General features: G+C 42.5%; 2 protein-coding genes across 2 annotated transcripts; both read left to right on the top strand.

The window, feature by feature from the left end:
- The first annotated feature begins 70649 nt into the window (after positions 1-70649).
- Positions 70650-74903, top strand: LOC135545697 (C-X-C motif chemokine 14-like). The gene is made up of 4 exons (XM_064973497.1): positions 70650-70991; positions 72009-72114; positions 73509-73622; positions 74091-74903. The coding sequence occupies exons 1-4, from the start codon at positions 70925-70927 to the stop codon at positions 74104-74106; spliced, it is 303 nt and encodes a 100-aa protein (XP_064829569.1). The 5' UTR covers positions 70650-70924; the 3' UTR covers positions 74107-74903.
- Positions 74904-75014: 111 nt separating this feature from the next.
- LOC135544974 (protein FAM13B-like) lies at positions 75015-140402 on the top strand. The gene is made up of 22 exons (XM_064972658.1): positions 75015-77018; positions 84323-85282; positions 95536-95697; positions 96524-96704; positions 98447-98659; positions 98867-99044; positions 100333-100477; positions 112070-112197; positions 121098-121264; positions 123442-123569; positions 124516-124616; positions 125258-125309; positions 125384-125480; positions 125925-125990; positions 128729-128939; positions 129107-129248; positions 132624-132705; positions 133117-133269; positions 133937-134148; positions 134290-134786; positions 137248-137349; positions 138828-140402. Exons 4-22 carry the CDS (start codon positions 96554-96556, stop codon positions 138949-138951), a joined length of 2949 nt encoding a protein of 982 aa, XP_064828730.1. The 5' UTR covers positions 75015-77018; positions 84323-85282; positions 95536-95697; positions 96524-96553; the 3' UTR covers positions 138952-140402.
- Positions 140403-144179: the final 3777 nt, after the last annotated feature.

Genomic DNA, 144179 nt, shown 5'->3' with positions numbered 1-144179 from the left:
GACATTGCTCGTCCTAATATGAATATATTTTTTAATTCCATTATTTTACGTTTAGATTTGTGTGTTGTTGTGAATTGTTAGATACTACTGCACTGTTGCTAGGAACCCAAGCATTTTGCTACACCCGCAATAACATCTGCTAAATATGTGTATGTGAGCAATAACATTTGATTTCATTTGATTTTCAGAGAGAGGGAGACTGAGAAATGCCCTTGATTGATGTGAATAGGAAATTAACTCATAGGGGGAAATAGACTGTTTTGTTTCTAGTAACATAATTCTGGTAAACAGGTTGTTGTCATTTATCATTCATTATTCTGGTAAACAGGTTGTTGTCATTTATCATTCATTATTCTAGTAAACAGGTTGTTGTCATTTATCATTCATTATTCTAGTAAACAGGTTGTTGTCATTTATCATTCATTATTCTGGTAAACAGGTTGTTGTCATTTATCATTCATTATTCTGGTAAACAGGTTGTTGTCATTTATCATTCATTATTCTAGTAAACAGGTTGTTGTCATTTATCATTCATTATTCTGGTAAACAGGTTGTTGTCATTTATCATTCATTATTCTGGTAAACAGGTTGTTGTCATTTATCATTCATTATTCTGGTAAACAGGTTGTTGTCATTTATCATTCATTATTCTGGTAAACAGGTTGTTGTCATTTATCATTCATTATTCTAGTAAACAGGTTGTTGTCATTTATCATTCATTATTCTGGTATACAGGTTATTGTCATTTATCATTCATTATTCTGGTAAACGGGTTGTTGTCATTTATCATTCATTATTCTGGTAAACAGGTTGTTGTAATTTATCATTCATTATTCTGGTAAACAGGTTGTTGTCATTTATCATTCATTATTCTGGTAAACAGGTTGTTGCCATTCATCATTTTGGTAAACAGGTTGTTGTCGTTTATCATTCATTATTCTGGTAAACAGTTTGTTGTCATTTATCATTCTGGTAAACAGTTTGTTGTCATTTACCATTCATTATTCTGGTAAACAGGTTGTTGTCATTTATCATTCATTATTCTGGTAAACAGGTTGTTGTCGTTTATCATTCATTATTCTGGTAAACAGTTTGTTGTCATTTATCATTCTGGTAAACAGGTTGCTGTCATTTATCATTCATCATTCTCGTAAACAGGTTGTTGTCATTTATCATTCATTATTCTGGTGAACAGGTTGTTGTCATTTATCATTCATTATTCTGGTAAACAGGTTGTTGTCATTTACCATTCATTATTCTGGTAAACAGGTTGTTGTAATTTATCATTCATTATTCTGGTAAACAGGTTGTTGTCATTTATTTCATTATTCTGGTAAACAGGTTGTTGTCATTTATCATTCATTATTCTGGTAAACAGGTTGTTGTCATTTATCATTCATTATTCTGGTATTATTTATCATTCATTATTTTACAGGTTGTTGTCAATTATCATTCATTATTCTGGTAAACAGGTTGTTGTCATTTATCATTCATTATTCTGGTAAACAGGTTGTTGTCATTTATCATTATTCTGGTAAACAGGTTGTTGTCATTTCATTCAGGTAAACAGGTTGTTGTCATTTATCATTCATTATTCATTCATTATTCTGGTAAACAGGTTGTTGTCATTTATCATTCATTATTCTGGTAAACAGGTTGTTGTCATTTATCATTCATTATTCATTATTCTAGTAAACAGGTTGTTGTCATTTATCATTCATTATTTTCATTAAACAGGTTGTTGTCATTTATCATTCATTATTCTGGTAAACAGGTTGTTGTCATTTTATTCTGGTAAACAGGTTGTTGTCATTATCATTAATTATTCTGGTGATTCATTATTTTATTATTCTGTAAACAGGTTGTTGTCATTTATCATTCATTATTCTGGTAAACAGGTTGTTGTCATTTATCATTCATTATTTTAGTAAACAGGTTGTTGTCAATTATCATTCATTATTCTGGTAAACAGGTTGTTGTCATTTATCATTCATTATTCTGGTAAACAGGTTGTTGTCATTTATCATTCATTATTTTAGTAAACAGGTTGTTGTCAATTATCATTCATTATTCTGGTAAACAGGTTGTTGTCATTTATCATTCATTATTTTAGTAAACAGGTTGTTGTCAATTATCATTCATTATTCTGGTAAACAGGTTGTTGTCATTCATCATTCAGGTAAACAGGTTGGTGTCATTTATCATTCATTATTCCAGTAAACAAGTTGTTGTCATTTATCATTCTGGTAAACAGGTTGTTGTCATGTATCATTCATTATTCTGGTAAACAGGTTGTTGTCATTTATCATTCTGGTAAACAGGTTGCTGTCATTTATCATTCATTATTCTAGGAAAACTGGCTGTTGTCATTTATCATTCTGGTAAACAGGTTGTTGTAATTTATCATTAATTATTCTGGTAAACAGGTTGTTGTCATTTGTCATTCATTATTCTGGGAAACAGGTTGTTGTCATTTATCATTCATTATTCTGGTAAGCAGGTTATTGTCATTTATCATTCATTATTCTGGTAAACAGTTTGTTGTCATTTATCATTCTGGTAAACAGGTTCATTATTTATCTGGTAAACAGGTTGTTGTCATTTATCATTCATTATTCTGGTAAACAGGTTGTTGTCATTTATCATTCAGGTTGTTGTCATTTATCATTCATTATTCTGGTAAACAGGTTGTTGTCATTTATCATTCATTATTCTGGTAAACAGGTTGTTGTCATTTATCATTCATTATTCTGGTAAACAGGTTGTTGTCATTTATCATTCATTATTCTGGTAAACAGGTTGTTGTCATTTATCATTCATTATTCTGGTAAACAGGTTGTTGTCATTTATCATTCATTATTCTGGTAAACAGGTTGTTGTCATTTATCATTCATTATTTTAGTAAACAGGTTGTTGTCAATTATCATTCATTATTCTGGTAAACAGATTGTTGTCATTCATCATTCAGGTAAACAGGTTGGTGTCATTTATCATTCATTATTCTGGTGAACAGGTTGTTGTCATTTATCATTCATTATTCTGGTTGAACAGGTTGTTGTCATTTATCATTCATTATTCTGGTAAACAGGTTGTTGTAATTTATCATTCATTATTCTGGTAAACAGGTTGTTGTCATTCATCATTCAGGTAAACAGGTTGGTGTCCTTTATCATTCATTATTCTGGTGAACAGGTTGTTGTCATTTATCATTCATTATTCTGGTAAACAGGTTGTTGTAATTTATCATTCATTATTCTGGTAAACAGGTTGTTGTCATTTATCATTCTGGTAAACAGGTTGCTGTCATTTATCATTAATTATTCTAGGAAAACTGGCTGTCGTCATTTATCATTCTGGTAAACAGGTTGTTGTAATTTATCATTAATTATTCTGGTAAACAGGTTGTTGTCATTTATCATTCATTATTCTGGTAAACAGGTTGTTGTCATTTATCATTCATTATTCTGGTAAGCAGGTTATTGTCATTTATCATTCATTATTCTGGTAAACAGGTTGTTGTCATTTATCATTCATTATTCTGGTAAACAGGTTGTTGCCATTCATCATTTTGGTAAACAGGTTGTTGTCGTTTATCATTCATTATTCTGGTAAACAGTTTGTTGTCATTTATCATTCTGGTAAACAGTTTGTTGTCATTTACCATTCATTATTCTGGTAAACAGGTTGTTGTCATTTATCATTCATTATTCTGGTAAACAGGTTGTTGTCGTTTATCATTCATTATTCTGGTAAACAGTTTGTTGTCATTTATCATTCTGGTAAACAGTTTGTTGTCATTTATCATTCATCATTCTAGTAAACAGGTTTTGTTGTCATTGTATACATTCATTATTCTGGTAAACAGGTTGTTGTCATTGATCATTCTGGTAAACAGGTTGTTGTCATTTATTCTGGTAAACAGGTTGTTGTCATTTATCATTCATTATTCTGGTGAACAGGTTGTTGTCATTTATCATTCATTATTCTGGTAAACAGGTTGTTGTCATTTACCATTCATTATTCTGGTAAACAGGTTGTTGTAATTTATCATTCATTATTCTGGTAAACAGGTTGTTGTCATTTATCATTCATTATTCTGGTAAACAGGTTGTTGTCATTTATCATTCATTATTCTGGTAAACAGGTTGTTGTCATTTATCATTCATTATTTTAGTAAACAGGTTGTTGTCAATTATCATTCATTATTCTGGTAAACAGGTTGTTGTCATTTATCATTCATTATTTTAGTAAACAGGTTGTTGTCAATTATCATTCATTATTCTGGTAAACAGGTTGTTGTCATTCATCATTCAGGTAAACAGGTTGGTGTCATTTATCATTCATTATTCAAGTAAACATCATTAATTATTCTAGTTGTTGTCATTCATCATTCAGGTAAACAGGTTTTGTCATTTATCATTCATTATTCTGGTAAACAGGTTGTTGTCATTTATCATTCTTATTCTGGTAAACAGGTTGTTGTCATTTATCATTCATTATTCTGGTAAACAGGTTGTTGTCATTTATCATTCATTATTCTGGTAAACAGGTTGTTGTCATTTATCATTCATTATTCTGGTAAACAGGTTGTTGTCATTTATCATTCATTAAACAGGTTGTTGTCATTTATCATTCTGGTAAACAGGTTATTTATCATTCATTATTCTGGTAAACAGGTTGTTGTCATTTATCATTCATTATTCTGGTAAACAGTTGTTGTCATTTATCATTCTGGTAAACAGGTTGTTGTCATTTATCATTCATTATTCTGGTAAACAGGTTGTTGTCATTTATCATTATTCTGGTAAACAGGTTGTTGTCATTTATCATTCATTATTCTGGTAAACAGGTTGTTGTCATTTATCATTCATTATTCTGGTAAACAGGTTGTTGTCATTTATCATTCATTATTCTTATTCTGGAAACAGGTTGTTGTCATTTATCATTCATTATTCTGGTAAACAGGTTGTTGTCATTTATCATTCATTATTCTGGTAAACAGGTTGTTGTCATTTATCATTCATTATTTTAGTAAACAGGTTGTTGTCAATTATCATTCATTATTCTGGTAAACAGGTTGTTGTCATTCATCATTCAGGTAAACAGGTTGGTGTCATTTATCATTCATTATTCTGGTAAACAGGTTGTTGTCATTTATCATTCATTATTCTGGTAAACAGGTTGTTGTCATTTATCATTCATTATTCTGGTAAACAGGTTGTTGTCATTTATCATTCATTATTCTGGTAAACAGGTTGTTGTCATTCATCATTTATCATTCATTATTCTGGTAAACAGGTTGTTGTCATTTATCATTCATTATTCTGGTAAACAGGTTGTTGTCATTTATCATTCATTATTCTGGTAAACAGGTTGTTGTCATTTATCATTCATTATTCTGGTAAACAGGTTGTTGTCATTTATCATCATTTATCATTCATTATTCTGGTAAACAGGTTGTTGTCATTTATCATTCATTATTCTGGTAAACAGGTTGTTGTCATTTATCATTCATTATTCTGGTAAACAGGTTGTTGTCATTTATCATTCATTATTCTGGTAAACAGGTTGTTGTCATTTATCATTCATTATTCTGGTAAACAGGTTGTTGTCATTTATCATTCATTATTCTGGTAAACAGGTTGTTGTCATTTATCATTCATTATTCTGGTAAACAGGTTGTTGTAATTTATCATTCATCATTCTGGTAAACAGGTTGTTGTCATTTATCATTCTGGTAAACAGGTTGCTGTCATTTATCATTAATTGTTGTCATTTATCATTCATTATTCTGGAAAACTGGCTTGTTGTCATTTATCATTCTGGTAAACAGGTTGTTGTAATTTATCATTCATTATTCTGGTAAACAGGTTGTTGTCATTTATCATTCATTATTCTGGTGAACAGGTTGTTGTCATTTATCATTCATTATTCTGGTAAACAGGTTGTTGTCATTTATCATTCATTATTCTGGTAAACAGGTTGTTGTCATTTATCATTCATTATTCTCGTTTATCATTCATTATTCTGGTAAACAGTTTGTTGTCATTTATCATTCTGGTAAACAGTTTGTTGTCATTTACCATTCATTATTCTGGTAAACAGGTTGTTGTCATTTATCATTCATTATTCTGGTAAACAGGTTGTTGTCATTTATCATTCATTATTCTGGTAAACAGTTTGTTGTCATTTATCATTCAAACAGGTTGCTGTCATTTATCATTCATCATTCTGATAAACAGGTTGTTGTCATTTATTATTCATTATTCTGGTAAACAGGTTGTTGTCATTTATCATTCATTATTCTGGTAAACAGGTTGTTGTCATTTATCATTCATTATTCTGGTAAACAGGTTATTGTCATTTATCATTCATTATTCTGGTAAACAGGTTGTTGTCATTTATCATTCATTATTCTGGTAAACAGGTTGTTGTCATTTATCATTCATTATTCTGGTAAACAGGTTGTTGTCATTTATCATTCATTATTCTGGTAAACAGGTTGTTGTCATTTATCATTCTGGTAAACAGGTTGTTGTCATTTATCATTCATTATTCTGGTAAACAGGTTGTTGTCATTTATCATTCTGGTAAACAGGTTGCTGTCATTTATCATTAATTATTCTGGTAAACAGGTTGTTGTCATTTATCATTCATTATTCTGGTTGTTGTCAAACAAACAGGTTGTTGTCATTTATCATTCATTATTCTGGTAAACAGGTTGTTGTCATTTATCATTCATTATTCTGGTAAACAGGTTGTTGTCATTTATCATTCATTATTTTTCTGGTAGTAAACAGGTTGTTGTCATTTATCATTCATTATTCTGGTAAACAGGTTGTTGTCATTTATCATTCATTCAGGTAAACAGGTTGGTGTCATTTATCATTCATTATTCTGGTAAACAGGTTGTTGTCATTTATCATTCATTATTCTGGTAAACAGGTTGTTGTCATTTATCATTCATTATTCTGGTAAACAGGTTGTTGTCATTTATCATTCATTATTCTGGTAAACAGGTTGCTGTCATTTATCATTAATTATTATTCTGGTGAACAGGAAATTCATTATTCTGGTAAACTGTTGTCATTTATCATTTTCATTCTGGTAAACAGGTTGTTGTAATTTATCATTCATTATTCTGGTGAACAGGTTGTTGTCATTTATCATTCATTATTCTGGTAAACAGGTTGTTGTCATTTATCATTCATTATTCTGGTAAACAGGTTGTTGTAATTTATCATTCATTATTCTGGTAAACAGGTTGTTGTCATTTATCATTCATTTTCTGGTAAACAGGTTGTTGTCAAACAGGTTTATCATTCATTATTCTGGTAAACAGGTTGTTGTCATTTATCATTCATTATTCTGTAAACAGGTTGTTGTCATTTATCATTCATTATTCTGGTAAACAGGTTGTTGTCATTTATCATTCATTATTCTGGTAAACAGGTTGTTGTCAGTTTATCATTCATTATTCTGGTAAACAGGTTGTTGTCATTTATCATTCTGGTAAACAGGTTGCTGTCATTTATCATTCATCATTCATTTATCATTCTGGTAAACAGGTTGTTGTCATTTATCATTCATTATTCTGGTAAACAGGTTGTTGTCATTTGTCATTCATTATTCTGGGAAACAGGTTGTTGTCATTTATCATTCATTATTCTGGTAAGCAGGTTATTGTCATTTATCATTCATTATTCTGGTAAACAGGTTGTTGTCATTTATCATTCATTATTCTGGTGAACAGGTTGTTGTCATTTATCATTCATTATTCTGGTAAACAGGTTGTTGTCATTTACCATTCATTATTCTGGTAAACAGGTTGTTGTAATTTATCATTCATTATTCTGGTAAACAGGTTGTTGTCATTTATCATTCATTATTCTGGTAAACAGGTTGTTGTCATTTATCATTCATTATTCTGGTAAACAGGTTGTTGTCATTTATCATTCATTATTTTAGTAAACAGGTTGTTGTCAATTATCATTCATTATTCTGGTAAACAGATTGTTGTCATTCATCATTCAGGTAAACAGGTTGGTGTCATTTATCATTCATTATTCTGGTGAACAGGTTGTTGTCATTTATCATTCATTATTCTGGTGAACAGGTTGTTGTCATTTATCATTCATTATTCTGGTAAACAGGTTGTTTTATCATTCATTATTCTGTAATTTATCATTCATTATTCTGGTAAACAGGTTGTTGTCATTCATCATTCAGGTAAACAGGTTGGTGTCCTTTATCATTCATTATTCTGGTGAACAGGTTGTTGTAATTTATCATTCATCATTCTGGTAAACAGGTTGTTGTCATTTATCATTCATTATTCTGGTAAACAGGTTGTTGTCATTTATCATTCATTATTCTGGTAAACAGGTTGCTGTCATTTATCATTCATTATTCTGGTAAACAGGTTGTTGTCATTTATCATTCATTATTCTGGTAAACAGGTTGTTCATTTATCATTCATTATTCTGTTTGTCATTTATCATTCATTATTCTGGTAAACAGGTTGTTGTCATTTATCATTCATTATTCTGGTAAACAGGTTATTGTCATTTATCATTCATTATTCTGGTAAACAGGTTGTTGTCATTTATAATTCATTATTCTGGTAAACAGGTTGTTGTCATTTATCATTCATTATTCTGGTAAACAGGTTGTTGTCATTTATCATTCATTATTCTGGTAAACAGGTTGTTGTCATTTATCATTCATTATTCTGGTAAACAGTTGTTTATCATCATTCAAACAGGTCATTTTTATCATTCATTAAAAACAGGTTGTTGTCATTTATCATTCATTATTCTGGTAAACAGTTTGTTGTCATTTATCATTCTTATTCTGTAAACAGTTTGTTGTCATTTATCATTCATTCATTATTCTGGTAAACAGGTTGTTGTCATTTATCATTCATTATTCTGGTAAACAGGTTGTTGTCATTTATCATTCATTATTCTGGTTTATCATTCATTATTCTGGTAAACAGTTTGTTGTCATTTATCATTCTGGTAAACAGGTTGCTGTCATTTATCATTCATCATTCTTATTCTGGTAAACAGGTTGTTGTCATTTATCATTCATTATTCTGGTGAACAGGTTGTTGTCATTTATCATTCATTATTCTGGTAAACAGGTTGTTGTCATTTATCATTCATTATTCTGGTAAACAGGTTGTTGTCATTTATCATTCATTATTCTGGTAAACAGGTTGTTGTCATTTATCATTCATTATTCTGGTAAACAGGTTGTTGTCATTTATCATTCATTATTCTGGTAAACAGGTTGTTGTCATTTATCATTCATTATTTTGGTAAACAGGTTGTTGTCAATTATCATTCATTATTCTGGTAAACAGGTTGTTGTCATTTATCATTCATTATTTTAGTAAACAGGTTGTTGTCAATTATCATTCATTATTCTGGTAAACAGGTTGTTGTCATTCATCATTCAGGTAAACAGGTTGGTGTCATTTATCATTCATTATTCCAGTAAACAGGTTGTTGTCATTTATCATTTATCATTCTGGTAAACAGGTTGTTTATCATTCATTATTCTGTCATTGTATTGTTGTCATTCATTATTCTGGTAAACAGGTTGTTGTCATTTATCATTCATCATTCTGGTAAACAGGTTGTTGTCATTTATCATTCATTATTCTGGTAAACAGGTTGTTGTCATTTATCATTCATTTATCATTCTGGTAAACAGGTTGTTGTCATTTATCATTCATTATTCTGGTAAACAGGTTGTTGTCATTCATCATTTTGGTAAACAGGTTGTTGTCGTTTATCATTCATTATTCTGGTAAACAGTTTGTTGTCATTTATCATTCTGGTAAACAGGTTGTTGTCATTTACCATTCATTATTCTGGTAAACAGGTTGTTGTAATTTATCATTCATTATTCTGGTAAACAGGTTGTTGTCATTTATCATTCATTCATTTGTTGTCATTATCATTCATTATTCTGGTAAACAGGTTGTTGTCATCATTCATTATTCTGGTAAACAGGTTGTTGTCATTTATCATTCATTATTCTGGTAAACAGGTTGTTGTCATTTATCATTCATTATTCTGGTAAACAGGTTGTTGTCATTTATCATTCATTATTCTGGTAAACAGGTTGTTGTCATTTATCATTCATTATTCTGGTAAACAGGTTGTTGTCATTTATCATTCATTATTCTGGTAAACAGGTTGTTGTCATTTATCATTCATTATTTTAGTAAACAGGTTGTTGTCAATTATCATTCATTATTCTGGTAAACAGGTTGTTGTCATTTATCATTCATTATTTTAGTAAACAGGTTGTTGTCAATTATAATTCATTATTCTGGTAAACAGGTTGTTGTCATTCATCATTCAGGTAAACAGGTTGGTGTCATTTATCATTCATTATTCCAGTAAACAAGTTGTTGTCATTTATCATTCTGGTAAACAGGTTGTTGTCATGTATCATTCATTATTCTGTTAAACAGGTTGTTGTCATTTATCATTCTGGTAAACCGGTTGCTGTCATTTATCATTCATTATTCTAGGAAAAAACTTGGTCTGTTGTCATTTATCATTCTGGTAAACAGGTTGTTGTAATTTATCATTAATTATTCTGGTAAACAGGTTGTTGTCATTTGTCATTCATTATTCTGGTAAACAGGTTGTTGTCATTTATCATTCATTATTCTGGTAAGCAGGTTATTGTCATTTATCATTCATTATTCTGGTGAACAGGTTGTTGTCATTTATCATTCATTATTCTGGTAAACAGGTTGTTGTAATTTATCATTCATTATTCTGGTAAACAGGTTGTTGTCATTTATCATTCATTATTCATTCTGGTAAACAGGTTGTTGTCATTTATCATTCATTATTCTGGTAAACAGGTTGTTGTCATTTATCATTCATTATTTTAGTAAACAGGTTGTTGTCAATTATCATTCATTATTCTGGTAAACAGGTTGTTGTCAATTATCATTCATTATTCTGGTAAACAGGTTGTTGTCATTTATCATTCATTATTCTGGTAAACAGGTTGTTGTCATTCATTTTCTGGTAAACATCATTCATTATTATTCTGGTAAACAGGTTGTTGTCATTTATCATTCATTATTCTGGTAAACAGGTTGTTGTCATTTATCATTCATTATTCTGGTAAACAGGTTGTTGTCAATTTATCATTCATTATTCTGGTAAACAGGTTGTTGTCATTCATCATTCAGGTAAACAGGTTGGTGTCATTTATCATTCATTATTCTGGTGAACAGGTTGTTGTCATTTATCATTCATTATTCTGGTAAACAGGTTGTTGTCATTTATCATTCATTATTCTGGTAAACAGGTTGTTGTCAATTTATCATTCATTATTCTGGTAAACAGGTTGTTGTCATTTATCATTCATTATTCTGGTAAACAGGTTGTTGTCATTTATCATTCATTATTCTGGTAAACAGGTTGTTGTCATTTATCATTCATTATTTTAGTAAACAGGTTGTTGTCAATTATCATTCATTATTCTGGTAAACAGGTTGTTGTCATTCATCATTCAGGTAAACAGGTTGGTGTCATTTATCATTCATTATTCCAGTAAACAAGTTGTTTTCATTTATCATTCTTATTCTGGTAAACAGGTTGTTGTCATGTATCATTCATTATTCTGGTAAACAGGTTGTTGTCATTTATCATTCATTATTCTGGTAAACAGGTTGTTGTCATTCATTATTCATTATTCTGGTAAACAGGTTGTTGTCATTTATCATTCTGGTAAACAGGTTGCTGTCATTTATCATTCATTATTCTAGGAAAACTGGCTGTTGTCATTTATCATTCTGGTAAACAGGTTGTTGTAATTTATCATTAATTATTCTGGTAAACAGGTTGTTGTCATTTGTCATTCATTATTCTGGGAAACAGGTTGTTGTCATTTATCCTTCATTATTCTGGTAAACAGGTTATTGTCATTTATCATTCATTATTCTGGTAAACAGGTTGTTGTCATTTATCATTCATTATTCTGGTAAACAGTTTGTTGTCATTTATCATTCTGGTAAACTGGTTGTTGTCATTTATCATTCACCATTCTGGTAAACAGGTTGTTGTCATTTATCATTCATTATTCTGGTAAACAGGTTGTTGTCATTTCTCATTCATTATTCTGGTAAACAGGTTGTTGTCATTTATCATTGATTATTCTGGTAAACAGGTTGTTGTCATTCATCATTCTGGTAAACAGGTTATTGTCATTTATCATTCTAGTAAAGAGGTTGCTGTCATTTATAATTCATTATTCTGGTAAACAGGTTGTTGTCATTTATCATTCTAGGTAAACAGGTTGTTGTCATTTATCATTCATTATTCTGGTAAACAGGTTGTTGTCATTTATCATTCTGGTAAACAGGTTGTTGTCATTTATCATTCATTATTCTAGGAAAACAGATTGTTGTCATTTATCATTCTGGTAAACAGGTTGTTGTCAATTATCATTATTTATTCTGGTAAACAGGTTGTTGTCATTCATCATTCTGGTAAACAGGTTGTTGTCATTTATCATTCCGGTAAACAGGTTGTTGTCATTTATCATTCATTATTCTAGGAAAACAGATTGTTGTCATTTATCATTCTGGTAAACAGGTTGTTGTCAATTATCATTATTTATTCTGGTAAACAGGTTGTTGTCATTCATCATTCTGGTAAACAGGTTGTTGTCATTTATCATTCATTATTCTGGTAAACAGGTTGTTGTCATTTATCATTCACTATTCTGGTAAACAGGTTGTTGTCATTTATCATTCTGGTGAACAGGTTGTTGTCATTTATCATTCATTATTCTGGTAAATGGGTTGTTGTCATTTATCATTCATTATTCTGGTAAACAGGTTGCTGTCATTTATCATTCATTATTCTGGTAAACAGGTTGTTGTCATTTATCATTCATCACTCTGGTAAACAGGTTGTTGTCATTTATCATTCATTATTCTGGTAAACAGGTTGTTGTCATTCATCATTCTGGTAAACAGGTTATTGTCATTTATCATTCATTATTCTGGTAAACTGGTTGTTGTCATTTATCATTCATTATTCTGGTAAACTGGTTGTTGTCATTTATCATTCATTATTCTGGTAAACTGGTTGTTGTCATTTATCATTTATCATTCTGGTAAACAGGTTGTCATTCATCCGTCAAATTTCAAAATGGTGAGTTGGTGTTCAAAGGCGGAATTAAAATGGTAATTGTTTGATACCAGTGGAGAGGGCACAGTCTCACAATAGAGAATATGAACATGAAGGCTGAGGCAGTGTTTTTGATGTTATTGTCATCTTCCACACTCAGAGTCCAAACATGAACTCTGGATACATGTGCAGCTCTCTAGTCAAATATTTGTTCTGTAGCAGCCAATCGGTTTCAATACTGTTTGTACAGGCTTATCATGTTAACAAAGAGCAAACACAACAGAAAAACCCTTACAAATCTGATGGATATAGGGCTCATTTTTCACACAGTTAAAAAGACAGCAACATAAACCTAATGCTGACTTCTGAAATGTATCCACAATATACATAGCATATCAACACTAATATCATATATCCGCAGTGCTAGAGGCGTCACTAGAGACTCTGGTTCGATTTCAGGCTGTATCACAACCGGCCGTGATTGGGAGTGCCATAGGGCGACGCAACATTTTCCAGCATCCCCCGGGTTAGGGTTTGGCCAGGGTAGGCCGTCTTTGTAAATAAAAATGTGTTCTTAACTGAGTCCCCTGTTAAATAATGGTGAAATAAAAAAACACAAATAAAATAAAATTCCATCATCAATGGCTTCTCCATTCTCATAAAGCATTTTAGAAAAAGTCTCAGTGCCGTTATCCTCGCAAAGTGAGGTATTGAAAATGGTTGGAAACAGGGATGTCCATCATTTTGACCCATAAAAAAGTATTACTTTTTCAACAAAATCTCTTTCTCTGAGCGATTGTATTAGTATAAAATAACATAATTTCCCAATATTTATGAGTATACAATATAGCTCAGTATTTGAATTATTTATTTTATACAATCATTTTTTCTAAATTTTTAAGGTTGCCAATAATTTCAGAGGCTACTATTTATACAGTATATTCTCTACATTTGTTAAAATATCCACTATTGTTGCACATCCAAGGCTTAAATTTCAGGAAGATTTTGAAAGAACATCCTTTCCAGGATGTGTACATCTGCTTCCTATGCAGCACCAGGCCAGGCAGATGTCCACTGGTCATTTTTCAGTGCCAGCATGCCATGCAAAGTAACCTTGGTCAGCGTCAGCCTGACATCTGAGACAGACCTGTGGCCTGCAGGATGAGACCGTCAGTCTTCTGAGTAGAATAAAGGTCACCATGTGGCCAGAGTAGATGATGCATCTGCTGGGTTCCCATCATCAACAAAAACCTGCTTGTCTGTTACTGCTAAAGAGCCTGCTTGTTTATGTTACATGGATGGAGGGTTCTGACAACTATGCCAGATAACCCATTTGAGAGAGAGAGAGAGAGAGAGAGAGAGAGAGAGAGAGAGAGAGAGAGAGAGAGAGAGAGAGAGAGAGAGAGAGAGAGAGAGAGAGAGAGATGATTGACACACCAGTCATGCTGTCAGTTATTATAGTAGATGCATTGTCCAGTTCTTGGTTAAACATGACCTTGGGGTGAGATTGATTTAGTCAACGAGTCCTTATACAGTATCTGCTGCACATTGTAATTCTGCCTCTGATAACCAGCAGTAAATGGATGGATATACATAGATAGGCGTATGTGCTTATGCCTCAACTGTGTCTTATGTTCTCAGGAAAAATGGTACTGTTTTAGATTGAGTCCACATTATTAATTTGGTCCCTGGTAAAAGGTGATTATGGACAATAACATTAAAGGGGAAGGTTCTAACCGTGCAGTAGATAGCACCTGGGTCTCAGCTGGTACCTAGCTAGCCTGAAGCAAGCGCTTTATGACATGTACAGTAATTAGTGGGTCTGATTACATAGCACTGATCACATTCCTCCACCACGCCCCTTACAGCTGCTAACCCCGGCCAAAAGTCTTATTCCCTCCTCCTCCACCTCTTCCTCCTCCTCCTCTCATTCCCTTTCTTCATCTTAATTCCCAACGACATGTGAGTGAGTGTATTTTCCTGGGATGGCTGCAATCCCTGTCTATATCAGTCATCTAAAGCAGCCTGGGTAAAATAGTTTTTTATGGGTCTTCTAATCCCTCACTGTTTTGTATAATCTGAGCTGCCAAGAGGCTTCTTCTCCGTCCCTCTGATCGTTGTCTTGTCAGATTACTTATACAGAGTATTTTACGCAGCTCCTTGAAGACGCACAGGGAAAGGACAGGGGCAGGGCAAGGACAGGACAGGGACATGACAGGACAAGGACAGGACAGGGACAAGACAAGGACAGGACAGGGGCAGGACAGGGGCAGGACAAGGACAGGACAGGGCCAGGACAGGGACAGGACAAGGACAGGGACAGGACAAGGACAGGACAGGGACAAGACAAGGACAGGACAGGAAGGTACAGGGACAGGACAGGACAGGACAGGGACAGGACAGGGACAGGAAGGGACAGGGACAGGGACAGGGACAGGGACAGGACAGGACAGGACGGGGACAGGGACAGGGACAGGGACAGGACAGGGACAGGACCAGAACAGGAAGGGACAGGGACAGGACAGGACAGGGACAGGACAGGGACAGGACAGGGACAGGACAGGGACAAGACAGGGACAGGACCAGAACAGGAAGGGACAGGGACAGGACAGGACAGGACAGGACAGGGCAGGGCAGGGTCAGGACAGGACAGGGGCCGTGACTTTGGGAAGAGGGGGGGGATAAAGACTCTTCATTTGACCTTTGTCATGAGTGGACTGAGAGGAGTCAATCTAACCAGCATTGGTTGAAAGAATTCCAGTGTCAAGGCAAACAAACTATATCCCCTGACCTGCAACAAAGTTTCATTTAAATCTAGCTATACTGTAAGTGATGTGGCAGAATCTTTCCTTGCATAAAAATGCCAATTTCTTTTTATCATCTATGGTCACAACTGATTGTCTTTGACCGATAAAGCACTGTTCAGTTTTCCTTTTGTTACATGATCCAGTAACATGTATATTCCCATAACAGGCTAAGAGTGGGGAACAGAGATGGTCAAAGATGGGTCTTCTAATCCCTCACTGTTTTGTATAATCTGAGCTGCCAAGAGGCTTCTTCTCCGTCCCTCTGATCGTTGTCTTGTCAGATTACTTATACAAAGTATTTTACGCAGCTCCTTGAAGACGCACAGGGAAAGGACAGGGACAGGGCCAGGACAGGGACAGGACAGGGACAGGACAAGGACAGGGACAGGACAGGAACAGGACAGGGCCAGGACAGGCACAGGACAAGGACAGGGACAGGACAAGGACAGGACCAGGACAGGACAGGGCCAGGACAGGGACAGGACAGGACAGGGACAGGGGCAGGACAAGGACAGGACAGGGCCAGGACAGGGACAGGACAAGGAGAGGACAGGGCCAGGACAGGGACAGGACAAGGACAGGGACAGGGATAGGGATAGGATAAGGACAGGGAGAGGACAGGGACAGGACAAGGACAGGGACAGGACAAGGACAGGACCAGGACAGGACAGGGCCAGGACAGGGACAGGACAGGACAGGACAGGGACAGGGGCAGGACAAGGACAGGACAGGGCCAGGACAGGGACAGGACAAGGAGAGGACAGGGCCAGGACAGGGACAGGACAAGGACAGGACAGGGGCAGGACAAGGACAGGACAGGGCCAGGACAGGGACAGGACAAGGACGAGGACAGGACAGTGACAAGACAAGACAAGGACAGGGGAAGGACCTGCAACAAAGTTTCATTTAAATCTAGCTATACTGTAGGTGATGTGGCAGAATCTTTCCTTGCATAAAAATGCCAATTTCTTTTTATCATCTATGGTCACGACTGATTGTCTTTGACCAATAAAGCACTGTTCAGTTTTCCTTTTGTTACATGATCCAGTAACATGTATATTCCCATAACAGGCTAAGAGTGGGGAACAGAGAGGGTCAAACGTCCTGGTTGTCTGTATGAATATTAGTGGGGGAAGACAGGAAGAGCCCCCCCCCCTGAAACCTACCCACAGCCCAACCCACCCCACCCCACCATCCAACTCAAGGACAGGCCGACCTCTCTGTGTGTGCGACTCCACTGCCACAGCACACGTCTTCTAGCAGGTCATTGGTTCCCACATCATACTTTCTGATTTATCGCCTAATCCCAAGGAGTTCCACCCGCCTTCCGTCCAGCTGCTCACAGAGATGAGGAAGAAAACTATTAAAGCTGTGACCCTCCAACCTTTCTTCTGCTCTTTTCCCCCTTTTTGTCAGATTTTCAATGTCAAACATGTTGTATGTTTCCTTCAGTGTTTCATGGGTGTCTCAGGGAGTCATCTGATGGGCATTTGGAGCATAGTTCAGAGTCATAGTCATTATACGGATGGCTGTGTGGCCAGCAGCACATTGGAAACCTGAGCACTGGAACAACCCAGGCTGTTGTGGGGAAATGAGGACAACCACAGTGCCAAGGCATCTCTTTTTTTACAAGTAGAGGACTAAACCTGTCATTGAGAGAGAAAAATAGTCCCAATTATCGACACATTCCCCAGTTGATCCTCTATTTTTTTATTAACTCTCCACGTAAGCAGTTGACAAATTTGAGAGCAGGTGAGGTGAGGCTTCAGGGGAGTACGTTCTCATTGTTTCTAGAGAAGACCGTATTTAACTTGAAGAAGCAGCAAAACTCTGTTATGTAGGCATCACTCCAGCTAATTGTTGCTGTGGCAGATTTTCTCATCAGTGCCAACCCAATTTCACAGCACAACGACTGCAGCGTCATGCTTAATGACAATAAAAAATAAAACACAATGTTTCAAATGCGAATAGGCATTGGTGAGAAGCCAAAAAAGAAAGGACATTCACATGAGTGCAACAGTAGCTATGTTGGTATTGTACTTTAAACTATGTGTAGGCAGGTTGCATGGGATTCAAACCTTCTCAAGCAGCTTGATTCATAATTAGAGGATGAGCATCCACAAAAATGTGATTTATACCACATACAAGGTAAAGTATTGGATTCTTCACACATCTTAAAGATCAGCCTTTTTAAAAAAAATATTCACCTAAAATGACATACCCAAATCTAACTGCCTGTAGCTCAGGCCCTGAAGCAAGGATGTGCATTTTCTTGGTACCATTTGAAAGGAAACACTTTGAAGTTTGTGGATATGTGAAAAGAATGTTGGAGAATATAACACAATAGATCTGGTAAAAGATAAAAGATAGTTTATGTATTTGTTTTGTACCATCATCATTGAAATGCAAGAGAAAGCCAAGGCAAAGTTTTAGTGTGATCCAATGAACCATTGCATTTCTGTTCAAACTTTTGTGTCAAGACTGCCCAAATGTGCCTAGTTTGTTTATTAATAATGTTTCATGTTCAAAACTGTGCACTCTCCTCAAACAATAGCATGGTATTCATTCACTGTAGTAGCTAATGTAAATTGGACAGTGAAGAATTTAAGCTTTGTGTCAATATCAGATATGTCTATTTCCTGGGAAACGTTCTTGTTACTAACCTTACTAACCTACAGTTGTTACTAACCTACGTTAGCTCAACTGTCCCGCAGGGGACCCACCAATCCTGAAGAAGATTTAAGACATTATCCCATTACGCTACCTTTACAAGCTATTTTTATTCAACGAAAGCAGGCTTTGCTTTTATACTTACAAGTCCATCAGGCTTGATTTAGTCAGCTGTTTTGTCTTGTGGTAATGTGGTGCCTGCTGTATTTCCTTAAACCTTTATTTTGGCAAAACAACATTTCCTCATAATAACCTCCTTTTTGTCATTATGTGCCCAGCATAACAACAGGTGGTGGTGTGTTGGACACAGTAGCTCAGATAAATAAAGCAAGACCGCATTCCTGATTTCTGTAACGGTAAGTTTACCTGTGTAATATTGAATTAAGCTTAGAACCGCTTGTGTTTTAAACATGGTCCAGTTTTATCAATTTCTGTGTGTCACGTTCTGACCATAGTTCTATAGTTAGTTATTTTATTCTTTGTTTTAGTATGGTCAGGGCGTGAGTTGGGATGGGCAGGCTATGTTTGAGGTTCATACTTAGGTAGCCTGTGTTTCACTTTTGGTTTGTGGGTGTTTTTTTCCGTGTGAGTGTTTGTTGCCACACGGTACTGTTTCGGTTTTTGTTCATGTTAACATTTATTGTTTTGTATTTCATAGTGTGCAGTTTATGTCTTAAAATAAACGTTATGGGCACTTACCACGCTGCGCATTGGTCCTCCGATCCTTCTCGCTACTCCTCCTCAGAAGAGGTATGAAGAATGCCGTTACAGAAACACCCACCACAAATAGACCAAGCAGCGTGGTAACGGGCAGCAGCAGCGATCACAGGACTCCTGGACATGGGAACGAGATCTGGACTATGTCACTAATTAGTGATTAATAAGCTAATAGCCAGATTACAGGCACTGGTTACAGTGAGAAGCTTCCTATTGAGTGGACAGCTTGATGAAAACCAGTCAATATTCAGGTCCCCAAGAAAGTAGAGATCTCTGTTTACATCACATACACTAGCAAGCATTTCACACATATTATTTACATACTGACTGTTAGCATTTGGTGGCCTATAGAAACACCACACAATAAAAGGCTTTAGATGTGCCAAGTTAACCTGCAACCACAACACTTCAATAACATCAATTGGCATAACACTTCAATTGACATAAGTTATGCTCTAAGCATTACAGGGATATGACTCTGAATATATACAGCAACACATCACCCATAAGCATTTCTGTCTCTTCTATAGATGTTACATCCTTGTATTGCTACTGTTGTATCATCAAATTAATTATCTAAGTGAGTCTTAGAAATAGCTAATATATGAATGTTATCTGATGTCAGCCCTTTCCTGGGTAGCTTATCAGAGATATACATAATATAGAAAAGAGCAAACAAAGCAAGAGAAAAAATATATACATTCAGCAGTCCATTAATCAAGTGGTGTATGTGTGTGGTGTGCTGCGGGGTTGAAGCTACAAACCCATAGGCTTGGCTCTCTCATCCCGTCCAAGCTTCTTGAAGGGAGGGTGGACATTGAGCCTGTCATAGCATATGTAAGTAATGTCCTCACGCATTCTGTCAGCTTTCATGGCTGGGATAAATTATTTCCTCCTCGTTGAGAAAGGTATACTTTCCTCTCAAGTTCTTGGCTCTTTCCAGAACAGCTACCTTGTCCTTGAAGCTCAGGAACTTGACCACTATCAGCCTGGGCCTATCACCTGGGAAGGTGTTGGGTTTTCCAGTCCTGTGGGCGCACTCACCTCAATCTTCTGGTGGTCCATCTTCAATTTCTCAGAGATCATTTCCCTCACGTTGTCCTCAGACTCTGTCCAGGTCTCATGTGGTGATTCTGCAATTCCGTCCACAACCATGTTGTTCCTTGATAGTCCCTCAAGGTAGTCTAATTTATCCATTTGAAGCTATTTTCTTGTTGTTGTAACAACTGCTTGTGGAACTATTTTTGTTTGTTTAAAAGACCCTTCACCTGTGATAGAGAGACACCAGAGAGACACCACTGTCCTCAACGGTTCTCCCGCCAACTTTGGTCTTTGTCATGGTAGCTAGCAACGTAGGTTGCACTGTTACCCCTCGCAGTTCCAGTCAGGGTAGGTCACAGGGAAGATTGAACACAACAAACAGCAGGGATCTAGACAGCCACAAACCCAAATCCGTGGTACCGGCCTGCATTCAAGCCCTCAAGAAACCCTGCTAGTGTCACGCCCTGGTCGAAGTATATTGTGTTTGTCTGCATTTATTTGGTCAGGCCAGGGTGTGACATGGGTTTTTTGTGGTGTGTTTTGTCTTGGGGGTGTCTAGCATAGTCTGGCTGCCTGAGGCGGTTCTCAATCAGAGGCAGGTGATTAACATTGTCTCTGATTGGGAACCATATTTAGGCAGCCATATTCTTTGAGTATTTCGTGGGTGATTGTTCCTGTCTCTGTGTTTGTTGTCATCAGATAGGCTGTATAGATGTTCACGTTCCGTTTGTTGTTTTTTGTATTTGCTCATTTTCATCGTTATTAAACATGTCTCAAAAATACCACGCTGCATTTTGGTCCGCTTCTCCTTCGACAGACGAGAACCGTTACAGCTAGCTTAATCTTGGGATAGGCGTCCCGCTAGCGGGACACCTGTCGACAACTTAGATAAAATCCTTCTTTATATCCCAAAAGTCAGTTTAGTTGGCGCCATCGATTTGTGTAATCCACTCGTTCAACATACAGAGAAAGGAATCCAAAAAGCTACCACTAAACTTTGTTAAAAACAAGTCAAAATATGTTTCTGTCTAATCCTCAGGTACACTAAAATGTAATTAAACTATAACATTTCATGCAGAAAGAACTATGTTCAATAGGAAAGCGATATTAGAAGGTGCGCATCCTCTTCATCACGCACGCACAGACTGATTTTGTCCCAGGAGTGAGTCCCAGTACCAAAACTCAAAATTCTTCCTCGTTTGGGAAGAAACAAGCCTGAAACCTTGAAGAAAGACTACTGACATCCAGTGGAAGCCATAGGAATTGCATACTGGGAGCTGGATTATCTTTTCTCTATACGTTCTAACGGAAGAGCATGTGCTCTCAAATTATTATTTTTTCTGGTGGTGTCCTGTTTTCCTACCAGATCTATTGTGGTATAGTCTCCTACATTATTTCCAATGGTACCAATTATATGCATATCCTGGCTTCAGGGCTTGAGAAACAGGCAGTTTACTTTGGGCACTTCAGCCAGGTGGAAATGGAGAATAATAGACCCTAGCCCTAACAAGATTTATTAATTAATAGGCAGCTGGCTAGCAGCTAGGCTAGCTGCTATGCAAAATAGCTCCTCAGACCCAGCCTTGGTTGGCAGGATCTCTGGACAGAGAGTAGCAGTCCCAGCATATGATGTCGAATGCATCACAGGATCCAAACTAAAAAGTTTGCTAGCTACTAAGAAACTTTCAAAACAAAAAACCTTTCAAAACAACAAACCGAGCTCTCCCTCATTTCGTGTTCAATAGGAAGTGATCAACAGGAAGTGAAATTAACCTCACCTTAAGTACCAACATATAGCTATCTATAGTAGCCTAGGTTTCTCCTAAACCACTTCTTATCATGGTTGGCTGCCTAGCTGGTGCAGTCGGCGAGCTGTTTATGTTGCTGAGCGACTACGTTACTGGCCTGTTTCAATAGAACTCTGAGATTTGGTTGGAAAAAGATGTTAGCATTGTCAGAAATGCTACGAAAAGGTAGCACATTGTTGTTTCTTAATGGACAGAAATGCGCAAGTGAGAGCGATAAATTATAAATTTAATAAAAACCTTTGCACATAATAACGTAGTCAATCTGGCATTGCTTATGTCCTATGGTCACTTTATGGATGCTATTGTCTCGTTCTAATCCGAAGTCTATAATATGAGCTAGCTACCCTAAAAACTAAATTGCTAACTACCCTGTTAAAATTCTGGTATGTGTCTCTCGGTAACAGACAGACGGCTCATGACAAGAGGTGAGTATGTTGTGTACCTCCAATCAAGTTGATTTGCGAATATTCATCATAATTGGTATCATATTTGTTTAGATATGATGTTAGGGAAATTTGATTTTAACAGTGAGCTTCAACCAATGCCTACATAGATGCGACTATCGTTTCACAGTTATTCAATCAGCCTGATGCCTTGGGGTTGTGTTATACCTGATCAGATAAGAGCCACAGACACCTAGTGGCAGGTAGAGAGACCTGTCAGAACACAGCAGACAATCTGATTGTGTGTGTAGGTGAGTTGCTGATAGGATAGTGCAATCAAAAACATTATTTTCCTGTGTTTTATATAATGAACAAAAATCTAAACGCAACATGCAACAATTTCTAAGCTTTTATTGAGTTACAGTTCATAAACTCAGCAAAAAAGAAACGTCCTCTCACTGTCAACTGCGTTTATTTTCAGCAAACTTAATGTGTAAAAATTTGTATGAACATAACAAGATTCAACAACTGAGACATAAACTGAACAAGTCCCACAGAAGTGTGATTAACAGAAATGGAATAATGTGTCCTTGAACAAAGGGGGGGGGGATCACGACCATGGTCCGAGTGGGCGTCTCAGGAAATCACGCACAGAACGAGCAGTATGGGTAGTGGCTTTGTCATGCTGGAGGGTCATGTCAGGATGAGCCTGCAGGAAGGGTACCACGTGAGGGAGGAGGATGTCTTCCCTGTAACGCACAGTGTTGAGATCGCTTGCAATGACAACAAGCTCAGTCCGATAATGCTGTGACACACTTCCCAGACCATGACAGACCCTCGATCTCCAAATCGCCCCCGCTCCAGAGTACAGGCCTTGGTGTAACGCTCATTCCTTCGACGATAAACAAGAATCCGACCAATACCCCTGGTGAGACAAAACCGCGACTCGTCAGTGAAGAGCACATTTTGCCAGTCCTGCCTGGTCCAGCGACAGTGGGTTTGTGCCCATAGGCAATGTTGTTGCCGGTGATGTCTGGTGAGGACTTGCCTTTACAACAGGCCTACATGCCCTCAGTCCAGCCTCTCTCAGTCTATTGCAGACAGTCTGAACACTGATGGAGGGATTGTGCGTTCCTGGTGTAAATCAGTGTTTAAACCCTTTACAATGAAGATCTGTGAAGTTATTTGTATTTTTTGTGCAAACCCACAGTTTCATCGGCTATCCGGGTGGCTGGTCTCAGACGATCACACAGTTGAGGAAGCCGGATGTGGAGGTCCTGGGCTGGGCTGGCATGGTTACACGTGGTATGCGGTTGTGAGCCCGGTCGGACACACTGCCAAATTCTCTAAAATGACGTTGGAGGCGGCTTCTGGTAGAGAAACTAACATTCAATTCTCTGGCAACAGGTGGACATTCCTGCAGTCAGCATGTCAATTGCATGCTCCCTCAAAACCTACATTTCGATTTTTGTTCAGCATATCTTTATATACTATGAGGTTGGCACAATACTCTGAAATTGTGAAAATGACGGTAATTCCCTTTTAGTTGAAGAGCTGTTTGAAAACACCAGGATGTAAATTAGCTAATAGACCAATAAGAAAGACCGTTCCGAACCTCTCTGCCAATAACAGCTAGTTTTCAGTGTATCTCCTCCCCACTCAGACCACTCCCAGACAGTCCTAGCAAAATTCTTGCTTCAGTCAAAAGCTATACTGTGGACTTAAACACTATTAAGATATCAAATTAAATCCAATTGTATTTGTCACATACACATGGTTAGCAGATGTTAATGCGAGTGTAGCGAAATGCTTGTGCTTCTAGTTCCGACAATGCAGTAATAACCAACGAGTAATCTAACCTAACAATTTCACAACAGCTACCTTATACACACAAGTGTAAAGGGATGAAGAAAATGTACATAAAGATATATGAATGAGTGATGGTACAGAATGGCATAGGCAAGATGCAGTAGATGGTATCGAGTACAGTATATACATATGAGATGAGTAATGTAGGGTATGTAAACATTATATTAAGTGGCATTGTTTAAAGTGGCTAGTGATACATTTTTGCACATGTATGGCAGCAGCCACTCAATGTTAGTGGTGGCTGTTTAACAGTCTGATGGCCTTGAGATAGAAGCTTTTTTTCAGTCTCTCGGTCCCTGCTTTGATGCACCTGTACTGACCTCACCTTCTGGATGATAGCAGGGTGGTTGCTGTCCTTGATGATCTTTATGGCCTTCCTGTGACATCGGGTGGTGTAGGTGTCCTGGAGGGGAGGTAGTTTGCCCCCGGTGATGCGTTGTGCAGACCTCACTACCCGCTGGAGAGCCTTACGGTTGAGGGTGGAGCAGTTGCCGTACCAGGCGGTGATACAACCCGACAGGATGCTCTCAATTGTGCATCTGTAAAGGTTTGTGAGTGCTTTTGGTGACAAGCCGAATTTCCTCAGCCTCCTGAGGTTGAAGAGGCGCTGCTGAGCCTTCTTCACCACGCTGTCTGTGTGGGTGGACCAATTCAGTTTGTCCGTGATGTGTACTCCGAAAGATGTTTGTTTCTGTCGGCACGATGCGTGAAGAAACCAGCTGGCTGTACCAACTCCGATAGCGTGACTCGGGTGAGCCATGTTTCCGTGAAGGAAAGAATGTTACAGTCTCTGATGTCTCTCTGGAATGCTACCCTTGCTCGGATTTCATCAACCTTGTTGTGAAGAGACTGGACATTGGCGAGTAGTATGCTGGGATTTCATCAACCTTGTTGTGAAGAGACTGGACATTGGCGAGTAGTATGCTGGGATTTCATCAACCTTGTTGTGAAGAGACTGGACATTGGTGAGTAGTATGCTCAGTAGCGGTGCGTGACGTGCCCGTCTCTGGAGCCTGACCAGAAGACCGCTTCGTCTGCCCCTTTTACGGCATCGTTGTTTTGGTTCGCCGGCTGGGATCTGATCCATTGTCCCGGGTGGTGGGCAAAACACAGGATCTGCTTCGGGAAAGTCGTATTCCTGGTCGTAATGATGGTGAGTTGACGTTGCTCTTATATCCAGTAGTTCCTCCCGACTGTATGTAATGAAACCTAAGATTACCTGGGGTACCAATGTAATAAATAACACGTAAAAAAAACAAAATACTGCATAGTTTCCTAGGAACGCGAAGCGAGGCGGCCATCTCTGTCGGCCCCGGAAGTTCCATCATGGTCACTGACTCCTTCCTCACTCCTTAGCAATATCCACTTTCATTCTTTCTACATCTATTGTTTTTTGTTCAAAAAACACGTATTTTCAACATCTTTCAACCAAAAATATATATTTTATTCTGCTCATAGGTTATGTATTATCATATGACCTTCCCTATCCCTCTGTGGTCCAGCAGGCTGAGTTTGGCCCTCATTAGACCACCAATTATCCCTCGTCATCTGTCTGTGACTCAGCACCCCTTCATCTGCTGTGTCCTCCTGGCCATGGTCCTGCCTCACTGAGAACAGGTGGGCTTCCCTCCTTCACTCCTTCCCTCCCTCTTCCCTCTCCTTCCCTCTTTCCTACCTTCCCTCGACTCATGAAGGAGCCACCGCCAACCTTTCATTTAACCAACGCCCAATGTGTCACGGCCTGTTACCTGTATCTTTCAAGTTCCCTGAATTGTTAGCCTATACAAATAACAGCTATTGAGAGTGTTTGCAGACCATAAAGTGTTGTGTATTTTAACTTTGGCATGGTTTACGATAAAAACAACCCCAATATTGTCGAAAAACAAAAGACACCAACACTAAAAGGAGAATGTGTTTGTGTGAGAGTATGAAGAGTATACTTTTCAAGTCCTGTGGTTTGTTTACAATTTTTTTTTTTAAAGGGTGTTATTGTTTGTTGTCAAGGGAGAATTAAAGGAAGGTGTGGTACTTGGACACTCAAGGAAAACACCAATGGAATAATACCATGACTGTCTATGACGTAACACAAGTCATTTAAAGAGCAGCGCTTGCTTTGAATCAATGGGTTGCAGAAATTGCCAAATGTGTGTCAAAGGTCCTCATGATTAATTTGGTTACGCATTATGTTCCCTGACAGTTCTCATTCAGGAGTGAGAGGAGTGAGAACCTGAACGAGAAAGGAGCTTTGATGAAAATAGATCAAAAGTGAAGAGGAAAGCAGTCAAGAGTAGGAGGAAAGAGGAGACAGGATATAAAGAGGAGACAAGAGTGAGGAGACAGGAGAGAGGAGATAGGAGACAAGACATAGAGAGGAGACAGGAGATAGAGACGAGACCTGAAATAGAGATGAGACAGGAGATAGAGAGGAGACAGGAGATAGAGAGGAGGGAGGAGACAGGAGATTGAGAGGAGACAGGCGAAAGGAGACAGGGTGGAGGAGACAGGAGATAGAGAGGAAAGAGGTTAGAGGTTAGAGGTTAGAGGAGATTGGTGCTGTGACAAGAGAGGAGCTGGAGGAGATAAGACCTTTAAGAGAGAGGAGTGTGGAGCTGGGTTAGAGAGGAGGAGAGGAGGTGAAGGCAAGAGCAGTGTGGAAGAGGAGGAGATGAAAAAAGAGAAAGAGGTGATGGAAGAGGAAGAGATCAAAAGAGAGCTGTGTGGAAGAGAAGGAGATGAAAAGAGAGAGAGGTGTGGAAGAGGAGGAGATGGAGCAAGAGAGAGAGAGAGAGTAGAAGAGAGAGAGATAAAGTAGGAGGGAGAGAGAGAGAGAGAGAGAGAGAGAGAATGCACAAACCTAACAAAGAAATTGAGAAGCCGATCCAACCAAAAACATAGATGCCCAGAAAACCTGAGCCTATGCCTTCACTATGATAAATCACTAAAACATTACAGAAATACACTACGGAAAAAGAAGGAACAGGACGTCAGATATCAGCTCAGTGTAATTGAAGAATCCAACCACTTCTGGGAAAATTGGAAAACTCGAAACAATCAACAACACAAAGAGTTATACTGTATATCCAAAATGGACAAACCACTTCTCCATTCTTTTTGGCCCTATAACAAAGAACAAACAGCAAAAACATATTCATGTTCAAATACAAATATTAGAATCAACTATTTAAGAACCCACTGGATTCTCCAATTACAATGAATGAACTCTAGGACAAAATACAAAACCTCCAACCCAAAAAGGCTTGTGGTGTTGATGGTATCCTAAATTAAATGATCAAATATACTGATCACAAATTCCAATTGGCTATACTAAACTCTTTAACATCCTCCTCAGCTCTTGCATATTCCCCAATATTTGGAACCAAGGACTGATTACCCCAATCCACAAAAGTGGAGACAAATTTGACCCCAATAACTGCCAGGGGATATGCATCAAAAGCAACCTTGGGAAAATACTCTGCATTATCATTAACAGCAGACTCGTACATTTCATAATCCGAAAACAATGTAGTGAGCAAATGTCAAAAATGACTTCTTACCAAATGACCGTACAACAGACCACGTATTCACCCCGCACACCCTAATTGACAAGCAAACAAACCAAAACAAAGGCAATGTCTTCTAAAGCTTTCGACTCAATTTGGCATGAGGGTCTGCTCTACAAATTAATGGAAAGTGGTGTTGGGGGAAATACGACATTATAAAATCCATGTACACAAACAACAACTGTGTGTTAAAACTTGGCAAAAAAAACATTTCTTTCCACAGTGCCAGGGGGTGAGACAGGGATGCAGCTTATGCCCCACCCTCTTCAACATACGAATTGGCGAGGGCACTAGAACAGTCTGCAGCACCCGGCCTCACCCTACTAGAATCTGAAGTCAAATGTCTACTGTTTGCTGATGATCTGGTGCTTCTGTCCCCACCCAAGGGAGGGCCTACAGCAGCACCTAGATCTTCTGCACAGATTCTGTCAAACCTGGGCCCTAACAGTAGATCTCAGTAAGACAAAAATAATGGTGTTACAAATAACATCCAGTTGCCACGACCACAAATACAAATTCCATCTAGACACCATTGCCCTAGAGCACACTAAAAGTGCTGACCTAGAGCACACTAAACATCCGTGCCACAGGTTCACAAAGCTGGGAACGATCTGAGAGACAAGGCAAGAAGGGCCTTCTATGCCATCAAAAGGAACATCAAATTTGACATACCAATTAGGATCTGGCTAAAAATACTTGAATCAGTTATAGAACCCATTGCCCTTCAAGGTTGTGAAGTCTGGGGTCCGCTCACCAACCAAGAATTCACAAAACGGGACAAAGACCAAATTGAGACTAGGCACGCAGAATTCTGCAAAACTGTCCTTCCTGTACAATGTAAAACACAGAATAATGCATGCAGAGCAGAATTAGGCTGATACTCACTAATTATCCAAATCCAGAAGACAGCTGTTAGTTCAATTCTACAACCACCTAAAAGGAAGCGATTCCCAAACCTTCCATAACAAAGCCATGACCTACAGAGAAATGGACCTGTAAAAGAGCCCTCAAGCAAGCTGGACAGCAACACAATTAGATTCAACTAAATCATGAGAAAACAAAAAGATAATTACTTGACACATTGGAAAGAATTTACAAAAAATCTGAACAAACTAGAATGCATTTGGCCCTAAACAGAGAGTACACATTTGCAGAATACCGACCATTGCGACTGACCCAAAATTAAGGAAATCTTTGACTATGTACAGACTCAGTGAGCATAGCCTTGCTACTGAGAAAGGCCGCTGAAGGCAGACCTGGCTCTCAAGGGAAGACAGGCTATGTGCTCACTGCCCACAAAATGAGATGGAAATTGAGCTGCACTTCCTAACCTCCTGCCCAATGTATGACCATATTAGAGAGACATATTTCCCTCAGATTACACAGATCCACAAAGAATTCAAAAACAAATCCAAGTTTGATAAACTCCCGTATCTATTGGGTGAAATACCACAGTGTGCCATCACAGCAGCAAGATTTGTGACCTGTCGCCACAAGAAAAGGGCAACCAGTGAAGAACAAACACCATTGTCAATACAACCTATATTTACAGTGGGGAGAACAAGTATTTGATACACTGCTGATTTTGCAGGTTTTCCTACATACAAAGCATGTAGAGGTCTGTAATTTTTATCATAGGTGCACTTCAATTGTGAGAAACAGAATCTAAAACAAAAATACAGAAAATCACATTGTATGATTTTTAAGTAATTAATTTGCATTTTATTGCATGATATAAGTATTTGATCACCTACCAACCAGTAAGAATTCCGGCTCTCACAGGCAGCAGTGTATCAAATACTTGTTCTCCCCACTGTATGTTTATTTCTTTTCCCTTTTGTACTTTAACTATTTGCACATCATTACAAAACTGTATACAGACCCAATATGACATTTGAAATGTCGTTATTCTTTTGGAACTTCTGCGAGCGTAATGTTTACTGTTAATTATTTACTGTTTATTTCACTTTTGTTTATGATCAATTTCACTTTCTTTGGCAATGTTAACATGTGTTTCCCATGCCAATAAAGCCACTTAAATTGAAATTGTATTGAAATTGAATTGAAATTAAATTGAGAGAGAAAGACAGACAGACAGACAGACAGACAGACAGACAGACAGACAGACAAACAGACAGACAGACAGACAGACAGAGACACAGAGACGCAGAGAGATAGAGACACAGAGACACAGAGACACAGAGAGACAGGGAGACAGAGACACAGAGACACAGAGAGACAGGGAGACAGAGACACAGAGACACAGAGACACAGAGACGCAGAGACGCAGAGAGACAGAGACACAGAGACACAGAGACACAGAGACACAGAGAGACAGAGAGACAGAGACACAGAGACACAGAGACACAGAGAGACAGGGAGACAGAGAGACAGAGACACAGAGACACAGAGCTCTCTCAGAGGTCTCTATGTGCCCCCAGGCAGAGCCATCTGGCTGCAGCCCACTGAAAGCCCCTCCAGTGCATTTATCAGGGAAACACACAGAGAACAAATCACCGAATAAACTCCATACCAGGGGATAATTAACCAGGCAAGAACATTAAACAAGACCAGATTAATGTCAAAGGAGTGCCATTAGTTCTACTTACACAACAGCAACTGCCTGGTAGTCAGGCTTTTGCCAAAAGCCGAGATGAGAATGTTAACAAAAAGGATGAAAAGGGGGTTGGGAAGTGTAGAGTGCACTTGCCCTTTAAGGGGCCAGAGGTGGGTGGACGGTTATATTAGTTACATGAGTCTTGTGTTCTTTTATCCTATACAAAAGTAAATTTGGTTTCAGATGTGGGGGTTTAAAGAAGCAAAATAGTTTTCTTGTGTGTTTGGTAAAAGTGTTGGATTTTGTGTGTCTGGCTGGTTGGTTTTGTCTTTGGCTGTCTTCCCTGGTGGTATTTGCAGAGTTTGCCATCTGTCCTGTCATGTTGTAAACCTGTCGCTCTCTGGAGCGGAGAAGGAAGGAAGATTTTCACCAAGCAGCAGAATCATACTTGTGGTCTCAGCTTCTTACAAGGAAAAACTCCCATGTTAGCACAGATGTACTAATTCCTCCTTCTTTAACCTTCTCTCCCTCCCTCCCTCTCTCCCTCCCTCTCTCCCTCCCTTTTCCTTCTCTCTCATTCTCTCTCCTTCAATCTCACACCAGATGGTCTGTATCTCAGATGCATGTCTCAGGGTGTAAATGTATTAATGAGTTCTCCACGTCTTTTTCCTTGGGAGTCTGGCATGGGACTCACATTAGGGGGTGAAGAGCCTCGCCCTGACATAACCAACCCGCATAAACCTCTTCAATAAGAGGCTGTTTACTTTACAACCTCTGGGAAGAAAACATGACTTCTCCTTTGATGATGCTTCATTAAAACATGTCTTGTTCATAGCTTTGGTAAAATAGCTTTTTACTGTGTAAGGAGGTTAACATGCTAAGGTCAAGTAGGGTTCGCTAGTAAGGATCCCTTAGCAATGTCTGAGTAGTGCCATTTCTTGCTACCTTGTCATTTTTCACATAATTTACTGTACAAATTGTAACAATCATGCTCAGTATATCAGTAGGAACAGTGAAGGGCTGTGGAAATAATGGCACATCTGTTGTATTGGCAACAATATAATATGCAATATTGTATCAACAGTTGGGCCTGCTCCAGTTATAACTGACCACATTAAGTTGTGATTATACACAGTCGCTTTTCAACTGTCATTGGTCAACAGTCCTGCAATATTCTAGACTGAACACATCTCGGCACAGGATTCTAGGGGAAGTGGGCAAAGCAGTGGACAGAACCAACTTTGAACTCTTCAACAATTCCGGGGGTGTCCTCAGCTACATTAGTATTCCAACACTGACAGGGGGTGCCCTGGTGTGTTGTTGGAGGGAGTGCGCAGGCAGCTGGCCAGCACCCCTGAGCACCCCCATCAATTGTCCCCTGGTTTGTTGTTCCATATTGATGAGGGCATCCAGCAGGTGTGAAGAGCTGCTGTTAACCTGATTAGAGTATTACACAGGTGTCTGGGTTCTGCACACTTGGCCTGTCCTGGTGCCAGTGTCCTCTAGTAAGTCTATAGGCTCATTTACAACAAGGCCTTGTTCTTTGTCATAAAATGAACGGCAAAAGTTATTACCACAAGAAAAAAAGAGTACGTTCATACATTGGTCACAAGTTTTTGACCAGCCCAAATGACAGCCAGGTGTTCACAACTCTCTTTAATGTGAGAGAATAGGGTCTTGGTCATCTGATACACAGCATGGTTCTAGAAAAAGAAAGCCAGCTTAATAAATAACCAACATCGTAACAACGTGACCTATCTATAAGTCTGGTATTTTTCTGACTCATGTACTTTGATATTTAATAATACATCATTGGGATATTGTTCCTAAAAACATGTTTTTTTTCTCTGTGCTCAGTGATATCAGATACCTTGGGTGGCACATGTTTTTCTTCCCACACGGTCGGTCTTTAATCACACAGGCATGTGTATCATGTTTCTGAAACCCCACAACTTAATCACAGCCGCAGATTGTTGAGATGGGCCCACTTTCTCATGCGAAACTGGAATGCATTTGTTTTTACGTACATCAGTGCCCTAAAGACTCCCTCATGCCCGGGCTCCTTGGAGGCACTGTTCCCATAAGGGTTATGGGAGGCACTGTTCACATAGGGTTATGACAGGAGTGCTCTGTGCTCTTTGGTAAATGTCACTCCTATCTGAGGGAGGCCTGCTTGGTGGACTAATGAGGTCAAACAGAACCCAGACCAGACGGGGTAGGTGTTGTGACCTTCTCATGCTCTATGCACTACTCTACAGTGAGGGTTTTATAACCATAATCACCACCCATAAATGATGGGATGAGATTAGATTAGATTTTACTTTATTGTCTGATGTGTTTTGCATCACATGCTCCTTGCCACACAGGTATGATCATTATTAGCATCAGAGCTACTGTACTGTCTAGTATAAAAGTACTCCTGCTCTTGCTGCTCCCAGATTATACACTAAATGACAAGGCAAACACAGAGCTTTTAGCCAAATGTAATTCAGTGTGTTTTTCACAACAGTGATTAGGTGGACTATAGAAGGAAGGTGTAAACATGGACACCCCAAAACAACTTGGAGAAGAACAGTAGAATTGGAACTAGGTTGAAGGTATATTGAAGGTAAGCTGCAAAACATTTGTACTGTTGGAGTGGTCTTGTCTCTTGGCTTGTGTGCTAGTAGGCAAGAAACGGATAAGAAATTGTCTTCCATATTCTAAAGAATTTATCCTCATAGCGTGCTGCCAGCAATTAAAGTGTGTTTTAACTAGATTGGAGGGTTAAGAGGAAAGCTTTGACCCAGGGTCTGTAGCCCCACCCTACTGCCGAGTACAGTATGCAACTCCCCTAAGTTTCCTGTTCACAGACTCAACCTCCACTCATATCTCCTGCCTACGTCAAAACACCTCTGGTTAGCCTGGTTTACTGGCATGACATGTTGCACAACTACCTCTTAGTCCAATTAACAATGTTCCTTTTCCTCCAAACATGCTGAAATGTCCCATTTCATGTTCTGAAGAATGACTGCAGCACAGACAGCAATCAGTCTAATGTCCAATGTACTGTACAACCGAGATAACTCTACCATGTTATCTTTGCGTCGTTCCATCAATTGGGTGCCTTTTGAGTTGTGTAACTTAGTGGGGGAAAAAAACTTTGATTTCACCTAATTTTATCGTTCTGTTATAAAGAGGACGTGTTGAACTTCATGAAAAACATGTTTTACCATCTCAAAAAAAATACTGGGTAACAATTAAACACCCAACTGTGATTGTTTTCAATTAAAATTGCCAAAAAGTCACAAAGGTTGCTTCTTAGAAAAGAGCAATTTTTCACGCAAGATTTTAGCTAGGACTGTCTTAGAGTGGGCTGAGTGGAAAACTGAAAGCTAGCTGTTATTGGCAGAGATTTTCCACCTGGTGATTTACCACCACCTAATGTTTCGCCTGGTCATGTCACAAGGCAGGCCAAAACTCGATCCCACCAAAACAGGTTGAACTTTCAGGTGGTCTTTTCATACAGCTCTTACACTAAGGGAATTATCATAATTTTCACAATTTCACAGTATTATTGTGGAGATATATAAAACACTGGAAAATCACGTTTAGTACTGCACTGGGCCTTTAAGTGCCAAATAAAGTAACAGAGGTGACTGTAACAGGGTTGACGATTTAATTTTTAAACAGCCATAAATCCACTTGTGACAGGGGGAATGGACATTTGTTGTGCGCAACGGGGAGGGGAAATTAAAAGTAAGCTTCACCCCAAACAATGTATTGGAAAAAGAATTTGAGCCTGTCTATCTATGGGTAATAGTGTTTACATGTTATGTTCGACCCACTGACTTTTACATCACAAAACACCAGAACATGGTGAAAAAGAGTAGAACTAGCTCACCTGCTTTTATTCTATGGTTTGATTATTAGACTTTAGTTCAGTTTAAGTGACAGGGTTGACTTTAAAATGAGGGACAATTACTAAACACATGAAATAAATAATAATGTTCAAAAATGACTTTGTCAAAGCAATAAAATTACTATGGCTTGCAATGATGGTGAAAACTTGGAGAAAGTTTGGGATTAAGTGGGTTAAAAACTTCCTAAAAGTCACAAGATTTATTTAATTCTCCATGTGGTCTATATTAAGGGGCATTTCAATTAATACAGTGTCTTCGGAAAGTATTCAGACCCCTTGACTTTTTCCAAATTTTTGTTACGTTTCAGCCTTATTCTAAAATGGATTAAATAGATAAAATCCTCAGAAATCTACACACAATACCCTATAATGAGAAAGTGAAAACAGGTTTTTACTAAGCAATCGGGGGAGAAGGTCCTTGGTCAGGGAGTCACTCTGACAGAGCTCTAAAGTTTCTCTGTGGAGATGGGAGAACTTTCCAGAAGGACAACCATCTCTGCAACACTCCACCAATAAGGCTTTTTGGTGGAGTGGCCAGACGGAAGCCACTCCTCAGTAAAAGGCACATGACAGCCCACTTAAAGTTCGCCAAGAGGCGCCTAAAGACTCTCAGACCATGAGAAACAAGATTCTCTGGTCTGATGAAACCAAGATTGAACTCTTTGGCCTGAATTCCAAGCATCACGTCTGGAGGAAACCTGGCACCATCTCTACGGTGAAGTGTGGTGGTGGGACTGGGAGTAGGGACTGGGAGTAGTCAGGATCGAGGAAAAGTACAGAGAGATCCTTGATGAAAAGTACAGAGAGTACAGAGAGATCCTTGATGAAACGCTGCTCCAGAGTGCTCACAACCTCAGACTGGGGCGACGGTTCACCTTCCAACAGGACAACGACCCTAAGCACACAGCCAAGACAATGCTGGAGTGGCTTCGGGACAGGTCTCTGAATGTCCTTGAGCAGCTCAGCCAGAGCCCGGACTTGAAAATCTGTTGATGTATCCTTGAGCAAGGCACTTAACCCTAATTACTCTGCTAAATGAATCAAATGTAAATGTTATTACCTTTGACAACGTAAAGTGCCATTGTTTCAATATTTCCTTTTCCAAGCCGACTGATTTGGCAGTTGAAAGGGGGCATCAAACACTTTATTGTCAACACTTCTTCAAGGACACTACTGTGTTCTTGACAGAGCCACTACAGCCCTTTGTCAGTGGCTAGTATCTAGATCCATGGTTCACAAACTGATAGCAGTTAATGTCTAGCACAGCTTCAGAAACACAGGACCAACTGTAGCTGCAGCTATTAACAAACAATAATCCTCCACCCACCCATGGGGCCTTGCAATTAGACAATAATACTGTAGGAACACCGGGAATCTCAAAACAAACACCCAATTCCCTGCAAATGCATGCTATTGCTATCAATCTCCATGGGGCTTATAGAATTCTACATAGATTCTATTAACATCATGTGAGTCGTGACTGTGTCCTGTGGGACCCACTGCTGTAGCTTCAGATGAAGGGGGAGCGGAGGTGGAGCCTTTGGGGAGAAGGAGAGGGAAAGAGAAGGCAGTGGATGTGTTGGGTAAATGTAGAGAGAGAGAGAGAGAGAGAGAGAGAGAGAGAGAGAGAGAGAGAGAGAGATTTCACTTGCTTTGGTAATGTAAACATACAGTGCATTTGGAAAGTATTCAGACCCCTTGACTTTTTCCAGATTTTCTTACGTTATAGCCTTATTCTAAAATTGATTAAATAAAATATTTTCCTCATCAACCTACAACCCTAAAAAGACAAAGCGAAAATAGGTTTTTTGACATTTTTGCACATTTGTCCACCAGGCCAAACTGAACAATCGGGGGAGAAGGGCCTTGGTCAGGGAGGTGGCCAAGAACCCGATGGTCACTCTGACAGAGTTACAGGGTGTTCCTCTGTGGAGATGGGAGAACTTTCCGGAAGGTCAACCATCTCTGCAGCACTCCACCAATAAGGCCTTTATGGTAAAGTGGCCAGAAGGAAGGCACTCTTCAGTAAAAGGCACATGACAGTCCGCTTGGAGTTTGCCAAAAGGCACATAAACACTCTCAGACCAGACCATGACCAAGATTCTCTGGTCTGATGAAACCAAGATTGAACTCTGGCCTGAATGCCAAGCATCACATCTGGAGGAAACCTGGCACCATCCCTACGGTGAAGGATTGTGGTGAATGGAGCAAAGTACAGAGAGATCCTTGATGAAAACCTGCTCCAGAGAGCTCAGGACCTCAGACTTGGGCGAAGGTTCACCTTCCAACATGACAATGACTCAAAGCACACAGCCAAGACAACGCAGGAGTGGCTTCGGGACAACTCTCTGAATGTCCTTGAGTGGCCCAGTCAGAGACCGGACTTGAACCCGATCGAACATCTCTGGACAGACCTGAAAAAAGCTCTGTAGCGATGCTCCCCATCCAATCTGACATTGCTTGAGAGGATTTGCAGAAGAGAATGGGAGAAACTCTCCAAATACAGGTGTCAAGCTTGTGTCAAGCTTGTAGCGTCATATCCAGGAAGACTTGAGGCTGTAATCTCAACAAAGTACTGAGTGAATACTTATGTAAATGTGATATTTATTATTATTTATAAATTAGCACAAAACATACCTGTTTTTGCTTTGTCATTGTGTGTAGACTCATGAGGGGGAAAAAAACTATTTAATACATTTTAGAAAAAGGCTGTAATGGTAAAAAAAAATTGGAGAAAAATTCAAGGGGTCTGAATACTTTCCGAATGCACTGATTGTTTCCCAATGAAGCCCCTTGAAATGAATTGACAGAGAGAGACAAAGAGAGAGAACTTTTGTGAGTGTGATGTTTATTGGTAATTTCTTGTTTATTTCACCTTTGATTAGAATCTACTTCACTTGCTTTGGCAAGGTAAACATATGTTAAACATACCAATAAAGCCCTTTGAATTTAATTTAATCAAGAGAAAGAGAGAATAAAGAAGGTGAGAGAAAGAAAGACCTGCTATGCCACCATGCTCAAATTTTTCTCTCCCAACCATGGGGTGTTGGATGGCGATGCTGCTTGGCCCAACCGACAGTAGACTAATTAGCAGCTAGGACCCAACAATCATACTCCCTAATAATACTCCCTAACCATCCTCCCAAACCATCCTCCCAAACCAAACCTCGCAAATCATCCTCCCTAATCATCCTCCTTAACCATCCTCCCTAACCATACTCCCTAACCATCCTCCCTAATTATACTCCCTAACATCCTCCCTAATTATACTCCCTAATCATCCTCCCTAATCATACTCCCTAATTATACTCCCTAATCATCCTCCCTAACCATCCTCCCTAACCATCCTCCCTAACCATCCTCCCTAATGTCCTCCCTAACCCTCCTCCCTAATCATCCTCCCTAACCATCCTCCCTAATCATCCTCCCTAACCATCCACCATAAAAATCCTCCCTAACCATACTCCCTAATTATACTCCCTAACCATCCTCCCTAATCGTACTTCCTAATCATCCTCCCTAAACATCCTCCCTAATCATCCTCCCTAATCATCCTCCCTAACCATCTTCCCCAATAAATCTCTCTAACCATCCTCCCTAACCATCCTCCCAAATCATCCTCCCTAATCATCCTCTCTAACCATCCTCGCTACTCATCCTCCCTAAACATCCTCCCTAATAATCCTCCCTAATCATCCTCCCTAACCATCTTCCCTAATAAATCTCCCTAACCATCCTCCCTAACCATCCTCCCAAATCATCCTCCCTAATCATCTTCTCTAACCATCCTCCCTAACCATCCTCCCTAACCATACTCCCTCATTTTAATCCCTAAACATCCCCCCTAATCGTACTCCCTAGTCATCCTCCCGAATCATCCTCCCTAACCATCCTCCCTAACCATCCTCCATAATCATCCTCCCAAACCATCCTCCCTAACCAACCTCCCTAATCATCCTCCCTAACCATCCTCCTTAACCAACATCCCTAATCATCCTCCCTAACTCTCCTCCCTAACCATCTTCCCTAATTATCCTCCATAACCATCCTCCCTAATCATCCTCCCTAACCATCCTCGCTAATCATCCTCCCTAACCATCCTCCTTAACAATCCTCCCTAATCATAATCCCTAATCATAATCCCTAATCATCCTCCTTAACCATCCTCCCTAACCATCCTCCCTAATTATCCTCCTTAACCATCCTCCCTTATTTTCAACCCTATCCATCCTACCTTAACATCCTCCCTAACCACCATACTCAACTATCCTCCCTAATCATCCCCCCTAACCATCCTCCCTAACCATCCTCCCTAATCATCCTCCCTAACCATCCTCCCTAATCTTCCTTCTTAACCATTCTTCCTAATCATACTCCCTAATCATCCTCCCTAATCATCCTCCCTAATCATCCTCCCTAACCATCCTCCCTAACGTCCTCCCTAATCATCCTCCCTAATCATCCTCCCTAACCATCCTCCCTAACCATCCTCCCTAATCATCCTCCCTAATCATACTCCCTAATCATCCTCCCTAACCATTATCCCTAACCATCCTCCCTACTCATTCTCCCTAACCATCCTCCTTAACAATCCTCCCTAATCATACTCCCTAATCATCCTCCCTAACCATCCTCCCTAACCATCCTCCCTAACCATCCTCCCTAACCATCCTCCCTAATTTTCATCCCTTTCCATCCTACCTAAACATCCTCCCTAACCACCGTCCTCAACTATCCTACCTAATCATCCTCCCTAACCATACTCCCTAATCATTCTCGCTAACCATCCTACCTTAAACATCCTCCCTAATCATCCTCCCTAACCATCCTCCCTTAACCATCCTCCCTAACCAACCTCCCTAATCATCCTCCCTAACCTTCTTCCGTAACCATCCACCCTAATCATACTCCCTTATCATCCTCCCTAACCAACCTCCCTAATCATCCTCCCTAACCATCCTCCCTAACCATACTCCCTCATTTTAATCCCTAACCATCCCCCCGAATCGTACTCCCTAGTCATCCTCCCGAATCATCCTCCCTAACCATCCTCCCTAACCATCCTCCATAATCATCCTCCCAAACCATCCTCCCTAATAATCCTCCCTAATCATCCTCCCTTATCATCCTCCCTAACCAACCTCCCTAACCATCCACCCTAACCATCCTCCCTAATCATCCCCCCTAACCATCCTCCCTAATCATCCTCCCTAACCATCCTCCTTAACCAACATCCCTAATCATCCTCCCTAACTCTCCTCCCTAACCACCGTCCTCAACTATCCTCCCTAACCATCCTCCCTAACCATCCTCCCTAACCATCCTCCCTAATCATCCTCCCTAACCATCCTCCCTAATCTTCCTTCTTAACCATTCTTCCTAATCATACTCCCTAATCATCCTCCCTAATCATACTTCCTAACCATCCTCCCTAATCATCCTCCCTAACATCCTCCCTAATTATCCTCCCTAATTATCCTCCCTAATTATCCTCCCTAATCTTCCTTCTTAACCATTCTTCCTAATCATACTCCCTAATCATCCTCCCTAATCATACTTCCTAACCATCCTCCCTAATCATCCTCCCTAACATCCTCCCTCATTATCCTCCCTAATTATCCTCCCTAATTATCCTCCCTAATCATCCTCCCTAACCATCCTCCCTAACCATCCTCCCTAACCATCCTCCCTACTCATCCTCCCTAACCATCCTCCTTAACAATCCTCCCTAATCATCCTCCCTAATCATCCTCCCTAACCATCCTCCCTAACCATCCTCCCTAATTTTCATCCCTTTCCATCCTACCTAAAAATCCTCCCTAACCACCATCCTCAACTATCCTACCTAATCATCTTCCCTAACCATACTCCCTAATCATCCTCCCTAACCATCCTCCCTAATCATTCTCGCTAACCATCCTACCTTAACCATCCTCCCTAATCATCCTCCCTTAACCATCCTCCCTAACCAACCTCCCTAATCATCCTCCCTAACCTTCTTCCGTAACCATCCACCCTAATCATACTCCCTCATCATCCTCCCTAACCAACCTCCCTAACCATCCTCCCTAACAGTCCTCCTTAACCATCCTCCCTAATCATCCTCCCTAACCATCCTCCCTAACCATACTCCCTCATTTTAATCCCTAACCATCCCCCCGAATCGTACTCCCTAGTCATCCTCCCAAATCATCCTCCCTAACCATCCTCCCTAACCATCCTCCATAATCATCCTCCCAAACCATCATCCCTAATAATCCTCCCTAATCATTCTCCTTAATCATCCTCTCTTACCATCCTACCTAATCAGTCTCCCTAACCATCCTCCCTTAACCATCCTCCCTAAGCAACCTCCCTAATCATCCTCCCTAACCTTCTTCTGTAACCATCATCCCTAATCATACTCCCTTATCATCCTCCCTAACCAACCTCCCTAACCATCCACCCTAACCATCCTCCCTAATCATCCCCCTAACCATCCTCACTAATCATCCTCCCTAACCATCCTCCTTAACCAACCTCCCTAATCATCCTCCCTAACCATCCTCCTTAACCAACATCCCTAATCATCCTCCCTAACTCTCCTCCCTAACCATCCTCCCTAATTATCCTCCATAACCATCCTCGCTAATCATCCTCCCTAACCATCCTCGCTAATCATCCTCCCTAACCATCCTCCTTAACAATCCTCCCTAATCATAATCCCTAATCATCCTCCTTAACCATCCTCCCTAACCATCCTCCCTAATTATCCTCCTTAACCATCCTCCCTTATTTTCAACCCTATCCATACTACCTAAACATCCTCCCTAACCACCGTCCTCAACTATCCTCCCTAATCATCCCCCCTAACCATCCTCCCTAACCATCCTCCCTAACCATCCTCCCTAATCATCCTACCTAACCATCCTCCCTAATCTTCCTTCTTAACCATTCTTCCTAATCATACTCCCTAATCATACTCCCTAATCATCCTCCCTAATCATCCTCCCTAACCATCCTCCCTAACATCCACACTAATCATCCTACCTAACCATCCTCCCTAACCATCCTCCCTAACCATCCTCCCTAACATCCTCCCTAATCATCCTACCTAACCATCCTCCCTAACCATCCTCCCTAACCATCCTCCCTAATCATACTCCCTAATCATCCTCCCTAACCATCCTCCCTAACCATCCTCCCTAACCATCCTCCCTAATTATCCTCCATAACCATCCTCCCTAATCATCCTCCCTAACCATCCTCCCTTAACCATCCTCCCTAACCAACCTCCCTAATCATCCTCCCTAACCTTCTTCCCTAACCATCCTACCTAATTATCCTCCTTAACCATCCTCCCTTATTTTCAACCCTATCCATCCTACCTAAACATCCTCCCTAACCAACGTCCTCAACTAGCCTCCCTAATCATTCTCGCTAACCATCCTCCCTAATCATCCCCCCGAACCATCCTCCCTAACCATCCTCCCTAATCATCCTCCCTAATCATTCTCGCTTACCATCCTCCCTTAACCATCCTCCCTAACCATAATCCCTAATCATTCTCCCTTAACCAACCTCCCTTAACCATCGTCCCTTACCATCCTCCATAACATCCTCCATAAGCATCCTCCCTAACAGTCCTCCCTAACCATCCTCCCTAACCATACTCCCTAATTTTAATCCCTAACCATCCTCCCTAACCATCCTCCCTAACCATCCTCCCTAACCATCCTCCATAATCATCCTCCCAAACCATCCTCCCTAATAATCCTCCCTAACCATCCTCCCTAACCATACTCCCTAATTTTAATCCCTAACCATCCTCCCTAACCATCCTCCCTAACCATCCACCCTAACCATCCTCCCTAACCATCCTCCATAATCATCCTCCCAAACCATCCTCCCTAATAATCCTCCCTAATCATCCTCCCTAATCATCCTCTCTAACCATCCTCCCTGATCATCCTCCCCTACCGTGCTCCCTTAACTATCCTCCCTAACCAACCTCCCTAACCATCCTCCTTAACCATCCTCCCTAATCATCCTCCCTAACCATCCTCCTTAACCAACCTCCCTAATCATCCTCCTTAACTATTCTCCCTAACCATCCTCCCTAATCATCAACCCTAATCATCCTCCATAACCATCCTCCCTAATCATCCTCCCTAACCATCCTCCCTAATCATCCTCCCTAACCATCCTCCCTAACCATCCTCCCTAACCATCCTCCCTAATCATCCTCCCTAATCATCCTCCCTAATCATCCTCCCTAATCATCCTCCCTAATCATCCTCCCTAACCATCCTCCTTAACAATCCTCCCTAATCATACTCCCTAATCATCCTCCCTAACCATCCTCCCTAACCATCCTCCCTAACCATCCTCCCTAATTTTCATCCCTTTCCATCCTACCTAAACATCCTCCCTAACCACCGTCCTCAACTATCCTACCTAATCATCCTCCCTAACCATACTCCATAATCATCCTCCTTAACCATCCTCCCTAATCATTCTCGCTAATCATCCTACCTTAACCATCCTCCCTAATCATCCTCCCTAACCATCCTCCCTTAACCATCCTCCCTAACCAACCTCCCTAATCATCCTCCCTAACCTTCTTCCCTAACCATCCTCCCTAATTATCCTCCTTAACCATCCTCCCTTATTTTCAACCCTATCCATCCTACCTAAACATCCTCCCTAACCACCGTCCTCAACTATCCTCCCTAATCATTCTCGCTAACCATCCTCCCTAATCATCCCCCCGAACCATCCTCCCTAACCATCCTCCCTAACCATCCTCCCTAATCATCCTCCCTAATCATTCTCCCTTACCATCCTCCCTTAACCATCCTCCCTAACCATCCTCCCTAATCATTCTCCCTTAACCAACCTCCCTTAACCATCGTCCCTTACCATCCTCCTTAACATCCTCCATAAGCATCCTCCCTAACAGTCCTCCCTAACCATCCTCCCTAACCATACTCCCTAATTTTAATCCCTAACCATCCTCCCGAATCGTACTCCTTAATCATCCTACCGAATCATCCTCCCTAACCATCCTCCATAATCATCCTCCCAAACCATCCTCCCTAATAATCCTCCCTAATCATCCTCCCTAATCATCCTCTCTAACCATCCTCCCTGATCATCCTCCCCTACCGTCCTCCCTGAACTATCCTCCCTAACCAACCTCCCTAACCATCCTCCTTAACCATCCTCCCTAATCATCCTCCCTAACCATCCTCCTTAACCAACCTCCCTAATCATCCTCCCTAACTATTCTCCCTAACCATCCTCCCTAATCATCAACCCTAATCATCCTCCATAACCATCCTCCCTAATCATCCTCCCTAACCATCCTCCCTAATCATCCTACCCAACCATCCTCCTTAACAATCCTCCCTAATCATTCTCCCTAACCATCCTCCCTTAACCATCCTCCCTAATCATCCTCCCTAACCCTCCTCCCTTAAGCATCCTCCCTAACCAACCTCCCTAATCATCCTCCCTAACCTTATTCCGTAACCATCCTCCCTAATCAAACTCCCTTATCATCTTCCCTAACCAACCTCCCGAACCATCCTCCCTAACCACCCTCCTTAACCATCCTCCCTAATCATCCTCCCTAACCATCCTCCCTAATCATCCTCCCTAACCATCCTCCTTAACCAACCTCCCTAATTATCCTCCCTAACCATCCTCCTTAACCAACCTCCCTAATCATCCTCCCAAACTATCCTCCCTAACCATTCTCCCTAACCATCCTCCCTAATCATCCTCCCTAATCATCCTCCCTAATCATCCTCCATAACCATCCTCCCTAATCATCCTCCCTAACCATCCTCCCTAATCATTCTCCCTAACCAACCTCCCTTAACCATCGTCCCTTACCATCCTCCATAACATCCTCCATAAGCATCCTCCCTAATGATCCTCCCTAACAGTCCTCCCAAACCATCCTCCCTAACCATACTCCCTAATTCTAATCCCTAACCATCCTCCCGAATCATACTCCTTAATCATCCTCAAGAATCATCCTCCCTAACCATCCTCCATAATCATCCTCCCAAACCATCCTCCATAATAATCCTCCCTAATCATCCTCCCTAATCATCCTCTCTAACCATCCTCCCTGATCATCCTCCCCTACCGTCCTCCCTGAACTATCCTCCCTAACCAACCTCCCTAACCATCCTCCTTAACCATCCTCCCTAATCATCCTCCCTAACCATCCTCCTTAACCAACCTCCCTAATCATCCTCCCTAACTATTCTCCCTAACCATTCTCCCTAACCATTCTCCCTAACCATCCTCCCTAATCATCAACCCTAATCATCCTCCATAACCATCCTCCCTAATCATCCTCCCTAACCATCCTCCCTAAACATCCTACCCTAACCATCCTCCTTAACAATCCTCCCTAATCATTCTCCCTAACCATCCTCCCTTAACCATCCTCCCTAATCATCCTCCCCTACCGTCCTCCCTGAACTATCCTCCCTAACCAACCTCCCTAACCATCCTCCTTAACCATCCTCCCTAATCATCCTCCCTAACCATCCTCCTTAACCAACCTCCCTAATCATCCTCCCTAACTATTCTCCCTAACCATTCTCCCTAACCATTCTCCCTAACCATCCTCCCTAATCATCAACCCTAATCATCCTCCATAACCATCCTCCCTAATCATCCTCCCTAACCATCCTCCCTAAACATCCTACCTAACCATCCTCCTTAACAATCCTCCCTAATCATTCTCCCTAACCATCCTCCCTTAACCATCCTCCCTAATCATCCTCCCTAACCCTCCTCCCTTAAGCATCCTCCCTAACCAACCTCCCTAATCATCCTCCCTAACCTTCTTCCGTAACCATCCTCCCTAATCAAACTCCCTTATCATCTTCCCTAACCAACCTCCCGAACCATCCTCCCTAACCACCCTCCTTAACCATCCTCCCTAATCATCCTCCCTAACCATCCTCCCTAATCATCCTCCCTAAACATCCTCCTTAACCAACCTCCCTAATTCTCCTCCCTAACCATCCTCCCTAATCATCCTCCCTAATCATCCTCCCTAATCATCCTCCATAACCATCCTCCCTAATCATCCTCCCTAACAATCCTCCTTTATCATACTCCCTAATCATTCTCCCTAACCATCCTCCCTTAACCATCCTCCCTAATCATCCTCCCTAACCATCCTCCCTTATCATCTTCACTAACCAACCTCCCAAACCATCCTCCCTAACCATCCTCCATAATCATCCTCCCTAACCATCCTCCTTAACCAACATCCCTAATCATCCTCCCTAACTCTCCTCCCTAACCATTCTCCCTAACCATCCTCCCTAATCATCCTCCCTAATTATCCTCCATAACAATCCTCCCTAATCATCCTCCCTAACCATCCTCCCTAATCATCCTCCCTAACCATCCTCCTTAACAATCCTCGCTAATCATAATCCCTAATCATCCTCCTTAACCATCCTCCCTAATTATCATCCCTATCCATCCTACCTAAACATCCTCCCTAACCACCGTCCTCAACTATCCTCCCTATTCATCCTCCCAAACCATACTCCATAACCATCCTCCCTAATCATCCTCCCTAATCATTCTCCCTAACCATCCTCCCTTAACCATCCTCCCTAAAGAGCCTCCCTAATCATCCTCCCTAACCTTCTTCCGTAACCATCCTCCCTAATCATACTCCCTTATCATCTTCCCTAATCAACCTCCCGAACCATCCTCCCTAACCATCCTCCTTAACCATCCTCCCTAATCATCCTCCCTAACCATCCTCCCTAATCATCCTCCCTAACCATCCTCCCTAATCATCCTCCCTAACCATCCTCCTTAACCAAACTCCCTAATCATCCTCCCTAACCATCCTCCTTAACCAACCTCCCTAATCATCCTCCCAAACTATCCCCCCTAACCATTCTCCCTAACCATCCTCCCTCATCATCCTCCCTAATCATCCTCCATAACCATCCTCCCTAACCATCCTCCCTAATCATCCTCCCTAACCAACCTCCCTTAACCATCGTCCCTAACCATCCTCCAAACATCCTCCCTAATCAACCTCCCGAACCATCCTCGATAACCATCCTCCAGAATCATCCTCCATAAGCATCCTCCCTAATGATCCTCCCTAACAATCCTCCCTAACCATCCTCCCTTACCATACTCCCTAATTTTAATCCCTAACCATCCTCCCGAATCGTACTCCTTAATCATCCTCCCAAACTATCCTCCCTAACCATCCTCCCTAACCATCCTCCCTAACCATCCTCCCTAACCATCCTCCCTAATCATCCTCCATAACCATCCTCCCTAATCATCCTCCCTAATCATCCTCCCTAACAATCCTCCCTTATCATACTCCCTAATCATCCTCCCTAACCATCCTCCCTAACCATCCTCCCTAATCATCTTCCTTAACCACCCTCCCTAATTATCATCCCTATCCATCCTACCTAATCATCCTCCCTAACCACCATCCTCAACTATCCTCCCTTATCATCCTATCTAACCATCCTCCCTTACCATACTCCCTAATTTTAATCCCTAACCATCCTCCATAATCAGCCTCCCAAACCATCCTCTCTAATAATCCTCCCTAAACATCCTCTCTAACCATCCTCCCTAATCATCCTCCCTAACCGTCCTCCCTTAACCATCCTCCCTAACCAACCTCCCTAATCATCCTCCCTAACCTTCTTCCGTAACCATCCTCCCTAATCATACTCCCTTATCATCCTCCCTAACCAACCTCCCTAACCATCCTCCCTAACCATCCTCCTTAACCATCCTCCCTAATCATCCTCCCTAACCATCCTCCCTAATCTTCCTCCTTAACCATTCTTCCTAATCATACTCCCAAATCATCCTCCCTAATCATATTTCCTAATCATCCTCCCTAATCAAACTCCCGATTCATCCTCCCTAACCATCCTCCATAACCATCCTCCCTAACAATCCTCCCTATCCATCCTCCCTAACCATACTCCCTCATTTTATTCCCTAACCATCCTCCCGAATCGTACTCCCTAACAATCCTCCCTAACCATCCTCCATAATCATCCTCCCTATTCATCCTCTCTAACCATCCTCCCTAATCATCCTCCCTAACCATCCTCCCTAACCATCCTCCCTAACCATCCTCCTTAACCAACCTCCCTAATCATCCTCCCTAATCATCCTCCCTAACCATCCTCCTTAACCAACCTCTCTTTTTATTTTATTTTATTCCACCTTTATTTAACCAGGTAGGCTAGTTGAGAACAAGTTCTCATTTGCAACTGCGACCTGGCCAAGATAAAGCATAGCAGTGTGAACAGACAACACAGAGTTACACATGGAGTAAACAATTAACGAGTCAATAACACAGTAGAAAAAAGGGGAGTCTATATACATTGTGTGCAAAAGGCATGAGGAGGTAGGCGAATAATTACAATTTTGCAGATTAACACTGGAGTGATAAATGATTAGATGGTCATGTACAGGTAGAGATATTGGTGTGCAAAAGAGCAGAAAAGTAAATAAATAAAAACAGTATGGGTATGAGGTAGGTGAAAATGGGTGGGCTATTTACCAATAGACTATGTACAGCTGCAGCGATCGGTTAGCTGCTCAGATAGCAGATGTTTGAAGTTGGTGAGGGAGATAAAAGTCTCCAACTTCAGTGATTTTTGCAATTCGTTCCAGTCACAGGCAGCAGAGTACTGGAACGAAAGGCGGCCAAATGAGGTGTTGGCTTTAGGGATGATCAGTGAGATACACCTGCTGGAGCGCGTGCTATGGATGGGTGTTGCCATCGTGACCAGTGAACTGAGATAAGGCGGAGCTTTACCTAGCATGGACTTGTAGATGACCTGGAGCCAGTGGGTCTGGCGACGAATATGTAGCGAGGGCCAGCCGACTAGAGCATACAAGTCGCAGTGGTGGGTGGTATAAGGTGCTTTAGTGACAAAACGGATGGCACTGTGATAAACTGCATCCAGTTTGCTGAGTAGAGTGTTGGAAGCAATTTTGTAGATGACATCGCCGAAGTCGAGGATCGATAGGATAGTCAGTTTTACTAGGGTAAGTTTGGCGGCGTGAGTGAAGGAGGCTTTGTTGCGGAATAGAAAGCCGACTCTTGATTTGATTTTTGATTGGAGATGTTTGATATGAGTCTGGAAGGAGAGTTTACAGTCTAGCCAGACACCTAGGTACTTATAGATGTCCACATATTCAAAGTCGGAACCATCCAGGGTGGTGATGCTAGTCGGGCATGCGGGTGCAGGCAGCGATCGGTTGAAAAGCATGCATTTGGTTTTACTAGTGTTTAAGAGCAGTTGGAGGCCACGGAAGGAGTGTTGTATGGCATTGAAGCTCGTTTGGAGGTTAGATAGCACAGTGTCCAAGGACAAGCCGGAAGTATATAGAATGGTGTCGTCTGCGTAGAGGTGGATCAGGGAATCGCCCGCAGCAAGAGCAACATCATTGATATATACAGAGAAAAGAGTCGGCCCGAGAATTGAACCCTGTGGCACCCCCATAGAGACTGCCAGAGGACCGGACAGCATGCCCTCCGATTTGACACACTGAACTCTGTCTGCAAAGTAATTGGTGAACCAGGCAAGGCAGTCATCCAAAAAACCGAGGCTACTGAGTCTGCCGATAAGAATATGGTGATTGACAGAGTCGAAAGCGTTGGCAAGGTCGATGAAGACGGCTGCACAGTACTGGCTTTTATCGATGGCGGTTATGATATCGTTTAGTACCTTGAGTGTGGCTGAGGTGCACCCGTGACCGGCTCGGAAACCAGATTGCACAGCGGAGAAGGTACGGTGGGATTCGAGATGGTCAGTGACCTGTTTGTTGACTTGGCTTTCGAAGACCTTAGATAGGCAGGGCAGGATGGATATAGGTCTGTAACAGTTTGGGTCCAGGGTGTCTCCCCCTTTGAAGAGGGGGATGACTGCGGCAGCTTTCCAATCCTTGGGGATCTCAGACGATATGAAAGAGAGGTTGAACAGGCTGGTAATAGGGGTTGCGACAATGGCGGCGGATAGATTCAGAAATAGAGGGTCCAGATTGTCAAGCCCAGCTGATTTGTATGGGTACAGGTTTTGCAGCTCTTTCAGAACATCTGCTATCTGGATTTGGGTAAAGGTGAACCTGGAGAGGCTTAACCATTCTCCCTAACCATCCTCGAAAATCATCCTCCCTAATCATCCTCCATAACCATCCTCCCTAATCATCCTCCCTAACCATCCTCCCTAATCATCCTCCCTAACCATCCTCCTTAACAATCCTCCCTAATCATACTCCCTAATCATCCTCCCTAACCATCCTCCCTAACCATCCTCCCTAACCATCCTCCCTAATTATCCTCCTTAACCATCCTCCCTAATTTTCATCCCTATCCATCCTACCTAAACATCCTCCCTAACCACCGTCCTCAACTATCCTCCCTAATCATCCTCCCTAAACTTCCTCCCTAACATCCTCCCTTAACCATCCTCCCTAACCATCCTCCCTAACCATCCTCCCTAATCATTCTCCCTTTCCAACCTCCCTTAACCATCGTCCCTAACCATCCTCCATAACATCCTCCATAAGCATCCTCCCTAATGATCCTCCCTAACAGTCCTTCCTAACCATCCTCCCTTACCATACTCCCTAATTTTAATCCCTAACCATCCTCCCGAATCGTACTCCTTAATCATCCTCCCGAATCATCCTCCCTAACCATCCTCCATAATCATCCTCCCAAACCATCCTCCCTAATAATGCTCAATAATCATCCTCCCTAATCATCCTCTCTAACCATCCTCCCTAATCATCCTCCCTAACCGTCCTTCCTTAACCATCCTCCCTAACCAACCTCCCTAATCATCCTCCCTAACCTTCTTCCGTAACCATCCTCCCTAATCATACTCCCTTATCATCCTCCCTAACCAACCTCCCTAACCATCCTCCCTAATCATCCTCCTTAATCATCCTCCCTAATCATCCTCCCTAACCATCCTCCCTATCCATCCTCCCTAATCTTTCTCCTTAAACATTCTTCCGAATCATACTCCCTAGTCATCCTCCCTAATCATACTTCCTAATCATCCTCCCTATCCATCCTACCTAAACATCCTCCCTAACCACCGTCCTCAACTATCCTCCCTAATCATCCTCCCTAACCATCCTCCCTAACCATCCTCCCTAATCATCCTCCCTCACCATCCTCCCAAATCATTCTCCCTAACCAACCTCCCTTAACCATCGTCCCGAACCATCCTCCATAACATCCTCCCTAATCATCCTCCCGAACCATCCTCGATAACCACCCTCCAGAATCATCCTCCATAAGCATCCTCCCTAATGATCCTCCCTAACAATCCTCCCTAAACATCCTCCCTAACCATACTCCTCATTTTAATCCCTAACCATCCTCCCGAATCGTACTCCCTAATCATCCTCCCGAACAATCCTCCCTAACCATCCTCACTAACCATCCTCCATAATCATCCTCCCAAACCATCCTCCCTAATAATCCTCCCTAATCATCCTCCTTAATCATACTCTCTAACCATCCTCCCTAATCATCCTCTCTAATCATCCTCTCTAACCATCCTCCCTAATCATCCTCCCTAACTGACCTCCCTTAACCATCCTCCCTATCCATCCTCCCTAATCTTCCTCCTTAACCATTCTTCCTAATCATACTCCCTAGTCATCCTCCCTAATCATACTTCCTAATCATCCTCCCTATCCATCCTACCTAAACATCCTCCCTAACCAACGTCCTCAACTATCCTCCCTAACCATCCTCCCTAACCATCCTAACTAATCATCCTCCCTAATCATCCTCCCTAACCATCCTCCCTAACCATCCTCCCTAACCATCCTCCCTAACCATCCTCCATACCATCCTCCCTAACCATCCTCGATAACCATCCTCCAGAATCATCCTCCAGAATCATCCTCCATAAGCATCCTCCCTAATGATCCTCCCTAACGATCCTCCCTAACCATCATCCCTAACCATACTCCCTAATTTTAATCACTAACCATCCTCTCGAATCGTACTCCTTAATCATCCTCCCAAATCATCCTCCCTAACCATCCTCCCTAACCATCCTCCATAATCATCCTCCCAAACCATCCTCCCTAATAATCCTCCCTCATCATCCTCCCTAATCATCCTCTCTAACCATCCTCCCTAATCATCCTCCCTAACTGTCCTCCCTTAACCATCCTCCCTAACCAACCTCCCTAATCATCCTCCCTAACCTTCTTCCGTAACCATCCTCCCTCATCATACTCCCTTATCATCCTCCCTAACCAACCTCCCTAACCATCCTCCCTAACCATACTCCTTAACCATCCTCCCTAATCATCCTCCCTAACCATCCTCCCTAATCTTCCTTCCTAATAGTACTCTCCTAATGATCCTCCCTAATCATACTTCCTAATCATCCTCCCTAACCATCCTCCCTAACATCCTCCCTAATCATCCTCCCTAATCATCCTCCCTAACCATCCTCCCTAACCATCCTCCCTAATCATCCTCCCTAACCATCCTCCCTAACCATCCTCCCTAACCAAACTCCCGATTCGTCCTCCTTAACCGTCCTCCCTAACTGTTCTCCCTAACCATCCTCCATAACCATCCTCCCTAACAATCCTCCCTAACCATCCTCCCTAACCATACTCCCTCATTTTAATCCCTAACCATCCTCCCGAATCGTACTCCCTAACAATCCTCCCTAACCATCCTCCATAATCATCCTCCCTAACCATCCTCCCTAATCATCCTCCCTAACCATCCTCCCTTAATCATCCTCCCTAACCATCTTCCGTAACCATCCTCCCTAATCATACTCCCATATCATCCTCCCTAATCATTCTCCCTAACCAACCTCCCTTAACCATCGTCCCTAACCATCCTCCATAACATTCTCCCTAACCATCCTCCCTAACCATCCTCGATAACCATCCTCCAGAATCATCCTCCATAAGCATCCTCCCTAATGATCCTCCCTCATCATCCTCCCTAATCATCCTCTCTAACCATCCTCCCTAATCATCCTCCCTAACCGTCCTCCCTTAACCATCCTCCCTAACCAACCTCCCTAATCATCCTCCCTAACCTTCTTCCGTAACCATTCTCCCTCATCATACTCCCTTATCATCCTCCCTAACCAACCTCCCTAACCATCCTCCTTAACCATCCTCCCTAATCATCCTCCCTAACCATCCTCCCTAATCTTCCTTCCTAATCATACTCCCTAATGATCCTCCCTAATCATACTTCCTAATCATCCTCCCTAACCATCCTCCCTAACATCCTCCCTAATCATCCTCCCTAATCATCCTCCCTAATCATCCTCCCTAACCATCCTCCCTAATCATCCTCCCTAATCATCCTCCCTAACCATCCTCCCTAACCATCCTCCCTAACCATCCTCCCTAATCAAACTCCCGATTCGTCCTCCCTAACCGTCCTCCCTACCCGTTCTCCCTAACCATCCTCCATAACCATCCTCCCTAACAATCCTCCCTAACCATCCTCCCTAACCATACTCCCTCATTTTAATCCCTAACCATCCTCCCGAATCGTACTCCCTAAAAATCCTCCCTAACCATCCTCCCTAACATCCTCCCTTAACCATCCTCCCTAACCATCCTCCCTAACCATCCTCCCTAATCATTCTCCCTTTCCAACCTCCCTTAACCATCGTCCCTAACCATCCTCCATAACATCCTCCATAAGCATCCTCCCTAATGATCCTCCCTAACAGTCCTTCCTAACCATCCTCCCTTACCATACTCCCTAATTTTAATCCCTAACCATCCTCCCGAATCGTACTCCTTAATCATCCTCCCGAATCATCCTCCCTAACCATCCTCCATAATCATCCTCCCAAACCATCCTCCCTAATAATGCTCAATAATCATCCTCCCTAATCATCCTCTCTAACCATCCTCCCTAATCATCCTCCCTAACCGTCCTTCCTTAACCATCCTCCCTAACCAACCTCCCCAATCATCCTCCCTAACCTTCTTCCGTAACCATCCTCCCTAATCATACTCCCTTATCATCCTCCCTAACCAACCTCCCTAACCATCCTCCCTAATCATCCTCCTTAATCATCCTCCCTAATCATCCTCCCTAACCATCCTCCCTATCCATCCTCCCTAATCTTTCTCCTTAAACATTCTTCCGAATCATACTCCCTAGTCATCCTCCCTAATCATACTTCCTAATCATCCTCCCTATCCATCCTACCTAAACATCCTCCCTAACCACCGTCCTCAACTATCCTCCCTAATCATCCTCCCTAACCATCCTCCCTAACCATCCTCCCTAATCATCCTCCCTCACCATCCTCCCAAATCATTCTCCCTAACCAACCTCCCTTAACCATCGTCCCGAACCATCCTCCATAACATCCTCCCTAATCATCCTCCCGAACCATCCTCGATAACCATCCTCCAGAATCATCCTCCATAAGCATCCTCCCTAATGATCCTCCCTAACAATCCTCCCTAAACATCCTCCCTAACCATACTCCCTCATTTTAATCCCTAACCATCCTCCCGAATCGTACTCCCTAATCATCCTCCCGAACAATCCTCCCTAACCATCCTCACTAACCATCCTCCATAATCATCCTCCCAAACCATCCTCCCTAATAATCCTCCCTAATCATCCTCCTTAATCATACTCTCTAACCATCCTCCCTAATCATCCTCTCTAATCATCCTCTCTAACCATCCTCCCTAATCATCCTCCCTAACTGTCCTCCCTTAACCATCCTCCCTATCCATCCTCCTAATCTTCCTCCTTAACCATTCTTCCTAATCATACTCCCTAGTCATCCTCCCTAATCATACTTCCTAATCATCCTCCCTATCCATCCTACCTAAACATCCTCCCTAACCAACGTCCTCAACTATCCTCCCTAACCATCCTCCCTAACCATCCTAACTAATCATCCTCCCTAATCATCCTCCCTAACCATCCTCCCTAACCATCCTCCCTAACCATCCTCCCTAACCATCCTCCATACCATCCTCCCTAACCATCCTCGATAACCATCCTCCAGAATCATCCTCCAGAATCATCCTCCATAAGCATCCTCCCTAATGATCCTCCCTAACGATCCTCCCTAACCATCATCCCTAACCATACTCCCTAATTTTAATCCCTAACCATCCTCTCGAATCGTACTCCTTAATCATCCTCCCGAATCATCCTCCCTAACCATCCTCCCTAACCATCCTCCATAATCATCCTCCCAAACCATCCTCCCTAATAATCCTCCCTCATCATCCTCCCTAATCATCCTCTCTAACCATCCTCCCTAATCATCCTCCCTAACTGTCCTCCCTTAACCATCCTCCCTAACCAACCTCCCTAATCATCCTCCCTAACCTTTTCCGTAACCATCCTCCCTCATCATACTCCCTTATCATCCTCCCTAACCAACCTCCCTAACCATCCTCCCTAACCATACTCCTTAACCATCCTCCCTAATCATCCTCCCTAACCATCCTCCCTAATCTTCCTTCCTAATCATACTCCCTAATGATCCTCCCTAATCATACTTCCTAATCATCCTCCCTAACCATCCTCCCTAACATCCTCCCTAATCATCCTCCCTAATCATCCTCCCTAACCATCCTCCCTAACCATCCTCCCTAATCATTCTCCCTAACCATCCTCCCTAACCATCCTCCCTAACCAAACTCCCGATTCGTCCTCCTTAACCGTCCTCCCTAACTGTTCTCCCTAACCATCCTCCATAACCATCCTCCCTAACAATCCTCCCTAACCATCCTCCCTAACCATACTCCCTCATTTTAATCCCTAACCATCCTCCCGAATCGTACTCCCTAACAATCCTCCTTAACCATCCTCCATAATCATCCTCCCTAACCATCCTCCCTAATCATCCTCCCTAACCATCCTCCCTTAATCATCCTCCCTAACCATCTTCCGTAACCATCCTCCTAATCATACTCCCATATCATCCTCCCTAATCATTCTCCCTAACCAACCTCCCTTAACCATCGTCCCTAACCATCCTCCATAACATTCTCCCTAACCATCCTCCCTAACCATCCTCGATAACCATCCTCTAGAATCATCCTCCATAAGCATCCTCCCTAATGATCCTCCTCATCATCCTCCCTAATCATCCTCTCTAACCATCCTCCCTAATCATCCTCCCTAACCGTCCTCCCTTAACCATCCTCCCTAACCAACCTCCCTAATCATCCTCCCTAACCTTCTTCCGTAACCATTCTCCCTCATCATACTCCCTTATCATCCTCCCTAACCAACCTCCCTAACCATCCTCCTTAACCATCCTCCCTAATCATCCTCCCTAACCATCCTCCCTAATCTTCCTTCCTAATCATACTCCCTAATGATCCTCCCTAATCATACTTCCTAATCATCCTCCCTAACCATCCTCCCTAACATCCTCCCTAATCATCCTCCCTAATCATCCTCCCTAATCATCCTCCCTAACCATCCTCCCTAATCATCCTCCCTAATCATCCTCCCTAACCATCCTCCCTAACCATCCTCCCTAACCATCCTCTCTAATCAAACTCCCGATTCGTCCTCCCTAACCGTCCTCCCTAACCGTCCTCCCTAACCATCCTCCATAACCATCCTCCCTAACAATCCTCCCTAACCATCCTCCCTAACCATACTCCCTCATTTTAATCCCTAACCATCCTCCCGAATCGTACTCCCTAAAAATCCTCCCTAACCATCCTCCATAATCATCCTCCCTAATCATCCTCTCTAACCATCCTCCCTAATCATCCTCCCTAACCATCCTCCCTTAATCATCCTCCCTAACCATCCTCCCTAATCATCCTCCCTAACCATCTTCCGTAACCATCCTCCCTAATCATACTCCCAAACCATCCTCCCTAACCATGCTCCCTAATTATACTCCCTAATCATCCTCCTTAATCATCCTCCCTAACCATCATCCCTAATCATAATCCCTAACCATCTTCCCTAATCATCATCCCTAACCATCCTCCCTAATCATCCTCCCTAACCCTCCTCCTTAATCATACTCCCTAATCATCCTCTCTAACCATCCTCCCTAATCATCCTCCCTAATCATCCTCCCTAATCATCCTCCCTAACCATCCTCCCTAATCAAACTCCCGATTCGTCCTCCCTAACCGTCCTCCCTAACTGTCCTCCCTAACCATCCTCCATAACCATCCTCCCTAACAATCCTCCCTAACCATCCTCCCTAACCATACTCCCTCATTTTAATCCCTAACCATCCACCCTAACCATCCTCCCTAATCATTCTCCCTAACCATCCTCCCTAACCATTCTCCCTAATCATCCTCCGTACTTTAGTTTCTGTCTCAAGTAACTACACCATTAGTACACTCGTAGAAAAGTTTCTATCTTCAACCTTAAAGGGTTCTCCGGGTTTCCCCATAGGAGAATCCTTTTAAGAACCCTTTTTATTCTGGGTTGAACTCTTTTGAGTTCCATGTAGAACCCTTTCCACCAAAAATGGTTCTCCTATAGGGACAGCCAAAGAACCCTTTTGGAACCCTTTTAGGTATTTTTTGTCTTGGATGTGCTCACAAATATGTAAAGTATATTCCGTATGCCTCTAAGACCAGGCTGAGGAGGGGGTGGATTCACACACCATCACCACCACCACCCTCCTTCAACTCAACTCCACCACCATCGTCACCCCTCTCTACATCAATGGAATGGCCCTGTCCCACTCACTGTTATTGTGTTGTCAGTGTTTGTCCTACCTTACTGTGTTGCAATGCATTCAGAGGCATATTTAAGCATGTTTATGGTAAACAGTGTTACTATGGGAAAAATAAGTGTGGAAGTGTCTTTTTACGTAACATAAAGGTAGTGTCAGCAACCTTGTGCAATACAGTTTTCAAATGTGTTTTCAATTTGGAAAATGCATTGCCTGACTAACTCAGTAGCAAAACAACATCCCACGCTGAGTTCACTTTGGCTAAGTACAGCCATTTTTGAAGATGAAAGGCAAACGAACTAAAGTCATGGCTCGTGGTCTCGTCTGTAGCCCCTGGTTTACAATGTTGGGATTCTTCAATCCAAGAGAGGTGGAAACAATTATGTTGCACAACAATAAGCACAAACACTGAGTCCACTAATTGTACATGTTCTCATGTTGGAATTGGAGTTCAGACAGAGTACATGATTTATAATAAGACAACAGGGACACTATCCCAAACAAAGAGAAGGGACATTTTGGTTCCATCCCAACCTCTCTGGCTTGCCCCACCACCTGTATCTTTGTACAGTAGAAAATGTTCTATGGCTGACCTCCTTGGAACAATAGCCCTATCCACAGCTGTGATAAGATCTTTATGAAGTGGAGCAGTGGCATCCCCCCTGTTTGTCTTGTGATGATAGCTGTGCTGGACTCTGCTTCTGGTGAAGGGCCTCGTTGACCTGCTCTGTCAAATGCTGCTTAACACAGGCAGACAACAATAAAGATCAAACTGGTGCTTCTGGTGGCTTTGCATGTCACATTATGTATTCAGAGTTTTAGCTATAGACAAGCACATATTCCTAATATTCACAGTCTTTTGTGAGCTTTGGTTAATTTAGTTGGATAAACGTTAGTTGGCAACTCAACCAAATGCACATCAAAACTAGACGTTGAACTGATATCAGTGCCTAGTGGGATCTGTCTGTTAAACTGAGGTCTGTGCCCAGTGGGATCTGTCTGTTGAACTGATATCAGTGCCTAGTGGGATCTGTATGTTGAACTGATGTCTGTGCCTAGTGGGATCTGTCTGTTGAACTGATATCAGTGCCTAGTGGGATCTGTCTGTTGAACTGATATCAGTGCCTAGTGGGATCTGTCTGTTGAACTGACGTCTGTGCCTAGTGGGATCTGTCTGTTGAACTGATGTCTGTGCCTAGTGGGATCTGTCTGTTGAACTGATGTCTGTGCCTAGTGGGATCTGTCTGTTGAACTGACGTCTGTGCCTAGTGGGATCTGTCTGTTGAACTGATATCAGTGCCTAGTGGGATCTGTCTGTTGAACTGACGTCTGTGCCTAGTGGGATCTGTATGTTGAACTGACGTCTGTGCCTAGTGGGATCTGTCTGTTGAACTGACGTCTGTGCCTAGTGGGATCTGTCTGTTGAACTGACGTCTGTGCCTAGTGGGATCTGTCTGTTGAACTGACGTCTGTGCCTAGTGGGATCTGTCTGTTGAACTGATATCAGTGCCTAGTGGGATCTGTCTGTTGAACTGACGTCTGTGCCTAGTGGGATCTGTCTGTTGAACTGATATCAGTGCCTAGTGGGATCTGTCTGTTGAACTGACGTCTGTGCCTAGTGGGATCTGTCTGTTGAACTGACGTCTGTGCCTAGTGGGATCTGTCTGTTGAACTGATGTCTGTGCCTAGTGGGATCTGTCTGTTGAACTGATGTCTGTGCCTAGTGGGATCTGTCTGTTGAACTGACGTCTGTGCCTAGTGGGATCTGTCTGTTGAACTGATGTCTGTGCCTAGTGGGATCTGTCTGTTGAACTGATATCAGTGCCTAGTGGGATCTGTCTGTTGAACTGATGTCTGTGCCTAGTGGGATCTGTCTGTTGAACTGATGTCTGTGCCTAGTGGGATCTGTCTGTTGAACTGATGTCTGTGCCTAGTGGGATCTGTCTGTTGAACTGATGTCTGTGCCTAGTGGGATCTGTCTGTTGAACTGATATCAGTGCCTAGTGGGATCTGTCTGTTGAACTGATGTCTGTGCCCAGTGGGATCTGTCTGTTGAACTGATGTCAGTGCCTAGTGGGATCTGTCTGTTGAACTGATATCAGTGCCTAGTGGGATCTGTCTGTTGAACTGATATCAGTGCCTAGTGGGATCTGTCTGTTGAACTGATGTCTGTGCCTAGTGGGATCTGTCTGTTGAACTGATGTCTGTGCCCAGTGGGATCTGTCTGTTGAACTGATGTCTGTGCCCAGTGGGATCTGTCTTTTATTTTATTTATTTAATCTTTATTTAACTAGGCAAGTCAGTTAAGAACAAATTCTTATTTACAATGACGGCCTACCAGAAGGCAAAAGGCCTCCTGCGGGGACGGGGGCTGGGATTCAAAAAATTGTATTAAATAACAATATAGGAAAAAAACTCATCACGACAAGAGAGACACCACAACACCTAAGACAACAACATAGCATAGCAGCACCACATGAAAACACAGCATGATAGCAACACAACATGACAACAACATGGTAGCAAAACAACATGGCACAACATGGCAGAAGCACAACATGGTAGCAGCACAACATGGTAGCAGCACAACAACTAATGTCTATGCTCAGTGCAATTTGTCTGTTAAACTGAGGTCAGTGCCCAGTGGGATCTGTCAATAGTATTATTTATCCTTTTCACAGAGTTAAAACATTTGGCCAATTTGGAGTTATGAACTCCTGCTGTACCACCTATATGTACAGACTTTTGAAAACATGTTGTACAACCAGCAGTCTTTGTGATTCTACAGACAACTTTATTCAAAACCACTTAAACTTTATACTAAACATCATGTTTTAATCTGAAGGTACTGCATGTGCTTCAGGCTTCTGTTCAAACTGAACCTTTCCTTCGGGACAACTCTCACCGCAGTGACTCAAAAAGTGTTTCAAGCCAGTGATTTCCAGTCAATATAAAAACGATGCATAAACATACTAATTATTGTCATCTTTTCAGGAGATGACAATAAAAATTCATTGCAGGCTGACATTTCAGATCCATGTGCCAGTAGTCTTGTGTTTTCTCTGATTCTAGGGAAGACAGACATAATAAAACCTCATTTCTGGTCATCTCAGGGAAATGAATCCCAGTTCCGTTGGTAAGAGGATTACATTATAGTAACGATAATTATTGGCTTAGCCTCTGGGAATACAAGACTATCTACCCACGAGAATCCCTCCATCATTCCATCATTTCTCAGAGAGCAAGATTTATAAATGTACATTTCCTGAAGTGCCTGTGGGATGACATCCTGTGATCTTTTCTAGAAGCCCCTCATTGTCTGCTTCCAAATATTCATGTGGAGAAGTTTAATGACGAAGGTATCTAAATGTCCCTTACATCAGATCAGACGTGCTCCACAAGTGTGTCATCAAGAAATATGCATATTGAGTGGGACAGTCGCATATAAAGTACGTCATAGTGTTTTTCTCTGAAATGGGGGACAAAAGGACTCTGTTTGATTTAGCTTTGTTTCATATCCAAACTCAAACAAACTGGTGATTCCTGTACATGAAGGGCATGAACAGTGAGAGTCACAAACTAAGAATTGAGTGCAACAATGTACTCCAAAAAATAGGGTTACCATCATTTTCTCCTTTATCTCACAGAAAGAGATTCTACTCAGTTGACTCATTTGATGACATCTCTGCTATCTGTGTCTGTTTAATGGCAGGATGGAGATGGAGTCTGACTGTAAGTCGCTCTGGATAAGAGTGTCTGCTAAATGACTAAAATGTAAATGTAAAGACAGAGAATCAGTCGCCCGCTCTGAAAAGTAAAATAGCCTGTTTCTCCTGGCTTGTGCAACAGTAGTGACGCTGTCCAGTCCGAGACTGCAGCATGCTGATGTTGGTGCAGTTACTCCAACAGGCATCTGCTTTCCACCGTGCCTGCCATTCCAAGTAGGGTTCCCCAAGCCAGCAGATAATGTGTGCACAAAGAAGCCATTATGACCAATGAAAAAATACCCTGCCCACTGAGTGCCGGCTTGTCTCAAACCGTGTGTCTCATTCACAAATAGTTTCCGCAGAAGCAGGTCAATAGCAGTTGCTTGGATGCTGGGTTGGTCACCGAGATCTTGCCAAGGTTGAGTTTAAATCAATGAGGAAGGTGCCTGCTTTTTATGCCTGAGACAAAATCTGCACTCCGAGCAGTATTTGTTTGTTTTAAGACAATATTATTGCAGGTATTTAAATTCAGGTCCTTGCTCTTGGTCTGCTGAAAGTTCTAGAATTCGGAAGGTATAAGCTGACATTATATATAATTCTATTGATAAAGGATCAGAACAACTGCAGGTTAGGAATGACTTCTCTACAACCTTTTGTAGGGATTTGGGCTGATTACATAGTTGTTATTGATAAATATCCACAGCTTTATTAATCTAGCAATGCAACAGCAGGAAACTCAAGAACTAAAATTATACTGACTAATAGTATTCTGTTTTGTTGTTGGCCAAAGATAGGAAGGTTCACATGAAAAAGAAGGTATGTTGAGACTGTTGACTGTTTGTGATTGCAGGGCTTACAGTGAACGTATATAGTGACTGGACAGATGACCAAAGCTATTAGTAAAGTCAAAGAAATCTAAAGCTTGCAGGGAGAATCCGGTGACCAAGTATCCAGGTAATAGTGTCTCTGACACCTGCCAATATAGTTTAAGGTTAACGTAGATAGAGATAAGTGACAGACATTAAAAATGCAAAAGGTTCATGAATATCCAATGACAGTAAACTGAATGCAAAGGCCTGAGTTTCTCCTTAGAATGCCCTGAGCATCTCATTAGAATGCCCTGGCAATCTCCTAAGAATGCCCTGAGCATCTCCTAAGAATGGCATGAGCATCTCATTAGAATGCCCTGAGCATCTCATTAGAATGCCCTGAGCATCTCCTAAGAATGGCCCTGAGGCATCTCCTAAGAATGGCATGAGCATCTCATAAGAATGGCCTGAAGATCATCTCATTAGATCTCTTTAGAATGGCCTGAAGCATCTCTCTTTAGAATGGCCTTTAAAATGAGATCTCTTTAGATCTCTCTTTAAATTGGCCTGAAGAAGAATGCCTGAAGATCTGAATGCATCTCCCCTAAGAATGGCATGATCTCCTAAGCATCTCATTAGAATGCATCTCCTAAGAATGGCATGAGCATCTCATTAGAATGCCCTGAGCATCTCCTAAGAATGCCCTGAGCATCTCCTAAGAATGGCCTGAGGATCTCCTTAGAATGGCCTGAAGATCTCCTTAGAATAGCCTGAAGATCTCTTTAAAATGGCCTGAAGATCTCTTTAGAATTGCCTGAAGATCTCTTTAGAATGGCCTGAAGATCTCTTTAGAATGGCCTGAAGATCTCCTTAGAATAGCCTGAAGATCTCTTTAAAATGGCCTGAAGATCTCTTTAGAATTGCCTGAAGATCTCTTTAGAATGGCTTGAGGATCTCCTTAGAATGGCCTGAAGATCTCTTTAGAATGGCCTGAAGATCTCTTTAGAATGGCCTGAAGATCTCTTTAGAATGGCCTGAAGATCTCTTTAAAATGGCCTGAAGATCTCTTTAGAATGGCCTGAAGGTCTCTTTAAATTGGCCTGAAGATCTCTTTAGAATGGCCTGAAGGTCTCTTTAAATTGGCCTGAAGATCTCTTTAGAATGGCCTGAAGATCTCTTTAGAATGGCCTGAAGATCTCTTTAGAATGGCCTGAAGATCTCTTTAGAATGCCCTGAGCATCTCTTTAGAATGGCTTGAGGATCTCCTTAGAATGGCCTGAACTTCTTTAAGATGTATATCCTGACAGCTTTAAGTCGTGAGACATCTCTGGGATATCCCTTTACATGTCACTGTAACAATTAAACACTTTGGGGATAGCTGTCTTGAGCCCGGCTTTAGCTCAATGAGCCATGTCGTATTCACAGTAAACAGTATGCAGAGTGCACAACCTGCCACTACCTGCCAATAACACATAAATCCTGATTCCAATAACACATAAATCCTGATTATGACTCAGCGCTCTGTGCAGAGAGATATATCTGTGCAAACACTTTTCAGACAGTTGTTATAACAGGGATTTGTGTGGATGTACATATTATGTCTCAGGTGGGGCCTTTTATCAACTTGAAGGTAGCACTTACTACCCCCAGGCCTGCTGTTCTTACAAATACTTCAGATTGGCTGGAATAAAGCGCCTCAATTTCTCTGTCAATGTCACAGAGGACACACTACGCAGACCAGCTGAAACTATTGTTTTAGGTTAAACCAATAAGAGATGTGATGGCACTGTAAGCTGTTTTTAGAAAAACTTGTGTTGTCAGACATGGGACTGCCTAAATGCTAATAGGTTGAATTTGGTGAATTATGTGAAACACTCGATCTTAATCACATCACATGATGCTGTAAACATACCAGTTCCAGTTCCAATATCAATCAGTTGATATCTCTTCACAAATACTCTTCCCTATTTATCTATGAAGCCTCATCATGTCAAAGCAAATCGTTTCTGAGTATTGTTCATCCATTTTCGTATTCTGACAATGAATCATCCCTCAGACACATTGACACAGCTGCTCTTTTAACGGTTTATTATTTGATGAACACCCAATATAAGTGATTCACCCGATGAAATAATAGCTAAATTACTCTGTTCTAAATTGTTAAAAAGCATACTCTGTGCCAGAGAAGATACAGACAGATAGACTACACATGGGGCTTATTGAGTGAGGGGAGACAGCCTGAAAGCATCAGTGGTGTGGAGATAATGGTGGGAGGCATTGGGCCTTGTGGGGCTAATCAGCTTATTTTACTGCTGTTTATTTACATTGTGGTGGGATAATGTGCTGGTTCTTGCCTAGCAACCTCAGTGACAGCTAAAACCTGCAGGGCTTTATTTTCCCACAATCCACCCCCACTAATCTCATGCAATGTGGATTATTGTTGGGCTGCACTCCAGTTTAGCATTCTCCCACAGAGAATCAGACACCCTGCCTCCATTCCCCCAGTCCTTCTATCCCATTGGCCAGGAGTGTTCGTCTGTGTTCTCCGCTCCTACAATTACTCTGTTCCCTTCATCTTTTTTGACAAGCCCAGAGCTCTCTGTTTGGACATCAGGTTTTCGATGCAGATGGGTTTATCGCACCACTAGATCACATCAATCCCACACTACAACATTCAAATAAACCATCTCTCTCTCGACCGACACAGACACTTACAGATTAATCATGTTCAGAAAAAACAAGGAAATATGGATCCTGTGAGAAAAGGTTCACCATTAATCAGCTGAATGTGTTTTGGAGGATCAGTGGACAAAGATGTCTTCCTTCCTAGCACAAACAACTTACTGGCTTACTGGTGTTTCTTATATAGTAGAGGACCAAAGGGAGTGCTCTCATCGACATGATTCTGGAATGCATCACAGAATGAAATCCCCAAACACCATTAGAAGGTATAAAGAGATCCTAAGTATCCTAAGAGATAAGGCCAAATCCCTATGAAAATACCACAGAGATGTTCCATACTGCATGTTCCCTATGCAGTATGCACATAGTACAGAATGTTCTTCCTGCTGTCTGAAACTGTTATCACTATCCAGCCTGGTACAGCCCTGGATTCCTTTACTTATATGAGCAAATCTGGAGCCTGATGAAAGCTTGTCTTTTCACCCCAAGCCACTCTGACTGACTCTGACTATGGTTCTGGAAAAATCAAATGAAAAAGCACATCAATTGCTTCGTGGACTTTATTTAAAGTTTATGTAATTCAAGTAAACAGTGACCACAGAGACCCAGGAAATATACATTTGATGCATTTCAAATGTCAAATGTCAGCTGATAAATGTGGACTGCACTGTTAGTTTTTAGAAGTGCCTTTTATATAATCAAGGTAACTTATATAACATCAACAACAAACCTGCCCTCTCTGTGAAATACCTCAAAATAGTACAAATCCTTGGCTAAAATGCGCTGCTTCCACCAGGAGCGGCTAAAGCTATAACTTACATAACCTTGTCTGTGAGTGTCCTTCACATGACTCACCAAAAATCAGATGAGAATTCTGTATGTAAATCTGCTGAGGCATAAGGCACAACATGTACTGAAGCATGGAACAGATCAACACTGCTGCGGGTTCCTGGCATGTGCTAATGCCTCCTTCTGTTTATGTGTTGAATGAGATGTGGGAGCATTTGGTTCAAATTATTTTAAATCAAAATCAAAATCAATCAGATTTTATTTTTAAAATCAAATCAAATCCAATTTTATTTGTCACATACTAATGGTTAGCAGATGTTAATGCGAGTGTAGCGAAATGCTTGTGCTTCTAGTTCCGACAATGCAGTAATAACCAACAAGTAATCTAACTAACAATTCCTAAACTACTGTCTTATACACAGAGTAAGGGGATAAAGAATATGTACATAAGGATATATGAATGAGTGATGGTACAGAGCAACATAGGCTAGATACAGTAGATGGTATCGAGTACAGTATATACATATGAGATGAGTATGTAAACAAAGTGGCATAGTTAAAGTGGCTAGTGATACATGTATTACATAAGGATGCAGTCGATGATATAGAGTACAGTATATACGTATACATATGAGATGAATAATGTAGGGTAAGTAACATTATATAAGGTAGCATTGTTTAAAGTGGCTAGTGATATATTTACATCATTTCCCATCAATTCCCATTATTAAAGTGGCTGGAGTTGAGTCAGTGTGTTGGCAGCAGCCACTCAATGTTAGGGGTGGCTGTTTAACAGTCTGATGGCCTTGAGATAGAAGCTGTTTTTCAGTCTCTCGGTCCCAGCTTTGATGCACCTGTACTGACCTCGCCTTCTGGATGATAGCGGGGTGAACAGGCAGTGGCTCGGGTGGTTGATGTCCTTGATGATCTTTATGGCCTTCCTGTAACATCGGGTGGTGTAGGTGTCCTGGAGGGCAGGTAGTTTGCCCCCGGTGATGCGTTGTGCAGACCTCACTACCCTCTGGAGAGCCTTACGGTTGAGGGCGGAGCAGTTGCCGTACCAGGCGGTGATACAGCCCGCCAGAATGCTCTCGATTGTGCCTCTGTAGAAGTTTGTGAGTGCTTTTGGTGACAAGCCGAATTTCTTCAGCCTCCTGAGGTTGAAGAGGCGCTGCTGCGCCTTCTTCACGATGCTGTCTGTGTCAGTGGACCAATTCAGTTTGTCTGTAATGTGTATGCCGAGGAACTTAAAACTTGCTACTCTCTCAACTACTGTTCCATCGATGTGGATAGGGGGGTGTTCCCTCTGCTGTTTCCTGAAGTCCACAATCATCTCCTTAGTTTTGTTGACGTTGAGTGTGAGGTTATTTTCCTGACACCACACTCCGAGGGCCCTCACCTCCTCCCTGTAGGCCGTCTCGTCGTTGTTGGTAATCAAGCCTACCACTGTTGTGTCGTCCGCAAACTTGATGATTGAGTTGGAGGCGTGCGTGGCCACGCAATCGTGGGTGAACAGGGAGTACAGGAGAGGGCTCAGAACGCACCCTTGTGGGGCCCCAGTGTTGAGGATCAGCGGGGAGGAGATGTTGTTACCTACCCTCACCACCTGGGGGCGGCCCGTCAGGAAGTCCAGTACCCAGTTGCACAGGGCAGGGTCGAGACCCAGGGTCTCGAGCTTGATGACGAGCTTGGAGGGTACTATGGTGTTGAATGCCGAGCTGTAGTCGATGAACAGCATTCTCACATAGGTATTCCTCTTGTCCAGATGGGTTAGGGCAGTGGTCCTGTCTTAGATAAACTGTTTTGTTAGAGAGTTGAGAGAGTTTATTAGATAACTATTTCTGTGGCGGTACAAATCATATACAAAGGACATTGTGGTCTGGTTTAGTTCTTTCCACTGTTCCCTGACCTGGTTCCGATAGCCAGTCACTCTATACGCTCACGAGAAATCTATTTACTGCTCAAATTGTTTCAGGTTAATAAAGGTTATTTCCAGGATTTTAATATTAAGAAACTGTATCTTTGAGATTGTTGTGCACACTCTTGTTGGGCAGTTGATAGACACTTGAATACAAAGAATGCTTTTTCTATCGTCAATAAAAAAATGGTCTGCTCAATGTTGAGAGTTCTTCCACGCGTTTCTGAAATAATTTATTTTCTCTGGTAGTAGGATGACTCACGTGGTGAAACATGGAGAGAATCTGACACCAACAGTTAGCTTTCAATTAACTTTCAACAGCTGCCTGTCATTTCAAATATGGCAGTTCCTACCTTCAGTTCAGTTTCTCAGACTGACAGTGATTCACTCAAGCATCCACTAGAACTTTTAATGGCTTGATTGAGTTTGATGTGAATTATTCATGTAACTCAATAAATAAAACATCCCTATATATAATCAAAATGGGATTAAAACCAGTTGTGGACCATAAAAAAAATGGAATTGTATCCTGTCCTAATATAATGTAATGTAGAATATAATACTGGGTTGTGTTCTATTTAAACAGACAATCATCCCCTCTTTAGCCCTATGGGCCCTGGTCAAAAAGTAGTGCACTGTGAATGGAATAGGTTGCCATTTGGGAGGTAGACATGATGATCTATGGCCCCCCCAGGCTCAGGCCAATTAGGATGCCAAGGTCTTTATTCGCCTGACAACGTCAACAGTGGCACAACCCTGCTGTTGATTTCACTTATATCTCCCAGGCATACTGCACACCTACTGGACCTTATAAATTCCTATGTAAGCTAACAGCCATCACGGACATCTAATCAAATGGCTACATAGACTATTTGCACCCCCCCCCCCCTTACACTACTGCTAATCTTTGTTGTTATCATCTATGCATAGTCATTTTAATAACTACCTACGTGTACATATTACCTAAATTACCTTGACTAACCGGTGCCCCCGCACATTGACTCTGTACCTATACCCCCCTGTATATAGTCTCGCTATTGTTATTTTACTGCTGCTCTTGAATTACTTGTTACTTTTATGTCTTGTTCTTATTTGTACTGCATTGTCGGTTAGGGGCTTGTAAGTAAGCATTTCACTGTAAGGTCTACACCTGCTGTATTCAGCGCATGTGACTAATACAATGTGATTTGATTTGAAGTCGTCCCTGGGAGTGAGGATGTCACATACATATATCAACTCAATGTTGTTAAAGACAGCTCAACCCATGTTGCCACCTTTGATTGGACCGGCAGGATTCAGACACTATATATAAGTGAAGGTCCATCATCAGCATCAGACATGATGAGGATCAGAAAGCAGCGCTCCTCTTCAGAAGTTGGTTGGGTTTCCTCAAAATGACTCAGGTCACAGGCACATATGAATGCACACATGTAGGCCTTGGTGGTGTCCCAGCAGCATCCTGAAAGGTGAACGTGAATCAATGTCGTTTTTGCGGTCAGCAAACAGGCGTCTTTGGCGGAGATGGACTGTGTGGACTTGATTAATCGTCGCCTTCACTGGAACAACTAATGTTTGGAGAGACCCATCTCCCCAATCCCACTCTGGATGCGTCCCAAATGGTATCCTATTCCGTATATAGTGCACTACTTTTCCCAAAGCCCTATTTTGACCAGGGCCCATAGGGCTCTGTATGGAATATGGTAGGGAATATGTAGGGAATATGGTGCCATTTGCTACTGAGAACCCAGAGAGTTGAAACATAGCTTAGCTGATCTGTTTGGGTTTCATAGCAGGACCATCTTTTGGCAGAAAAAAGGCTGCATTTCCACCAACTCTGGCTGGGCCCCTCCATCAGTGACATTATCGCATCCAGTGGAAGACAAAGAATAGAATAAAGTAAAATAATAAAGATAAAGTTTACTTTGGGCTGTGAAGTAGTTCTGTGATAGACCATTGTCAAGGGAACTAAAAGCACACAGACACAGTACAGGTGTGCTCCTAAGCGATGGGGAGTTTATCATTTCATAAACAGTTGTGCACGTTGTCTAACCCATAAAATAGCACAGCTATTTTTTAAATATAAATACTTCAGGTTAAATGAACTAAAGTGCTCAACTGATGATCTGCTGAATGTTAAACTTTGTTATTAAATTGTACACTTTTTGGATAGCATTAAAAGTTTCCAATGTTTGAACTGCATAACAACCAACCAACCAAACTAGGTCCTAATTTTCTCTCAAAATCCTGAATGGATGAATAAGGTATCACTGCCTTCTGTGGGTATGTATAAACCAGGTCAACAAACATAAACTATCATTGATTTGCACTGATCCAATTGACTGGAATCCAGCATCATCAATCTCTTCTCATGGTGAATAGCTTCAAGTCAAACAGGGCAAATGTTACAGTTGGATGGCAAAGAATGACTTATGCTTAGCTTCAAATTGAATTAGCTGACTTTTCATTTTCCACACAGCTTCTGAGAGGCTGCAGAAAGAGACATTTCATGGAGGCTGGTATGAGTGAGTGATGACAGATGGGATAAGAGGATTGGCTAAAAATCCAAGCCAGGAAAAGAAGGGTATATTCTGGTGAAGGCTTTCTGTTCACCAAATTATTGTAGCGCAAATGGGAGGGTCAAAAGGTTTTTCTCAGGGCTATCTTTTACAAGGAACAACTCTGCATGGTAATCTGCAAAGAAACAATGGGTACATGTATTCCTGTGACCCCCTATTAACATTGTTTATCCACAAATGTTCCAAATAACTGTTTTATTATGACGAAGACACAATATGCCAACACGTCGACAGTCAATCACTTTTCAATAGGATGTTATAAGAAGCATGACTTCAGTTGGCTGACTATAAATTGCTATTTGAACTTTTATTTGGTTTTGATACATTTTCAAATAAAATAGCACTCTGTTGTTCTATGGTATATGATCAAGGAATGGGGACAATTTATGTAAATGTTTTCTCATCAATTGCAATTATACTGTATGTCCCTCTATCAATGATCATCTAATTACTTCCAGATGTGTCAGTGTTTCAATCTTTCTCATGAATTTAAACAGGATAATCCCTTTGGAACGTCTTTGACGTCTCTAAATTGCTGGGAAAGTCTTGAGACGGCACCAAAGTACTATTTCACCACTACTGTGATTATAAGACATGTTTGCCTTAGAAACATGTGTCAGTAGATTCAATCAGCCTGGAAATAAATGTTTGGAATGAAGAGGCAGTGTGGGCCATGCACAAATGATCCTACACTGTTAGAATAGTTTGTGGAAAGTTGCTCTAGCTGTCCCAGGCAACTTTGAAAATCAGCATAATAACTTCAATCAAATATATAATTAGTAGGCTAATCTAATTCTACACTTTCCATTTTCCGCTCCTTCTTTAGTGTTTTTTCATAACTATTCCACTCTCTTTTATGTATTCCACTTTCTTTTTCAAGTGTTTGATTCGTTGGCTGGCTGTGCATATTAATGAGATGGGACAGAGCTGGTTTTTAAAAGCTGCTGCTCAACAACATGTAGGGATAAAAGGCAAGAAACGCGAGTGCCGTCAAATGCGGATTACATTTCATCTGATCTGAGCGCTCGGGACTTAAGGAGTTCGTCAAAACTCGAGAGTATTCGGAAGAATAGAGATCAAATACTGTTCCTCCTGTCATCTCTAAAGTTAAGGAGCGAATACAAGGAAAGTGTTGTTTGAGTGATTTTTACTAAGCGAAACCAGTCGGGAGGTCCGAATCTGAGGTTCATCATCAGCAGACAAGATGCATCGTTGTACAACAGCAGCGTTGCTATTGTTAATTATTGCTTTATATTCCCTCCAAGCAGAAGGTAATTATCTATTGCTATTTGAGTAATGAAAAACGTGTTTTAAGCATTTTACATGTTAAACTGATGGTAATGAGTTTTTAAAAACAATTGGTTGGTTTGTCAGCCAAATTGCACCTGTAATGTTTTACCATTGTCATTAATTTACCATCTCCAAATCTGCTAGCTCACTTTTGGCAACAGTAGGCTATTGTTGTTTATAACCATTGAGTTATTACTGTGTTGTACTTCTTGGGGTGTTTTGTAAAATGTTGGCTTTGTTCGTTTGTTGTGTTCACCACTCACCCACAGTCTGAAGCCAGGTTACTTTGTATCAATATTATTCTTCATAGTTTTACATTTATCCAATTCAGGGTGGTTAGCCGGTGCTGGTCTTCACCTAACAAAACATATTACAGTTTTGAAACTGCCGTAAAAGTGCAGTAACTGCACTCAACTGTTGTATTTTGGATGCAGTAATTGAAGACAAACTGCAGTGTACGCTGTTGAACTGCAGTTATACTGCACTGTAACTGTAGTTACACTGCAAAATTACCTCATATTTTGGACAAGTATTTGTTGCATACTGACGTTATACTACAGTGTACTGCAGTCATACTGCACTTTGACTGCAATCGTTTTTTCTGATTAATCTTGGTCAGTTATCGTGGTTGAGGATGAGAATTGTAATGCATTGAGGAATTGGAGATGGTTGATGAGGTCGCCTTGAAGATGTGGGTCACAAGTTCCATAGTGAGCACGAGCCTGGCCACATGCATGCGCGGGAAACAGCGCGCCTTGATTTACAGTGGAGATAATAATTACGTTTTTCTGTTTTACACTGCCGTTCCTGAGCCCTCTTAAATCGTTCTCTTGGTTTTATTCCATACAGGTTTAGTGAGTACTATGCCTATGCTGCACCTGGCAATCTGTGTGAAGTCAGGAAATCACACCAGAGAGCTAGTCTACAGACGGCTGAAAACGTTCAGACCAAAGTGTTTATTTGAAAGCTTTTATAAAATACACCTGTTTTCTTCACAGCCTACAAGTGCAGGTGCACAAGAAAAGGGCCAAAGATTCGCTACAAGGATGTGCAAAAACTGGAGATTAAACCCAAACATCCTTTCTGCCAAGAGAAGATGATATTGTGAGTCTTTCTTTGAATCATTTATCTCTCTCTTGCTCTCGCTCTCTTTCTGCATTGCCATTGTCAATCCGATGTTCTGTTTGTTTCAGAGATGTCATTGTGTGCTATTCTGTTTGTTTGCCAAATGCAGTGTCTGGTCTAAATAGTCACTCTGAGGTTCTAATCTCCTACTGTATCAAAGCAGCTGATTGACCTATAAATATATTGCTCTGGAATGGAATCTGATAACTCCTCAATCTAGACATTCTTGAGAAAACCTATTAGCTTAAATTAGACAGTAAATGATGGTCTTTGTCCACATGCACCATCCAGTCACCTATTATTCCCTATCATTTGATCTATTACTTTTAAAGCATTGCTTGCTCAACTGGACCACAGCACAGACAGCTACTGTTGTCGGTGTGAGTGGCCTTGGCATCCAATACGGACTTTCCCTCTCCAGATAAGAGTGACTGTTTACCTCTTTTTGAGGGTTCCAAAGGGAATTGTATTGCCCTATACTACTGCATGCATCAGACCCCATTGTCAAATAGACTGATCTTACATTTGAGTCATTTTCGGTGGAAGCAGACCTTACTTTTGTAAAAGGTCACATACTCTTTCGCCATCTGCTGTTCACTTGAGGTATCACACAGAAATGTGTTCCCATCAACAGCATAGAAATACCTTGAAAACTAATGTTGTTTTATCCTGGTGTTATGGAGTACAGTACATTGCTCTCAATATGATCTTAAAACTTTAGAGTCCGTCCAACAAAGAGTTGTGTTGACCCTTGGACTATTCAACAGCTATTTACTGCTTTATTTACTGCTGTCCTGGGGTCAATGTGATAAACTTCATATTCAGGCAGATTAATGCCAACCAGTTAAAGCAGGCCTGCTTGCATAAGATGGTGGGGCCACTGACCTCAGTGTAAATTGAGACTCAGCAGGCTCCAGAAAGAGTGCGCCTTCTCTCCTTTGTTGGCTGGGCAGGTGAATCCTTCACTAAGAAGCAGACACACTAATAAGAGATTGATTTGAGAAGCCCCTGCATAGCTCTGGGCACAACACACAGCACATGTCATGACCGGCCGAAATATGCCATAAAGACAGACTAGTATCTCTAACTGCTGCTCTGAATGTCAATGGGTTCATCTGGCCATGCTCAGAGATAATGTATAGGCCTGCCCACCCAGTGCTGTTTCTAAAGCCTGTTCATATAACCCCTCCATGAGTGTTTACATTTAAGATGTCAGAGATAGAATGTATTAAAGTTATTGCAGTATTCTTATCACATTGCTTGGGTTGTTATAATTACTTTGCAGCTAACATTAACCAACATCGCTTATGATTCTAAAGCAGTAAGGTGGATTAGCTATTTTCTCTTACACTTTTCCTCGCTTTGTTTGTCAGTGTCACCATGGAGAATGTGTCACGCTTCAAGGGGCAGGAGTACTGTCTGCACCCTAAACTGCAAAGCACCAAAAACCTGGTCAAGTGGTTCCGGATCTGGAAGGATAAGCATAGGTGAGAGGTCTTCCCACTCCATGAACTAAAGTTGTAAGAGTACTGCTGTTGCATACAGATATATGATCTTATTTTAATCACCCTGTTGCAGGAGAAATTTACTGCAAGGCAGGAAATGTAAAACTTGTAGTGTATTTGAGATTTAATAAGGCTTCTGAAGTTTTCATCATTAATTATAATCTACATAATAATTCACATTTCCTGTTGCTGCAGGATAATTTTCCTGCTGTAGCAAACTGGCTCAAATTAAGATCCTACATCTGTACTGCAGTTGAAACACATTTAGCATTTTGCAGACGGTTATGTTACACACTGCTTTATAGGAACAGAACTGGCACCTATTGTTCATAATACGAACTATAGTGTATTATAGTGCTATTGAAAGTTTGGTTATAGGAATCTATATAGCTATGTAATTTGTATGATATTTGGCTGTATTTAACACTTTTTTTCTTGTCTCCTTTGTAGGGTGTATGAAGCTTAACATATAGATTATGTATACAAAGGGAACAAGTGGGGGGAAAAAAACATTAAGACTGTTTTTGTGAAGAACAAGACATTATCTCCCAGCAATCAGTACTTGGTCTTGGAGTGAGATTTATCAAGCAGTGATGTCTAGTTTTCTGGTGCCGTTTAAGTTTGCCATCAGGCTAATTATTGTTACTCACTTAAGTCATTTCAACTGTAATAATGGTCATATTTCTACAATGCCAACATTCAAGGCTGTGAAAGATGATACAGGAGGAAATGCTATGAAAGAGGTCCTTCATTAATCTGGCCCAATGTGTTTTTCTTTCGAATAGGAGATGTTTTGTATGCCCTTGAACCATTTGTTTATTCTGGTGACTACAGTATGTGGATGTCTTGTAAGATGAAAGGAACATAGGGTTCTTGTTATTGTACCAACTGAGAGTAATCCTGCTGTATCTTGCTGTGCACTCCAGAAGTGTCAAACATAGCATACTGTATACGTGTCTAGCGAATGTGATGAAGAGAATTATTTAAAAACAACTCTATGTATATCATTCAGTTTGTACATTTGAGTCCATTCAAAGAGAATAGTGTAGAAGAGAAAGAAACACATTCAGATGACTAGGTCAATGTCATTTTAGATGTCCTTGGTGCCAGTCCCTTACCATTATGCAATAAGTCAGTTGTAGGTTATTATGAGGGGTATGTAAAGTCAGCCTGTTCATTTAGATCTTGTAAGACATATATTTTCTGTACCTGGTAGGAACTATTGTAAACAGCTATTGTATAATAAATTGTCCATTTGTCGTATTTTGTATCATTTTCCTGATGTCTTCAGTGTTCTTCTGCTGTATTTTACAAAGACTGGAGTTCATCAATATGTTCCATTGTAGAAGAAACTCTTCATCATTACCTATGGAAAAGTAATCTTATCAAGATATATCTAATTGTACATCATAAGAATCAAGACATTGAATCATGAAATTGTTACTTAACAAGTGGTTGATTATAAAGCATTTTCGTGATATTATCCAATTATCCAATGATAACCTTCAGGAAGGTGTGGTTATTTCGTAAGCCATTGATATACATTGTTACAATGACGGTTACATTTTTATTTCACCAAACAATGCTCAATATACATTTTCTTCAAAGAAGGTGCATCCTCATTTTATATATACATATATCAATAAACATTTTGTAAATATACCAATAGCCTATGTTAGTGAGAATGAATTAATCTCAGACTTTCTGGTGTAATGTATTGTATTATTGAGTTTTTGTTGTTTTGCTATTTAAATGTTCATTCGGTAAGAGAATTTTGGTGTATCTGTTTGGACTGACCCACCAAGCACACATTAAAAACATTCTAAGGAGTGTATGTCAACAAGCACAGCTATATAAAACATTTCAAAAGCACTGTCTAAAACATCCCTTTTATTGTTTCCTTGATATTGTATGTTAGTTGCTAAATCAACGTTGTATTTTCACTCCACACATCTATGAGCGTTCACACAGCCTAAATATCAAAACATCAGTCCATTTGTTATCGCTAGATGGTGCTGTGGTACTTAATGAACCGGTCACTGAGCCAACCCTCTGGCAGAGCAACAAAGACACTATACAGATTAGAAACAATTAGTCTTTCCTTATTTTCAGTGTATCTCAGACAGGACCCAACACACAGACGGCACACGCGATTATATCACACTGCAACTTTGCATTTGCCTTTCTAGAGTCTTTCTAGAGTCTGCATCACAAACACTGTTTTCGAAAATTGAATTGTGTGGCTACCAATCTCAAATAATAAACAAACAATGGAACAAGTTTGCGATTTAAATCTGGTAGGGACACTGATGAAGAACGCATTGAGATTATGGTTGTTGTTTTATTGATCAGGGCAACAACAGCAAAAACTATCTAGTATTTTCCCCAGTAGATGGCGCAATAACTCTTTCTATCTGATCATTGTAGTGAGTCCCAAATTATTACATTTCAAATCCAAGATACACAGTCTGTATCAAATAAAGTAATCTTTGGTTTGTAATCATGTCGAATCTATTGATCGAATATATTCAGGTTGGGACAGTCTAAAAAGTAAAACCTTTTAGCCCGCCGTGACCAGTGCATTTTCAAGCAGTAGCTAGTTATATGTTGTAATTATTATTTTCAGGCCATATAATTTAATTTGTTAAAAATGATATGTGAACGAGTGCAATTGTATGTATAGACAATTTGACACTTGCATATTTATTCATATGGTCAATTATTTTTGTAGGCAGCATTACTGTATGTACATTTACCTGAAAAACACCTGGTAAACATTCAGATTGTCTAAACTGTGACTGTCTCTTCAAAATGTGTAATGCCAAAATATAGCTAGATATTATAAATTCTGCATTTGAGTCGGCTGCAATGCTGTTAGTGTATCTGACATTCATATGGTGGTGTTTGCCTGCTGCTGCTGATGTGAGATGCGATGTGGATGAATGAGGAAGTTTTCAATTTGGTTGTCTGGTGGTGCATCTGGGTAATATTCATTGGAGCACAACGTAGAAAAACGTTAAATAAAATGTGCACTATAAAACGAAAACAAGCTGTTATTATTGGACAAGTTCATGTAGTCCCTTCCTGTTGCAGTAAAACAAAATCGTTTGGTGCCTTATGAATACAAACCTGTTCGATGGGAGAGGCGGGGATAACATTTGGCAGCTTCATTTCTTGTGGGTGTGAGCTGCGAACGGCATCTGAATTTTAACAAACAGGAACCGAATTGTTTTCAAATAGCTAGCTGTGTTTTCGACATTGTTTGTTTGCTAATATCTATTTCATTTTGATCAAATTTGTCGTCCGTTAAGACGTTAATTAAAGACTCAAAACGAGAATTGATGGTTTTTGCTCTCCGTTCCTGCTGGATTTGACCTGGTAGGTGCACAACATTTGCAAGCCAGTTTAGCTAACATCGTTAGCATGCTAGCTTACATTTCCTAATTATGTGTACATGTATTTTTTGCTGTTTGTTTGACTAAATAATTGCATTATTCTGTAGACACATTCACAGGCTGTGTGATGGTTATGAATTTGGCAAAACGTCTTGCTAAAGATGTTCATTGTTTTCATTTAAACCATTGCCAATAATTGCATGCTAGCTAGCAAACGTTGGCAAGCTTGGAAAAGCAGCTTTTGCTAGTTAGCTTGCTAACTTAAAGGGGAATTGAAACACTAACGTTTGGCTTTAGAACACCAGCTAACTGTAAATCGCCATATTGGCATTGTTGCATCATCGCTAGGAGAGTTTTGGAATTCCTGAATTTACTGAGACCATGACCTCTGCGTACATTAATGAACATACTTTGCTGGTGTCAAACCATATGTGAAAACATCATACATGTTTTGAAAGATGAGAAACGGCCCTTTCAAATTATGACAGTGCAGGAGCTTTCATCTTTCCAAGTCCGTCCATTAGACTTATGTTCACCGAAATTCACAAATTACATTATGCTATAGAGACCTCTGATTAAGGGTTTATACACATTTTCTATGACTTCTCTATGAATTCTGACCACATTTTCATGACTTATTATAGCCTCCATAGAAAAAGTTAAGATTATTGACACTGGAAGGCTGCTGTGTCTGATCCCATGTAGACCTGCCGTTGTGCCCTTTGATCAAGGCACTCAAGGTTGTCAAAATGTGGTCAACCCTCCATCTGGGGAGCTCCTGGTTGTGCAGGCAACTTTACAACTACATACTTTTGTCTTTTATTAGATTAATAAATCAGGGATCAAATGAATAAGGTAGGCTACTTCAGAGCAAGTTATCTAACTAGACATGCATGTGTGTGTTATATATATCTACCTACCTACCTACCTACCTACCTTATGGCTCAAATATTCATGTTTCGGTGGAGGTCTATGCACAGTAATTTATGTCAATTAGACTTCGAATATTTTTAACGTTGTCGCAATTGCATTGCTGCTATTTAATAGGGAAATCCAATCTTTCCAAAGTTTCAGTGCTTGTAGAAAGGTTCCATTAATGCTTAACTGTGGTTAACTAGCAAGAACTGCTCTAAGTTATATTTTAAATTGGCTATATAGTTAGCCTGCCATTATTGTATACCTGCTGCTGAAATATCATAGGGCACTGGCACACACGCAGCACACACGCAGCACACACGCAGCACACAGACACTGAAGGGTGTTTCTGAAAATAGCTGATACTGTAGATTTTTAAGTGATTGATAATATTTAAGTGTGCCTTCATGAATGACATTAACAGAAATTATGAAACTAATTTCCATGACTTTTCATGACCTTCCAAGTTGTCAAATGAGGTTTGTAACAGCGCATCATGCACATGCATACTGGCACATTTTCAATCTGCGCAATCTCAAACAGCCTACTGTCACGTACAGATTCACAGACTAGTGGCAAATAAACTTGAACAAAGCAGAATCGGAAAATTCATTTCCACTCTCCATTGCTATTCAATGTAGATCCTGCCGTAATTCCGTTTTGATCAACCTTTTTTTGCATCTGTAGCCGGCGATAGGCTTCTGTTTGTTTGTTTTAAAGAGGAACCGGTACGCAATTCCCCAAAAATTAGAAGGGCCCGTACAACACTCCGGCCCAAGTCACACACTGCCAATAGCACCACATCAATCAAATGGTAATCAGTCAAGAAAAAACACGTGTGAAAATGTGTCTTATACGCCAAACAACTCCTAAATACACAACTTTCTAATGCAGGGGTTGTCAAAGTGGGATCCGAGGTAGTGCACGGGGTCCGCAGCCAGATTTTAAAAAATCTATAACCTTTTTTAAAAATGGATATTACTAAGAGATTAAACAACGTTTGGCTAAGCTATCAGTGGAATAAGTTTAACATGTGCAGTATACTGAACAAAAATCTAAATGCAACAATTAAAAAGATTTTACTGAGTTACAGATCATATTAGGAAATCAGTCAATTTTAAATTCATTAGGCCCTAATCTATGGATTTGACATGACTGGGAATACACATGCATCTGTTGGTCACAGATACCTTAAATAAAAATATCAGAAAACCAGTCAATATCTGGTGTGACACATCTCCTTTGCATAATCAGGCTGTTGATTGTGGAATGTTGTCCCATTCCTCTTCAATGGCTGTGCGAAGTTGCTGGATATTGGTGTGAACTGGAAGACTCTGTCATACACTTCAATCCAGAGGATCCCAAACATGTTCAACGGGTGACATGTCTGAGCATACAGGCGGTGGAAGAACTGGGACATTTTCAGCTTCCAGGAATTGTGTACAGATCCTTGTGACATGGGGCTGTGTATTATCATGCAACATAAGGTGATGGCGGTGGATGAATGGCACAACATTGGGCCTCAGGATCTTGTCATGGTATCACTGTGCATTGAAATTGCCATCGATAAAATGCAATTGCGTTCATTGTCTGTAACTTACAGTGCATTCGGGAAGTATTCGGACCCCTTGACTTTTTCAGCATTTTATGTTACAGCCTTATTCTAAAATTGATTAAATGAATAAAAAATACTTGTCAATCTACACACAATATCCCATAATGACAACTAAAATGAGTTATAAATCTTTGCAAATAAATAAAAAATAGATACCGTCTCTACATAAGTATTCAGACCATTTGCTATGAGACTCAAAATTGAGCTCAGGTGCATCTTGTTTTCGTTGGTCATCCTTGAGATGTTTCTACATCTTGATCGGAGTCCACCTGTGGTAAATTCACTTGCTTGGATGGGATATAGAAAGGCGCACACCTGTCTATATAAGATCCCAAAGTTGACTGCATGTCAGAGCAAAAACCAAGCCATGAGGTCAAAGGAATTGCCCTTAGAGCTCAGAGACAGGATTGTGTTGAGGCACAGATCTAGGGATAGCCCACTTGGAGTTAGCCAAAAGGTACCTAAAGGACTCTCAGACCATGAGAAACAATATTCTTTGGTCTGACGAAACCAAGATGGAACTCTTTGGCCTGAATGCCACGCGTCACATCTGGAGAAAACCTTCCCTACGGTGAAGCGTGGTGATGGCTGTATCATGCTGTGTTGATGTTTCTCAGTGGCAGGGACTGGGAGACTAGTCAGGATCGAGGGAAATATGAACGGCGCAAAGTACGTAGAGCTCCTTGATGAAAACCTGCTCAGGAACTCACTCTGGCGAAGGTTCATCTTCCAACAGGACAATGACCCTAAGCACACAGCCAAGACAAAGAAGTGGCTTTGGGACAAGTCTTTGAATGTCCTTGAGTGGCCCAGCCAGAGCCCGGACTTGAACCGGATCGAACATCTCTGGAGAGACCTGAAAATAGCTATGCAGTGATGCTCCCCAACTGACCTGACAGAGCTTGAGAGGATCTGCAGAGAAGAATGGGAGAAACTCCCCAAATACAGGTCTGCCAAGCTTGTAGCGTCATACCCAAGAAGACTCAAGACTAATTGCTGCCAAAAGTGCTTCAACAAAGTACTGAGTAAAGGGTCTGAATACTTGTGTGTGTATATATAATAATATATATATCTAAACCTGTTTTTGCTTTGTCATTATGTGGTATTGTGTGTAGAGGGATTAAATCAATTTTAGAATAAGGCAGTAACGTAACAAAATGTGGAAAATATCAAGGGGTCTGAATTCCTTCTGAATGTGCTGTATACTTGCCCATACCGTAGCCCCACCGCCACCATGGGGCACTCTGTTCACAACGTTGACATCAGCAAACCGCTCGTGCACACAACACCATACACATTGTCTGCGGTTGTGAGGCTGGTTTGGTCGTACTGTCAAATTCTCGAAAACCACTTTGGTGTCTGCTTATGGTAGAGAAATTAACAAGTTTCTGGCAACAGCTCTGGTGAACATTCCTGCACTCAGCATACCAATTGCATGCTCCCTCAACTTGAGACATCTGTGACATTGTGTTGTGTGACAAATCTGCACATTTTGGTGGCCTTTTAATAAGCTTCTTGATACGCCACACCTGTCAGGTGGATGGATTATATTGGCAAATGAGAAATGCTAACTAAAAAGGATGTAAACAAATTTGTGCACAATTTGAGAGAATTAAGATTTTTGTGCGTATTGAGAATTTTTGGGATCTTTTATTTCAGCTCATGGAACATGGGATGAACACTTTATATGTTGTGTTTATATTTTTTGTTCAGTTTACAATACAATGTAATATTATTAATCTACAGTGGGGGGCCTGGGAGGCTCACAGGGATATTGGTATCCACAGTACTTTCAACTGAAAACGTATGTACTTAAAAGCACCTAAAAGCTTTTAAAACAGCAAAGTTTTCTTTCTTCCTAATGGCAAAATGTGTAGAATTGCAGGATATTAGCTTTAAAGCTGCACCAACAATGAAAAATCTCTGCCCCATGACAAAATATTTAGAATTGCAGGAATTTAGCTTGAAAGTTTCTCTGATAAGAGGCGGGCCTTTTTAAATGTTCTTTCCCTGGGCCTGAGACTTGGTTCGTCCAGCCATGCACTGCAGACGTCTACAAGGAGTTTTAGTATGACATAAGCTCAGTGGTGGGCCGTCAGGGCCAGCAAGGCCTTCTCTGCTGGCCTAAACATCATCGGAATATAATTTATTTTTAAATATATTTTCCCACAAATATGTATTAAATTATTCCCCAGAGTAAGAGTTACACTCTTCATTTCATAGCGTTCCTCTTGGTTGCACTGCTTCCAGCCCCAGGTTGAGATTTGGAGGTCTGGTCTTTATGTTAGATATTTTATCCAATCATATTCAGCCATCATGTGTTGCCAGGGGTCTAAAATCTGCCCTCAGGCCTTCAGAATCAACAGTGCGGGCGCTTGTAGCTTAAAGTGAATGGAAATTAAAATTTAGTGTCAACCAATCAGCTTTAGAGTTGGCTATTGTACGCCTACTGGCTGGCTCCAGTGTTACACAGGAGCCAGCTAGCAGGCGTAGTGCCTGCACGTCTTTTGATTGGATGACCAATATTGAGAGGCAGGTCCTATATGGGCAGGTCTCAGAACTAGGAAACTGAAATTAATTTGCGTACTACTAAGCGTTTTTTTTTTTCAACCCACAATGGCAGAAGGAGAAGATATCGATTTGGTCGAGGATATAATTATAACGCCATTCTTAAGACAAACTTTTCAAGAAAAGTTAGACATTGTCAGAGGTAGACGCCGACGCTACAAAGCCTGTCGCAGGCGGGAAAGGGGTTTGTTTGCCGCTATCAATGACTCACAGGCTCCGAGAAGCACTGCAAACTGTACTGCTGGGAATGCCTATTATTTGTAAGTGATCAATTTGGTGTTTGGAGCCACACTGGCTTTGCAAACCTGAGTTGTCTAACAAAGGCAGCAACGAGACACCAAAGTACGGCTGGGCACTTACAAACAATTGTGCTTTTGAAAACTTTTGGGGACACCCGAGTGGATCTACAGCTCAACGAACAAGCACGCAGGGCAACGAAGCTGCACAATGAAAAGGTATTGTACTCTTCCCCTGCAATTCTCTGAATAAAAATGTAAATTTCAAGGTGACGCAACGCCTGGTTATACTGCGTTTCTGTCTAAATGTATAGTGTCTAGAGCCATGGCATCATAATGATGGTATAAAGAGGTGGATTAATTCGGGTGGGACTATGTAGGACTTCACTGAAGACCCAGGCCCCAGAACCACAGCACGCTACTGCATAAACTCAAGTCCGATTTTTTTTTTTATGTTCTGATCACGAGGGGTCCCTGATGAATTTGCTATCACAATAAGTTTGAGAACCCCAGCCTAATGAAGATATATAAACTCTTAGAGCATATTGAGTCATCCTTATTTTGTAAAGATTGATCATCTGAAATCAGAATGGTATTACCTTTTACTGTGAATGAGGTACAGATGTTTTAGTGACTGGTGGAATGTACTACTATGGTATGTTCTGTGATCTGACACGCTGTTATCTGGCTAGCATATTAAACACATGCACCAAAACATATTACAAATTTAGTCTTACATTGATAAGGAAAGACATACACAAGTAATATAATTAGAATAAAATTACATTATTGAAAGAATAAGGTTAGGGGAATTCATTCACACCTGAAAACGAAGTTACATCATGCTATCATAACCATAACAACCTACAGTTGAAGTCGGGAGTTTACATACACCTTAGCCAAATACATTTAAACTCAGTTAACAATTCTGTGTCTTAGGTCAGTTAGGATCACCACTTAATTTTAAGAATGTGAAATGTCAGAGTAATAGTAGAATGATTTATTTCAGCTTTTATTTCTTTCGTCACATTCCCAGTGGGTCAGAAGTTTACATACACTCAATTAGTACTTGGTAGCATTGCCTTTAAATGGTTTAATGTTTTGGGTAGCCTTCCACAAGCTTCCCACAATAAGTTGGGTGAATTTTGGCCCATTCCTCCTGACAGAGCTGGTGTAACTGAGTTAGGTTTGTAGGCCTCCTTGCTCGCACACGCTTTTTCAGTTCTGCCACAAATTTTCTATAGGATTGAGGTCAGGGCTTTGTGATGGGCCACTCCAATACCTTGACTTTGTTGTCCTTAAGCCATTTTTTTCACAACTTTGGAAGTATGCTTGGTCATTGTCCATTTGGAAGACCCAATTGTGACCAAGCTCTAACTTCCTGACTGATATCTTGTTATGTTGCTTCAATATATCCACATAATTCCTCATGATGCCATCTATTTTGTGAATTGCACCAGTCCCTCCTGCAGCAAAGCACCCCCACAACATGATGCTGCCACCCTCGCACTTCACGGTTGGGATGGTGTTCTTCGGCTTGCAAGCATCCCCCTTTTTCCTCCAAACATAACGATAGTCATTATGGCCAAACAGTATTTTTGTTTCATCAGACCAGAGGACATTTCTCCAAAAAGTACATTCTTCGTCCCCATGTGCAGTTGCAAACCGTAGTCTGGCTTTTTTTATGGCGGATTTGGAGCAGTGGCTTCTTCCTTGCTGAGCGGTCTTTCAGGTTATGTTGATATAGGACTTGTTTTACTGTGGATATAGATAATTTTGTACCTGTTTCCTCCAGCATCTTCACAAGGTCCTTTGCTGTTGTTCTGGGATTGATTTGCACTTTTCGCACTAAAGTACGTTCATCTCTAGGAGACAGAACACGTCTCCTTCCTGAGCAGTATGACTGCTGCGTGGTCCCATGGTGTTTATACTTGCGTACTATTGTTTGTACAGGTGAACGTGGTACCTCCAGACGTTTGGAAATTACTCCCAAGGATGAACAAGACTTGTGGAGTTCTACAAAAAACATTTATGAAGTCTTGGCTGATTTCTTTTGATTTTGCTATGATGTCAAGCAGAGGCATTGAGTTTGAAGGTAGGTCTTGAAATACATCTACAGGTACACCTCCAATTGACTCAAATGATGTCAATTAGCCTATCAGAAGCTTCTAAAGCCATGACATTTTCTGGAATTTTCCAAGCTGTTTAAAGGAACAGTCAACTTAGTATATGTCAACTTCTGACCCACTGGAATTGTCATACAGTGAAATAAGGGTCTGTAAACAATTGTTGGAAAAATGACTATAGTTTGTTAACAAAAGAATTGTGGTGTGGTTGAAAAATAAGTTTTAATGACCCCAACCTAAGTGTATGTAAACTTCTGACTTCAACTGTACATACAATGTTCATTTAAGGTATGTCATCCAAATTCAACTGTAATTACAAAATATTTAAAAAAATAAGACAATTGGCTTTTACAACTTCAATTCTTTTTGCATACATTCCACTAAGTCTATAGCCTAATAAGCATTTGGCTGTGCCCGCTATAAAATCTGCTAAACTGTGTATGGACCAATAAACTGATTTGAATACAGGAACAGTCAGAATGGGAACAAATTAAAAGCTTGCAAGAAAAGGGGAAAGACCAGTGAACCTGAGCTACTGCGTGAAGACTAGGATTTATCTTTGCTCGTAGCTATGTATGGTATGTATGTCTGTGTCATGTGAGGGTGTAATTGTCCCTCAGCCCTGTTTGCAGCCACAGCAGCATGTTGTCCAGTCTCTCCAGCCCCTGCCTATCCTTGTCACCGTGGGGGCAGCTATTGACTGCCTGGCTCACAGGAGACATGTCTATAGTGTCGTCCTCCTCACAAAGGTCTGAGAGCTGACATCCATCACAGGGTCCTACAGACAGTGAGTATTTAAAAATGTAAAAATAAATTTTTATATATCTGCCTAATAGTACATTCAGTTACTTTCCTGTCAAAAAGCTGAGCTGAGAGGGACCACGTGGTGGCTCTAACTTCCTCTAGCTCCTCCATTTCAATCTCATCCTCTTTGTCCTTCCCCAAGTAGCACATAAAGGGAATCATGAATGGAAGGGAATTGTACAAGTTATCAATCGGCTTGCAAGGCTGCAAAGTTACATTTTATTATCCAAAGGTTTTAATTTGAGAACATAACAATGTAATCTGATAGTCCATAACTGAAATAATGTGATGTTTGCATGTAAGTAGCTGTCATGAACCAGCTACACCAGGATAGTCTAGTTACAAAGCTGACTACCAGCATTAGATTTCAGAAGTTGTTATAGATAGGTATATGCTTTTTTGTTGTTGGATATAACACTAAAATCACCAAGAAATCAGCTTTGTTGTTGTTGGAAAATCTGTTCCCAAGTATTCCCATGCATAAATAGAGGCATATTTGTGATCATATCCCATTGTAAACTAGGTTTGAAATGATTTTGTTTTTGTCTAATTCTATATCTGTTAGGGATTCAGCCGCTCAAGGACAAATTGTCCCATGGCATAAGGGTTTTGCTTAGGCTACATACATTCTTGCAATGAACATCCAGCAGGCTTACTATTGTTAGCTAGGATTCCTATCACAGATATCTTGATATATTGTTGTTTTTATGTAGTTAGCTAGCTAGATAATTACTATAGCTTGTCTACTCGCCTTTTATCAATTTTATTTCACAGACTAATCAATCTGAAAAAAGAAAGTAAAAACAATTTTTTTCTCACCTTTATTGATTACCTGATCTCAGTAACTGAGCAGTCAGCTGTGAGAAATGTTTCAGGTCCAGTAGAGGAAAGGTGCCTGCCAGTGGCAGCATTCACTTTCAGTATCTACGCTAAAACTCACATTTTGCTCACTTCTACCAGCGAGGCATTGGCGTCAGTCGTTAGTATGGAAATTCAAGATGGTGCTACCCAGACTTCTAATAAACATTGTTCAAGATCAAAATACTAGAGATCTTTCTGTCACATGTTTAGTATTAGTGGATTGAAAACATCTCTTTGCTTAGATCTACTTCCTGAAGTGTTTCCATTACCCTTAACAACCTAAGTCACAAATATACTAACCAGCAAGCTACCATCAGCCCTCCAAGAGATCGCTATCTATGTTTTAATTTTGGTTTAGTATTAATGTTAATATTAGACATAGCTATGACATGACCCCAACGTGCATTTTAGTTCTCACAAATCTATATTTTTTTCATTGTACGGTTGATGCCTGAAATATGGTCGGTCACTCAGAATAGTCTGCAGTACATAGGCAAGTCTCCCACATCAACAATAATATTTAGCTTAAAAAGCTTTGTTGTCATGTGCTCTGCAATTACATTTTCTTTCGAGTAATCAATGCCAGGTCTCCCCATCCAACAATTTCTTGCTTCAAATGCAAAGTTTTCATGTCCCCTGTTATTTTGTCTTGCACATTCACCCTCTGAAGGGCACACATACACAATTTGTCTCAATGCTTAAAAATCCTAATTTAACCGGTCTTCTCCCCTTTATCTACACTGATGGAAGGGGATTTAAGGTGTGTGCCCAGTTATGAACTTCAAGTTGTTAATAATAAAACAATTAGGCACATTTGGGCAGTCGTCTTCACAAAATGTTGATCCGAAATGCAATGGTTCATTGGAATCAGTCTAAAATTATGCCCATACACTGCTGCCATCTAGTGGCCAAAATCTAAATCCCCCCTGGGTTGGAATAATACATTATGGCTTTTCTCTTGCATTTCAAAGATGATGGTACAAAAAAAAAATGTTTTCTTTCTTTGTATTATGTTTTACCAGATCCGATGTTATATTCTCCAACATTAATTTCACATTTCCACAAACTTCAGTGTTTCCTTTCAAATGGTATGAAGAATACCCTTGCTTCAGGTCCTGGGCTACAGGCAGTAATTTTTTTTTAAAGGGGCGGATCCTTAAGAGGTTTTAACAAATTACATCAATAAGGGATCATAGCTTTCACCTTTTATTTAACTAGGCAAGTCGGTTAAGAACAAATTCTTATTTTCAATGACGGCCTAGGAACAGTGGGTTAACTGCCTTGTTCAGGGGCAAACAACAGATTTTTATCTTGTCAGCTCGGGGATTCGAGCTTGCAATCTTTTGGTTACTAGTCCAACGCTCTAACCACTAGGCTACCTGCCGCCCATAAATTGAAGAATGGCAGGACAGGAACATCAAGTCACTAAGTGCACAGCCTCCTGCCATGTGAGATTGTTGTTGCTAGAGGATTGTTTTGTAATGGAAACGGGACAAGCATAACCAAATCTGGTCAGATTCCCTGTCGAGCCTAGGACAGGACATCTAAAAAGCCTGGAACCGATGAGTGTGAAACTAACCGGCTAACACGAGGTTCTCGTAACAGAAAAAGGTGAGCCTTAGAATAACTACCCTTGCCTGGGTAGGCCTATATCCAAAGGGGTACAGGCCTATCATGTGATCAGATGCTTGTAGAAGATGCGTTGAGGTGTCCTGTACTTTAAACCTGCTGAATGTCTCTGTTCAGATTACCACAGCCTAAATCAGCTGTCTATCAGGCCAGGGGATTTCTCTGCTTGGTTTGAGCTCTCTGCTTGGTTTGCCACTTCTTTCCATCACTGTCCCTGGCAGCGTAGATGGACAGTCGTGAACCAGGTGGTGTCACCAGTATGAATTATCCCCTCCACATACTGTAGCTGTTGTGACTGTCTATCACTTTGTATTGAGTGAAAGTGTTCCTATGTCTTTAGGCTTATGTCTTGTTGTGATAACTAGACCCATGAAATAAGTTATTTTGATTGTTTAGCTTTATAAGTGAAATGTTAGAACCTGATGTAGGCAGGGAAGTGTTTGACAGCAGAAGATTAACATGTTGGGATGAAGCACCATCTGACAACTGCTACATTGAGGCCATTTTGTTTTCCTGTTGATTGAGTAGAGAGAGCAGTGGAGTTGAAGTCACAGGATTTTTCTTAACTTCTTAAAGCGTTGTTGTTTAAGGGCTTGTACATAAGCATTTCACTTACGTAAGTCTGTTGTATTTGATTTGATCCCACTATGTATGAAGCACAGCAGAGTTCCAAGCCTTCTGTACCAGTAGGATCCAAAGCTTTGGATGCTTCTTTGATGCTCTTAGAGGGCGACTTCAATTTAAATGTTTTGTCAATTCAGGAAATTACTTTAAAAATGTTCCATCTGGAAAATTCTGTATGTATTTAGTTTGTTTCAAATGGTTATCCTGTTCTATCTTGAGTTAGTGTATTTAAAATGGAATGATCCCACCACTGCTCATGGAGATGGATTCTGTTGTAACATTCCAGACTTTGATCTGCCTAGTGTTATGTTAACTGCCTCTTGTCACAAAGACTCGTGCCTTGGTGAGGCACTTACCATTATTAAAATTCAGTTGTTACTTCCTTTGAGCCCTCTCGGCAAGATGGCAAAGGGAGCTTCTGTCAGCAACGTCATTCTGTGTAGTTTTGTCATTGTCTTGATTTTTAGTAGGTTCAGGTGAGGTTAGGTTAATTTCACGTTAGATATTAAATTCACACACACAAATATCCAGCTGTTGTTTTGAAAAAGCTTTGCCTATGTTTTAAGGCAGTGGTTTCCAACTCCAGTCCTCTTGTACCCCCAACAGTACATGTTTTATTGTAGTCCCAGACGAGCACACCAGAAGCTTTTTCCATATCATTGATTTGACAATGGTGTTTTTTATGCTGATTTTATTTTATTTGAGCAAGAGGTGATAGTCTATGCTTAATCAATAGTCAGAATGTCATTGTTTTAAGGCAAGCAGACCAACACGGCTAAGGCGCGGGCATTTCATGTCTACACCCACACCTCAAGCCTTCACAGATAGCTGACATCCATATCAAAGATGGAATTTGTATGCAAATTCAACAATATGATTCGCTTTGCCCATGCTCAGACAGCATTGTGACTGTATGAGACACTGCAGTAGCCGGAAGGCACACCAGGTCCCAACTAGAGGTTGACCGATTAATCAGAATGGCTAATTAGGGCCGATTTCAAGTTTTCATAACAATCAGAAATCTGTATTTTTGGGCGCCGATTTGCCAATATGTTATTCATTTATTATTCTTAAGTCAGTGAAGAACACATTCTTATTTTCAATGATGGCCTAGGAACGGTGGGTGAACTGCCTCGTTCAGGGGCAGAACGACAGATTTTCACCTTGTCAGCTCGGGGGATTCAAACTTACAATCTTATAGTTAACTAGCCAAAGCAATAACGACCTGCCTCTCTCTCTTGTTGCACTCCACAAGGAGACTGCCTGTTACGCAAATGCAGTAAGCCAAGATAAGTTGCTAGCATTAAACTGATTGTTTTTTTTATAAGATAAATCATAATCACTAGTTAACTACACATGGTTGATATTACTAGATATTATCTAGCGTGTCCTGCGTTGCATATAATCTGACTGCGCATACAAGTATCTAAGTATCTGACTGAGCGGTGGTTGGCAGAAGCAGGCGCATAAACATTCATTCAAGCAGCACTTTAGTGCGTTTTGCCAGCAGCTCTTCGTTGTGCCTCAAGCATTGCACTGTTTATGACTTCAAGCCTATCAACTCCCGAGATGAGGCTGGTGTAACCGAAGTGAAATGACTAGCTAGTTAGCGCGCGCTAATAGCGTTTCAAACATCACTCACTCTGAGCCTTGCAGTGGTTGTTTCCCTTGCTCTGCATGGGTAACGCTGCTTCGAGGGTGGCTGTTGTGTTCCTGGTTCGAGGCCAGGCAGGGGCGAGGAGAGAGACGGAAGCTATACTGTTCCACTGGCAATACTAAAGTGCCTATAAGAACATCCAATAGTCAAAGGTTAATGAAATACAAATGGTATAGAGGGAAATAGTCCTATAATTCCTATAATAACTACAACCTAAAACTTCTTACCTGGGAATATTGAAGACTCGTGTTAAAAGGAACCACCAGCTTTCATATGTTCTCATGTTCTGAGCAAGGAACTTAAACGTTAGCTTTCTTACATGGCATATATTGCACTTTTACTTTCTTCTCCAACACTTTGTTTTTGTATTATTTTAACCAAATTGAATATGGTTCATTATTTACTTGAGGCTAAATTGATTTTATTGATGTATTTTAATAAGTTAAAATAAGTGTTCATTCAAGTATTATTGTAAATATCATTATTACAAATACATTTTTAAAAATCGGCTGATTTTAAACGGTATTGTGTTTTTTTGGTCCTCCAATAATCGGTATCGGCGTTGAAAAATCATAATCGGTCGACCTCTAGTCCTAACCAGTTGTCTGTTTCCATATGCTTACTCAGTAAGATCTACAGAACAATCTATTGCCAGTCTGTATACATGCATATAAGCACTGTAACCTGAAAGTTTTATGTACAGGCAGCCCAATTCTGATCTTTTTTTTTCACTAATTGGTCCTTTGACCATTCAGATCAGCTCTTCTATGAAACTGTGAATGGTCAAAAGAGCAATTTGTGGAAAAAAGATCAGAATTGGGCTGCCTGTGTAAATGCAGCCTCTGCCACCCTGGCCTCTGGTTTAAATAACAAGCCCTTCTCATTCCTATCCCTTAACTTCTTGGCGCACCCATCCCGTTAGCGGGATCATTTAGTCAACATCCGCTGAATTGCAGAGTGTCAAATTAAATTACTAAAAATATTTAATTTTCATGAAATCACAAGTGCAATATAGCAAAACACAGTTTAGCTTGTTGTTAATCCACCTGGCATGTCAGATTTCAAAAAAGCTTTACAGCAAAAGCTATCCAAGCGTTTGTTAGGACATCTCTCAGCACTGTATATTACACAAAATATTACAAACAGCTAGCAGCCAAGTAGATTGGTCACGAAAGTCAGAAAAGCAATAAAATGAATCGCTTACCTTTGATCCTCGGATGTTTGCACTCACGAGACTCCTAGTTACAAAATAAATGTTCCTTTTTGTTCGATAAAGATTTATTTTTATATCCAAAAACCTCCATTTGGTTGGCGTATTTTGTCCAGAAATCCACAGGATCGCGCAGGTCATAATGGGCAGACAAATTCCAAATAGTATCCGTGAAGTTCGTAGAAGCATGTCAAACATTTTTTATAATCAATCCTCAGGTTGTTTTTACAATAATTAATCTATAATATTTAAACCGGACAGTAGCTTTTTCAATAGGAGAGAGAGAGAAAATGTCTGCTCCAAGCTGTTGCGCATACAAAACTCTGCCGATATCCACTGACGCGAAGAGATCGTTCTCGCTAATTTTTCAGAATAAAAGCCTGAAACTGTCTAAAGACTTCACACCATGTGGAAGCCATAGAGAAAGGAATCTGGTTGATATCCCTTTAAATGGAGGGAATGCATGCAATGGAACAGAGGATTCAGGAAAAACAGAACTTCCTGCTTAGATTTTCCTCAGGTTTACACCTGCAATATCAGTTCTGTTATACTCACAGACAATATTTTGACAGTTTTGGAAACTTTAGAGTTTTCTATCCTAATCTGACAATTATATGCATATTCTAGATTCTGGGCCTGAGAAATAGGCAGTTTCATTTGGGTACGTTTTTCATCCAAACATCAAAATACTGCCCCCTACACTCAACAGGTTAAAGTATCTAGTTATTAACGCCATGGGAGGATCAGGCAACAGTAGCATAGCCTCCCTGGCCCATTCCTACTACCCCCTGTTGTATCTCTATCTCTGTCTGTGACACTCAATTAGAAAGTAGTAGTCCATTGGCAATAAGTGTTCAACCTCAGGAAGAGCATTCAGGTCAACTGTAGTGTTGACATTGCAGACAGGGTCTCTCTGTCAAAGTCCTCCTAACCTATATCCTTCTCCCATCTTCCCTCCAGTCAATACCACACTGCCCTGTTGTGAAACCTCTGTCAACATCTCCTGTTCTTTCAATGCCATCTCCTGTTCTTTCAAGTACCACTGAGAGGTTAGGTGAGGCAGTACTTTGTGGTCACCTCAGCCCTACAATAGTAATCTGGCGAGGTGGAAGTCAATGACTTGGGTGTGATTTAGTCATCATACCTCGTCTCCGTTGTGCTCTCTACTTGCTTTCAACACTGCCACCAACACAACCCCTTCATCACTTCTAGAGATCAGAAAAGAGAAAATCACATGTTGGTGTTTGAATAAGGTATTGATAGTGTAATTTGAGTCTCAATGGAGTCATGAGTTTCTCAAATGACCATAACCTGTCAAACTCCCAGGATTTCAGCAGATTAAGTTAAAATTAAGTAGCATCAAATAGCCTCCCTGATATGCAACTTTTCAGGAAAGTTAGGAACAAATATACACAGGCAGTTAGAAAAGCTAAGGCAAGTTTTTTTCAAACAGAAATTTGCATCCTGTAGTACTAACTCAAAAGATTCCCGTCACTAAAGTCCATGGAGAATAAGAGCACCTCCTCCCAGCTGCCCACTGCTCTGAGGCTAGAAAACACTGTCACCACCGATAAATCCACTATAATTGAGAATTTCAATAAGCATTTCTCTACGGCTGGCCATGCTTTCCACATGGCTACCCCTACCCCGGTCAACTGCCCGGCACCCTCCACAGCAACCCGCCAAAGCCCCCACCATTTCTCCTTTACCCAAATCCAGATGGCTGATGTTCTGAAAGAGCTGCAAAATCTGGACCCCTACAAATCAGCCGGGCTAGACAATCTAGACCCTCTCTTGCTTAAATTATCTGCCGAAATTGTTGCAACTCTAGCCTGTTCAACCTCTCTTTCGTATCTTCTGAGATTCCCAAAGATTGGAAAGCTGCCGCAGTCATCCCCCTCTTCAAAGGGGGTGACACTCTAGACCTGCTACAGACCTATATCTATCCTACCCTGTCTTCGAAAGCCAAGTTAACAAACAGATTACTGACCATTTCGAGTCCCACCATACCTTATCCGCTATGCAATCTGGTTTCAGAGTTGGTCATGGGTGCACCTCAGCCACGTCAAGGTTCTAAACGACATTATAACCGCCATCGATAAGAGATATGACTGTGCAGCCATATTCATCGACCTGGCCAAGGCTTTCGACTCTGTCAATCACAACATTCTTATTGGCAGTTTCGACAGCCTTGGTTTCTCAAATGATTGCCTCGCCTGGTTTACCAGGCGATTCTCGGGCCGACTCTCTTTTCTGTGTACATCAATGATGTTGCTTTTGCTGCTGGTGATTCTCTGATCCACCTCTATGCAGAAGACACCATTCTGTATACTTCTGGCCCTTCTTTGGACACTGTTAACTAACCTCCAGACGAGCTTCAATGCCATACAACTCTCCTTCCGTGGCCTCCAACTGCTCTTAAACGCAAGTAAAACTAAATGCATGCTATTCAATCGATCACTGCCCGCACCTGCTCGCCCGTACAGCATCACTACTCTGGACGGCTCTGACTTAGAATACGTGGACAACTACAAATACCTAGGTGTCTGGTTAGACTGAACTCTCCTTCCAGACTCACATTAAGCATCTCCAATCCAAAATTAAATCTAGAATTGGCTTCCTATATCGCAATAAAGCATCCTTCACTCATGCTTCCAAACATACCCTCGTAAAACTGACCATCCTAGCGATCCTCGACTTCGGTGATGTCATCTATAAAATAGCCTCCAACACTACTCAACAAACTGGATGCAGTCTATCACAGTGCCATCCGTTTTGTCACCAAAGCCCCATACACTACCCAACATTGCGACCTGTACGCTCTCGTTGGCTGGCACTCGCTTCATACTCGTCGCCAAACCCACTGGCTACAGGTTATCTACAAGTCTCTGCTAGGTAAAGCCCCGCCTTATCTCAGCTCACTGGTCACCATAGCAGCACCCACTCGTAGCACGCGCTCCAGCAGATATATCTCACTGGTCACCCCCAAAGCCAATTCCTCCTTTGGTCATCTTTCCTTCCAGTTCTCTGCTGCCCATGACTGGAATGAATTGCAAAAATCTCTGAAGCTGGAGATTCCCATCTCCCACGCTAGCTTTAAGAACCAGCTGTCAGAGCAGCTCACAGATCACTGCACCTGTTCATAGCCCATCTGTAAACAGTCCATCTATCTACCTCATTCCCATACTGTATTTATTTATTTAGCTCCTTTTGCACCACAGTATCTCTACTTGCACATCCATCTTTTGCACATCTAACATTCCCGTGTTTAATAGCCATATTGTAATTACTTTATCTTGATGAGACAAGACATTAACTACTACTAATTGGAGACCATGAAATTGGGGAGAGAAAGGGGTAAAAAAAATAAGACAATGTGTTTAAACATGTAATCTGTGAATGCCAGAAATCAATTATCTTGTTGTTAACCAAATGATGTTGCGACTGTGACATTTAATTTTTATTTTATTTTACCTTTATTTAACCAGGCAAGTCAGTTAAGAACACATTCTTATTTTCAATGACGGCCTGGGAACAGTGGGTTAACTGCCTGTTCAGGGGCAGAACGACAGATTTGTACCTTGTCAGCTCGGGGGTTTGAACTCACAACCTTACGGTTACTAGTCCAACACTCTAACCACTAGGCTACCCTGCCGCCCCATGACATACAGGCATGACTGATGGCATGAAAAACCCATGTTTTAAGTTGGCAAGAAATAGTCATGAATGTTCATAAAATATGCCGGGCATATCAGCACATCTCTTAATTTTAGATAAGATTATCACTTATCTTAGATAAACACATTTAATTTTTCTACCTGAGGGTAGCCTTTGAAATGTGGAACTTACACAATTGTCAATAACTTAAAACATCTGTCTTAATAAAAAGCTTATGGATATAACTAGATTAATTAGTTGAAACAAACAGCAGAAAATGTCTGTACTTTTTTTATTTGTATCCAAATATGAAAGTGGGCTTGATGGGTATGCTTACCTTAAAGCTCCTAACCGTCTGCGTAAATTCTCCTAACCTGATAGGAAATTTCAATTTTAACATAAGTTGTATTCCATCTAGACAACCCTATAATGGTCCCACATGATCTTGCCTCCTACCTGCCTTCCATCTTTGAGGACATGTATTTTCATTGTTCGAGCGACCATTCGACTATCTTCTCAATATAATAGAACGTCTTGGACCTAACGAAGCAGCTTCTTTCAAACACTTTATTTTCTTACTCTCCATTCTCTCCTGCAGCTTAGCTACTGAAGTCCTGATCAGGATTCGCGGTCTGTCAATGAGGAACTACCGGCTCATCTTTTGCCATAACCTGAAGCAGCCATAGATGACCATTCGATTCACTGCTAGTGAGTGGTGCTGAAGATAAGGTGAACTACTGGGTGTTTTAAGTGCTGAACGGTGAGTACAACAACATATAGGTTTGTGTGAGCATTGAGCTAACATTTTTGTCCACATGTTTAGAACAAATGGAGAGCCACAACACACTGATGTGGTTGAATAGAGGCTGCAGTCAGTCATTGATGTGTGAATGGGTCAGATCTGGATTTGTTTTCAGACTAATATGCCCTAGGCTGACCTGTATTATAAACTGGGTGGTTGGATCCCTGAATGCTGATTGGCTGACAGCCGTGGTATATTGGACCGTATACCACGGGTATGACAACTCTTATTTTTACAGCTGTAATTATGTTGGTAATCAGTTTATAATAGCAAATATGCACCTCTGGCGTTTATGGTATATATACCACGGCTAAGGTCTGTATCCAGGCACTGTGCGTAAGAACAGCCCTTAGCCGTGGTATTTTGGCTGTATACCGCACCCCCCCGAGCCTTATTGCTTAAGTAGAGCCATTCTTTAGGGAGGTCGCTGGCCTGGGTAGTGTGTGTTTGTTTAATAGGGCACAGAACACTGAAACCATCACTGAAATGTGGCCTAGCTAGCGCTCCAATCCCAAGCACCTGCTCCCATTAACATTGTAACTATCTATGCTTGTTCTGATGGCTGTCAGACACATGCACATGACACTAATTAATAACCCACTCACTCCGAGCTAGCTGGAACCTGATAACAACTACACTGGCTCAGCGCTAGCTGGGTCTGATAACCACACTGGCTGCCCTGTGTGTGTTTAGATATGTATGTTGGATGGAGAACACAGCCCGTGACAGTGTCTCTCCCTCTGTTTCTCTCTCCGGTGTGTGTTTGGCGGTGGCGGACATCCAGACCTTCGGAAGCAGCTCGGCTGTGGAAGCGATGAGGAAGAGCCTCTCTCCTTCCCCCAGCAACTCCCTGACACCAGCCAGGGTTTTTGGGGTTCCCCTAGATGAGGTGCAGCAGAGCGGCCAGCCAGGCCAGGAGGTCCCCCTACTGGTCAGGCACATCGTAGAGTACGTCGAAGAGCATGGTGAGTGGAACATTCACAAGCTGTATTTCTAACTAGACTCATTCCTCAGGCATCAAACGGGAGCCAGTACTTTGTCCAGTAGTTTATTTCCTGGTTGTCTATCGACCGAGAGCAACACAGGAGAGCTGCACAGATTGGACCTTCAAAATACATGCTCTCTCTCTGGCAAATTAATCACCTCATTGAGCATCATATTTACCTTAATGTAATTTTTATGTGCACTGTAAATCCCATTATTCTGCCACTGTCTTGTTTTATATCGTTGGGGATTGTTTTGACAATTCTCTCCGGTACTTTAGATGAACATGTACCTGTTGTCATTTCAGCCTCTATCAATCCCCACTGGCGACACTTCGACCTGTCGTTATTTCAAGCTTCTGTAATCAATATTTATTATTTAGGAAGAATCTGCTCACGTTCCATATAGCCTAGCCGAACTACTGGCCGAAAAATAAACATTTACAGTCATGACTGTCCTCCTTGCAACACGATAAACCAAACATGTAGTTGAGAGATCTTCTCTTCTCACATGCTTCTTCCGTTGCATAGCTTCTTTTTTTTTTTTTTTACCAACCTCGGCTCCTTTTAAACTATGAAAGGATGGGCGTAGGGGGGGAAATGAGCTAGTCAAGCCAATGCAGGCATAATGCTGCAACTCTACAGGCATAAACATCCATTCAGTTCCTATTACCATGACTGGGATTCTCACTTCCTCCTATGCATTTCAACTTGTTTTATCTCCAGGTAGCTTATCAGTTAACTAAATTCCATTTGACATCAGGTGTAATACATCACACACACCTTTCATTCACCTGCCAGTATTAATGATAATTGTGCAGTCCACAAATCACAACGGGATGCCATCACTGTAACGTAAGACCTCTGTGTGCATCAGGAGACCAGGCCAGCGAAATGCTGTTGGAGCCCTAGTGGGGTTTTATAGCCTGGGAGGGGAGGTGAGCAAGGGGCCTGCTGCTGGAGTCCCAGTGGTGTTAGTTAGGCTGGGTATGGAGGGGAGGTGAGCAAGGAGCCTGCTGCTGGAGTCCCAGTGGGGTTAGTTAGGCTGGGTATGGAGGGGAGGTGGGCAGGGGGCCTGGTCTGGGCCAGGTCACCTACCAGAGCGCTCTCCCTTACAGTTACCGCCCACTGTTTTCTTTAACCAGGCAGCTCACTATGAACAAAGCCTAGTGGCAGATCTCCTCATTCACTGTGGTGAAACAACCCAGAGTTGTGGAATGACATGACAGTGTAATGATTGTGTTCTTTGTTTCCTGGTTGTGGACTTCCTTGTGTACAGTACACACCCCCTGCTTCAATAGTGGTAATTGATTCAATGGACAGGCCATGATGTCATCTGGCTGCTGCATCTGGAAACAGGAAGCCACTAACACAACCACCAACACTCACTGAAAGGGATGGTTGGTCAAATAAAATTCCTTCCTCCCCAACATTAATACGCTCTGTGATTGAGCTGATAGTACATCTGCACAAATTGTAGTACCACTACAAATCTAGGAAATGGTGCAATTTCACCCATTTGAGAAATGACAAGTTGAGAAGTTTATTTGTGTAATTAAATCACTGTGGGATCTGTTTGAAAAAGTCAAGCGGCCATTCTACTCATTCAAAGCGAATTAATGCTGTATTCACAGTCCTCATTGAAATGGTCCATAGAGGATTCATTCATCAAGAACTGTTAAGCGGAGTGACTACTATCCTCTGTGCCTCTGTGTTGCTCTCAGGGCGTCTGGATCTGGAGGGGCTGTTCCTGGTCAACGGTAATGCGGAGCGGGTGGAGTGGCTACGGCAGCGCTATGACTCTGGGGAGGAGGTGGACCTGGAGAAAGAGGCTGACCTGGCCTCGGCCGTCAGCCTGCTCCGTCTCTTCCTGCAGGAGCTCCCAGAACCCATCATCCCTGCAGGCATGCAGGCCCACATCCTGCAGCTCTACCAAGGTATGTTCATCTTAGTCCTCTTCATCATTCACCTCTCTACTGTCCCCTACCTCTTTATCCTCCTGTTGATGTTCTGTGGATCTGACCTGTACTCCCAATAAAGGTGATGCACATTATTCCTTCTCTAGTTTTCCACCTGCCCTCTCACCTTACTTTCTTCCCTTGGCAGCATCATCTATTAAACCGTTGTTGTTGTGTGTTGTCCAGACTACAGCAGTGAGGAGGAGCTCGCCCGCAACATGAAGTACTTCCTCCAGCAGCTGCCTCAGGTCAACTACAGCCTGCTGCGCTTCCTGTGCCGCTTCCTGTCCAGCGTGGCCTCGCTCCAGGAGGAGAGCTGGAGCGTTGGAGCCCTCGCCGCAGTCTTCGGACCCGACGTCTTCCAGTACGACCAACAATAGCACATCAACTATCCTTCCTAAATACCTCATACCTAAGGCCTGTAGTACTTGTTCATACCTGCATATCCATGGCTCTTTCACTTTGGTGCCACTTTTGCTCAGAAGTGGTTATAGAGCACAATTCTATTTAATTATAAACTGGGTGGTCCGAGCCCTGAATGCTGATTTGCTGAATGCCGTGGTATGAGACCGTATGACACAAATATATTTTTACTGCTGTAATTATGTTTGTAACCAGTTTATAATGGGGGGCGGCAGGGTAGCCTAGTGGTTAGAGCGTTGGACTAGTAACCGAAAGGTTGCAAGTTCAAATCCCCGAACTGACAAATCTGTCGTTCTTCCCCTGAACAGGCAGTTAACCCACCCTTCCTAGGCCGTCATTGAAAATAAGAATTTGTTCTTAAATAAAGGAAAAATAATGACAATAAGGCACCTTGGGGGTTTGTGGTATACAGTATGGCCAATATACCACGGCTAAGGTCTTTATCCAGGCACTGGATAACAGAACAGCCCTTAGTCGTGGTATATTGACAATATACCACACCCCCTCAGGCCTTATTGCTTAATTATGTAACGTTCATTTATATTCTGAAATAAATAACCAAACCCAGATATGTTTTGGAGACACGTGAGGAGTTGCTCTGCAAAATAATAAAATAATCTTCTAGACTCGAGGTCATCTGTATCCAATGTTCTGAAAACAGCCGTGTTCTGTTGACTTCAGGGAGATAACAGCTGTTCTGTCAATGCCAGAATCGAATTATAATACCACTAGCCGTATACGTGTTTGAAATGCATATTTCAAATCAAAATCAAATGTTATTTGTCACATGCGCCGAATATAGCAGGTGTAGACCTATAGCATGAAATGCTTAACTTACAAGCCCTCAACCAGCAATGCAGTTCAAGAAATGGAGTTAAGAAAATATTTACTAAATAAACTAATGTAAAAAATAAAAGTAACAATAACGAGGCTTTATCATTGTGTACTTTCTTAGTCATCTGATGTGAAGTCAGATGACTATCTGAAGTCAAACATAATGATGCAATAAGCTACTGTATTTTTGTACGGTGTGATGGTTAGGATAACAGCTGATCTGAGGTCATTTCCCCTCTGTTTTTGTACTGTAGTTTACACATGGACGTAGAAGTCCTTTCAGTTATGAAGGTTCATCACAGCTGATCTGAGGTCATTTCTTGCCTGTACTGTAGTTTAGACACTGTGTGTTCATGATAACGGCTGATCTGAGGTCATATTTTCTGTAACTCTAGTTTAGACACAGATGTGGAGGGCCTGAAGGAGCAGGAGTCAGTGAGCCGCATCCTGGCGGAGCTGCTGGAGAATCAGGAGGAGTTCTTTGACTCAGAGGACGATGACGTTTCTACCACCAACGACTACAGTTCCATCAACGAACAGGTAAGGCCCTTCTCTCTGTTTTCCGCTCTAAATGTCTTCTATTCTGAGACTAATATTCAACCTCACTCACCCTATTGCATGGGTTAACGGCTAAAAGCTTGGAGGTAGGGAGCCCGTATGTCAAGGCATAATGGTCCTTGGTTGTTATTACCTAATTGGGTAACTCCCTACTGCCCTGCATGTGTTGAGCTGAAAATATGTTCTGTTGTATTTCAGTAATGAGGAAGTAGAAGGGTTTAACGTTATTCCAGCCACTCTTGAGTCTGGCACTACCATGGAAAAGGAGAGATTATGAAACCGATTCTGGAATTACTGCAGTGTTGCTTTTGAAGGCAGTCTAAATATTGTTTCTTGGCCCCAAGCCAAAGACAACTTGAGAGAATAGAGAAAGTAAAGGGGTGTTGAGGAGTTCTGTCTGCATGGCTGTCTTTCTTTGTCTGCCTGCATGACTGTCTGCCTGCATGCCTGTCTTTGTATAATAGGGATGGTTGCTCGAAGTAGCCAGCATTTAGTGGTAAAATGGGTGTTCAGGAGTTCCTCTTGGCCATGTCTCCCTAGCATCCACAGAACACACACACATCAGTCTTCAGATCAGCGTTGAGGACAGTACCAGTCAAAAGTTTGGACACCTACTCATTCAAGGTTTTCATTTTCTTTTTACTATTTTCTACATTGTAGAATATTAGTGAAGACATCAAAACTATGAAATAACACATGGAATCATGTACAGTCGTGGCCCAAAATTTGAGAATGACACATTAATTTTCACAAAGTTTGCTGCTACAGTGTTTTTTTTAGATATTTTTGTCAGATGTTACTATGGAATACTGAAGTATAATTACAAGGCTTTTATTGACAATTACATGAAGTTGATGCAAGAGTCAATATTTGCAGTGTTGACCCTTTTTCAAGACCTCTGCAATCCGCCCTGCCATGCTGTCAATTAACTTCTGGGCCACATCCTGACTAATGGCAGCCCATTCTTGCATAATCAATGCTTGGAGTTTGTCAGAATTTGTGGGTTTTAGTTTGTCCACTCGCCTCTTGAGGATTGACCACGAGTTCTCAATAGGATTACGGTCTGGGGAGTTTCCTGGCCATGGACCCAAAATATTGATGTTTTGTTCCCTGAGCCACTTAGTTATCACTTTTTTCCTTATGGCAAAGTGCTCCATCATGCTGGAAAAGGCATTGTCACCAAACTGATCCTGAATGGTTGGGAGAAGTTGCTTTCGGAGGATGTGTTGGTACCATTCTTTATTCATGGCTGTGTTCTTAGGCAAAATTGTGAGTGAGCCCACTCCCTTGGCTGAGAAGCAACCCCACACATGAATGGTCTCAGGATGCTTTACTGTTGGCATGACACAGGACTGATGGTAGCGCTCACCTTGTCTTCTCCGGACAATCTTTTTTCCGGATGCCCCAAACAATCGGAAAGGGGATTCATCAAAGAAAATGACTTTACCCCAGTCCTCAACAGTCCAATCCCTGTACCTTTTTGCAGAATATCAGTCTGTCCCTGATGTTTTTCTTAGAGAGAAGTGGCTTCTTTGCTCCCCTTCTTGACACCAGGCCATCTTCCAACAGTCTTCGCCTCACTGTGCATGCCGATGCACCTGCCTGCTGCCATTCCTGAGCAAGCTCTGTACTGGTGGTGCCCCGATCAGCTGAATGAACTTTGGGAGACGGTCCTGACACTTGCTGGACTTTCTTGGATGCCCTGAAGCCGCCTTCACAATTGAACCACTCTCCTTGAAGTTCTTGATGATCCAATAAATGGTGGATTTAGGTGCAATCTTACTGGCAGCAATATCCTTGTCTGCGAAGCACTTTTTGTGCAAAGCAATGATGACGGCACGTGTTTTCTTGCAGGTAACCATGGTTGACAGAGGAAGAACAATGATTCTAAGCACCACCCTCCTTTTGAAACTTCCAGTCTGTTATTTGAACACAATCAGCATGAGAGGGTGATCTCCAGCCTTGTCCTCGTCAACATTCACACCTGTGTTAACGAGAGAATCGTTGACATGATGTCAGCTGGTCCTTTTGTGGCAGGGCTGAAATGCAGTAGAAATGTTTTGGGGGGGATTCAGTTCATTTGCATGGCAAAGAGGGACTTTGCAATTAATTGCAGTTGATCTGATCACTCTTCATAACATTCTGGAGTATATTCAAATTGCCATCATACAAACTGAGGCAGCAGACTTTGAAAATGTATATTTGTCATTCTCAAAACTTTTGGCCACGACTGTAGTAACCAAAAAAGTGTTAAACAAATCAAAAAATATATTTTATATTTGAGATTCTTCAAAATAGCCACCTTTTTGCTTTTTTGACAGCTTTGCACACTCTTGGCATTCTCTTAATCAGCTTCTTGAGGTAGTCACCTGGAATGCATTTCAATTAACATGTGATGAAACTGGCTCTCATGAGGACCACCACAGGAAAGGAAGACCCAGAGTTACCTCTGCTGCAGAGGATAAGTTCATTGGAGTTACCAGCCTCAAATTGCAGCCCAAATAAATGCTTCACAGAGTAACAGACACATCTCAACATCAACTATTCAGAGAAGACTGCATAAGTCAGGCTTCGTGGTTGAATTGCTGCAAAGAAACAACTACTAAAGGACACCAATAAGAAGAAGAGACTTGCTTGGGCCAAGAAACACAAGCAGTGGACATTATACCGATGGAAATCTGGACGATAGTCTCAGTCCAAATTTGATTATTTTGGTTTCAACCGCCGTGTCTTTGTGAGACGCGGAGTAGGTGAACGGATCATCTCTGCATGTGTGGTTCCCAACGTGAAGCATGGGGGTGTGATTGTGTGGGGGTGCTTTGCTGGTGACACTGTCAGTGATTTATTTAAAAAATAAATAAAAATCATTTAAAATTGAATTCAAGGCACACTTAACCAGCATGGCTACCACAGCATTCTGCAGCGATATGCCAACCCATCTGGTTTGGGCTTAGTGGTCCTATCATTTGTTTTTCAACACCTCCAGGCTGTGTAAGGGCAATTTGACCGAGGAGGAGAGTGATGAAGTGTTGCATCAGATCACCTGACCTCAACCCAATTGAGATGGTTTTGTATGAGTTGGACCACAGAGTGAAGGAAAAGCAGCCAACAAGTGCTCAGCATATGTGGGAACTCCCAACACTGTTGAAAAAGCATTCCAGGTGAAGCTGGTTGAGAGAACGCCAACTGTGCAAAGCTGTCATCAAGGCAAAGGGTGGCTACTTTGAAGAATATAAAATATATTTTGATTTCTTTAACAACTTTTTTGGGGGGTTACTACATGATTCCATGTGTTTAATATTTTTGATTTCTTTGCTATTATTCTACAATGTAGAAAATGGTATGAAAACATTAACAAAAAAATGCTTGCGTTAGTGTGAATGAGTAAGTGTCAAGTTTTGACTGGTACTGTATGTGTGCCGCTAAATCTTGATCTAATCCTCGGCAACAGCAGCATATTTGCGTTTGAGGCAGACGCTCTCTTACACAGGAAGCTGACAATGATAAGCAACAAAGTCCTTCCATGTGACTTTCCTTTCTCCCCCCTGTATTGTGACTGAGTAGCCCAGGATTAGGCTGTTCAGAAATGGCCCTCTGTTCTCTGAAGGAAAATGTTTAACTGCTGTGCTTACAAAACCATGGTGATGTAACGGTGGAACTGACACCTGCGGCCGTCTCCGGGGACATCTCAGTTTCCTAACGGACCTTAAGGAGTATTAAGACAGCCTATCCAGGCCAGGCTAACTCACACAGCACAGGCAGACAGTAGTGCTTATTCCATCCTGTCTGGCCAGAGACTATGGGTTGGAGTGGGAAGTGCTGCCTTTAGTTTCACTGCATTTCAGCCTTGGGGCTAGTCATGGCTGGGCTAGTCATGGCTGGGCTAGTCATGGCCGACAGCCTATATGGAGGAGGTCAGAGAACTGGCAGTGTGGTGCCAGGACAGCAACCTCTCCCTCAATGTGAGCAAGACAAAGGAGCTGATCGTGGACTACAGGAAAAGGTGGGCCGAACACGCCCCCATTAACAGGGCTGTAGTGGAGCGGGTCAAGAGTTTTAAGTTCCTTGGTGTCCACATCACCAACAAACTATCATGGTCCAAACACACCAAGACATTCGTGAAGAGGGCAAAACATTTTCCCCCTCAGGAGACTGAAAAGATTTGGCATGGGTCCCCAGATCCTCAAAGTTCTACAGCTGCACCATTGGGAGCATCCTGACCGGTTGCATCACCGCCTGGTATGGCAACTGCTCGGCATCTGACCGTAAGGCACTACAGAGGGTAGTGTGTACAGCCCAGTACATCACTTGGGCCAAGCTTCCTGTCATCCAGGACCTATATAATTGGCAATGTCAGCGGAAAGCCCATAAAATTCAGAGACTCCAGTCACCCTAGTCATAGACTGTTTTCTCTGCTACCACACGGTAAGTGATACCGGAGTGTCAAGTCTAGGACCAAAAGGCTCCTTTAACAGCTTCTACCCCCAAGCCATAAGAATGCTGAACAATTAATCAAATGACCGCTGAACTATTTACATTGAACCACCCCCTCCATTTGTTTTGTACACTGCTGCTACTCGCTGTTTATCTATGCATAGTCACTTCAGCCCTACCTACATGTACCCATTACCCCCTGTATATAGCCTCAATATTGTTATTTGATTGTTACTTTTTATTTTTTACTTTAGTTTATTTGGTCAATATTTTCTTAATTCTTCTTAAAATGCACTGTTGGGGCAAGTGTAGCATTTCACGGTCTACACTTGTTGTATTTGGTGCATGTGACAGTTTGATTTGATCTAGGATCAGTTTTGTCTTTTAGATTATAATGAATAAGATGTATAGGTACAGATCCTAGAATAGCACTTCTACTCTGAAATGCTTTGTGGTGCTACAGGAAAAGGAGCACCGAGCACATCCCCATTCTCATCGACGGGGCTGTAGTGGAGCAGGTTGAGAGCTTCAAATTCCTTTGTGTCCACATCAACAACAAACTAGAATGGTCCAAACACACCAATACAGTTGATTTCCCCCTCAGGAAACTAACTATAAAATGATTTGGCATGGGGTCCTGAGATCCTCAAAAGGTTCTACAGCTGAAACATCGAGAGCATCGTGACTGGTTGCATCACTGCCTGGTACGGCAGTCGGAGGCCGAGCAATTGCAAGGCACTTCAGGGGGTAGTGCGTACGGCCCAGTACATCACTGGGGCAAAGCTGCCTACCATCCAGGACCTCTACACCAGGCGGTGTCAGAGGAACGCCCTGAAAATTGTCAGACCCCAGCCAGCCCAGTCATATACTGTTGTCTCTACTACCGCATGGCAAGCGGTACCGGAGTGGCAAGTCTAGGACAAAAAGGCTTCTCAACAACTCTCTCTCAACAGCTTCTCAACAACTCTCTCTCAACAGCTTCTCAACAACTCTCTCTCAACAGCTTCTCAACAACTCTCTCTCAACAGCTTCTCAACAACTCTCTCTCAACAGCTTCTCAACAACTCTCTCTCAACCGCTTCTCAACAACTCTCTCTCAACAGCTTCTCAACAACTCTCTCTCAACAGCTTCTCAACAACTCTCTCTCAACAGCTTCTCAACAACTCTCTCTCAACAGCTTCTCAACAACTCTCTCTCAACAGCTGGTAGATTTAATAATCTACCAGCTCCACAAAACGATGAGCATTCTTTGTAATGTTTCTTAAACATTGTGGTATATTTTATGACCTGAGTCTTTTAATCAAAGTATCACAGAAGAGCCAAACATTTTCACCTGCCCCTTTAAGGGTGGGAGGTTACCACATAAACACGACTCGTCATGTTTGTGCCTCAGATTGAGTCTGACCAGTAGAGGCGTTGTCTTCACTTCTCTAGCAGTTGAAACTCAAACATAGGAAAACCTAGCTTGTGAACAAAACAATGTAAATAGCCAAGTAACATAAGGACAAAGTCTCACTTCAGTAGACTTTTTTGTTTCAAGTAAATTAGACCAACTTTTATGCCTGTCACCAGCGAGGCAGTCTTGCAGCGCGAGGTGGAATAGGCTATATAGGATTCATAGTTCTTCGTGCGATTTTAATTTACCTGCTATGAAACAAAACGGCAGAAATACTTTGAAAACATCTACTGCAGAATTTATTTTACTATAAATGTCGTCATACTTCATTATTTTATGAAAGGCTCGCACTGTGGAGCCCTGACCACCTGCCAACGTGGTAAAATAGATTTTGGCATTGACAGGTAAAATGTCTCTGGCTGGCATTTTAAATTTAGGACCTGGCTCCTGATCTCTGACTGCACTCCTCCTCCTCAACTCCCTTATGAGATCTCTCTCTCTGACCGCAATTCTCCTCCTCAACTCCCTTATGAGATCTCTCTCTGACTGCAATTCTCCTCCTCAACTCCCTTATGAGCTCTCTCTCTCTCTCTGACTGCAATTCTCCTCCTCCTCAACTCCCTTGTGAGCGAGCTCTCTCTGACTGCAATTCTCCTCCTCCTCAACTCCCTTGTGAGCGAGCTCTCTGACTGCAATTCTCCTCCTCCTCAACTCCCTTGTGAGCGAGCTCTCTCTGACTGCAATTCTCCTCCTCCTCAACTCCCTTGTGAGCGAGCTCTCTCTGACTGCAATTCTCCTCCTCCTCAACTCCCTTGTGAGCGAGCTCTCTCTGCAATTCTCCTCCTCCTCAACTCCCTTGTGAGCGAGATCTCTCTGCAATTCTCCTCCTCCTCAACTCCCTTGTGAGCTCTCTGAATTCTCTCCTCCTCAACTCCCTTGACTCTCTCTCTGACTGCAATTCTCCTCCTCCTCAACTCCCTTGTGAGCGATCTCTCTCTGACTGCAATTCTCCTCCTCCTCAACTCCCTTGTGAGCGAGCTCTCTCTGACTGCAATTCTCCTCCTCCTCAACTCCCTTGTGAGCGAGCTCTCTCTGACTGCAATTCTCCTCCTCCTCAACTCCCTTGTGAGCGAGCTCAGGAATGTTCTATTTATCAGGCTGAACTTTCAGTGGTCAGAGCTGTGATGTCTTGAAGCAGGCCACATACACCAGGGTTTCCGTTAGAAAACTGTGGTGCCAGACAACGTGACCGGGAAGATTTTTACTTTACTGGCAATTTGATACATTTTACAGACCCATGTGCATTGGGTGCATACCCCATTAGGGCATCTACCCACGGTGCTCAGAATGACCGAAAACACATTTAGGTTTCGGTAATACAGCTTAAAAGAACGTGTAACTTGTGATAAATCAGCCAGTAAAACGTCATTTTCAAACATTTGCCAAAATGCAATTTGTGAGAACACCATTCAAAACAGTGCACCTGATAGCGTTTCCATATGCGACAGAGATGAGAATGTTAGAAACTTAGAGGGGGAATTTAAAGATGCAACAACTAGGATGGGTTGCTAATATTACATGGACTGTGCCTTTGGCTTCTGGACAACAGAAAAAAACGTTGATATGAAAACTAGTAGAACAGGAGAGAAATGGCATAGCACTGGGTCCAATAGGGAAGTAAATGGAAAATGCATGTATAAAAGCATGTTTTACTCCAGCAGCAACAGCTGAGGAGCTGCAGGAGAAGTCCTGCTCAAAATAGGCTCTATATCCTGTGTGCGCATGATAGTTGTGTTGTGAAAAAAAGATGCATGATGACCAATGAAAATACACACAGGCCAATTTTAATTCCACTAAATTGCCAAATGAACCATTCCATCAATTAATAAAAAGTATTATTTATCAATGGGATTTTTCTTTCTTCGGTAATTCTGGCCGCCAAAAGTTTTTGATTTATTGGCTTTTCATAATTTTTAGGGGGGCAAAATCTGTCAATTACCGGCTAATGGAAACCCTGACACACATACTCACACACACAGAGAAATCAAGGTTATGCCCTCTTTAGTTCCTCACATTCTTGTCTCTGACCCACACTGAGCCCTCTTTCTGAAACGTCATCCATTAGCTAGCATGTTGGGTCTGGAACTTTCCACTGACTCTGAGGGCCTATTCTGTTTCTCTGATGGTGTGGGATACAGAGTCAGCTTGTGGCTGGTTAACTGTTTGACTTGGACTCGTGGTGACAGCCTCGGATATTGGCTATTACGTTCACTAGTCAGATACTAGGGGTGTAATGGTTCACCAAACACACTGTTCGGTTATGTATTGCGGTTGTGGGTGATATTTCGGTACAGCAGGAAAATTAAATGCCAACAGTTACTTTTTTGTTTATGAAAATCCAAGGTGTTGGTATTCCTAATTCCATATACAGTGGGGAGAACAAGTATTTGATACACTGGCGATTTTGCAGGTTTTCCTACTTACAAAGCATGTAGAGGTCTGTAATTTTTATCATAGGTACACTTCAACTGTGTGAGACAGAATCTAAAACAAAAATCCAGAAAATCACATTGTATGATTTTTAAGTAATTCATTTGCATTTTATTGCATGACATAAGTATTTGATACATCAGAAAAGCCAAACTTAATATTTGGTACAGAAACCTTTGTTTCTAGCATGAGTATAGATGTGTAGATTGTTGACACAAAAATTAATTGAATCCCACTTTGTAACATAATTAAATGTGGAAAAAGTCAAGGGGTGTGAGTACTTTCTGAAGGCACTGTAAAGGGGCGTGTCTGTAGCACGGTACTTGTCATTTCACAGTCCAGGGTAATGTGATATGACTGTCACTGTGAACAGGGCTACAGAGAGCTACGAGGTCCATCCATTGGTAGTAAGCGCAACACAGGATGCATTGGCCAATTCGTTGGCAACTTCAGCTTTACCTTGCTTATATAGAGCAGGAACTGCCTGTTTGCTGAAATGGGTGCAGGAGGGCAAAGTTTGTAACGAGGTACATTACATTGTACAAGATGTTCCATAAAGATCTAAAGATACTATAGATCACACCATTCACCACCTTAGCTACAAATTGTTCCACGCACCATGTTTAATCTCATTGCAAGGAGAGAGGTTACCCCACTGAGTCGGTCTAACTGAGATTAGGAGTGACTAATAGGTACTCCGTTTGCATCTGTGGCTGTGTTTACACAGGCAGTACAATTCTGATATTTTGCCAATAATTGGTTGACTACGGTCTAGAAGACAGCATTCCCCTACTATTCTGAGATATCTCAGAACCCATACTCGGTCTCTTGACATCTCTCCCCCTCCCTACCTCCATGCCAACTGTGATCTGCTGCCGTGTCACAGCTGCATTGCCAAGGTAACAGCTATCTGACACCTCTGATTGGATTTCAGGGCCTTCTCCCTCATCGTGTATGCAGATGGTTATGACTCATGCTTGTGTTTTCATGGCAGTGGTGTCTAGCCGCTGGCTGTAGTGTAGCAGCAGAAAAACAAACCGGGCCCAGAGGGGCGAGGATTCTCACTGTCCCGCCTGATTAAACCCATTTATCCACCTCAACAAAGACCAGAACATTGTGCATTTAAATATGCTGACGGGGGAGACAACAAAAGAGATCTTAATAGAGAAAGAGATCAAATACCTAAAAAGGTCTCAAGTGGATGGATGGGGAGTCAAAGTAACCTTCACGTTTTACAACACCAGGTCCTGACAGCACTGACAGCTGGAAATGCCCACTACAGAGAGACCATTGAACATTCCCCGTCATTGGGGGAATGCAGTTCATAAACTGCCCGGTGTGGACACTGAGAATTATACATTGAGAATGACCTAAAACAATTTCCCGTCAAAATTGGATGTATAAATTCTTAATTTTGCTAAATTTCTGTTAATTGTTTTCTCAAAATATGGACATGTAATTTTTCTTCCAAAATATGAAGTGATAGGGTAGTCAATGGTGTCATCTATCTGCTAAATGAGTAAGGAGGAAGTAATGCGTTCATATTATGTAACAGTATCAGCTGATTTAAGGGCGAGGCCAGACTGTACCATTGATCTTTATCGAAATTTTTGATTTCCAAAGGTTTGTCAATGGGGAGTGGAATGTTGATGGTCATCAGGGATGACGTGACCATATCCATAAAATGTTCATCCATTTTCAGACAAAAATGCTGCGTTCAAAACAACTGGCAACTCGGGGGGGGGGGGGAGAAAAATAACTCCAGGGTCAATTATTTTTGAACAGTCATCCAACTTTCCATGTCAGAAACGCAGACATCTTTCTAGACCTCAGACTTTCGGACCTGAAGATCACTTACGTCTTGATTTGACCTAGTTTTTTTCCCTCCGAGTTACCAGTTGTCTTGAAGGCACCAAAAGTTCTGATGAGTTGAACTTTTGATGGGCTGATGGATACGTAACAATCCGTTTAGCCAATTTACCCACACATTCAAGCATTTAAAACGCCACACGGACCAGAATGTATCCGTTGTGATTTTGTATAATTTCTCCACGGATCAGTCTGGCCAGGCCTTGCCCTTTTAATTTGATTGGTCAAAATACCAATTATTGGCAAAATATCTGAATTTTACAGACATGAATGCAAATGCATATCTATTAGTAATTCCTTTTCTCAGTTAGGTTACCCCCACGAGTCTCTCTCCTTGCAATGAGATTAAACATAGCTGTAAATTGTTCCGTGCCCTAAGGTGGTGTGATCTATAGTATCTTTATGGAACATCTTGTACAATGTAATGTACTGCCCGTATTAGCAGCAGGCTCTACACTCACTGCACCGACTGCAGTGTCATTATCTAGGTACATTTCAAGGGATGTCAACACCACCGAGTCAGGTAGGACCTATTTAAGGAACAGCCAAGCCTGGCTGAAAATGTACAGCAGCAATCACTAATTGTTAACAGATGTTTACTTTGTGTTTCTCGTCGTTCTATGTTGTGAACTGTACACAGAAAACATTGGAGCCCACATGACCGGTCCTGTATGGGAGATGCTTTGCTTGCAGCCTGTCTATATGTACGTTATTTGTTGATAGTGGTGCAAATTGCTTATTGATTCATTAGGTCAATAATGGGGTTGGTACCATTATGGATTTTTACAATACCGTCTAACAATATTTTGATACCGCTAAATAAAAAGTAGATTTGTCTTATTTTGGTTGAGTATAAAACATTCTGAATGGTGAAAGCAAATTCATGCTCTCTCCCGCCGTGTAGAAATTAGACTGCAACCACAACACGCACACCCGAGGTACCGAGAGTCGGCACCGACAGCAGACTGTCAAACCAGCAGGGTTTCCCTGTCACTGCTCACTTTGTCATATCAATAGATCACTAGAAGATACATATCATTCATTCTACCTGGAGAGAGTTCGGCTGACTTTAGTTCATTTAAGTGGGGAAGTACTTGGCTGAACATTATGCTGTAGTCGGCTGTATAGCCAACAGCCAGCACTAGTGGAAAACACTGCCATCAGAAATGAGAAGAATATTGTGAAATTATATTTTGGCCATATTTCCCAGCCCCCTGTAACCTACATAATGTTGCATAATGTCTGGCTGAAAGTTTGTTGTGGTACAGCTCCGTCAGAGGTGTCATGTATGATGATACTTAAACCTTCTCGCCTACTTCAATAAGATGACATCAGTTGGAGTGCCTCTGTCTAAAATGTCCCCCTACCCTTCTCTCTCCTGCAGATCACAGAACTCCTGGACGATGACAAATTAGAGGCGTTTGAGGAGCTGCCCCAAGATGGCGAGGATGGCCCCCCTTCCGCCTCTGAATCCCCCCAACACAGTAACACCCAGGTCACCCCCTCTTCAAGGTAAGATCAGATAAATAATGACTTGGTTTATGGCTTTGTGCATATATTACAAACATATCAAGCGTAGACAAAGGACATGGACAATTACAGACCATGAATAGAAAAGAGTCTAACTCTTATGATTCATCTGTACACTATACACATCTACACTGTATAAACACACAGACCCCTGCGTGTACTCTTGTAGCCTCCCTGGTATACATGCACCCACCTCATGTTTCAGTGTGTGTGTGTGTGGACATGTTCAGGCTGAATATGAGCGTGGTGTCACATTCCAGTCCAGCTGCCTGCTTCACCACAGCTATGTTCTTGAATCTGGTGGGGAAGCCATAAAGAGCTCTTATAGCATAATGTTATAGGGTCAGCTCAGCTCCCACATGATGCAGTCTTACATAATTGGAATCCATTTTTCAATCATGTGACCCCACATGGGCTCCTGACCCCAAGCTTCAATACACTGAGAAAAGTAGTGACTTAGATCATTATCACGTTTTTCTCATTCAATGCATGGAGCGTTATAGTGCTAGTCCAAACAACAGACTTTTCCCAGAACCGGGGTAGCAGCGTCTCTGCCAGGTCAAAGCTGCTGTGATCTCAAGTCTCCACAGTGCTAAATGGATGACTGTGTCTCCTTTCAAAAGTCCTGACGTCTAGTTCTGAGGGAAATTCCTCTTCCCTGGAAGTATTTGTGCTGATCTCCTCTGTTTAGTTCCAGTGCACCTGCACCCACTTTGATCTGAGCGAAGCGTCAACAGGGCTGTTGAGAGCTCCACCACAGGGCCACCATACAGCAGCTAAATGTCAGGCTGGTCTGGAATGACAGGCTGGTTAATTTATATTAATCAAATCAAATTGTATTAGTCACATGGGCCGAATACAACAGGTTTAGACCCCACTGTGAAATGCTTACTTACGAGCCCCTAACCAACAATGCAGTTAAAAATAAAATAAAAAAACTAGATAAAAGCAACCGGTAATTGAATAGCAGCAGTGAAATGACAATAGCGAGACTATATATAGGGGGGTACCGATAGTCAATGTGCAGGGGCACCGGTTATTTGAGGTAGTATGTACATGTCGGTAGTTATTGAAGTGACGACAGAGGGTCCGTGATTTCCTGTAGACACTACCACATACGTCTCGTATCTGGGCCGTTGAGTTGCTACTCCACCTTGTCCCTGGACTGGCATTTCGCTTGTTTGATTGCCTTGTGGAGGGAATAACTGCACTGTTTATATTCAGCCATATTTCCAGACCTCTTTCCATGGTTAAATGCGGTGGATCGCGCTTTCAGTTTTGCTCGAATTCCGCCATCCATCCGGTTTCTAGTTAGGTTAGGTTTTAGTAGTCACAGTGGGTACAACATCTCCAAATGGCGTGGCTTCCGATCGGTCAGATCAGCGTTGAATGGTTCTCGTCACTGGTACATCCATTTTGAGTTTCTGCCTTTAAGACAGAATGAGCAAGATGGCATCTTGGTCGGCTTTTCCGACGGGAGGGTGGGGGAGGGCTTTGTATGCATCGCGGAAGTTCGAGTAGCAGTGGTCGAGAGTATTAACCCTACTTGTCGTGCAATCAATAAGCTGATAGAATTTTGGTAGCCTTGTTCTCAAATTTGCTTTGTTAAAATCCCCAGCTACAATAAATGCAGTCAGGAACTTTCACTCCAGTGTATATTTGGCCTTGTGTTTTAGGTAATTGTGCTGCTGAAAGATGAATTAATCTCCCAGTGTCTAGTGTAATCAATTTGAAGTTCAGGCTGTAACACAACAAAATGCAGGAAAAGTCATGGTGTGAATACCTTCTGAAGCTCTAGATGGAAGGGTGGAGTTGGGGCAAGCACTGCAATTTTTTTACCTCGTTATTTAACTAGGCAAGTCCGTTAAGAACAACTTATTTACAGTGACGGGCTACTTGTAAAGTCCCCCCGGCCAAACCCTCCCCTCTAACACTGCAATGCAGTGCCTTAGACCACTGTGCCACTCGGGAGGCCTTAATAGAGATGAAAAGGCAACCAACAGAACTAGTGGCTGACAGTATCCCTCACAACTATTGTCGTGATGCCTGGGGTTGTTCTGCAGTCACAGTTCTGCTTTTGAAGGAATGTCTGTGCGGTATTAAGTTGTCATGTCTTTTTTTTAAATTAATGTCCAATTACATAGTCTTAACCAAATTTTTCATATTTTTATTCAAGACAATTGACCACCATCCTGAACCAGAAGAATGTTGTCTTAAATGTCTTAATAGGCAAGTTTTGTTTATGATGGTGGTCATGGATCAACAGTAAAACTTGACCGATCATGTCCAATGTCGTTCAGTCATGGAGGGAAAAACTGCAGGCTTTGCTGACTTGTTTGTGCCGAACCCTGACAGACATTAAGCTTGTCCCCCATTGTGCCCTGACAACATCTCAGCGACAGCCCCCATCAAATCTAAATATAATCCCATTGGACCGTCCACTATCCGTTCCCCGCTCCATTTTTTTTTTATGGGGCACAGAAATAAACTCTGGTGATGAGGAACAGCATTCTTGAGACATGCTGTTGGCTGAGGTGCGAGACAGGGGAATGTGGGAACAGCTGTTTGCACCATAGTGACTGTCTGAGTGAGGTGGTAGGGTCACAGACCTCCCTCTTCCCTCACCCTGTCCACCTCTCCAACTCAGTGCCTGCCTGCATGCCTGTGAAGCCCGTGGTTGCATCTGAAATGGCATCCTATTACCTATATTGTCCACTTTTGACCAGGGCCCATAATAGGGTGTCATTTGCGACTTGGACAGTGTCCAAGCCAGAGGATCAACAGCCCCTGGGCCAAAGTCCTCCTCATGATCTACTTTCTCCATCCAAACCTGTCCTGAGGACCCTGTGGACATTATTTATGAGGGCTCTGAGGTCACTGCATGCCACAGAAACCTGCCGCTCTTATCTGTGTCAACAGAGCACTTGCTGTCTCTTTCATGAGGACGGATGAGTAACTCATCGTAGACTCATTGAGAGGCGTTTACATGGTTAGCAGCACCCCAAAGGTGGACTCCTGCTCCACTCGTGGCCTGGGCCCATCAAAACAAGTTCCTCCTACTGAATGTATTCCATATACCCACTCCAAATCAAATCACATTTTATTTGTCACATACACATGGTTAGCAGATGTTAATGCGAGTGTAGCGAAATGCTTGTGCTTCTAGTTCTGACAATGCAGTAATAACCAACAAGTAATCTAACTAACAATTCCTAAACTACTGTCTTATACACAGTGTATGGGGATAAAGAATACGTACATAAGGATATATGAATGAGTGATGGTACAGAGCAGCATAGGCAAGATACAGTAGATGGTATCGAGTACAGTATATACATATGAGATGAGTATGTAAACAAAGTGGCATAGTTAAAGTGGCTAGTGATACATGTATTACATAAGGATGCAGTCGATGATATAGAGTACAGTATATACGTATGCATATGAGATGAATAATGTAGGGTAAGTAACATTATATAAGGTAGCATTGTTTAAAGTGGCTAGTGATATATTTACATCATTTCCCATCAATTCCCATTATTAATGTGGCTGGAGTTGAGTCAGTGTCAGTGTGTTGGCAGCAGCCACTCAATGTTAGTGGTGGCTGTTTAACAGTCTGATGGCCTTGAGATAGAAGCTGTTTTTCAGTCTCTCGTTCCCAGCTTTGATGCACCTCTACTGACCTCGCCTTCTGGGTGAACAGGCAGTGGCTCGGGTGGTTGATGTCCTTGATGATCTTTATGGCCTTCCTGTAACATCGGGTGGTGTAGGTGTCCTGGAGGGCAGGTAGTTTGCCCCCGGTGATGCGTTGTGCAGACCTCACTACCCTCTGGAGAGCCTTACGGTTGAGGGCGGAGCAGTTGCCGTACCAGGCGGTGATACAGCCCGCCAGGATGATCTCGATTGTGCATCTGTAGAAAATTGAGTGCTTTTGGTGACAAGCCGAATTTCTTCAGCCTCCTGAGGTTGAAGAGGCGCTCCTGTGCCTTCTTCACGATGCTGTCTGTGTGAGTGGACCAATTCAGTTTGTCTGTGATGTGTATGCCGAGGAACTTAAAACTTGCTACCCTCTCCACTACTGTTCCATCGATGTGGATAGGGGGGTGTTCCCTCTGCTGTTTCCTGAAGTCCACAGTCATCTCCTTAGTTTTGTTGACGTTGAGTGTGAGGTTATTTTCCTGACACCACACTCCGAGGGCCCTCACCTCCTCCCTGTAGGCCGTCTCGTCGTTGTTGGTAATCAAGCCTACCACTGTTGTGTCGTCCGCAAACTTGATGATTGAGTTGGAGGCGTGCGTGGCCACGCAGTCGTGGGTGAACAGGGAGTACAGAAGAGGGCTCAGAACGCACCCTTGTGGGGCCCCAGTGTTGAGGATCAGCGGGGAGGAGATGTTGTTACCTACCCTCACCACCTGGGGGCGGCCCGTCAGGAAGTCCAGTACCCAGTTGCACAGGGCGGGGACGAGACCCAGGGTCTCGAGCTTGATGACGAGCTTGGAGGGTACTATGGTGTTGAATGCCGAGCTGTAGTCGATGAACAGCATTCTCACATAGGTATTCCTCTTGTCCAGATGGGTTAGGGCAGTGTGCAGTGTGGTTGAGATTGCATCGTCTGTGGACCTATTTGGGCGGTAAGCAAATTGGAGTGGGTCTAGGGTGTCAGGTAGGGTGGAGGTGATATGGTCCTTGACTAGTCTCTCAAAGCACTTCATGATGACGGAAGTGAGTGCTACGGGGCGGTAGTCGTTTAGCTCAGTTACCTTAGCTTTCTTGGGAACAGGAACAATGGTGGCCCTCTTGAAGCATGTGGGAACAGCAGACTGGTATAGGGATTGATTGAATATGTCCGTAAACACACCGTCCAGCTGGTCTGCGCATGCTCTGAGGGCGCGGCTGGGGATGCCTTCTGGGCCTGCAGCCTTACGAGGGTTAACACGTTTAAATGTCTTACTCACCTCGGCTGCAGTGAAGGAGAGACCGCATGTTTTCGTTGCAGGCCGTGTCAGTGGCACTGTATTGTCCTCAAAGCGGGCAAAAAAGTTATTTAGTCTGCCTGGGAGCAAGACATCCTGGTCCGTGACTGGGCTGGATTTCTTCCTGTAGTCCGTGATTGACTGAAGACCCTGCCACATGCCTCTTGTGTCTGAGCCGTTGAATTGAGATTCTACTTTGTCTCTGTACTGACGCTTAGCTTGTTTGATAGCCTTGCGGAGGGAATAGCTGCACTGTTTGTATTCGGTCATGTTACCAGACACCTTGCCCTGATTACCACCCCACCACTCCTGGTGTTGGGGTCTGCTCCTGGTTTTTTTAAAGTAGCTGATCATTTATGTCCACTGCTGTTCCTCTGCGGGCGTCATGTCCAGGTACATCCCACCCCCTTCACCTCTTAGTTACTTCCTACTACCGTCCTTTCCCAGCTTACCTTGTCTCACTACCTGATTATGTCAAGGCTATAGGCATCAGAGCCGTATGTTTAGAATATATGGCTCTGATATGCACTACCTGGCTTGGAATATAGTATCCACACGACCTACATGACAAATATAACATATGTTGTCAGTTCTCGCCCACAGTAGCTGGACAGACTTATCTTAATTTCCTAGGAATTCAAACACACTTTCCACCCAGGAAAGATTACTTTTATAGCAACCAAACAACTGTAACGATGATAAATGGGTCAACAAAACATTCAGTTAGATTAACAACAAACCTGACCCTTTTGCTGCAAGTGGAAAATGATGAAGCATTGTCAGAACACATTGAACTCTCTGAACTGATTCCATCATGGTTAGTTAAGGCGGGCCGGTGACCTGGCTCAGGATGTATGGAGTGTGTATCTCTGTGTGTTTGTTCCTTATCACTCCCGAGACAAACAGATGAGGTAATTGCTAAAGAGAGCCTGGGTGTGGCCATCCTGTCTCCCTTGCTGAGCTCCAGTCAGAAGCTATAAGTGGGCCAGCCCTGCCAGTGGGCCAGCCCTGCCAGTGTGCCAGCCCTGCCAGTGGGATATGATTAAGTAGGATATGGGTGCCAAGCGGACATAGGGGTGATGTGCACGTTATATAAAAGCCAGGGTGATGGGTGTCCTTGTGTGTGTTTAGTGATTGGGGGGCTGCTGTGTTGTATTATGTGTTTACTGGGTGTCGGTTGGGGAAGCCCGCCCCCCTCAGGCCAGGTAATTGGCCAGCGGGTCAGGTTCCCTGGTTGTGTCAGGCAGCCCTGTATTTGAGCAGGGTTTTGAATTGTTTACTGCAGCGGAGCCCAACACTACGCAGCCAGCCAGCCAAGGACAGAGCTCCACAATATGTATCCAGATAGTCAGGGTTTGCTCTTTGAGTTGCTCATACAGAATTTATCACCAATAAAGGCTCAGACCAGATAACGCACAAAAAAACTACTCGACTAACCAAGCAGAACCAAGAACCAGTGAAAATTCTGCTGCACAGGTAAAGTCCCGGTGGGAAGGATGAGAGGGAGGAGGATTGTGACGGCGTGTGTGTATTGTCACATACAGTTTTGAGATTTGTAGTGTATGATATATTAATACAGCCCCATGATGTCACAGAGGTCTTGCACAGGTAGTTAATTATGAACTTGTTAATCAGAGGACTAATTCTACACCTCCACTACTACCCCCACAGCAAGGTTGCAGGTCTGATTGACAGACGTGTTTAGTTTTCATAAGGAAAAGAGGTGTTTACGAGCTGAAAGGTCAAGCCTGGGAGAGTGTGTGTGTATGTGTGTTGGGGGGGGGGTACTTTCTTGAAGTACCTGCTGCCATACATCACTGTTTTAGCATTTGGCTCCTGGAAGAGTTTAAGAGTCAAAGCCTAGGCTACCTGTATTTTGGAAGAAGATTGTTCTGACCTACCACTTGGAGCCCTTTGCTGACCTCCTGATCACAGGGAAATCTACTTTGTCAAAGAGCTATGTGGCAGATGATATGGCAGTCATCCTCCTTACCCAAATCACTTTGTCAAAGAGCTATGTGGCAGATGATATGGCAGTCATCCTCCTTACCCAAATCACTTTGTCAAAGAGCTATGTGGCAGATGATATGGCAGTCATCCTCCTTACCCAAATCACTTTGTCAAAGAGCTATGTGGCAGATGATATGGCAGTCATCCTCCTTACCCAAATCACTTTGTCAAAGAGCTATGTGGCAGATGATATGGCAGTCATCCTCCTTACCCAAATCACTTTGTCAAAGAGCTATGTGGCAGATGATATGGCAGTCATCCTCCTTACCCAAATCACTTTGTCAAAGCTGGCGCGTTTATTTCACCTCATTACGTTAGCCAAATGCATGAGGCGCTCCAGGCCTTTCTAACGCTAGTAAAGCTTTGTGTCTTTGACTCCAAAAACCTTGGCCTGTGTTCCATCTCGTCACACATGCTGATTTCTCCACAGTCTGGGAAACAGGAATGATGAGAGGCAGTCTTATCTGATTCAGAGTGGGAGATGCACTAACAGATCTCTGTGCTGTGCGCTCTGGCCTGTGTCTGGCCCTGTCAGCGCTCTCATTGCGGACTGCAAAATAAGGACTACCTTGGGATTCAGAGAGATGGAATGGTGCTGGTTATGTCATCTGAACTCAGTAGACCAATACTCAACTATACTCTCTTTCTCTCTTGAGCCATCCTGGCTGCTTAGCTGGCCAAAGTCCAAACGAAGGCATCATTGTGTAGGTGTGCTGAAATGTGTACGTAACGTGTTTAACTGTCAGAAGGGGAGGTGCGGTGGTGGGCGACTGAGTGTCTGGCCTGTTTAGTCTCTGACAGCTTGTGGCTTCAGTGTTTATGCCCCTTACTGCACCGTCAGTGTGGAATCAGAGTGCGGCTTTTTTCTCAGTAAACAAAAGGGGGGGGGGTTGACAGGTGACTCTGTGTTAATAATTAAGGTGTTATTGAATATATTTGAGCAGCTGGGCAAAGACTGAAGTGAGAGCCAAGGGGTTATATTTTCAACACTAGAGAAAGAGCACTGAATCCTATTGACATATGGAAGTCCTGTTGGCTGTGAAAAGTGATACTGGAGATGGTGAACCCCTTTAATATTCTGTGGTGGATCAGAGTCTCCACTGTCAGTGGTTTCACAGATCTAGCCGAAGGATAGGCTAGGATAGGTCAGGCTAGGATGGCGCAGTAACACCATTCTACTGTTAACCTTTGTGCCTGTTTGTCTGCATGGCATGCTTGAGGTGACCCACCCTGTCAATATCAAACTTTAAAGTCTTTTCCCCTGGGGTGCCCCTTTCGTTGCCCCCCCCACCAAAAAAGGGAAACTCCGGCTCAACCCGACACTGGCACTAACAGTGCCAGATGTTATGCAAGCACAGATTCCTGGCATGCAACACTTTGTTTATGAGCCAGAGGGCGCATACTGCTGAATCAACCCGGCCCCTTCTTCCTGTCAGCTGCCCCAACATTGCCTGATGAGCAGAGAGGCAGGCGGTGTATTGTTTGACATTTACCCACATCATTGGAATGGACCCCGTATTTGTATGGCATCAGGAAGTGGTTGCTATGTACAGTAAGAAGGCCTCAGACCACCCGCCCGCACGTCCTGTCCGCACGTCCTTCCTGCCTTCTGCCCATCCTTGGTGCTTCTGGGAGTGGCGATTGAGAGTGAAATGAATGACATAAGGAAAGGACATGCAGCGCTCTCATGCAGCGCTCTCATGCAGCGCTCTCATGCAGCGCTCTCATGCAGCGCTCCACAGAGGTGTGATAACTGCCTTGATACCTGGTCCTCTGGATGTACTTCCCTCCCTCAGTGCAGTTGGACCCAGGTGAAATAAATCCGTAACCTGTGGGTTACTTCACTGCAGTTTCCACTGGAGCACATGAACACTCACACACGCACTCATATGCTCACAGCCACACTCACACGCTCGCTCACGTCACGCACACCCACACCTACGCGCACACCCACACCTACGCGCACACCCACACCTACGCGCACACCCACACCTACGCGCACACCCACACCTACGCACACCCACACCTACACGCACACCCACACCTACACGCACACCCACACTCGTGTCACGTCACACTCACCACACGCACGCTCAGGCGCACACCTACTCGCGTCGCGCACGCTCAGGCGCACACCTACTCGCGTCGCGCACGCGCACACCTACTCGCGTCGCGCACGCTCAGGCGCACACCTACTCGCGTCGCGCACGCTCAGGCGCACACCTACTCGCGTCGCGCGCGCTCAGGCGCACACCTACTCGCGTCGCGCACGCTCAGGCGCACACCTACTCGCGTCAGGCGCACACCTACTCGCGTCGCGCACGCCCACTCGCGTCGCGCAGGCGCACACCTACTCGCGTCGCTGGCGCACACCTACCGCGCGTCGCGCACGCCCACGCGCTGCCCACTCGCGTCGCGCACACCCACTCGCGTCGCGCACGCTCAGGCGCACGCCCACTCGCGTCGCGCACGCCCACTCGCGTCACACACAGCTAAACGCACAGCTACACTCACGTCACCCACACTCGCACACTCGCGTCATGTCACCCACGTCACCCACACTCGCGTCACCCACACTCGCGTCACGTCACCCACGTCACCCACACTCGCACACGCACACTCACGTCACGCACAGCTACACTCACGTCACTCACACGCACACTCACGTCATGTCACTCACGTCACCCACACTCGCGTCTCGCACAGCTAAACGCACAGCTACACTCACGTCACTCACACGCAGGTGGCTCAGCCAGAGCCCGGACTTGAACGTGATCGAACATCTCTGAAGAGACCTGAAAATAGCCGTGCAGCAACGCTCCCCATCCAACCTGACAGGGCTTGAGAGGATCTGTAGAGAAGAATGGGAGAAACTCCCCCAAATACAGGTGTGCCAAGCTTGTAGCTTCACACCCAAGAAGACTCGAGGCTGTAATAACTGCCAAAGGGGCTTCAACAGAGTACTCTGTACTCTGTAAATGTACTCTGTGTAAATGGGTTATGTCTTATTTAATGGGTTAATGGGTTGTCTTTTTTTTTACTTTTGCAAACATTTCTAAAGAACTGCTTTTTTTCTTTGTCATTATGGGGTATTGTGTGTAGATTGAGGGGAAAAACTATAATATATTTTTGAATTAGGCTGTAAGGTAACAAAATGTGGAAAAAGTCAAAGGGTTTGAATACTTTCCAAGTGCACTGTACGTAAACAAAATGTCCTCTCTGAAAACAGATAAGGGTTTGTTGCAGAGCTGGGCACAGCCAATGATGTCTATACATATCTATTGGGCTTAACTATACCACAAAATGGTGACCAGGACTCTATGCAGTCTTGGATTGGGTTCGTAGATGGCTATGCTAAAGCTAACCCTTTATCCATCTATGCACACTTCTGAAGCCAGGAATACAGCAGAGTTCAGCACAGCTTAATGAGCTGGGAGTTTGGTACTTAGTTCATGTAGTGCTGTATTATATATCACAGGACTTGTCCCTGGTTAACTTTATTATACCTGCCAGAGATCCGGAAATGGGTCGTGGAGTGGTTCAACTCAGCCTCTCATGCTCCTAATTAGATGGATTCAGAGGGTTAGTACTGTGGCAACAGAAGTGAATACTTTGGGCTTGTGTTGTTTCTTCAGCATTATAAAGAGGACCATCCATGCTGCAGTGGGACAGCACTTATTTTACCTCGAGCTCTATCGACAATGAGATCTATGAGAACCAAGTGTGAGCAGTGAACACACACACACACTTACACTTACTCACAATATATTGCACTTCACACACATACAAATGCACATTGGGCTCCCGAGTGGGTCAGCGGTTTAAGGCACTGCATCTCAGTGCATGAGACGTCACAAAAGTCCCTGGTACGAATCCAGGCTGTATCACATCCGGCCATGATTGGGAGTCCCATAGTGGCGGTGCACAATTGGCTCATCCGGGTTTGGCCAGGGTAGGCAGTTATTGTAAATAAGAATTTGTTCTTAACTGACTTGCCTAGTTAAATAAATACAATTTCAACATACATGATGCAACTATTTCGACATGACATGTATCAAAGCATGCACACTTAGCCATTCACTCTAACATGCATTCCTCTGTCACCCTGTTCACCCATACTGTACATTCTGGACAGAACTGGGTGGTAGGCACCTCCAGAAAGGTTGTTACCACAGCTGACAGCCAGCAATGCTGATTGTTGCTCCATGGGGCTTATTATGGCTAATGACTTTGGTTCCCACAGGGCGGGCCCCAGTGAGAGGCCAGGGCCATGCGAGGGCCATGATGAAGAGGGCCTGTGTGAGAGTGAGGGGCCCCACAAGCAGTCCCCTGTCAGCCCCAGAGACAGAGCGCAGCCCTGAGGCCCAACAGGTCAGTCATACTGTGGAGTCAGTCACTCAAACACACACACCGCAGACAAACAACTCCACATGCTCTGGCTGTCAGCAGAATATTGAATGTTTACCATACTGAGCCCTGTCGCTATCAATTCATTACAAGGTTGATGCTTGTTGCTATCAGCATGGCCTTTTGTGTAGCCCATAACAAATATGTAATTCTCCTGGGAGGACTGGGGTGCTGGGAGATGAGCTTTGTCAGATACATACACTGTTCTCGCCAAGCACAGCCAGTCCTGCCTGACAATCACCATCACACACACTATATAACTGCAAATTCGATTCACTTTAGATATCCTACACAGAATCAGATTTCGCCTGTATAGCATAAGATGATGTCCTGGATTTGGGGGGAGACATCTGAAGAAATCTTTGTAGATGACTTGTCTTTCTGAAATGGCAGTCATTGGTCCATCAGTGTTCCTGGGCACCATTTTAGCTCTCCTGGCTACTGGCCTTGGATAGAGGCTGGATAGAGGCCTTGGATAGAGGCCTAGATAAAATGGCAGCTCGTTTACGCTGATGTCTACCCAACTTCTCCCCCTCTTCTCCTCCACCACAGAGATGGCTGCTGGCTGAGCTCCACAGCCCCTCAGCCCAGAGGTGGGACTCTCTCCATGAATTGGGTCACCCTCTTTAAATAGTCTGCCTGCCCCCCAAAGAATAACCACAACACCTGTTCAGACCACACACTCCTCCCCTCTCTATACATGTATACATACAGGGCCATCTTCACCCACTTAATAGAAAGGAAAGGAGGCCACATTCCAGGAATTCAAGCTATAGCATCTCATCAATATAACCTCACAGTTTGCTGTTAATGGTGCCTCTGTTTGACAGAGAGCCTACATGTTGCGCTGTGTGTGTGTGTGTGAGAAATGAAGTCTAATTCTCGAGACATTGTTTTTGTTTTCTCCCAGGATTGTGACTCCCATAACGGTGCCCTGGAGGAGAGTTCTGGAATGAACCTGGACCACGCCGAGGCTCTCGTAGACACAGAGAACAATATCAACACGGCCAGGTTGGCTTTGAAACATTTAATTGTATTGCTAAAATCCACAATTACCTCAACGGCTTAACACACCAAGGCTTTGCTGTCTACTTTACTTCCTGCCTTCCCAGAGAAGGCTGATGGCTGGCATTCAATCAAACAAGTTGTATGCTAATCTGGATTTTGGGGCTTTGTATGAGTGTTTTGTTTAGTTATTACGTAGAACACAAACAGCCCTAAGATGGTTTTGAAAAGACTGATGTGATGTGAGCCATCCGCTGTGAATAGACTGGAGGAAGACGTTCTACTGTAAATAGACACAGACATGAGACTGTCATGTTGTCTGTCTTGTGCTGCGGAGTTGACTCGTCACGATGTCTATTCTAAGCAGTTGGATACAATGTGATCCTACCTCCGCTCAACATAAAGCAAGCATACAGACACACACACGCCTGTCCATGACGGTAGTCCTCGGTTATTGTCAGCTGATCAACGGTCACTCTAATACATTGTGCATAAGGCATTGAGTTCAATAGTCAATGGCATTAATAGCCACAGTAACAAATTAAAACATTTGCCACCAATCAGGTCAACCATCATACGTGCCTTTCTGTAGTTCAAATGGACCATTATTCATTATCCATTATTCATGTGTCTCGCTCTCGTTGTAGGCAAGAAAACCAAGCCTGTGAGAAGATGGACCAGGCTGATCTCATCGCCTGTGTAAGTGTCTATGTCAATGCCTTCTTCACGACTAGGGTCTACTGTACGCTGTTTAACCCTGTCTCTCCATCCAGGTCTCTGTGTGTGAGTGTGACCAGAATGCCAACACAGACGCCAGCTGCCCCAGCTCCCACCACCTCCACCGCATCTTCCCCTACAGCCAGTGGGAAGGTAACTTTCTCACCATGGTTGTTGTGTGTTTAATACACAATGTTCCCTAAGGGACCGTTAGGATAGTGATGGAGTGAAGTGGGGGAGGCAGGTAGCCTAGTGGTTACCGAAAGGTAACCGAAAGGTTGCTAGATCGAATTCCCGAGCTGACATGGTAAAAATCTGTCGTTCTGCCCCTGAACAAGGCAGTTAACCCACTGTTCCTAGGCTGTCATTGAAAATAAGAATTTGTTCTTGACTGACTTGCCTAGTTAAATAAAGGTAAAATAAAAAGTCAGTGGAGACCAACCAAAATGCATATCCAAGTAAACATGGATGCAAATGATGAATTATGTATTGTGCTAGCAAGGTATGAAAGCACCTTAGAATGCTTGCTCAAGCTGGTTGCCTAAAACGTCAGCTCACGCGGTGTTCTCTGCCATCTCTCTCTCCCTCCTCCCTTAGCACCATCCCCAAACCATCTCCCCCTCATAGACTTCACATGTATGCACCTGCAGGGGAGAGGTCATGGTAAGTAGGAGCTCTCCATCCATCCATACTTCCTCCCTCATCATCCTTCCTTCTCTTTACTAATCCAGACCTTGTTGGACTGGGTCCCTGTCAGTGAGCCTAAATCCAGAGTTCTTTGTCCTTCACCTCTCTCGTTCTCTTGTCTCTTCTGGGCGACTAGCTTAGGGCTCACTCAGCAAGTTCATTCTCACACCTCTCCAAATGGTTACTCCTCAGTATCTAAAAGTCATAGAGAAGAGTCAACGGCAGACCCCTTTACTTTTTCCACATTTTGTTATGACTCTAAAATGTATTATAGTTTTTTTTACCTCAATCTACACACAATACCCCATAATGACACAGCAAAAACAGGTTGCTAAAAACTGAAATACCACAAGTATTCAGACCCTTCACTCAGTACTTTGTTGTCGCACCTTTGGCAGTGATTACAGCCTCGAGTCTTCTTGGGAATGAAGCTACAAGCTTGGCACGCCTGTATTTGGGGAGTTTCTCCCATTCTTCTCTGCAGATCTTCTCGAGCTTGATCAGGTTGGATGAGGAGCGTTGCTGCACAGCTATTTTCAGGTCTCCAGAGATGTTCGAACGGGTTCAAGTCCGGGCTCTGGCTGGGCCACTCAAGGACATACATAGACTTGTCCCAAAGCCACTCCTGCATTGTCTTGGCCATGTGCTTAGGGTTGTTGTCCTCTTGGAAGGTGAACCTTTGCCCCAGTCTGAGGTCCTGAGCGCTCGGGAGCATGTTTTCATCAAGGATCTCTCTCTGTACTAGTCTCCCAGTCTCTGCCTCTGAAAATCATCCCCACAGCATGATGCTGCCACCACCATGCTTCACCATAGGGATTGTGCCAGGTTTCCTCCAGATGTGACATTTAGGCTAAAGAATTCAATCTTGGTTTCATCAGACCCGAGAATCTTGTTTTTCATGGTCAGTCCTTTAGGTGCCTTTTGGCAAACTCAAAGCGGGCTGTCATGTGCCTTTTACTGAGGAGTGGCTTCCATCAGGAGTGGCTGATTTGGTGGAGTGCTGCAGAGTTGGTTGTCCTTCTGGAAGGTTCTCCCATCTCTACAGAGGAACTCTGGAGCTCTGTCGGGTTCTTGGTCACCTCCCTACCCCGATTGCTCAGTTTGGCCAGGCGGCCAGCTCTAGGAAGAATCTTGGTGATTCCAAGCTTCTTCCTTTAAGAATGATGGAGGCCACAGCATGATTGTTACACAAGTGCACTTTGTGCTGGGACCATAAAAGGCCACACTAAAATATGCAGTTTTGTCACACAACACAATGCCACAGATATTAAAATTTGAGGGAGCGTGCGATTGGCATGCTGATTGCAGGAATGTCCACGAGAGCTGTTTACAGAGAATGGTATTTTCATTTCTCAACCGTAAACTGCATCCAACCTTGTTTTCAAGAATTTGGCAGGACGTCCAACCAGCCTCACGACTGCAGACCACGTGTATGGCGTTGTGTGGGGAGCGGCTTGCTGTTGTGAACAGTGCCACATGGTGGCGGTAGGGTTATGGTATGGGCAGGCATAAGCTACGGACAATGGACACAACACAATTGCATTTTATAAATGGCAACTTGAATGCACAAAGATACCATCACGTGAACCTGAGGCCCATTGTCGTGCATTTCATTCACTGCCATCACCTTTTGTTTTAGCATGATAATGCACAGCCCCATATCGCAAGGATCTGTACACAATTCCTGGAAGCTGAACATTTCCCAGTTTTCCATGGCCTACATACTCACCAGACATGTCACCCATTGAGCAAGTTTGGGATGCTCCGGATCGCTGTGTACAACAGCTTGTTCCAGTTCCTGACAAGATCCAGAAACTTCGCACAGCCATCGAAGAGAAGTGGGACAACATTTCACAGGCTACAATCAACAGCCTGATCAACTTTATGTGAAGGAGATGCGCTGCATGAGGCAAATGGTGGTCACACCAGATACTGACTGGTTTTCTGATCCACGCCCCTTCCTTTTTTTAAGGTATCTGTGACCAACAGATATCTAATCTGTATTCTCATGTGAAATCCATTGATTAGGGCCTAATGAATTTATTTCAGTTGACTGATTTCCTTATGAACTGTAACTCAGTAAAAGCTTAGCAATTGTTGCATGATGCGTTGATATTTTTGTACAGTATTTATTTCAGGCCACAAAGTGTGAAACTGAGCAGACAATACCACGATGGAAAAATCTAATGAGAGGTCTAAAAAAGCTGAGGAAAGAACCATGTCTAGTGTAGTTGGCCTAGGCCTATTTTCATATTATTCTAGCGTTGTGCAACCTAGATTCAACACATAGTAGCCTCGGCTAATCATTTATAATGATCCAGTTCTGAGGACAGCAGAGTTACTCTGCAGCCCATGATGATTCTCGTTGACTGTCACTCGATTCATCTGCACGCTTCGGCACAGACATGCCCACACATCCTAGACAACTACACATGTCTTAAGTGCCACAGCTCCACCAGAGAGGAATAGGCTCCAAAATATACTTTGTCAATAGTTCAGGTGACTCTTAGCCCCTCAGCAGCTAAAAAACAAAGGACATATTAGAGGCAGAAAAGAGTTTGAGCACTCAACAAAAATGGCAGTGATTGAATTTAGTTCACTTTACAGGAGGAGACATTGGTGTCCTGTCTCAGTAGGTCCTTGAACTGCAGTGCTGTAGATGACCCTTGTTACACACTGAGACTCATCTGTGCGTTTCTTTTTGTCCCACCCAGACCCCGTGCCAGCCTTCAAGTCATGGCAGGATGAGAGTGACTCTGGTGAGGCCCAGCTGTCCCCCCTGGCCGGGCGCATGGTGCCCCTGCCCCACGAGGACTCCTCCCATCCCCTCATGGCCCGTCGCTTCCTGGACTTTGGCCACAGCCAACGCTTCCTGCAGCACCCCGACGCCACCTCGCCCACTAAAGCCCACCAGGCCCTGGGGAGGTGAGAACACACTGGCTCACTCATCAGGGATGGTTATTTCTATAGACATGATGGGCGACTTTGATGTTTTCCTGTTTAGTTATTCGATCTTATAAACTGTGTTTGTAAGCCAGGCTTCAGGTGCATGGTCACCGCCTCTCACACTCTCACTCACTTGTCTCATCTAGGCCTCACCGTGCCTCCTTCACTTCCAAAGAGAGTGCTGTGAGGAACGACTCGGCCCCCCACCAGCTCACCAAAAAGCTGCAGAACCTCAAGAAGAAGATCAAACAATTTGAGGAACAGTTTGAGAAAGAGAGGAACTACAAGGTTAGATACAGTGCATTCGGAAAGTATTCAGACCCCTTGACTTTTTCCACATTTTGTTACGTTACAGCCTTATTATAAAATTGATTCAATTGTTTTTATCCCTCATCAATCTACACACAATACTCCACAATGACAAAGAAAAAACATGTTTTTAGAAATTTTTGCAAATGTATTAAAAATAAAAAACGGAAATATCACAGTTACATAAGTATTCAGACCCTTTACTCAGTACTTTGTTGAAGCACCTTTAGCAGCGATTACAGCCTCAAGTTTTCTTGGGTATGACGCTACAAGCTTGGCACACCATAATTTGGGGAGTTTCTCCCATTCTCTTCTGCAAAATCCTCTCAAGCTCTGTCAGGTTGGATGGGGAGTGTCACTGCACAGCTATTTTCAGGTCTCTCCAGAGATGTTCGATTGAATTCACGTCCGGACTCTGGCTGGGCCACTCAAGGACATGCGTAGACTTGTCACGAAGCCACTCCTGCATTGTCTTGGCTCTGTGCTTACAGTAATTGTCCTTGTGGAAGGTGAACCTTCACCCCAGCCTGAGGTCCTGAGCACACTGAAGCAGGTTTTCATCAAGGATCTTTCTGTACTTTGCTCTGTTCATCTTTCCCTCGATCCTGACTAGTCGCCCAGTACCTGCTGCTGAAAAGCATCCTCACAGCATGACGTTGCCAAAACCATGCTTTACCGTAAAGTGGGTGCCAGGTTTAAGTGCCTTTTGGCAAACTCCAAGCGGGCTGTCATGTGCCTTTTCCATCTGGCCACTCTACCATGAAGGCCTGCTTGGTGGAGTGCTGCAAAGATGGTTGTCCTTCTGGAAGGTTCTTCCACTCCAGAGATTAACTCTGGTGCTCTTTCAGAGTGACCATCAGATTCTTGGTCACCTCCCTGACCAAGGCCCTTCTCCCCAATTGCTCAGTTGGCAGTTTTAAACTGCTTCAATTTAAGAATAATAGAGGCAACTGTGTTCTTGGGGACCTTCAATGCTGCAGAAATGTTTTGTTACCCTTCCGCAGATCTGAGTCTTGACACAATCCTGTCTCAGAGCTCTACGGACAGTTCCTTCGACCTCATGGCTTGGTTTTTGCTCTGACATGCATTGTCATCTGTGGGACCTTAAATAGACAGGTGTGCCTTTTCCACAGAATAATAGTGAAGACGTCAAAACTATGAAATAACACCTATGGAATCATTTAGTAACCAAAAAAGTGTTAAACAAATTCAAATATTTTCTATATTTGATTCCTTAAAGTAGCCACCATTTGCCTTGATGACAACTTTTCACGCTCTTGGCATTCTGTCAACCAGCTTCATAAGTTAGTCACTTGGAATGCATTTCAATTAACAGGTGTGCCTTGTTAAAGGTTAATTTGTGGAATTTCTTTCCTTAATGCGTTTGAGCCAATCAGTTGTGTTGTGACATGGTAGGGGCGGTATACAGAAGATAGCACTATTTGGTAAAAGAACAGCTCAAATAAACAAAGAGAAACGACAGTCCATCAATACTTTAAGACATGGTCAGTCAATACGGAAAATTTCAAGAACTTTGAAAGTTTCTTCAAGTGCAGTTGCAAAAACCATCAAGCGCTATGATGAAATTGTCTCATGAAGACCGGAGTTACCTCTGCTGCAGAGTATAAATTCATTAGCGTTAACTGCACCTCAGATTGCAGCCCAAATAAATGCTAACTACTACAGAACGCCAATAATAAGAAGAGACTTGTTTGGGCTAAGAAACACGAGCAGTGGAAATTTTGGTTCCAACCGCCGTGTCTTTGAGACAGAGTAAATGAACGGATGATCTCTGCATGTGTGATCCCACCATGAAGAATGGAGGAGGTGGTGTGATGGTGCTTTGCTGGGGACACTGATTTATTTAGAATTCAAGGCACACTTAACCAGCATGGCTACCACAGCACTCTGCAGCGATACACCATCCCATCTGGTTTGTTCTTAGTGGTACTGTCATTTTGTTTTTCAACAGGACAATGACCCAAAATACACCTCCAGGCTGTGTAAGGGCTATTTGACCAAGAAGGAGAGTGGTGGAGTGCTACATCAGATGACCTTGCGTCCGCAATCCACCGGCCTCAACCCAGTTGAGATGGCCCAGAGTTACCTCTGCTGCAGAGGATAAGTTCATTAGTTACCAGCCTCAGAAATTGCAGCCCAAATAAATGCTTCAGAGTTCAAGCAACAGACACATCTCAACATTAACTGTTCAGAGGAGACTATGTAAATCAGGCCTTCATGGTCAAATTGCTGAAAAGAAGCCACTACTTTTTATTTAACATTTATTTAACTTGGTAAGTCAGTTAAGAACAAATTTTTATTTACAATGAAGGCCTACACAGATTTCCACAGTCTACTACTGAAGGACACTGATATTAAGAAGAGCCTTGCTTTTGCCAAGAAACACGAGCAATGGACATTAGACCGGGGGATTTTTGATTCCAACCGCATTGTATTTTTGAGATGCAGAGTAGGTGAACGGATGATCTACGCATGTGGTGTTCCCACTGTGAAGCATGGAGGTGGTGTGTGGGTGCTTTGCTGGTGACTCTGATTTATTTCAAATTCAAGGCACTCTTAGCCAGCGTGGCTACTACAGCATTCTGCAGCGATATCCCATCTGGTTTGCCAACACACCTCCAGGCTGTGTAAGGGCTATTTGACCAAGAAGGAGAGTGATGGCGTGCTGCATCAGATGACCTGGCCTACACAATGACCTGACCTCAACACAATTTGAGATGGTTTGGGATGAGTTGGACCGCAGAGTGAATGAAAAGCAGCCTATTGCTCAGCATATCTGAGAACTCCATCAAGGCTGTTGAAATAGCATTCCAGGTGAAGCTGGTTGAGAGAATGCCAAGAATGTGCAAATCTGTCATCAAGGGAAAGGGTGGCTACATTGAATAATCACTTTTTGGTTACTACATGATTCCATGTGTTATTTCAGTGTTCATGTAGAAAATAGTAAAAATAAAGAAACCCTTAAATGAGTAGGTGTGTCCACATTTTTGACAGGTACTGTATGTAAATAAAGTGTTTGTTTTAAATGTTTTATGTGCAACATTATGAAAACCTGTTTTCACTTTGTCGTTATTGGGTGTAGATTAAGGGGAAACAATTTTATGCATTTTAGAAAAAGGCTCACTTAACAAAATGTGGAAAGTCAACTGGGCTGAATTCTTTCCGGATGCACTGTAGATACTGTGATATGAGGAACAGTTTGAGAGAGTGGAAATACAAGTGTGTATGTGTGTGTATTGCAATATGAGGAACAAGTTCATGCTTCGAATAAATGCACAGTATGCAATCAGCTGGCAGGATGCCATTCATCGGTATTCACTGTTCTCCCCACAGCCGTCCCATGGTGATAGTGCCGCTAACCCAAAGGTCCTCAAGTGGATGACCGACCTCACCAAAATCCGCAAACAGTTAAAAGGTAAGAGCAGTCTGTCTGCATGGTTGTGTTGGGGGGAGTGGTAGGGTGCTTGGTTCCATGGCAGGGGTGGGGTTGGTTGGGTTGGACTCAGCTTGGCAGGTAAACTTTTGCGTGCCATCCTGTTCCTCCCCTGGGCAACCTGGTCCTGCCCTGACCCGCCTGCCTGACTGCCCAGTCCAGTGGTGGCGGAGCTGGGTCAGTCTCATCAATGCATGGGTATTACAGTACACACCAACTGTGGCTCTAACATAATGGCCTTCCCTCACTGTGTTGGTCCATTGTGAAAGTCCCCCCTCATCCATCTATATCAATTCCATTTGAACACCACCACCCCCCCATCGGGAGATGCAAAGCCGAATAAGTGTCTCTCTCTTCTTTAAAATTCTAAAACCGGACGTCCCCCAACTGCAGGAAGACAGCATCTCTTTCTCAAAGGGTCCCTGAGGCACCAGGCGGTGCTTCAGTCATACAGACGCCACCAAACCTCCTCCACCTCCGCCCCGAACACACCCCATTTTACACTTGCACGTCCCCTCACTGCCTCTAAACAGACACCCTACCTGTGTAAGTACATTAACAGCAGTAAGTAGAAACCAATACTTCCAACTGAAGGTAGACTCTGTTCTTTCTCTCTTCTCATAGCTCTCTCTCTCGCTCACTCTCAATTAAATTCAAAGGGCTTTATTGGCATGGGAAACATATGTTTAAATTGCAAAGCAAGTGAAATAAACAAAAGTGACAATCCACTGGTAACACAGAAGCACATCCCCCAGTCTGGGGTTTGGCAGTATGTCATGTAGTGGAGTAATTTGGGTGTAAATTCTGCGGCGAACAGGGTGGGAGTCTCTAGCCAGAGTGTGGAAGCTGGATTCCAACAGTTATTATTTTGAATGGATATGGTCCTTGAGAACATGCCTTTTGAAACATTGTAAAATGAATTTAGTGCAGACTGACTGGTTTATTTGATTTGTTGCTCATTCATCCGTATGCTCCTGTGGCTTTAGACAGACCTTTAGCAGAGGCTAGTCTGGTGTGTTTGTGTCTGTGGACATATGGTTGATTGTCAGGGCTATCCCCTTTCTCTGTCTCTGGTTGACAGACAGGAGGACTCATGGTAGCTGCAATAACAGCCCATCAAGCTCCTGTATGTCCACTGTTACTAATGTTAATTAACCCCTCTGTTCCTCAGTCACCCTCACGTTTCTTCTCTTTACCTCTCTCTCCCACTCAGATGCCAAACACAAGGAGGCTGACCTGACCCCTCAGACGCGGCCACGCAGCAACACTTTGCCCAAGAGCTTTGGTTCCACCCTGGACCAGGCAGGCCACGATGTTGGTGGAGAGGCCAAGGGCCACCAACCCACCAGAGAGGAGACCCTGAACCTCATCCAGCGCCGCGTCAAAGGCAAGAGAGAGGACGACGGCTGGCCAGAGGACACCAAGGTGAGACGGGGGAAAAATACACTATCTACAACCAGATAGTGAACAGAGTTCTGTCCTAAAACGTAATGGTCCCTGTGATGGCTGGAAAGCCATAGCAGACAATTTATGGAATGAATGTAAAAAATGGTTCTTTCCCTGTAGAAAATGACCAAGGAGCAGCTGTCGTGTGAGAAGACGGTCCTACAGAAGAACCTCCTGCACTACGAGGGACTCCACGGTCGACCTGTGACCAGAGAGGAGAGGCTGGTGGTCAAACCGCTGTACGACCGCTACCGTCTGGTCAAGCAGATGCTCACCCGCGCCAGCATCACCCCCATCATCGCTTCCCCCTCCAGCAAGCGACGCAACCACACCCTGCAGCCCATCATCGAGGGAGAGACTGCCCACTTCTGTGACGAGATCAAGGAGGAGGAGGAGGGTGAAGTGGAGGAAGAGGAGGCCACATCCAAGGAGGAGGAAGAGAGCAGTGTGGAGCTCCAGAGCTTGGGGTCAGAGGTGATCATGGCTCTAGACCCAGTGTTCCAGCCCCAGACCAGCTCCCAGAGACACAGAGACAGCCTGCTCATGCCCAAGATGGAGGAAACCTCCGGGAAACTAGCCCTGGACCTGCGCCTGTCCAGTGCCAATGCCTCGTCAATGTGAGCACACACACACACACACATCTGCATGCCATTACACTCCATTCACAACAGCCTCCTCATTCCTCAATAATCTGGCACAGTCACCAGTGTAATGCCATGTAGTTTACTACACACAACTGCACATCCAATTCCGAAAACTCTGGCTCTAGCTCTGGCTGTCATGACGTGTATTTAAAGCACCTGGAACAGGGTTGATGGCTATTAGAGGAGCTGGTCTGAGGATTGTAAACTGGATAAGGCAGTAAATCTAGCTAGGGGCGTGAGGGAGCCCATAGCCCCGGGCGGCAGGGTAGCCTAGTGGTTAGGGCGTTGGGCTAGTAACCGAAAGGTTGCTGGATCGAATTGCTGAGCTGACAAGGTAAAAATCATTCGTTCTGTCCCTGAACAAGGCAGTTAACCCATACATAATTAGAATCAATTTAGTCTGCTCTACCAAATCATATCCTTAATTATAATATAATAAACACAGAAATATGAGCCGTGGGTCATTAATATGGTCAAATCTGGGAACTATCATTTCTAAAATAAAAATTGTATTATTTCAGTGAAATACTGAACTGTTCCGTATTTTATCTAATGGGTGGCATCCCTAAGTCATCCCTAAGTCTAAATATTGCGGTTACATTGCACAATTATGTAAAATTCTGGCAAATTAATTATGATCTTTGTTAGGAAGAAATGGTCTTCACACAGTTCGCAACGAGCCAGGCTGCCCAAACTGCTGCATATACCCTGACTCTGCTTGCACTGAACGCAAGAGAAGTGACACAATTTCCCTAGTTAAAAGAAATTCATGTTAGCAGGCATTATTGACTAAATATGCAGATTTTAAAAATATACTTGTGTATTTATGTTTAAAAATACACTTGTGTATTGATTTTAAGGTATTGATGTTTATGGTTAGGTACACTTTGGTGCAACAACAGTGCTTTCTTTGCAAATGCGCTTGTTAAATCATCACCCATTTGGCGAAGTAGGCTACGATTCGATGATAAATTAACAGGCACCGCATTATACTATTTTCTACAATACATCAAAACTATGAAATGACACACATAGAATCATGTCGTAACCAAAAAAGTGTTAAATCTAAAACATTTTAAAATGTATTTTTCAAAGTAGCCCCGCCTTCCCTTGACAGCTTTGCACACTTTTGGCATTCTCTCAACCAGCTTCATGAGGAATGCTTTTCCAACAGTCTTGAACGAGTTCCCACATATGCTGAGTACTTGTTGGCTGCTTTTCCTTCACTCTGCTGTCCAACTCATCCCAAACCATCTCAACTGGGTTGAGGTCTGTGGATTGTGGACGACAGGTCATCTGATGTAGCACTCCATCACTCTCCTTCTTGGTCAAATAGCCCTTACACAGCCTGGAGGTGTGTTTTGGGTCATTATCCTGTTGAAAAACAAATGATACTCCCACTAAGCGCAAGCACAAACCAGATGGTATGGTGTTTCACTGCAGAATGCTGTGGTAGCCATGCTAGTTAAGTGTGCCTTGAGTTTTAAATAAGTATCCCCAGCAAAGCACCATCACACCACCTCCTCCATGCTTCATGGTGGGATCACACATGCAGAGATCATCCCTTTCATCTACTCTGCGTCTCATAAAGACACGGCGGTTGGAACCAAAATTTCCACCGGTCTAATGTCCTTTGCTCGTGTTTCTTGGCCCAATCATATCTCTTCTTATTGGTGTTCTGTAGTAGTTAGCATTTATTTGGGCTGCAATCTGAGGTGCAGTTAACGCTAATGAATTTATCATCTGCAGCAGAGGTAACTCTGGGTCTTCCTTTCCTGTGGCGGTCCTCATGAGAGCCAGTTTCATCATAGCGCTTGATGGTTTTTGTGACTGCACTTGAAGAAACTTTAAAATTTCTTGACATTTCCCTGGTTGACTCACCTTCATGTCTTAAAGTAATGATGGACTGTCTTTTCGCTTTGTTTATTTGTGCTGTTCTTTTACCAAATAGCGCCATCTTCTGTATACCACCGCTACCTTGTCACAACACAACTGATTGGCTCAAGCGCATTAAGGAAAGAAATTCCACAAATTAACTTAACAAGGCACACCTGTTAATTGAAATGCATTCCAAGTGACTACCTCATGAAGCTGGTTGAGAGAATGCCAAGAGTGTGCAAAGCTGTCATCAAGGAAAAGGGTGGCTGGCTACTTTGAATAATCTCAAAATTGATTTGTTTAACACTTTTTTTGGTGTTTTTTTTGGTTACTACATGATTCATGTGTGTTATTTCATAGTTTTGATGTATTAACTATTATTCTACAATGTAGAAAATAAAAAATAAAAACCCTTGAATGAGTAGGTGCCCAAACTTTTTGACTGTTACTAAACACACACATACACACACACACACACTCTCACACACTGTGTTCTGCATTTCATTCTGTGATGAAACCCCTGGTTGAGATTGTCATGATGACCCCTCCTGTACAGGCCTGAGCTCCTGGAGCAGCTGTGGAAGGCCCGGGCTGAAAAGAAGAAGCTAAGGAACACCATCCGCCAGTTTGAGGATGAGTTCTACCAACAGAATGGCAGGTCGGTACACACACACCTACATACAGTGCATTCGGAAATTATTTAGACCCCTTGACATTTTCCACATTTTGTTAGCCTTTTATCCATTTTAAAATGTTTTTGTCCCTCATCAATCTACACACGATAACCCATAATGACAAAGCGAAAACAGGTTTTTATAAATGTTTGCAAATGTATTAAACATTAAAACAGAATTACCTTATTTACATAAGTATTCCGATCCTTTTCTATGAGACTCGAAATTGTGGTAAATTTATATTAATATAATTTATATAATATATGGTTCCACAGTTGATCGTGCATGTCATAGCAAAAACCAAGCCATGTGGTTGAAGGAATTGTAGAGCTCCTAGACAGGATTGTCAAAGCACAAAAAATGTCTGCAGCATTGAAGGTCCCCAAGAACACAGTGGTCTCCATCATTCTTAAATGGAAGAAGTTCGTAACCACCAAGACTCTTCCTAGAGCTGGCTGCCCGGCATAACTGAGCAATCAGGGAAGAAGTTCTTTGATCAGGGAGGTGACCATGAACTCGATGGTCAGGAAGGTGACCAAGAACTCAATGGTCACTCTGACAGAGCTCCAGTTTTCCAAATGGCACCTAAAGGACTCTGACCATGAGAAAAAAGATTCTCTGGTCTGATAAAACCAAGATCAGCTCTTTGGCCTGAATGCCAAGTGTCACGTCTGGTGAAATCCTGGCACCATTCCTACAGTGAAGCATGGTGGTGGCAGCTTCATGCTGTGGGGATATTTTTCAGCTGTAGAGACTGGGAGACTAGTCAGGAAAGATGAACAGAGCAAAGTACAGAGAGATCGATGAAAACCTGCTCCCGAGCGCTTAGGACCTCATACTGGGGGCGAAGGTTCATATTCCAACAGGACAACGACCCAAAGCACACAGCCAAGACAACACACGAGTGGATTTGGGACAAGTCTTTGAATGTCCTTGAGTGGCCCAGCCAGAGGCCGGACTTGAACCGGATCGAACATTTCTGGAGACCTGAAAAAAGCTGCGCAGCGATGCTCCCCATCCAACGTGACATACCTTGAGAGGATCTGCAGAGAAGAATGGGAGAAACTCACCAAACACAGGTGTGCCAAGCTTGTAGCTTCACACCTAAGAAGACTTGAGGCTGTAATCTCTGCGAAAGGTGCTTCAACAGAGTACTGAGTAAAGGATCTGAATACTTATGTAAATGTGATATTTCAGAATAAGGCTGTAGTGTGGAAAAAGTAAAGGGGTCTGAATACTTTACGAATGCACTGTACAGGGATGCTGAAGCTTTAGTACCTGCGTCAACCCCCCACCGTGACAGATGACGCGCGTGGGATGACTAGTTGAGTTGTCTCAGACAGTGCTCCTGTCTTATTTACTACAACAGTTTCTTTGTTTATGATTGTTCAGCCTTCCGACGCATTAGACAACCGGCACGTATCAAACTGGTGTCTCAGGCCTTCTCCCTTTCCCTCGACAGGAACGTCCAGAAGGAGGACAGGCTACCCATGATGGACGAGTACAAAGAGTATAAACGGATCAAAGCCAAACTGCGCCTGCTGGAGGTGCTCATCAGCAAGCAGGATTCCTCGAAGTCTATCTAGAGCGAGAAGATGGAGGGAGGCCACCCTGCTTCCCTCCATCCACCTGACTGAAGGTCCCCCATCTCACCACGGACTGACATGTCACCCCTACATGGCCCCTCCATTATCAACCATCCTCCTACCTGCACCCCTGAGAGACGGCACAGCATCCACCGTATCTCACTACTGTCTCCCCAAAACCACCCATCAGATTCTGCCATCCCCAGCTAATGTTTAGTGTAGGCTCCTTTCTAAGGACTCTGATGAAGAGACCTCTTCATCCCACCAGTCAAGACTCGACACACCCTTTTGATTTCTTTCTACCTGTTTCCTTCAGAGGAATTCCCTCTTCCTCTTTAGAGTTTAGTTTTTGTTTAAACGTTAAAAAAATCATTAACTTCATGTATGTTAGTTTCTCATACTGAGAAATCCTATTTAACAGGAGCGTGTAGTGTGTTGTAGTCGCCTGGCCACAGAATTAACTCTCCCTCCCTCAGAGCAAGGACACTGCTCATTCTATTTCCAATATTGATTCAGTTAACCAACTCCACTGTCATCATTCAACACTAGGATGTTTTTTGTGTCGTCTTGAGTGAGATCTTTTTGGAAAAAGTAATTAATGTATGTTTTCTTGTACATAAATATTTACACATGTTTGTATGTTACAGTATGTCATTTTTCTTTAATGAAGAGATTCTCTCAAGTTTGAAAACGAACTTACAGTTTTAAGTGTCTTATGCTATTCCAGTTGTTCTATTATTACACAATTGCCACTATGGAAACTGAGCGCGTTTTATCAGTTGGAACTGGTTGTGCTCATCCTTTCTGTTGTTTTTCTGTTTTAATATTGTCATCACTGGAAGGAGTTTGACACACCAGGTGGGCAGGACAGCCAGTTAGGTTCATCACTTAGCATTGTTACCTTAACCGTCTCCATTTTGGCAATAAGGCTGGACTGCTTGACTTTAGCATATAAATATGTCCCAATTTCTTTTACTTATATTCTTTCAATTGCAGAGTGGACCTTTGCGAGGTGTCTTATTGAGTTGTCTCTGCTCTAAAGCTGTTCCAACTGCATCAGTATTATGCTAAATACAGCATATGGCAGTGTGACGGCGGGATGACACTGGTTGGTGAAGTGTATGGGATATGTCCCATAGTGAGCCAGAGTTTTTGGCCAGGCAATGTAGAGCCAGGTCATTGTCAGGTCCTGGGGAGTTGTCTGACCACAGAGCTCTGAGAAGGCTTTACCACGGCCAAGCAGAACCAATAGCACCTCGACCCCTGTCATCAACAATTTGACCCTGTCCCTATTTATCCCAAAGTTCCTAAGGGCTTTGTTCGAAAGTTCACATGCAACTACAACAGAGTCAAAGTGATGCATGTTGGGAATGACACTGGGGTGTGTCTGGTCTTTTGGCGTCATGCCTCCTGCCTGCCACTCCGTAGATATTATCGACCCCAACCTTTTGGCCCCGGGGCAGCCTCACATCACTATCCTTCAGAAGCTATCTGGACTTGACAAGACCAAGCAGGAACTTTGTCTGTTCAAATGACTAGTTCTCGTCCTGGCGATAAAATACACAAACCATTTAAGATCTGTTGTAGACTAGATGCCTACGCACTCCTTAGGGCAGGGTGGGGAATTACCGCTGCATGCTAGTTGTCCAGGAAGGGTTTGGAATGAGAAGACCTCCCCAGTGGCACTGACTTTAAAGATCTGCATCTGTTTCAGCAGGTAGAATGTCAGACCAACACCCAGAATGACAGAATCTAGTCTTGCCTGAAGGACGTTTGCGCTGAATTAGGAGTTTGGCCTTCGTCTCTCACAGTCCTGTAACCTTTGTTTTGCGTTGGCAGGGTTTGGTATACTGTATGTACAGGTGAACAGTGTGGAGAGGTTCTAGCTGTTATTTACACAGCATTCTGAGAATGCAGCCCTTGTTTTGTTTATAGATTTGTTCCTTTGTTTTAGAAGCACAATTTATATGGAAGGATGAACGTCAGATTTGTATTATTTTGAACACGTTTGACCCGTTTACTCTCTGTGATGTTCAAACATGAGTTTTTATTTTATTTTTATGACCATTATTTAGTATAATCTTTTTTGTAACTTTTCACTAATACTTCTATACAGTGTAGAATCTCTATTGGATAGGAATCTTCAGTGTTTTGTATAAGCTAGACTGTAGTTGGCTTGCATGGCAAAGATTTGTATTGTTTCTATTTTTGTGCCATGAAGCTCAAGCAATAAATTAGCGTTGAGGCCTGTATCAATGGAATGTGGGGCCTTGTTAACCCTGTATGTGCATTTTCTGAGTATACGGCTGATTAATGTTTAATCTATTAATGGAACTAACTGTTTTCTACCTTGCAGACCAACCCATGAAACTATCACTTGACTATAACTGCTGTGAGATTTCCACTGCGACTCAGTTTTCTTTCTGCTAAACCAGCATTTTTATCATTTTTTTTGTCAGCATAATGTTGTTTGGGGCACTGCTTAAACCAAATGTGACAAGATTATCAATATGGAGGCACATTTGGACCGAACTTTCCAATTGTTTTTTTTTGTTTAAAAAAAAATAGTATTTAAAAAGGAAACAAGTGAAATTGGTCGATCGATTTATTTCCATGTCCAATTCTCAAGGGCTTTTTTACTAGATGATTTTTGCATTGTGCCTGCAGAGCCTGTTCATAGTCCCATGCCATCCCACGCATGTTTGTTTTTCTGACCCAGGTGGGCCAGTGGCAGGTTGCATCAACTGACCAGCCAATCAGCAACCGGCTCCCAGAGCTTCTATCTATCTGTGGACCCGTGTTTTACATCTATACTGAACAAAAAAATGTAAACGCAACATGTAAAGTGTTGGTTTCAAGAGCTGAAATTAAAGATCCCTGAAATGTTCCATATGCGCAAAAAGCTTATTTCTCTCATGTTGTACATTTTGTTCCTTTTGCCAAGATAATCCCTCCACCTGACAGGTGTGGCATATCAAGAAGCTGATTAAACAGCATGATCATTACACAGCTGCATCTTGTACTGGGGACAATGAAATGGCACTCTAAAATGTGCAGTTGTCACACAACACAATGCCACAGATGTCTCAAGTTGAGGGAGCGTACATGGCTTATGTTAGAGAAATTAACAATCAATTCTCTGGCAACAGCTCTGATGGACTTTCTTGCAGTGGTTTTAGAGAATTTGGCAGTATGTCCAACAGGCCTCACAACCGCAGACCACGTGTAACCACACCAGCCCAGGACCTCCATATATGGCTTCTTCACCTGGGGGATCATCCGAGACCGGACAGATGATGAAACTGAGTATTTCTGTCTGTGGGGAAAAACTCATTCTGATTGGCTGGGCCTGGCTCCTCAGTAGAAAACAATATGGATTTCACATGACTGGACAGGGGTGTAGTCATTGTTGGGCATAGGCCCACCCACGGCTGAGCACCTGCCCAGTCATGTGAAATCCATAGATTAGGTCCTAGTTTATTTATTTCAATTGACTGATTATATGGAGTGTAACAGAGTAAAATCTTTGTTTATTTCTGTTCAGTATGTATATGTTTGAATACTTGTTTTCCTTTATTTACAAATTATGAAGTACATTAAAATGCATACAAAAATAAAGAATTTCCGTGCCTTTTTGCTGAAGTTGTCGTCTTGGCTTCAACCTGAGGGGAAAGGTTACATTAACCAGATATAAATACATCAGCTTTATTGAAAAATGTACTGCACCGTATAAAGCCCCGTATCCATGCAACAACTAGGTGGTTTACAGTCCATTGAGTCAGGTGAAGGCTATTAAGAGCTGAAATGTGTTTTTATGGAGGCCAGAGATGTATGTGAGGAGAGGGTGACCATGACCCGGCCAAATGAGGAAAAACTCCTGAGTCTGCAGGGAATGGAGGTCAGCACGCAAGGACACTGTTGGAACCAGCTTAATCTGTGATATATTACACCAGAAGCACCATTTATACCTGCTTTTAACATGTGTCCTTTGTCCGGATCTTGCCCACATTTTCAGGTAGGTGTAGACAATCAAAAGAGACATTGTGATCTGATTGTGATTAGATCTTACCGACCACCTCTGGATATCTTACAAGTGTAGACAGATTTGGACAGAGAAACCATTTAAATCATTATCCACCTAAAATCATTGACAGGTGGCACTATTGACTGATTACATCAATACATTTCTTACAATAAATCAATATTATTTTGAAAGAATAGCTGTGAAATAATTTGCATAAAGGAAGGGACCAGGATATCTGTTCACCATGCAGACACAGTGGATGGAAAACAAACACTTTTTAATACCATGCGTAAACACATTTCTTGAAATGTGGGCACAATCAGAATGTAGACAAGATCATGACAAAGGATCCATTTTAGCACCAGGGAGGTGTAAACAGGGCTAGAAACAGGGCTAGACACATAAATCCATCTCCCTGGGCCCCTGACTTACCATAGAACATGTTGATCAGCTGACCATCTGTAGGCTTTATCAAATGAATCTTTAACCAAATGTAGTGAATGATCAATGTATCCCTGAAACAAACATTTTAAAATGTCATTGCCAATCACACACTACCAGGGGAAAGAGCATGGCCAGGTTGTCTTTTTTATGCGTTACTGCTGCCCTCTAGTGTTCACAAGCAACAATAACACTTGGGTAAAACTGAAGTCACACTTTATTTGGAGAGTCGCCCTAGACGGCCAATAGATTCTCAAACGACAAAGTGCAACAATTTGTTTGGGTTAAGATTATGGCTAAGGTCAGGGTTGAGCTGGGTGTGGACATGAAGCAATTCTGAGGGTTAGGGTTGCGGTTAGGATAGGGTTGAGGTTATGAAAAGATTAGGACCAGGGTTAGGGTTGCGGTTAGGATAGGGTTGAAGTTATGAAAAGATTAGGACCAGGGTTAGGGTTGCAGTTAGGATAGGGTTGAGGTTATGAAAAGATTAGGACCAGGGTTAGGGTTGCAGTTAGGATAGGGTTGAGGTTATGAAAAGATTAGGACCAGGGTTAGGGTTGCAGTTAGGATAGGGTTGAGGTTATGAAAAGATTAGGACCAGGGTTAAGGTTGCAGTTAGGATAGGGTTGAAGTTATGAAAAGATTAGGACCAGGGTTAGGGTTGCAGTTAGGATAGGGTTGAGGTTATGAAAAGATTAGGACCAGGGTTAGGGTTGCAGTTAGGATAGGGTTGAGGTTATGAAAAGATTAGGACCAGGGTTAG

This window comes from Oncorhynchus masou, chromosome 9 (genome assembly GCF_036934945.1).
Source record: "Oncorhynchus masou masou isolate Uvic2021 chromosome 9, UVic_Omas_1.1, whole genome shotgun sequence".
NCBI classification, from domain to species: domain Eukaryota; kingdom Metazoa; phylum Chordata; class Actinopteri; order Salmoniformes; family Salmonidae; genus Oncorhynchus; species Oncorhynchus masou.
The sequence above is the reverse complement of the archived record's forward strand: the minus strand, read 5'-3'. Positions and strand labels throughout refer to the sequence as shown.

What these genes read in the sequence shown, in the direction of transcription:
- LOC135545697 (XM_064973497.1), top strand. Translation starts at nt 70,925, where the DNA reads ATGCATCGTTGTACAACAGCAGCGTTGCTATTGTTAATTATTGCTTTA. An exon ending in ATATTCCCTCCAAGCAGAAG is followed by an intron (nt 70,992 to 72,008) that starts GTAATTATCTAT and finishes TTTTCTTCACAG; the next exon opens with CCTACAAGTGCAGGTGCACA. An exon ending in TGCCAAGAGAAGATGATATT is followed by an intron (nt 72,115 to 73,508) that starts GTGAGTCTTTCT and finishes TTTGTTTGTCAG; the next exon opens with TGTCACCATGGAGAATGTGT.
- LOC135544974 (XM_064972658.1), top strand. Translation starts at nt 96,554, where the DNA reads ATGAGGAAGAGCCTCTCTCCTTCCCCCAGCAACTCCCTGACACCAGCC. An exon ending in ACAGTTCCATCAACGAACAG is followed by an intron (nt 100,478 to 112,069) that starts GTAAGGCCCTTC and finishes TCTCTCCTGCAG; the next exon opens with ATCACAGAACTCCTGGACGA. An exon ending in AACAATATCAACACGGCCAG is followed by an intron (nt 124,617 to 125,257) that starts GTTGGCTTTGAA and finishes CTCTCGTTGTAG; the next exon opens with GCAAGAAAACCAAGCCTGTG.